This window comes from Hylobates moloch, unplaced genomic scaffold, assembly GCF_009828535.3.
Source record: "Hylobates moloch isolate HMO894 unplaced genomic scaffold, HMol_V3 SCAFFOLD_5, whole genome shotgun sequence".
In the NCBI taxonomy this organism is placed as follows: Eukaryota; Metazoa; Chordata; class Mammalia; order Primates; family Hylobatidae; genus Hylobates; species Hylobates moloch.
Window position 1 is genome coordinate 135,498,574 of NW_026652280.1, and position 144,179 is coordinate 135,642,752.

Consider the following 144,179-nt stretch of genomic DNA (forward strand, 5'->3'; position numbering starts at 1 on the left):
CAGCCTATGGATTAGTTTCCTTTGGATCAGGTGCCCATCCAGTGTCCATTCAGATGCAGCTAAGTGTTGGGGAGAGCAGTTTTGCAGAGTGCAAAGCAGGGCTGCTGAGCACTACCTCTCCATGCAAGCTGAGGGCAGGGCAGCTTCCTGTAACCTGTGCTATGATTATGCAGGTACAAGCTGCATAAATAACGTACTCTTCTCTCTGCATCCAGTTTTACCTCTTCAATAAACCGTATATATTTCTAAAGTGCAAATTTTATCATGTAATTTCCTTTTAAGATCCCTCAATGGTTTCCCATTGCCCTTAGGATCAAGTCCAAGTTCCTTGTCCTTAGCAATCCAACTTCTGCTTCTCTTTCCAATTTCATTTCTTACCACGCTTACTCTTACCACTTCTTGCATGTATACTCTGGTTTTGTGAATTACTTACCATTCCCTAAACATGGCATACTCTCTTGTACTTCTTATACTTTTTTCATGTTTCTCTCTGCAAAGAATATCTTTACCCTTACTCTTTCCCCCCAACCAGCTTTTAAAAGTCTTTTAGGTCTTCACTAGTCTCAGTGGCTCACGCCTATAATCCCAGCACTTTGGGAGGTCTAGGTGGGTAGATCACTTGAGCCCAGGAGTTCAAGACCAGCCTGGGCAACATGGCAAAACCCCAACTTTACAGAAAAATTTAAAAATTAGCTGGGCGTGGTGGCGTGTGCCTATAGTCCCAGCGACTCAGGAGGCTGTCATGAGGATTGATTGAACCTGGGAGGTCAAAGCTGCAATGAGCCGTGATCACGCCACTGCACTCCAGCCTGGGTTAACAGAGAGAGATGCTATCTTTAAAAAAAGGGGAAAAGAAGTATTTTATGTCTTCTCTTAGATATGACATCAATTTAATTTAACAAATTTTTATTAAGCACCTAATATGAGCTAAGAAATGCCCTGCACTGTAAGAAACAAGATTAATAGGGCTCTTATCTTCATGTAGTATAGAGTCTAGAGGAGGAGGTAGTCATTAAACAAGTAATTATAGTAAAATCCACATATACAATAATGTAGAAATAACATGGTGAAATTATGTTCCCTGACAATGCAAAACCAATTTTAATACATCTGGCTATTAATCCTTCCCCCTCCCCAGTTCCCATTTGCAATGTGGGGGGTTAAAGTTCCTATCTTGGAGGGGAAGACAAGGTAAAGTGAGCCTCTGCATTCCCAGGAAGTGGGCCTCTGCATTCCCAGTATTCTCCCAGCCCAATCTGCCTGTATTAGACAGATCAAATGCTGTCAAGAAGCCCAGAGATTCCTGGAATCAGTGCTACGATTCTGGAATTCCCAGCTAGTCACAGAGCCTAGAATTATCCCCTGTATATTTATTTAAGCTGGAGAAGTACCAGCAGACGGCTCCGAACTCTAGCTGAGACCAGGATGGATTTTGGTCACACAGCCAGACACTTGGTGCTCTCCAGCAAACTATGTGGGATCACTCCAATCATTTCATTAATCTCATAATAATATGACCTTGTAATTTGTGAAACTGAATTTTTAGATTCCATTTGTTCAGTTATAGTGGGGTTTCTGTACACATGAGATAAGTATAACGAAAGAGGAAGCACTGAGTGCTTTTAGAGTATGAGGTAAGAGGGTGACAGAAAGTAGCTCTGACAGAAGCCCAGGTGAATCCAATCAGCCAATTACATTAATTGGGACTGCTGCAGGATCAAGGCAGGCCCGCAATGGTTAATTTAAAATGCAGGTGGGGCCGGGCGTGGTAGCTCACGCCTGTAATCCCAGAACTTTGGGAGGCCGAGGCAGGTGGATCACTTGAGGTCAGGAGTTTGAGACCAGCCTGGCCAACATGGTGAAACCCCATCTCTACTAAAAATACAAAAATTAGCCGGGCATGGTGGTGCGCACCTGTAATCCCAGCTACTGGCGAGGCTGAGGCAGGAGAATTGCTCGAACCCAAGAGCTGGAGGTTGCAGTGAGACGAGATCATGCTATTCTACTCCAGCCTGGACTACAGAGTGAGACTCCTTCTCAAAAAAATAAAAAACAAAAAAAATGAATGTACAGGCAGGCATATGCCAAGAAGGAAAGTATATACGTAAATATATGTACACATGTATATTTATATATACATATACATACATAATATAAATATTTGTATATACATAATTTATATGTATATTATATACACACGTCATATATGTATATATAAATATTTGCATTTATATATGCATATATTGTGATTATATATACACACATGTAGATTATATATATGTATATACAAATATATGCATTTAAATATAAATTGTATATACATATATAATCTACATATATATGTATCTATAAATAGATAATCACAAATTGACCTAGATTTGGGTAACCTATAAAATTGGTCAAAGGATTGTTGATATTAGTTATCCAAAACTAAGGAACTTAATCAAAGGGATATTTAACTGAAACTTGAAGAATGAGTAGGAATTAGCCCAGGTGAAGGAGCGGGAAGATGATTCTAGGCAGAGAAGGCATCCTCCAGAAGTCTTCCCTGGTCCACTAGACTGGGTTAGGACTCCCTCTTGGTGTTCCCAAGGTCCTACTGGATGCTTAGTTCTAGCCCACCCTTATCACATGTGTCACAATGGTTTTTTCTTTATCTCCCCCCATTAGACTGTAAGCTCCTTGAAGACAGAGACTGAGTAATTAGGGCCCAGTAGCATATCAATTCCCTCTGTGTGAAGTAGGGAAGAGGGATTAGAGAAAGACTCTCTCTGGGCAGAGGGATTGGGAAGGTAACTCTCTATGCAGAAGAATTAGAAACAGGCTGATACAGACTCATGGGGTCAAGGATTGCTTCATAAGAAGTATCCTTGTCAGAAGAAAATGGCACTCTTTCTTGCAGATGGATTCAGCTCTGCACTAGGGGGCATGAGCTGGTGAGTAAGGAACAGGTTGAGTTTCAGCCTCCATTCACCTACTTGGCATCTTTGTACTGTGCACAAACTCCACAATTGTACATAGTGACCCTGTGGATTTTTCTCTGTAGTCTCTACAGTGACTATTATAAAGCCCGACACATATTAAGTAAATATTTAGAAAACAGTCCATAAAAGTAAAAGCTTAGACTAGAGACTCCAATAATGGCTTACTTAGTGCCATATGTATTCTAGATTGTTAGCTATGGCCATATTGGTGCCTGGTAATAAAATGGTGCTGCCATGTGGAATGCAGTTGTTTCCAGCAGAAGGCTCATCAGTAGCCACAGCAGATGGCTTGCCAAATCAGAGAGGGAATGAGGTAGCTAATAGGACCTGTTCCTAAGTACAAATGCCCCCTTAAGAGACTCTGCAGGCATTTTAAGGGTCCTGCAGTAAAAAGGGATGACAAAACCCAGTGAAATCTGGGTTACTTTATTTTTTATATTTTGAGATGGAGTCTCACTCTGTTGCCCAGGCTGGAGTACAGTGGTGCAATCTCAGCTCACCGCAACCTCCACTTTCCGGGTTCAAGTGAGTCTCCTGCCTCAGCCTCCTGAGTAGCTGGGATTATAGGCGCCAGCTATCACACCTGGCTAATTTTCGTATTTTAGTAGAGAAAGGGTTTTACCATGTTGTCCAGGCTGGTCTCGAACTCCTCACCTCAGGTGATCCGCCCGCCTCGGCCTCCCATAGCGCTGGGATTACAAGTGAGCCACTGCACACAGCCAAGTCTGGGTTACTTTAGAAGCTAAGAATACATTTGTGGATGAACTATCCTCCAGTGTCCTGTATCCCTTGGGAACTTAGCTCAATTATGACAGCCTGATCATAATATGAATTGAGGAAAATAAAGCTTGACATAGTTTTTGAACTTAGACTGTCTAAGTAATGATGTAGTGGGGCAACTACTAAGTTGATGAAAGTCAATTTACCAAAACAGAAGTAAGGGAGCTTAAAAAAAGTCATGCAATTATCATATTCCATTAGATTCTAAGATACCACTGAAAGGTGTGCCCTTATTTTATGAACCCCTACGAAAGAAAAAACTGGTAATTACAAATTATGATTGTAAGACACAATTTGAAATGTTACAACATTTTTAAAACAGTGTCATAGAATTGATGAAATATGGATTATAAATACTTCATCTTCTTGTGGTTCGTACGTTATATATCTTAAAAGAAAGATTTTAACTCTGAAAAGAGTTACTGTCCTGGTGAAAGCAGACTAAACCGTCCAAGTTCCCTTGACAGGTGCATCATCATGGCAGAGTGCAGTTTGCTATCAGTTTCATGATACCATCTGCTGAGATCATATTCATCTAATTCTATGTTCATCAAGCAAGTAAATTGGTGTTCCTAGCATCTTTCTCTACAGAGAGGGAATGTGCTGACCAGTCTGCCTAGATATTCCATTATGATTGGCAGTCAAAAATTTTATTATAAATTAATATATCACCATTTGATTTACTTATTAATCTCTTATGCATTTCATCTATCTGAGCTTGATGAACTCCGGTTCAACTGATTCTCAACCTGCAAAGCTAAGAGCCAAACTCTGGAGGAAGATGATACCACAGTATTATCATCACTAGGTGAAGCACCAGTTGAACAATGAGCTGATCTCTTTGTCAACTTTAACATGCAAGTTGCACATGCACGTGAACATGCAACTTTTGATCCATTCCACCACAAAGTATTTGAGAGCTGAATGTGTTCTATTTACCTTGACATCCTCCAGGGGGCATGCATAATGATATGCTGAGTAGAATAGCAAATGTGTTCCTGAATATTAGATATAATTTTCACTAAATATGTGTATACTAAATCTATTTTGTACTATGTTTTATGAGCCTTTGTTTTTAACTGAGATTTGGAGAACTTTATTATCTATTCCTTATGTCCTCCATTCCCTGGTAAATTGAGAGTTGATTGTACCTTTTTGTCTAGCTCTTTCTTTGAAGTATAAAAGCACTGCATTCATTCAACCGTATTTATTGAATAGCTTCAAGGAGCTGTCTTATTCATTTTTTTCTGACAGTGCCTAGTACAGTACCTTCTATAGAATAAACAATCAATGAATGTTGGTTGAACTGAACGGAATTATTTATTGCATACCTGCTATGTGTAAAGCTCTGTGCTCAGGTCAGTGTGGAACAAAAATAAATACAAAACTTGGTTTCTGTTTACATCATCTCTCTTTCTACTCCACACATCCTCCCTACTCACACTCCAGTGAACAAACATACTGAACTACTTGCAGTTCCACAAGAGTGACTTGCTTTACAGTTTTGGTATTAAGAGGTTGATCCAGAACTAGTGGGATACTGAGCAAAATCCAAACTTGATTTGACTTTATTATTAGTAGATTAATGTTTCATTTCTTTCTTTTTGCTTAGAATTATGAAGCATTGGAATGAGGAGAATTATTTGTTTTTATCCAACACTGAACTGCATTTTCTTTTTGAGCAAGTCATTTGAGACCACAACTTACTTTACGTTTGTTTTTTTTTTTTTTTTTCTTTTTTTTGAGATGGAGTCTTGCTCTGTCACCCAGGCTGGAGTGCAGTGGCGCGATCTCGGCTCACTGCAAGCTCCACCTCCCGGGTTCACGCCATTCTCCTGCCTCAGCCTCCTGAGTAGCTGGGACTACAGGCGCCTGCCACCACTCCTGGCTAATTTTTTCTATTTTTAGTAGAGACGGGATTTCACCATGTTAGCCAGAATGGTCTCGATCTCCTGACCTCGTGATCTGCCCTCCTCGGCCTCCCAAAGCGCTGGGATTACAGGCGTGAGCCACCGCGCCTGGCCACTTTATGTTTTTTATCAGGTAATTCCATTCACTGGTAATCTGGTAATAACTAATGGATTCATACACTGTGTTAATATGATCAGATTTTAACATATTAACAGTAGCCACATTATTAAAAAGTCAAAAAATAACAGATGCTGGTGAGGTTGCAGAGAAAAGAGAACACTAATAGGCTGTTGGTGGGAGTGTAAATTGGTTCAACTGTTGTGAAAAGCGGTGTGGCAATTTCTCAAAGAGCTGAAAACAGAACTACCATTCAACCCAGCAATCCTATTACTAGGTACATACCCAAAGGAATATAAATCGTTCTACCATAAAGACACATGCGTGTGTACGCTCACTGAAGTATCCCTCACAATAGCCAAGACTTGGAATCAACCTAAATGCCCATTAGTGGTAGACTGGATAAAGAAAATGTGGTATATATATACCACAGAATACTATGAAGCCATAAAAAGAATGAGATCATGTCCTTTGCTGGAACATAGATGGAGCTGGAGGCCATTATTCTTAGCAAACTAATTCAGGAATAGAAAACCAAATGCTGCATGTTCTTACTTAGAAGTGGGAGAAAAATGATGAGAACACAGGGACACAAGGGAGGGAACAACACACACTAGGGCCCACCTGAGAGTGGAAGGTGGGAGGAGGGAGAGGATCAGAAAAAAATAACTACTGGGTACAAGGCTAAGTACCTGGGTCATGAGATAATCTGTACAAAACCCCAGTGACATGAGTTTACCTATATAACAAACCTGCATATGCACTCCTGAACCTAAAATAAAAGTTTAAAAACAACAACAGCAACAAAAACCAGTAGCAGCATCTTGCTTTTTCTTTCTTTAAAACATTTACCAGGTGTATTCATTGGAGCATCATTTTATTCACAATGTGTTATGAATTTTCTCCCAAACTGTTTTCCACATCTTGACTTTCATTCTCAACTGCGATTTCCTTAAATATTTTGGCACTGAGCCACATAACTGGTCTTTGGATTTTTCCAGTTGCCTGTATTTTTTTTTCTGTCCATAAGTTTATTGTCTTTATCTGAAAAATCCTCATAGAAAATTGTTTGGTTTAGCTCTCAGCAGCCCGCTCCTGAGCTCTGAGGAAGCTTGCCTTCTTTTGAGCTACCCAATCTTTCTTCTGAGCAAGGGACATTTTGGGACGGTTGCACCTCTTCTTTTTAACTTCTTTCTTGGGCTTCTTTTCACAGACTGGACTCTCTCGTATAGCAGCATGAGCTTTCTTATACATCTCCTCCATCATGTCTGGAGTTACCCTGTTCTTTATGTATTGAGAGAACTGCTTCTTGTAATCATCTTCATCTTCTTCCATTAAGTAGCACATGTAATCTGCAACATTGTGGCCCATGATGTGCTTCCTGTATACTTCTGCATTAAATTTCTTCCTTTCATTATCATAACCAGGGAATCATTTAGTACGGTGAGGGACAGACAAGCCTCCATGCACAGCTCCCTTCAGAGTGCCAACAACTTTACTGCCAGTAGTAGTTCTGGCAAGGCCTGCATCCTAATTGCAGGTAAAGGCAGGCACCTGGCTGACCATCAATGCTTACCACATTGTAGTCATCGCCAGTTGCCTCCACTTGGCCTTCATAGATCTTGTCCATGCCAAACCTATTGAGAAGCCTGCGGTCCAGCAGCAGGCCAGTACAATACGCTGCAGCATAATTTGTCAGGTCAACCTTCACACCATATTTTGGCAGTTTGTGTACATATGCTGTGCAGACTATCATATCCCCCTGTGTACGGGCATAAGCAATCTGACAAATGATATCTCTGTTTGTTACATGAACTATCATCCTATATTTGGGTGTGTTGTATTCATTTTTATCCTGTATCACCAAGTGTTTCTGAGCATAGTAATCAGTTTTACCCTCTCGTCGTCTTCTAAATTTCACTTGATATCTCTTAAAGTAGGCCTTATTCTTAATAACTTTTACAATCCCCAACCTGCAGAACAGAGACCCACATCTGCAGCTAGACAGAGACCTCACGTGTATTTTTTTTTCTTTTTGCATTACCTTATTCAAGCTTTCTGTCATTATATTTTCTCCCATTCATAGAAGCTTTTGAGATCATTCTGTACAGCGTTTCATCAACTATTACTACTTCTACTATTATAATTACTATGATTACTTTTACTGCTATTATGACTTCCACAGTATTACACTTCAGTTGCTGAGTTCTAGTGTAAAAAATAGCTTCATTAGTGAGACAAGTTCCTGATCATGGCTGAGTTCTGAGTGATTCTATTTGCTTGTGTGATTTGTCTGCACATTAGTCAGTGGTATACATTAATGACAGTTATTTTCTTAGTAACTGCTTTTACAGTGATATAATGTAAGAATTTCCATAGTGCATATTTTATTGTAAGTCCAATAGTAACCTGAGAATGTCCAATTTTAATGGATTCTGCAAATGAAATGATCCAAAGTTCACCCCTCCCCCATTGACTGCAAATATATACGTATTTATATTTTATTGTTTACACATTTGTGTAAATGAAGAAGGGAGATTTGCATTTTAAAGAGCCCAAAGAACTGTATGACTTTGAGAAAATCACCTTACTTCTCTTTGTCTCATTGGGTTACAATGAAATCGAACAAGTTAGAATAATGCCTGGTACACAGTAAGCACTCAAAAGTGTTAGCTATTAAGTATGAAGCAATTAATGTGTTTAGTCAAATATTTGTTGTTTGGAATCTACGTTTGCTGTTGCTGAAGGCATCATTCCATAGGAAAGAAAATGTTTCTCATTCTTGTCAAATAAATGCAGTTATGGTATATTCTTCTGAATGTCAATAACATCTTGAGGGTTTGGAGGGCCACAGTAATGACAGCTATACAACTAAGGAAAACTTTTTTATTTTTAAATTTTTAAATGAGTAAACAGAGGTTCAGAGAAGCCAAATAATTAAGGCGGGACCAGTAGATTTCTCAAGAACTCTTGGTTAATCTTAAACATGTTAGCAGTTTCTCGTTGGCTCAGTCGAAAACCAAAAGAATAGCCCACTCAGTGTTTCTCTGCCCCCAGGATCCTGTGGTGAAGCCTTGTTAAAAATGAAAATTTCCAGAACTCTCTCGGGACTGATTCTCTGAAGGGTTAACCAGCATCTCACATGCTTCTTATATAATTTTAATTCGTAGAACCATGACACTTTCAGTAATGCAGGGAGAGAGTATCCTCAGAGAGTCAAACTGGAGCAAACCTCGGCCACCTTTCAGGGCAGGCTGTCCGGGTAACTGAGATGTCACACTTGATGCTTTGCCTGGCCATCAAGCAACTCCCAACAATCTGCCCCCTTAAGATCCTAAAACCTTCCCTCGCCATTACTCCACAGTTGTGATTGGCAAATATTGCATTATTCGGCTGTTTTCCTCAACAGGAGGAAAATAACAGAGATTTTTGCACGCTCGTTATCGTGGAACTCAAACCTGGGCCTGTTCCACCTTAAAGGGCCTAGGCATGCCTAATGCTTGGGTCTTGCAGAGTTTGGGCACCACCATATTTGGAGCGTGCCTACTTTGGGGCGGGAACCTCCTTGGGAGTGATTAGGTCAGCGCTGGGGGAGGTGACCTTGTTTGGTTTCTGGCACCCGAGAACAGTGGTGCACTGTTTCCGCTGCCCCCGTTTGTCTAATTGGCCCAGACGCTCCACCAGCGCGAAGCTTCCCGGGAGCTCCTCGCTGGCCACCCCCGCGGCCCGCAGCCCGGCAGAGGCGGGAAAGCAGCGCGCCTGCGCCGTGGGAACCGGGGCTGGAGGCGAAAAGCGGGGAGCGGAGGGGGGCCGCTGGAGCCGAGTAGCGTACAGAGCGGCGTGTGACGCGGGGACGCCGCGCGCTCCCAACGTCGCCCCGGTTTGACGCACACGGCACCAAACTGTGAGTTTCAGGGGTTATTTGGTCAGATTCGCTGGGACCCGAGTGGGTTTCGGGCCTCTGGGCTGTGGCAGCGGCGGGACTGAGGGTGGCGGAAGAACTTGGGGGACCCGGCCTCCGGCTCTCGGGCCCGGGGAGCTACGCCCTAGGCTGGGTCCCAGCCATCCAAAAGGACGCATTTTGCCGCACAGGCTAAGATGGCGGCGGCGGCCGAGGAGGCGGAGTTGGTGCTACACAAGGAGCCCGGGCCCCGGGTTCGGGGAGGCGGCGGCCGCGGTGGTCGCTGGGGGCCACGGAGCCTGAGGTGAGCGGCGGCCGCCGCCGCGGGGCGGGACTCGGCAGGGGGATGGGGGGGGGGGCTTTCCGCTGCGGCGTCGGAGGATCCGGTAGCGGACACAAAGGGGCTGAGCTGGGCACTAGACTTGGGGGTTTTGTTTAGTCACATGAAGCCGAGCAGCCAGTGAGCAGTAGGGGGAAGGGGCCGGGATCAGGCGGCTTGGGGAGCCTGGCGGTCGCCATTGCAATGCACTGAGTAACGGGGCGGGCCGAGAGCAGTCACCAACCCCTCTCGTTGAGGCTGCTCGGTTGTGGCCAGAAACGCTGGCTCTGGCATTAACTGTGTACACCCCTCCCCTTAATTGGGACAGGACCGCATAGGCCTCCCCTTCCCCCGTCCTGCAAGATCTTATGCGGCTAGGTGCCTGGGAAGTAACAGCAAGAGGTAAATCGCTCGAAGTGTTTGGGTTGCCAGGGGCTTGGTGGGTGTCCAGCTAAAGCTTTTTGCCTCTCCAGGTCTGATTCTCTGGCCTTTGTGTCCCTGGGAAGTTACTCTGCCAGAGGAAAGCAGGTGTGCTCCACTTCTCCCGTGAACCTGAAGATGAGTTGTCCCAGACTCTTCTCAGTGATTGGAAACTTAGGTGGTGGAGCTAAAGGTTACTTGTTACGAGACTTCTACAGACAACTCTTGTTGGGATCCATCTATGGTTTAGCAACATTAGTGGAAAAGTTTTCTTGAATATTGACTTTGAATATAAAAAGTTTATATTTAGACTTCAGATTTTGTGTGATCATCAAACTCAACGAGGGGATAAACATAATTGGGGGCGAATGATGGTCTTGTCTTGTTAATAATTTCAACAGAAGTATCACAACACCACCGACTATCCTGTCCAGTCCTGACTAATTCCACGCTTATTGCATCTGGATTGTAGATTTGTTTTAATTGTGTATTCCCTCCCTGCAGTAGTTTGCTTTAGTTGTAAACATTTTTTGGTCCCATGAGAAGGAAAACATTTCAAAAAATAGACAACTAAAGTTTCTCAAAGAAAGGAAACCTGGCTGTTTGCCTTCAGTGGCATGTGTAAGTATCTAGGGAACTTGATGTCAGTAATATTACATTTTGCTAGGCTTGCTAAGAAAAACCTCGTTTTTATAATAAGGCTGTAATCTAGCTTAGACATTTTAATTGGTGAAACATAAAGCTTGATTAGTATTAATGCAGTGGTATGTATTGCTTTTAAAAGTCTTACAGTTTCTAACAAATTAAAGTTATACTGCAATTATATCATACTTTGTGTTGGTATTAACTCATGAAGTACAAAATTTTGAAACACCTAATGTTTTGTGTTGGCCATTAACAGAATTCCTCGATTGGAGGGATATTTAAACACATTAGATCACTGTTTAGATCTCTGTGTTCAAATTGAAATTTGAATTTTTCAACATTAGTTAACTTTCATTTCCTTGTTCTTTTCAGATTTATATTTTCTCTTTTTTTAGCTTTTCTTCTAATACAGAACAGTCTTGTATTAATGAATAGGAGATGCATTAACATTAGCAAATGTATTCCTGGATCATAAAGTTTTACAGTGGAAGGCATATCAAAGAACAACTGCTCTTACCCTCCTCTTTTACAATATATTGAGGACCAGAGATGATTAAGTTAATGGCATAATGGAAAATTGCCTTTCAGCCTCTACCCATTGCTGTTTGTATTTGTCATATTGCTGGGATGAGAAGGTGAATATCTACAACTAATAACGGTTAAAAAAAACAAGAGAGTGTTATTGGGAATACTTGTTAATTAAATATTATTAGGTTCATGAGAACTTCTGTGACAATAAGTTAAAAACTTTCATATTGGCCGGGCACGGTGGCTCACGCCTGTAATCCCAGCACTTTGGGAGGCTGAGGCGGGCAGATCACGAGATCAAGAGATGGAGACCATTCTGGCTAACATGGTGAAACCCCGTCTCTACTAAAAATGTAAAAATCAGCTGGGCGTGGTTGCGTGCGCCTATAGTCCCAGCTACGCGGGAGGCTGAGGCAGGAGAATCACTTGAACCCAGGAGGTGGAGGTTGCGGTGAGCTGAGATCCTGCCACTGCACTCCAGTCCGGCGACACAGCGAGACTACGTCTCAAAACAAAAAACAAAAAACTTTCATATTATGTGGTAACTTAGTTTTTAAAGTGACTTTCAGTGAAACAAAATCAGGTACAAAATACAGAAATATCAGATAGTTTCAGAGCAATGTTGCTTTTGAATTTTAAGGTTTTCCAAAGCAGTCTTGACCCAGAAATTGAAAAATTAAAAAACAACAACCAGGCACTTGATAAATTTCTTTGAAAGTTTGAAATAACTGCTGTTATTGCCAGTTATTAGGAAAAGAAATGAGATCAGTGCTGAAAATAATGGTGTCTTTCATTTTGTAATAGTGTTTTGGTTGAATAAACGAATGTGCCGCTCAGAATGTTCCTTTTCTTTAAAACAACTTTAAGACTACTGCTTCTACTGAGTGGTATCTCTAAGGTCTGTTAGGAAATTGAACAAGTAGTAACAGTGATTTATGATGGGACCCTATAGTGATCTTTAACTTCTTTGAATGACAGATTTAGCAAAAAGTTAAATTGTTTAAAGGTCTTAAAAGTTTTTATGGGTCATATAAAGTGCTTTTAAATTACTGATTTTTGTAAGTTGATAAGCTGTTTTATAATTTTCAACATTATGTGAGTGGATTTACTTACACTTTCATTTTGTGAAAATTAAGAGTCACTTTCAGATTATTTGTAGTTATAAAGTGGTCTGTCACCTGCAAACCTTAAACATTTTCCAGTTTTAATTTGTCATTCAAGTTATAAGAGTGTTTTGGTTGAATTGAGACTGTTAATGGGTAGCAGGAGGAGAAAAAGTTTCAAGGAGAATAGAAGTGGTGGGATATCTGCAATCTAGAGAAAGGTCAGGTCCATTTTTTTCTGTCATCCTGAGTACTGTTTTTCAGTGTTACTTATGTAGACCATTTTCTTAGGATGTGATTCTGGAAGGAAAAGTGACTCTTATTCTTGTGGGAAGGCTTTTCAGTCAGGTCTTAAGACGATTGTAATTTGCAGCAAATAGAGAAATTGGCATGTTATCTAACCCTGATTTTAGAGAGCGCTTGTTTTAGCCATTTTTTTAAAGTGTTTTCTAAATGTTTTAAATTAGTAACCTTGTAAAATAAAACAAGAAAATGAAGAGTGGACACTGTAATACTATGGATACATATTCAAATGAGCTTTTATTTACACTTAGTATTCATCTTTCTGGTAGAGAGAATGTCTATTTCGTAAATGGAGAATCTGTAAATATTGAGTAAAGTTGTCAGGTATAGCATTGACTGAAACAGTTCTAGAAGTGGTGTTTTTGATTCAGGTTTATTAGAGGGAAATAAATAGCTACTGTTAATAGTGCAAGCCATTTACACCATTGAGTTTTGGGAGATTTGAGAATCATGGAACTGATGGTAGCACTAGCTCACCCTGCTGGTTGGCTAAAAGATTTCTCCTCTTCCCCTTAAGAAACAAACATGGAGATCACAGGAGACCCAGAGGGTAGTAGAACTCTAAATTAAATTCTGTCTTTCTTCAGGGAGACGAAGTTCCCATGAAAAAGGTGTTTTCTCATCTCTAAGGCCTTAGTTGCTGCATTCTAATTTTTTTTTGCAGATCTGCCAAGTTGAACCATGGAGTTACTATCCTTTCTTTTTCTTTGTTTTTGGTTGGGGGTTGGAGTCTCAGTATGTTGCCCAGGCGGGGGTGGAGTGGTGTAATGTTGGCTCACTGCAACCTCCGCCTCAGGTTCAAGTGATTCTCCTGCCTCAGCCTCTCAAGTAGCTGGGATTATGGGTGCCCGCCACCACGCCTGGCTAATGTTTTTATTTTTAGTAGAGATGAGGTTTTACCATGTTGGCCAGGCTGGTCTCGAACTCCTGACCTCAGGTGATTCACCCGCCTTGGCCTCCCAAAGTGCTGGGATTACAGGCATGAGCCACGGTGCCTGGCAGGAGTTACTATCCTTTTTGAACTTCCTGGGAACTCTTACGTGATAATGGAAAGTTAGTATATTTTTATTCTTTTAATTTCAAGATAAGAAATCCTTTGACAATTGAGAGATGTCAGGAAGAAAAACAGAAAGCCCTGTGAGAGTAACTTTCCAGGAGGAAAAAAGCAGAGGATTTCAAGAGTAAGAGGAGGAGGAGCCTGCCAGGGCAGAAGCAGCAGCAGTGCACTCTTCTCTTGGTTGAGGGAAAGTGAGACTGGATTAAGGTTAGCGTTTCTGAGAGATTTTCTTTCTCCTCTCCTTCTGCTAATCTTGGCCCTACCGCTTCTGTCTGCTAGCTGTAGTCTTCCCATTTCATTTGGAATCCTTAGAACTGAGATTTTTTAAGTAAAAATAAAGATAAGTGATGTGTTCCTTGAAACTTAATTCTCTTAGCCTAGATTTTGGTAGAATTGAAGTTGGGTTAGAGTGATGAATGCAGATTTTATGTGTTAAGGCTTTTGGTATGTCTTTTTTTTAAGTTGAAAATACAGCTTTTAAAAGACTTTATACAGGCCGGGTGTGGAGGCTCACACCTGTAATCCCAGCACTTTGGGAGGCCGAGGTGGGTGGATCACTTGAGGTCAGGAGTTTGAGACCAGCCTGGCCAACATGATGAAACCCTGTCTCTACCAAAAATACAAAAATTAGCTGGGCGTGGTGGCACATGCCTGTAGTCCCAGCTACTTGGGAGGTTGAGGCAGGAGAATCACTTGAACCCGGGAGGCGGAGGCTTCAGTGAGCAGAGATACCATGCCACCACACTCTAGCCTGGGTGACAGAGTGAGACCCTTACTCAGATAAAAAAGACTTTGTACAAACTCTAGAAACATAAGTATGTTTTGAGCCAAAGAGACAATTGAAAATAAAAAATACCTAATAAAGTGTTAAGATTAAAATTCTTTACACTTTACAAAGCATGTTTACCTGTAGTCTATCAATTACTTATCTAATTTTTTGAAAAGATTAATATTTTACTTACAAGTATCTTTCATTAGTTTCTTGAGGAAGATATTAAGTACAGTCATGTGCAGCATAATGATGTTTTCTGGTCAATAGTGGACTGCATTTATGATGGTGGTCCCGTAAGATTATAATACTGTATTTTTACTGTATTTTATGTTCTATGTTTAGATACACAAATACTTAACAGTTATGTTACAATTGTATATGGTATTCAGTACAATAACATGCTTTACAGGAGCGTGTTGTAGACTAGGAACAACAGGCTATACCAAGTAGCCTAGGTGTGTAAGTAGGCTCTACCATCTAGGTTTGTTTGAGTACACTTCGTGATGTTTGCACAGTGACCAAATTGCCTAAGAACGCATCTCTCAGAATGTACATCCATGCTTAAGTGATGTATGACTGTAAAACTAGTACTTTCAGAGCACCACTTATTGAGGAGGAGAGGGGTAATTCCCAATTTATTGTTGGTTTGTGAAGGTGGATAAAAGCCTTCACAGAGTTGGAATTAATTGCCTTTTGTTTACTACTAACTCACTAAATACTTTACACACAGACACACACATACATAGAATCACAATTGCAATTATGCATATATAAAGAGGCAGGATGTGATAAGGTTTAAAAATATAAGCCTTGAAATAAAATTGGCAGGGTTCAGATTTAGCTATGTGAGCACTAGGCAAGTGGAATTAGTAATTACCATCTTCAAAGAGATTTAGGGTTGGTATTACATAATTCATATAAAGTCCTTAGCTTTCTGGCACACAATGCTGAGTAAAGTAAGTGTTAGCTGTTAGAGTAGTAATAGTTATTATTACCATTGTTTAATTATTCTTTCTACATTAACTTGAAATTTTCACCTGTGAGTGATTTGGAGTTGTATACTTTTGCTAATGTCCCATTTTAAGCCATGCCTATGAAGACAAGGTTGTTATAGAGGAAGTGAGAGGTAGGCATCAAAGTGTGCCTTCTCTGATTCTAGCAGCAGAATCTTATAACCAGGTTAAATATTTCAGGAATGCATTCCCAGCACTGTCAGCAGATGAGTAGATGCACTTGGGAATGAGTACATTTTAATGAAGTTATTTCCCAACCAGTGCATTGGTTTGTCTTTGTTACAACATCGTGAATTTCTTCACTCTCCTTTCAATTTTTGACTGTGAGGCCATGTGGTGACCATTAGTAGAGAGAAGAAGGTGAGTGGCTATGCGTATTTGTACTGTACATATAAACCCAAGATGAGAGTGAGGAGTGGCTGGTAGGTAGCTAGATTGAGGAGGGTGGAATATAATCTTTTCATTGGATAGTCTGAGTTAGGAATTGCCCAAACAGCATTTCCTTTTGCTGTTTTCCTCTCCACACTTTGTTTTGTATATGTCTGTGCTTGTATGGTGTTAAAGTTATCAGTTCCCCCTCTTTAATTTTCCTTCTACCACCAGCCGCCTTCTAGCACACACACAGATTTTAAGCTTATAAGCAAATTTGTCAAAGACAGCTAGTAAAAATGATTTTAGGTGGGGTTCTAGTAAAAATGATTTGAGGTGGGGTACTAGTATGAAATTGTAAGGTTTTCGTTTATGCTTGAAAAATATTTACAGCAATTTGGAAAGTGAAGGAGGGGAAGTCACCCATAATTTTATTATCATTATATAATTATTAGTATTAAAGACAGATGATGTTAAGCATCTACTATATTCTTTTAATAATCCTGTGATGTATATATTCCACTTTACATGTGAGGAAACACATCCACTTAATAGTGGAGCAGCCAAGTTTGAACCTAGGTATATCTTGAGAAAGGTCTAGAGAGGAGACCTTTCTGTTCCTTCTTCTTACATATATATATATCCTTTTAGCTAGTTGTTACACAATTTGTAAGTTTTATCTCCTAGTTTTAAAACTTAGCATTATAAAAACATTTTTCTCCCTACCCTTATTTCAAGTGGTGTCGTATTGCTCACATTGTCTATTCATACCACCATATAAAGGCTCTTTGTCTTGGCTGCTGGACATTGGTACAATGATGTTGACCAAAATGGATGCTGCCCTTTTCTTTACTGAGTGACTAACATGAAAAAAATCAGGCTTAATCAGAACTAATACTTTATGGGATTTGGATTGCTACAGGTTTAATCATGCTATCTATCCTTGCTGGTGGGACATTTGACTTAGAATTGGATATAGGTAAAATATAGACGACAAATAAATTGTATAATTTATAGCTATCTGAAAACAACTTTTTTTAATATTTTAACACTTTGAAATGCCTTATGCTTCCTTGTTAAAAATCTTAAAGGGATATTAAAATTAAATGGGCACTTAAAACTTATCTAGTTACTATTAGTAATTCCTAATATAATAATATTTAATTCATTAAAGAGAAAAGCTTAATGTTGAATTCTGGCACTCATTGGGAAGATGACATTATATGTTAAGAGATAATTTGTGGGACATAGTGATTATAGTTAATGTTGCGTACTTGAAAGTTGCTAGGAGAGTACATTTTAAGTGTTCTCACCACAAAATATAACTGTGTGAGGTAATGCATATGTTAATTAGCTAGATTTAGCCATTGCATAATTTATCTGTATTTCAAAATGTGTTGTACACCATAAATATATAGAATTTGTATTTATCAGTTTAAGAAAAAGAAAAAGGTAATTTGTGGGCATTTATAAATAGATTGTATAGGTCAGCACTGCTCAATAGAAATATAAGTTGAGTCACAAATGCAATTTTAGATTTTCTATAGCCACATCAAAAAATAAAAATAAATAGGTGAAATTTTATTAATGGATTTTTGTTTAACCCAGCATATCTAAAATACTATTATTTCATCATATAAACATGATCGAACTATTTTACATTTTTTCTTTTTTTTAACCATATTAAGTCTTCAAAATCTGTTAGTATTACATACTTAAAGCACATCTCAATTCAGACTAGCCAGACTTCAGGTATTCAGTAGCCACATAAAGTTACTGTATTGGACAGTGCAGTTACAGATAGTAAGTCCTATAGGGGTATAGAGAAAGAATAATAGAGAAATTGAACTGAACCGTAAAGGATAGCCGAAAACAGAAAATGCTTGAGAAGAATATTCCCATAAGTAAGTGATAGGAATTAAAACAGCAAGTACAGTTTGATACCAGCTAACAGAGTGGCTTGAATCCAGTTTAGGGAATGTGGTTTGGGGTGTGTGTGTGTGTGTGTGTGTGTGTGTGTGTGTGTGTGTGTGAGAGAGAGAGAGAGAGAGAGATTGGGAATATATATTGGAGGGTGCCTAATTCGTGTCTCATACATAAGCACTTGATAAATACTGAATTAGCTGGGTGCATTGGCTCATGCCTGTAATCCCAGCACTGTGGGAGGCTGAGGCAGGGAGATCGCCTGAGGTCAGGAATTCGAGACCAGCTTGGCCCATATGATGAAATATCCCGTCTCTACTGAAAATACAAAAATTAGCCAGGCATGGTGGCATGCACCTGTAATGCCAGCTACTTGGGAGGCTGAGGCAGGAGAATCACTTAAACTTGAGAGGCGGAGGTTGCAGTAAGCCAGGATCATGCCACTGCATCCCCACCTGGGCAACAGAGTGAGACTCAGTCTCCAAAAAAAAAAGAAAAAAGATAAATATTGAATTAATATTTAGAGAGAATTAATATGACACTACAGAAAATGCTGGAAAAAACATCCTAACAAAGCCTTGTGGATCTTCAAAAGGGAAAGAGTTTCATTTAGGGAATATTGATGTTCTATGATTAACAATATGATGGAGATTGATAAAGAAGGATGAGAATTGAGAAAAAGTTTTTAGATTTAGCTATTAATTGGTTACTGGTTTTTAAGTATTTTATTTAGGTATAACTTACATACAGTGAAGTGCACAAATCTTAAGTACGACTCAGTGAATTTATACACATAAGTATACCTAGGTAACTCCCAGGTACGGGGAGGTACTGGGTTACACCTAGGGAGAAGAGGATGTAAAAATAGCACAGACATGAGAATTGTGGAATGCAAACATTTTCCCTGATTAGAGCCTATTTTAAATGAAATACCCAGATTGAGATGTAGAATGTTTTTCTTCACTGATTAAAGGTGCCTTGTGCTCCCTCCTATTAATTTCTCCCTACAGAAGTAACCACTATTCTAACCTCTAATCTCTATCACCATAAATTAGTTTTCGCTTGTTTCTTTTTCTTTTCCTTCCTTTTTTTTCTTTTGAGACAGGGTCTCACTTTGTCATCCTAGCTGGAGTGCCTTGGCGCGATCTCGGCTCACTGCAGCCTTCACCTCCTAGGCTCAAATGATCCTCCCACTTCAGCTTCCTGAGTACCTGGAACTACAGGTGCATGCCATCGTGCCTGGCTGATTTTTTTTTTTTTTTTTTTTTTTGGTATTAGAGACAGGGTTTTACCATGTTGCCCGGGCTGGAGTTTTTGTTTCTGAACTTCTTATGGCATATTTGTCCTCCCTCCCAAGGGTAGTGAGAATTGATGCTTGAATCCATCCTTCTTTTCTTCTGTCCTTGTTTGGCATTGTTATGAATTGGGAGGTAAATCAGATGATGTTTGGTACTATGGCCCTTTTTTTCCCCCCAGTGACAAAATCAGAGAGGTGCTTCTTAGTGTTCATTAATAGTAATCCTTTAGAGGTTAGTTTTATGACTTGATATTTTGTTTAGAATGCAGAGATTTATTTGAGTTTGCCTCTGCCGATAACCTAGTTGCCTGGCTTGCTGTCATTACAGTATTCTCTAGGCATATAGCCAGGAAGTAGGTGAAGGAAGTTGTGGATTGCCTCCTTATATAGATGGCTTTTGGAGCCTCTTTGATGGTAGCTTCCAGGCATTATGTCAGTTAGCTATTAGGCATTTTAGGTTGCTTATTAAGGTATTTGGGTATTTCTGATTGTAATTTTAGAGGTAGGCATAAATAGGTGTACTTTTTTTATAGGTAGGTATCTACCTGTCCAACAGAAAAGTAGAATATAACTAGAATGTTACCTTATGGACAGTTGCTTACAAGTGTGAATGGTTAAAGCCCATGTAGGAGACTTTATAAATGGAAAACTGAAATAGAATTGTTGATCATGATTTTTACTTTTAGTTCTTGAATCAGTTTTTTTTTCCCCAAATGGAATTAATAGTTGTAGCATTATTTTTCGTAAATACTGAGCAGTAGAAACCTTATTGTAGTATAGCAATATTAAGTTGGTGCTTTGCAGATAAAGAATTTTTTCTGAAATGTGTATTATAATAAAGTTGTTAAAAGTACATAATAAAAAATATATCTTCACATTCTAGTATAGTTTTGAAGAATGAATATGTAAATTGCACAGAAATGAATATGAAAAGACTTTCTCATTAACATTTGGATTGTGAATGCTCTTGAGTTTATAAATGAAAATATTTATATAAAGAAATTTTGTCTTTGGAATTTGTAATAAGTTCATTTAATATACTCTTGCTCCAAGGATTTTAGTATTTGTCTTGAAGAAATAATAAAATCTCACCTGTCAACTTTTCTTATTGTAGCTTTTGTGAAGCATAGAAAGCTAAAGCAAATTGGTTAAATTAGACATTGAAAAAAGCATATTATTATTATCTCCAAAATATTGAGACTTTATACATAACAGCTTTTGGGGGCTAGATTTAGAAAATCACTAATATAAAACAATTAGAATGTTCTTAATTATAGTTTTCAGAACTGACTAATGTATGTAGAAAAAATTACACTCAAGTTTGTGTTCTGTGTTTACATGTTGTTCTGACAAAAATGAATGTTATATTTGAATTTAGTTTTGGGAGATTTCAGTTTTTTTTGTATTCAGAAAAGTCTTGTTTGTCTGGTTGTATTTCCCCCAATTTTCACAAGTTTTATTTAACTGGGTTAGTTGTCGTACAAAATTCAGCTAATGCTTCACCAGGGGTAGGTTTGCATATACATAGAGCACAGGATATGGCTTCTACTCCAAAGAGCCCATGATCTAAGATACAGCTTAAAGAGTACTTAATTATGAAACATTTAAATTACTGAGCTGACAAAATAAAATGAATGATCTGTAATAAGATTAATAAAGCTTTTTGACAAAAATAATTTGTTACCTAGATTTTGAAGAAGTGGTATGTATAGGTTGGTGGAAAGGGAAGGAGATAACAGCTAGGGGGAAGAGCATGTTAAAAAAGCACAGATATTTTGGGATGCTGAGGCAGGTGGAGCACCTGAGGTCAGGAGTTTGAGACCAGCCTGGCCAACATGGTGAAACCCAGTCTTTACTAAAAAGACACACACACACACACACAAAATTAGCCAGGCATGATGGTGGGTACCTGCAATCCCAGCTACTCAGGAGGCTGAGGCAGGAGAATCACTTGAACCTGGGAGGTAGAGGTTGTGGTGAGCTGAGATTGTGCCACTGCACTCAGCCTAGGTGACAGAGTGAGACTGCGTCTCAGAAAAAAAAAAAACAAAAAACACAGACATGAGAATTGTGGAATGCAAGCATTTTCCTTGGTTAGAGTCTATTTTAAACGAATATAATAAAAAATAATAAGATTGTGGCATGAGCTGGAGGGATCTAAAGTTTGGATTACAAATTGGAAATAAGGAGTTCTACTGAAGATCATTGAATAGAATTACATGAAGAAATATGATTAGCAGCCAGATACAGCGTGATTGGAGAGGAGCTTGAAGTGAGAAAGGCCAGTTAGTGATTATTATCTTGGTGAGTGGGAGGGTATATTAAGAGTAAGGATGTGTAGTTTTAAATAAGTCAAATCAAATATTGTGGCTCCTCAGTTTGTAGTGCAGAGCTAAAATAAGAGTGAAAGAATTTTGTTACCTTCTGGTATTCAAAACAAATGGAGATAGAGTTTGCATATGACTTACTAGCACTAATTGAGGTGTGCCTTTTTCTAAAAAAAACTGGCTTGGACTTTTTTTTCTGTTAAGTTTACTTTGAAAACCAATAAAGTTATGCTCTAGTGGTGTTTTCCTAAGTAAAAAATACTTAAGATAACTGGTAAGAAGAGCTTATACTTGTATGCTGAATTTTGAGTTAAAATTCTGTATTTTAGCCATGGCTTAAGAGACATTATAATTTGTATTGGAGCTGGCGGGAAAACAGGAAATAATAAAAATTAACAATGTGGACTACATATTTATATTTGTTTTTAAATAGATACTTGTTTTAAAATTTAGGAACATTTGGGAATACTCTGCTTTTATAGGAATATAATGTTCTTAACATGTAGAGTTTTTAATAATTCCTAAATGGAATGTACATTATGTTTTATAATGGGTAAAGGTCATTTTTAAAATAGAAGAATTAGAAAAACAGGAAAAATAGAAGTAACACAATTTTTAAAATCCTCGTGTTTTGTTTTGTTTTTTTAAGAGTTAGGAAATAGAACAGAAGCTTGGGAACTAATAATTTTAGAGTTTTAATATACCATGTTTTAGTATAACATTTACATCTTAAACATTCTCACAGTTAATATAGGCTTAACTGGGAAATATTAAGCTTTTAGGATTTAGTATGTAGTAGTTCTCTGCTGGCACTAAGTCTTTTCCCTTCGCTCCTTTCCAACAGATATTGCCCAAGCTCTCATAAGCTGTTCTTTTCTTTCTATTATGATTATTATTTTGTAGAGATGGGGTCGCACTTTGTTGCCCAGGCTGGTCTCGAACTCTTGGGCTCAAGCAGTCCTCTTGGCCTCCCAAAGTGCCAAAGTGCTGTGATTACAGGTGTGAGCTACTGAGACCAGCCTCTTCTTTTTTTTTTTTTTTGTTTTTGTTTTTGTTTTTGAGACGGAGTCCCGCTCTGTTGCCCAGGCTGGAGTGCAGTGGCGCGATCTCGGCTCACTGCAAGCTCCGCCTCCTGGGTTCACGCCATTCTCCTGCCTCAGCCTCTCCGAGTAGCTGGGACTACAGGCGCCCGCCACCACGCCCGGCTAATTTTTTTTGTATTTTTAGTAGAGACGAGGTTTCACCGTGGTCTCCATCTCCTGACCTCGTGATCCGCCCGCCTCGGCCTCCCAAAGTGCTGGGATTACAAGCGTGAGCCACTGCGCCCGGCCCTCTTCTTTTTATTCTGATGGTCAGTACTGATGAAGTCCTTTCCAGCTTTGGGTACACAGTCTTCCATTATTCCTGCTGTCAGTTTTTTGTCTTTCTACTGCGCTTTTCAACCTTGGTTATTCATGTATCACCTTCATCTGCGCAATTATTACCATTTAACTGCAACAAGTAAAGACGTTAATAGTGAGGTTTTTGGGAATGTGGCAAAATCGGGAGGTATATTTGACTTTGTCCAAGTTATCTGATGAGGCAGATCAGCTAAAGCAAAATACAGTGGGTTGCTCCCTACTATCACTGGGACCTAGAGATTTCATTTACATCTCTGAAAAATGGGGTTTCTGTATGATAGTATGGGTGAGAAGGAATGGCAGCAGAACTATGAACTGTTTTCTGATTATCCTGATGAACTAGTGTTATAGGAAGCTTTTCTGAAAGCACTGCTCTGAATTGCTTGCTCAGGTAGTCGCTTTTTTATTCCTGTGTATGGCTCCAGAGTTCTTGAGAATGGCCCTACCTCCATTTGTTTGTAGATGAGAGAAAGCTGAACCTTCTGCTGTCGGTGGAGAAAGCCTAGAATTAGTCTAGAACTGGTGCTATAGGGCCCTGGAATGCTTCAAGAATTGGCTGCAGGGACCTCTGAAGGAATTGTCTATAAGTCTGTATAACAAGTAAGCAACACTCATGGTTCCAGGAAAGGGTCTCTTGCCTCATCCAAGTTTTCTTCTTTGACATTCAACCTGAGGATCTCTGTACTTGAGAACAGTAGGCACAGTTCAGGTTAAGGGCATCATACTGGAAAACAGGGAGAATTAAATAAAAATCTACATGTTGATCTGAGAGTTATTCCCAGTCTCTTTTTCCCTCCCAGTTCTGAGAATACTGGCTGACAAGTTCTTGCCCCATCTAACTGTGAGATTAAAAGATTGATCCTGTGACAGCAAACTGCTGAGATCAGGAAAAATGTCTAACTGATAACAGATGTGACCCAGATTGATAATCCTACAGTATGTCTACTCATTAAGACAGAATCTCTAGGCAACTTTTAAGTGCCTCAATCTTAAATATGAGATTAAGGATCACCAAACATTTGAGGATAACCTTAATATGAAAGAGAAGAGGGAAATGGAAATACTTCAAGAAGAAGACAAGTTTTTATAAAAAGTTAACTGATTTCATCAGAAGTAAAGATACTGCATCTTCGAAACAAGAAAGGATACTATGAAAAAGCAGTGCCCAGAAAACAAGAGCTTCTAGAAATTTAGAATATGAAACACTTCATAGAAGAGTTGGAAATTCAGAATATTAAATTCTTATTAGAAGATTGGAAGATAAAGTTGAGAAAACTCCCACAGAGGAGGACAAGAAGAGTTGTGAAGTGGGAGAAAATAAGAAAACCAGAGGATCACACTTGCATGCACGTTCAACATATGAAAAGTAAGAATTTGCTGGGCGCGGTGGCTCACGCCTATAATCCCAGCACTTTGGGTGGTGGAGGTGGGCGGATCACCTGAGGTCAGGAATTCAAGACCAGCCTGGCCAACATGGTGAAACCCTGTCTCTGCTAAAAATACAAAAATTAGCTAGGCTTGTTGGTATGCACCTGTAATCCCAGCAAATTGCTTGAACCTGGGAGGTAGAGGTTGCAGTGAGCCGAGGTGGCACTACTGCACTCCAGCCTGTGCAACAGAGTGAGACACTGTCTCAAAAAAAAAAAAAAAAAAAATTACAAAATGGGAGAAAATGGAAGAAATTAAGAATAATTGAACAAGAAATGTGAATTTCCACAGTGAAAGGGCTCATGAATGCTCAACATGGTGACTGAAAAAAAGAACCACATCAAGATACATCATGGTGAAATTTCAGACACCAGAAATAAAGGGAAGATCAAGAAAGCTTTCAGGAATGGAGCACAAAGAAGGGATTAGAAATAGGTAGCATTGGAAAGTAATCAGTAATGGAATAATACATTCAAAATCCTGAAGGAAAGTTATTTCCAAACTATTCATTCTATACCCTACCAAGCTGTCAAGTGTGGGAGGAGGCTAAAAATATGAAACATGAGGTTGTTAGAATATTTACTTCAAAAGTACTATATCAGGAAGTTACTAGAAGGCACAGGCTCCATCAAAGTGATGAGTTAACTAAAAAGAGGGGGGATCCAGGAAGTAGGATGCATTATAGGAGAAGAGCGAAGAGAATTTCTAGGATGATTATGAAGGGAGATTCAAGGTTAGGGCTGTACAGAAGGTCTGAAGAGTAACCAGTTCAGCTTGGGACAGGAGGATGAAGGGATCTAGATGGCATGTCTTTAGAGAAAAAAAAAAGGACTTTTTTGATTTAATTCATAAGGGATATTTTTTGGTAGTTTTCTTGTGATAACTGTCTGATTTTGGTATGAGGGTAATATTGGCCTCATAGGAATGAGTTAGGAAGTGTTCCCTCCTATTTTTTGGAACAGTTTGAGAAGGAATAGTGTTAATTATTGAAATGTTCCACAGATTCCAGGGAAGCAGTCTGGTCATCGATTGTTTGTTTGTTTTTATGAGACAGAGTCTTGCTCTGTTGCCCAGGCTGGAGCGCAATGGCACAATCTTGGCTCACTGCAACCTCGAACTCCTGGGCTCAAATGATCTATCCTCCTGCCTCAGCCTCTCAAGTAGCTAGGACTACAGGTGCTCTCCACCGTGGTTGGCTAGGTCCTGGGCTTTTCTTTGTGGGAAGTTCTCTTTACTTGTTTTAGGTCTATTCAGATTTTCTGTCATCTTTAGTCAGTTTCAACAGTTTGGGTTTTTCTAGTAATTTGTCCATTTCATCTACACTATGTAATTTGTTGGCATACAGTTGCATAGTGCTCTTTTATAATCCTTTTTGTTAATATAAGGTTGGTAGTAATGACTCCTTTTCCATTCCTCACTGTAGTGATTTAAATCTTTTCTTAGTTTCGCTAAAGGTTTGTCAATTTTGTTCTTTTCAAAGAACCAACTTTTGGGTTTATTGATTTTTTTTTTCTCTACTATTTTTCTGTTCTCTATTTCTGCTGTGTTCTTTATTTTTTTTTTCTTTTGTCTGCTTTGAGTTCAGTTTGTCTTTTTCTAATTTCTTAGAAAGCTAGGTTATGGATTTAAGATCTTTTTTTAATGTAATCATATATAGCTATAAATATCCATGTAAGCATTGCATTTACTTCATCCCATAAGTTTTAGTATGTTGTGTTTTTGTTTTCATTTTTCTCAACATACTTTCTGATTTGCAATGCAATTTCTTCTTTGGCTTACTGGTTACTTAGATGTTTGTTGCTTAATTTCCACATATTAACTTACCAGTTTCCTTCTCGTATTGATTTCTGTTTCATTCCATTGTGGTCAGAGAACATTCTCTCTATGATTTTTATTCCTTTAAAATTTATTGACACTTGTCTGATGGCGTAACACATAGTACATACTAAAGAACATTCCTTATTCTGCTGTCATTAGGTGGAGTGTTCTGTAGAGTTCATAGTGTTCAAGTCTTTTATTTCCTTCATCTTCTATCTATACTATCCATTATTGAATGTGAAGTATTAGTGTTTCTAACTATTATTTTTGAATTATATTCTGCCTTTCAATTCTGTCAGTTTCTACTTCATATATTTTGGGGTTCTCTTATTAGGTGTGCACATGTTTATAAGTGGCATGTAATTTTGATGGATTGACCTTTTTATTATTACAAAACATTCTCTGTAGTAACAATTTTTTGTCTTAATGTCTGTTGTTTCTGCTATGAGAATAGCTGCATCAGCTATCTTTTGGTTACTTTCTGCATGGTATAACTTTTTTGATTTTTACTTTCAGTTTATTTGTATCTATTTAATCTCAAGTGTGTCTCTTATAGCCCGTATATAGTTGGATTATGTTTTTTACCCATTCTTCCAATATATGCGTTTTGATTGGAGTGCCTGATTAATTTGCATTTAATATAATTACCAATAAAGTGGAATTTACATCCGCTATTTTGCTTTTTGTTTTCTATATGTCTCATTGTTTTTTGGGATGGTTATTCCTCTAGTCCTCTAGTGCTGCCTTTTGTGTTAAATAGATATTTTCAAGTGTATCACTTAAATCACTTGTTTTGTACTGTATACTTTTAATTCATTTTTGTAGTGGTTGCCCTGTGAATTATAATTAACTTAATTTTAGTCTAGTTGAAATTAATACTGTAAATTTTAATAATATACAAAAATTTTGTTCCTATATAGCTGTATTCCCTCTCCTTCCGTCGTGCTATTATTGCCATACATACATCCTTTTATACCTTTTAAATCAGACAGGAGAAGAAAAAGTCGCAAAGAGAAAACAATTATATTGTCTTTTATATTTACCTATGTGGTTACCTTCACCATGCTCCTTATTTCTTCAGATGGATTCAGGTTGCTATCTAGTGTTCTTTCATTTCAGCCTGAGGGACACTCTTTAGTATTTGTTTAAATCTGTAAATGTCTTAATTTCTCCTTCTGTTATGAAAAATAGTTGTAGAATTCATGGTTGAGAGTCTTTTTCTTTCAGTACTTAGACACGATTGCCATCCAGCCTCCATGGTTTCTCATGAAAAATTGTTGTTAATGTTATTAAAGCCCTGTCTGTGACAAGTTGCTTCTTTCTTACTTCTTTTAGGATTCTCTCTTCCTTTTTCAGCAGTTTTATGATGATGTGTCTAAGGTGTAGATCTCTTTGGGTTTATCCTCTGTGTAGTTCCTTGAGCTTTTTTGGATGTTTAGGTTAATGTTTTTCATCAAACTGGGGGAATTTTTAGTCACATTTCTTCAAATGCTCTTTCTGCCTCATTCTTATCTCCCCTCTCTTCTGGAACTCCTATTATGTATAAGATGGGATGTTTAATGTTGTCTCACAGGTTTCTTAGGCCCTATGGATTTTTAAAATTGGTTTTTCTTTCTGTTCCTCAGACTGGATAATCTCAGTTGATCTACTTTCAGGTTTGCTGACTTTTCTAGTGAATTGTCATTTTAGTTATTGTGCTTTTCAATTCTACAATTTGTTTTTTTCTCATAATTTTTTATCTTTTATTGATATTCTCATACTTTCTTTTAGTTCTTTAGACATGGGTTTCTTTTAGTCCTTTGAATATGCTTAAAGTAGCTGATTTTAAAACATTGTCTAGTTTAGTCAGTCCTATGTCTGGATTTCCTCAGGGACAGTTTTGTGGACTGCTTTTCTCTCCATGTGTTTGTACCATACTTCCTTCTTTTTTTTTTGTATTTTTTTTTATTATTATTATACTATAAGTTCTAGGGTACATGTGCACAATGTGCAGGTTTGTTACATATGTATACATGTGCCATGTTGGTGTGCTGCACCCATTAACTCATCATTTACATTAGGTATATCTCCTAATGCTATCCCTCTCCCAGGCTCCCACCCCACGACAGGACCTGGTGTGTGATGTTCCCCTTCCTGTGTCCAGGTGTTCTCATTGTTCAATTCTCACCTATGAGTGAGAACAGGCAGTGTTTGGTTTTTTGTCCTTGCGATAGTTTGCTGAGAATGATGGTTTCCAGCTTCATCCGTGTCCCTACAAAGGATATGAACTCATCTTTTATGGCTGCATAGTATTCCATGGTATATATGTGCCACATTTTCTTAATCCAGTCTATCATCGGTGGACATCTGGGTTGGTTCCAAGTCTTTGCTATTGTGAATAGTGCCACAGTAAACATACGTATGCATGTGTCTTTTTAGCAGCATGATTTATAATCCTTTGGGTATATACCCAGTAATGGGATGGCTGGGTCAAATGGTATTTCTAGTTCTAGATCCGTGAGGAATCGCCACACTGTCTTCCACAATGGTTGAACTAGCTTACAGTCCCACCAACAGTGTAAAAGTGTTCCTATTTCTCCACATCCTCTCCAGCACCTGTTTTTCCTGACTTTTTAGATCGCCATTCTAACTGGTGTGAGATGGTATCTCATTGTGGTTTTGATTTGCATTTCTCTGATGGCCAGTGATGATGAGCATTTTTTCGTGTGTCTGTTGGCTGCATAAATGTCTTCTTTTGAGAAGTGTCTGTTCATGTCCTTCGCCCACTTTTTGATGGGGTTGTTTGTTTTTTTCTTGTAAGTTTATTTGAGTTCATTGTAGATTCTGGGTATTAGCCCTTTGTCAGATGAGTAGATTGCAAAAATTTTCCCCCATTCTATAGGTTGCCTGTTCAGTCTGATGGTAGTTTCTTTTGCTGTGCAGAAGCTCTTTAGTTTAATTTGTCAGTTTTGGCTTTTGTTGCCATTGCTTTTGGTGTTTTAGACATGAAGTCCTTGCCCATGCCTATGTCCTGAATGGTATTGCCTAGGTTTTCTTCTAGGGTTTTTATGGTTTTAGGTCTAACATTTAAGTCTTTAATCCATGTTGAATTAATTTTTGTATAAGGTGTAAGGAAGGGATCCAGTTTCAGCTTTCTACATGTGGCTAGCCAGTTTCCCAGCACCATTTATTAAATAGGGAATCCTTTCCCCATTTTTTGTTTTTGTCAGGTTTGTCAAAGATCAGATGATTGTAGATGTGTGGTATTCTGAGGGCTCTGTTTTGTTCCATTGGTCTATATCTCTGTTTTGGTACCAGTACCATGCTGTTTTGGTTACTGTAGCCTTGTAGTATAGTTTGAAGTCAGGTAGCGTGATGCCTCCAGCTTTGTCCTTTTGGCTTAGGATTGACTTGGCAATGTGGGCTCTTTTTTGGTTCCATATAAACTTCTAAGTAGTTTTTTCCAGTTCTGTGAAGAAATTCATTGGTAGCTTGATGGGGATGGCATTGAATCTATAAATTACCTTGAGCAGTATGGCCATTTTCATGATATTGATTCTTCCTATCCATGAGCATGGAATGTTCTTCCATTTGTTTGTATCCTCTTTTATTTCATTAAGCAGTGGTTTGTAGTTCTCCTTGAAGAGGTCATTCACATCCCTTGTAAGTTGAACTCCTAGGTATTTTATTCTCTTTGAAGCAGTTGTGAATGGGAATTCACTCATGATTTGGCTTTCTGTTTGTCTGTTATTGGTGTATAAGAATGCTTGTGATTTTTGCACATTGATTTTGTATCCTGATACTTTGCTGAAGTTGCTTATCAGCTTAAGGAGATTTTGGGCTGAGACTATGGGGTTTTCTAAATACACAATCATGTCACCTGCAAACAGGGACAGTTTGACTTCCTCTTTTCCTAACTGAATACCCTTTATTTCCTTCTCCTGCCTGATTGCCCTGGCCAGAACTTCCAACACTATGTTGAATAGGAGTGGTGAGAGAAGGCATCCCTGTCCTGTGCCAGTTTTCAAAGGGAATGTTTCCAGTTTTTGCCCATTCAGTATGATATTTGCTGTGGGTTTGCCATAAATAGCTCTTAATATTTTGAGATAGGTCCCATCAATACCTAATTTATTGAGAGTTTTTAGCATGAAGGGCTGTGGAATTGTGTTGAAGGCCTTTTCTGCATCTATTGAGATAATTATGTGGTTTTTGTCATTAGTTCTGTTTATATGCTGGATTACTTTTATTGATTTGCATATGTTGAACCAGCCTTGCATCCCAGAGTTGAAGCCCACCTCATCATGGTGGATAAGCTTTTTGATGTGCTGCGGGATTCAGTTTGCCAGTATTTGATTGAGGATTTTTGCATTGATGTTCATCAGGGATATTGGTGTAAAATTCTCTTTTTTTGTTGTGTCTCTGCCAGGCTTTGGTATCAGGATGATGCTGGCCTCATAAAATGAGTTAGGGAGGATTCCCTCTTTTTCTATTGATTGGAATAGTTTCAGAAGGAATGGTACCACCTCCTCCTTGGACCTGTGGTAGAATTTGGCTGTGAACCCGTCTGGTCCTGGACTTTTTTTGTTTGGTAGGGTATTAATTATTGCCTCAATTTCAGAGTCTGTTACTGGTCTATTCAGGGATTCATCTTCTTCCTGGTTTAGTCTTAGGAGGGTGTATATGTCCAGGAATTTATCCATTTCTTCTAGATTTTCTAGTTTGTTTGCGTAGAGGTGTTTATAGTATTCTCTGATGTTAGTTTGTATTTCTGTGGGATTGGTAGCGATATCCCCTTTATCATTTTTTATTGTGTCTGTTTGATTCTTCTCTCTTATTGGTCTTGCTAGTGGTCTATCAATTTTGTTGATATTTTCAAAAAACGAGCTCCTGGATTCATTGATATTTTTGAAGGGTTTTTTGTGTCTCTGTATCCTTCAGTTCTGCTCTGATCTTAGTTATTTCTTGCTTTCTGCTAGCTTTTCAATGTGTTTGCTCTTGCTTCTCTAGTTCTTTTAATTGTGATGTTAGGGTGTCAATTTTAGATCTTTCCTGCTTTCTCTTGTGGGCATTTAGTGCTAAAAATTTCCCTCTACACATTGCTTTAAATGTGTCCCAGAGATTCTGGTGTGTTGTGTCTTTATTCTTGTTGGTTTCGAAGAACATCTTTATTTCTGCCTTCATTTTGTTATGTATGCAATAGTTATTCAGGAGCAGGTTGTTCAGTTTCCTTGTAGCTGAGCGGTTTTGAGTGAGTTTCTTAATCCTGAGTTCTAGTTTGATTGCACTGTGGTCTGAGAGTTTGTTATAATTTCTGTTCTTTTACATTTACTGAGGAGTGCTTTACTTCCAACTATGTGGTCAATTTTGGAATAGGTGTGGTGTGGTGCTGAAAAGAATGTATATTCTGTTGATTTGGCGTGGAGAGTTCTGTTGACGTCTGTTAGGTCCACTTGGTGCAGAGCTGTGTTCAATTCCTGGATATCCTTGTTAACTTTCTGTCTCGTTGATCTGTCTAATGTTGGCAGTTGGGGGTTAAAGTCTCATTATTATTGTGTGGGAGTCTAAGTCTCTTTGTAGGTCACTCAGGACTTGCTTTATGAATCTGGGTGCTCCTGTATTGGGTGCCTATATATTTAGGATAGTTAGCTCTTCTTATTGAATTGATCTCTTTACCATTATGTAATGGCCTTCTTTGTCTCTTTTGATCTTTGTTGGTTTAAAGTCTGTTTTATCAGAGACTAGGATTGCAACCCCCGCCTTTTTTTGTTTTCCATTTGCTTGGTAGATCTTCCTCCATCCCTTTATTTTGAGCCTGTGTGTGTCTGTGCACTTGAGATGGGCCTCCTGAATACAGCATACTGATGGGTCTTGACTCTTTATCCAGTTTGCCAGTCTGTGTCTCTTAATTGGAGCATTTAGCCCATTTACATTTAAGGTTAATATTGTTATGTGTGAGTTTGATCCTGTCATTATGATGTTAGCTGGTTATTTTACTCATTAGTTGATGTAGTTTCTTCCTTGCATCGATGGTCTTTACAATTTGGCATGTTTTTGCAGTGGCTGGTACCGGCTGTTCCTTTCCATGTTTAGTGCTTCCTTCAGGAGCTCTCGTAGGGCAGGCCTGGTGGTGACAAATCTCTCAACATTTGGTTGTCTGTAAAGAATTTTGTTTTTCCTTCACTTATGAAGCTTAGTTTGGCTGGATATGAAATTCTGGGTTGAAAATTCTTCCTTTTAAGAATGTTAAATATTGGCCCCCACTTTCTTCTGGCTTGTAGAGTTTCTGCCGAGGGATCCACTGTTAGTCTGTTGGGCTTTCCTTTGTGGGTAACCTGACCTTTCTCTCTGGCTGCCCTTAAGGTTTTTTCCTTCATTTCAACTTTGGTGAATCTGACAATTGTGTGTCTTGGGGTTGCTCTTCTCGAGGAATATCTTTGTGGCGTTCTCTGTATTTCCTGAATTTGAATGTTGGCCTGCCTTGCTAGGTTGGGGAAGTTCTGGATAATATCCTGTAGAGTGTTTTCCTACTTGGTTCCATTCTCCCCGTCACTTTCAGGTACACTATTCAGACGTAGATTTGGTCTTATCACATACTACCATATTTCTTGAAGGCTTTGTTCGTTTCTTTTTACTCTTTTTTCTCTAAACTTCTCTTCTCGTTTCATTTCATTCATTTATCTTCAATCACTGATACCCTTTCTTCCAGTTGATCGAATCGGCTACCGAAGCTTGTGCATTTATCACGTAGTTCTCATGCCATGGTTTTCAGCTCCATCAGGTCATGTAAGGACTTCTCTACACTGGTTATTTTAGTTAGCCATTTGTCTAATCTTTTTTCAAGGTTTTTAGCTTCTTTGCAGTGGGTTCCAACTTCCTCCTTTAGCTCGGAGAAGTTTGATCATCTGAAGCCTTCTTCTCTCAACTCGTCAAAGTCATTCTCTGTCCAGCTTTGTTCTGTTGCTGGCGAGGAGCTGCGTTCCTTTGGAGGGGGAGAGGTGCTCTGATTTTTAGAATTTTTAGCTTTTCTGCTCTGTTTTTTCCCCATCTTTGTGGTTTTATCTACCTTTGGTCTTTGATGATGGTGACGTAGAGATGGGGTTTTGGTGTGGACGTCCTTTCTATTTGTTACTGTTCCTTCTAACAGTCAGGACCCTCAGCTGCAGGTCTGTTGGAGTTTGCTGGAGGTCCACTCCAGACCCTGTTTGCCTGGGTATCAGCAGCGGAGGCTGCAGAGCAGCAAATATTGCTGAACAGCAAATGTTGCTGCCTGATCATTCTCTGGAAGCTTCGTCTCAGAGGGGTACCTGGCTGTGTGAGGTGTCAGTCTGCCCCTACTGGGGGGTGCCTCCCAGTTAGGCTACTCGGGGATCAGGGACCCACTTGAGGAGGCAGTCTCTCCGTTCTCAGATCTCAGACTCCATCCTGGGAGAGCCACTACTCTCTTCAAAGCTGTCAGACAGGGACATTTAAGTCTGCAGAGGTTTCTCCTGCCTTTTGTTCTGCTATGCCCTGTCCCCAGAGGTGGAGTCTACAGAGGCAGGCAGGCCTCCTTGAGCTGCGGTGGGCTCCCCCCAGTTCCAGCTTCCTGGCTGCTTTGTTTACCTACTGAAGCCTCAGCAATGGCTGCCCCCCCCCCCCCCCCCCAGCCGCGCTGCCACCTTGCAGTTTGATCTCAGACTGCTGTGCTAGCAATGAGTGAGGCTCTGTTGGCATGGGACCCTCCAAGCCAGGCGCGAGATATAATCTCCTGATTTGCTAAGACCATTGGACAAGCGTAGTATTAGGGAGAGAGTGACCCGATTTTCCAGATGCCATCTGTCACAGCTTCCCTTTGCTAGGAAACGGAATTCCCTGACCCCTTGCGCTTCCCGGCTGAGGCAATGCCTCACCCTGCTTTGGCTCACGCTTGGTGGGCTGCACCCACTGTCCTGCACCCACTTTCTGACACTCCTCAGTGAGACAAACCCGGTACCTCAATTGGAAATGCAGAAATCACCTGTCTTCTGCGTTGCTCACACTGGGAGCTGTAGACTGGAGCTGTTCCTATTTGGCCATCTTGGAACTGCCCCCCCCCCCCCGCTTTTTTTTAATATCTTGCAATTTTTTGTTGAATACTGCACATTTAAAATAATGTCACAACTCTGATAATCAGATTCCCCTCTCTGCCCCAGTGTTGTTTGTTATTTTAGTGATTTTTTTTAAACTAATTGTATAAAATCTGTATTATTTGTCACATATGGGCACTGAAATCTCTGCTCAGTTCGCTTACTGGTCAGCTAATGATTGGACAGAGATTTCGTTAAATGCCTGGGAGCAATAAATCTTTTTGTTGAAGTTATGTGTGTGTTGGGACGCTCCTTCAACGCTTAACCAGGCAGTTTACAACTCTGCCTTTTTACTTCCTGCTTGTGCAGAGCCTCAAGTTTAGCCAGAGGTGAGCACTTAGGTCTTTCCTGGTCGTATGTACAGCCCTTTCTGTATATGTGGCTCTCTAGAGTCTCAGGAATATGTTGGAGCTTTACAAAGCCCCCAGCTTTTCTTTTTAAAGCTTTTAGTCTATTGTTTGCCTCAGCTGTTGTTCTCTCCCTCAGCCAGCTGCAATATGAAACAATTACCTCTGATTGTTTTTGACAAATGTCCTTTGGTTGTCCTAGGGTATTGGGGGAAGCTTTTTATACTAGATAAGTGCTGAGTCAGGTCAAATTAAGATAGCTTTGTGAGTAGAGTCTTCCAGGAGACCACCAGACATGTTAAATAATGACAGTTCTCTGGAAATGAGGTACTAAAAGAGTTCCAAACCTCTTCTGTCTTCCCTAGTGCCTGCCAGGCTGTTGGGTTTTTGTTTTTACTTATAAAGCAGTGGGGCCTGGCTCTGTGCTCAGGCTGGAGTGCAGTGGCATGGTCATAGCTCACTGCAGCCTCAAAGTCTTGGGCTCAGCTGATCCTCTGGCTTCAGCCTCCTGAGTAGCTGGGACTACAGATGCATGCTAACATGCCTAATTTTTAAACATTATTTAGAGATGGGGTACCACCATGTTGCCCAGACTGGTTTCAGGCACTTTGGGCTCAAGCAGTTCTCCCACCTCAGCCTCTCAAGTAGTTGGAATTATAGGCATAAACCACTGGGCCTAATCCCCCAGGCTGCTGATTCTCAAAGCTATTACCCAGCTATGGGGGAGAATGGGAATAGGGCAAGATAAAATGCCTTAAAGTGTGCTGGTCTTCCCAAATAAGATTCAGCCATCTATCACTCTTCCTAGATTGCTCCAAGCCGTTGGCTAATTTCCAGAGTTCACAGAATGTTGATTTTCACAGTTTTTGCCAGTGATCTTGCTGGTTTTATGGAGATGATTTTCGAAGGTTCTTATTCTGAAATTTTTGCATATATCCTACTGTTGAGTTTTGAGAGTTTTAAAATATTTTAGATATGAGTCTTTTGTTAAGTATATAGTTGGCAAATATTTTCTCTTATTCTAGAGGGTATGTAGGGTTATCTCGTAGTGATTTTTATTTTGCATTTCCCTGATTCCAAATGCGACTGAGTACCTTTTAATGTATGTATTGCCAAGTTTTATAAATGTTTTGTGTGTCTTTGGAAAGAATGTGTGCAGTATTTATGTGTCTGTGTCTTAGTTTGGGCTACTGTAACAAGTACTATAGACTGGGTGGCTTACAAACAACAGAAATTTGTTTCTCACAGTTCTGGAGATTGGAAGTCTGAGATCAGAGTGCCAACATGGTCAGGTTCTGATGAGGGCTCTGAGCCTCTGATGTCATGTTTTTGATTTAGTGTTGTTACTACTTTCCTTCCCCTCCCCCTTTTGAAACTCTTGTTGTTGGTTTTATCTGCTGGCCACAAACTCAATTTTTGTTTTCTGAAAATAACTTTTTTTCACCTCATTTTTGAAGGATAATATCATTGGATGTAGAAGATGTTGCTTCAGTATCTCCATTTTTTCTGGTAGGTCAACCATTAACAGTATTGTTTTTGATCTGTAACCAGTCATTTTTCTTTGGCTGCTGTCAAAGTTTCTCTTTGGCTTTCACCAGCTTGACTATGATGTATATACATATGTGGCTCTTTGTGTATATTCCGCTTGGGTTTGTTGAGATTCTTGGATTTGTTAAGTCAGCATTTTTTACTGAATTTGAAATGTTTTGGCCATTATTTCTTCAACAAAAAATTTTTTATGCTCGTTTCATTCCTTTCTTTTTGGGACTTACATACATGTTGGACTGCCTAATAGTGTCCTACTGGTCTCTTAGGATCTGTTTTTTTTTCTTTAGTCATTTTACTTTCTGTTCTTTGGATTAGGCAGTTTTATTTCCCTGTCTTCAAACTCACCAGTTCTTTCTTCTGCTGTCTTTAATCTTCTGTTGACTCATCTGATGAATTTTTTATTCTGGTTATTGTGTTTTTCAGCTTTTTCTTTTTTTAAAGTTTCTGTCAATTGTTTGAACATACTTTCTTTTAGTTTTTGTAACATACTTAGAATAACTGCTTTGAATTAATTCAGGTAGACTCAGAATCAGTATCCCTTGATTTACTTTTCTTTTTTCCTGAGTCTGGTTCACATTTTCCTCTTTCTTTGCATATCATGTATTTTTTGCCTGAAACTGCACTTTATGGTATGTTTTAATGAATGATTCAGTTAATGTTCTTAGCATTGCAGGTCTTTTTTTTAAGGTAGATAGTTAACTTACCTGGGCCCGGACTGCAAACTTGGTCTCCCCTGATGTATGCAGCCACGGCCATCTCTGGTTTCTTCTAGCGTTTCCATTGCTGCTTTTTTGGCCTGGCTTCTTGGGGGTCTCCCAGTGTCTGAGTAAGCTGGTTGTTACCCAAAGATTTGTGGAGATTATAGTCCAATTTTGCCCTGTGGTTTTCTTGCTTCTCGGAATTTTACTAATTTCCAGCTGTTCTGCGGAGCTTCTAACCTTCACTAACACTTCAACCTTGCAGAGCTGCAGCTTCCTGCTGCCTACCTACACTGCATAGTTGGGGAATGCATTCTGTTGAAAGGCAACAAATTACAGTGCTATTTTCAAGTGTAGCATCATTCTTTTTAGTTTCTGCCTACTTTTTCCTCAGTCCCTTCAGGTCTTCTCTGTGCCTACTGGTTTATCAGTCATCCAGTGATTTGGGCAAAGTTTATACCTAGAATTTTTATTTGACCCCTCTGGTTCTCTGACTGCCGTGTTTTTCCCATTTAAATTTCCAGCTGTTTTCTCAGGCCTGAACACTGAGCCCTACGGTGATACTGTCTTTCTCCAGAGATAATTTTTGTGTGCTTGTGGGGTCTCTAGCATTCTGTGATTACTTTAATTAAATTTTAGGGATTGAAGGATCGATGAGTGCATATGGTATCTATAGGATGATGTCTCTATTTTTGGCTTGGATTTCTTCCATAGTAATTTCATTCCTGAGCATGTTCTCTCCATGAAGTGTGGCAAAGATAGCCACTGGCTGCTTTAACCTACATCGTTATAGCTGTTTCCGCTGAGGATTCAAGTGACACTTTCCCAATAGTTTTTGCAAAGGTACTAAGAAGCATGCTACATCTCCCATTTAGTCCCATCCATGAACAAGTTACTGTGCTAGGAGAACAGGGTAATCTGATCAGCCTGAGAGTCACTTGTTTATCCTTCCATTCAGGTGCCTAGGATTGGGGCCACTGTAATAGTTGAGTAAGAATGTGTCCCTATATGGAAATTAAGGTTACTATTAGTAAAAATAGAGGCAATGTTAGAGATAGAAGATTGCTCTATAACAGTTTTTATAGATTTTGGAGTGTCCTGAAAAATTTCATTGTGTTGCTGGATCCAGTAAAGTTGTCTAGGAACAATATTTCACAAAAAATTGTAATTAGAGGGACAGCATTAAGAGATATACCTAATGCTAAATGACGAGATAATGGGTGCAGCACACCAACATGGCACATGGATACATATGTAACAAACCTGCACATTGTGCACATGTACCCTAAAACTTATAATAATAATAATAATAATAATAGTAAAATTATAATTGAGTGGTGACATTACTTACAAAATGATTTTGGTCAGTTTATATGTCTCTGAGTTTGAAAAATTTTGTGACAATGTTTTGTAGAGTTACTGCTAATAAAAGAACGAAATAGATTTGTTCCTTTTTTCCCCCCTTGTCTTCAAGAGTTAAGAGACCTAAATCAAATGTCAATATAAAATAACTCCTAGGGCTAAGAAAAATTTATTATGGTATTGTTAAGATAGAGTTGCTCTGTCAGTTAGCTAATTATTGTGTAACAAATTACTTTGAAACTTGGTGGTTTGAATCAGTAAACATATTGATTAGAACAAGTCTGTGAGTCAGCCAGGTGGCGTTTCTGGTCTTGACTGGGCTCATTTATGAGTCTGCATTTAGCAGCAGGTCAGGAAGGTGGCTCTGCTTCTCTTGGCTGGGTTCTCTGATATATTTGGGCATTGACTGGTCATAAGGTTGATCTAGAATGGCCTGTATTGAGCTGGCTGTAGTTTGATCTAGGATGTGCTGTGACGTCTGGGATACCCTCCCATCCTGAAGCAGATGAGAGTTGGCTTGTTACCATGGTGGTGGCAAGGTTTTGAAAGAGAGAGCAGAAGTATACAATGTCTGTTGAAGCCTAAGCTCAAAACTGGCAAACTGACATCTGCTGGATTCCACTGGTGTTTCTTGTAAGGTCAATCCCAGATTTAAGAGATCAGGGAGAGGACGCTACTTCTTTTTTCATTTTATTTTTTAAGAGACAGGGTCTTGCTCTGTTGCCCAGGCTAGAATGCAGTGGCACAGTCATAGCTCACTGTAACCTGGAACTCCTGGGCTCACACAATCCTCCTGCCTTGGCCTCTTGAGTAGCTAGGACCACAGACGTGCACCACCACACCTGGCTAATTTTTGTATTTTTTGTAGAGGCAGGGTCTCTTTGTGTTGCTCAGGCTGGTCTTGAACTTCTGGCTTCAAGTGATCCTCCTGCCTTGGCCTCCCAAAGTGCTGGGATTACAGGCATGAGCCACTGCACCTGGCGGACCACCTCTTGATGAGAGAAACTACAAAACTTCCTTGCCAAATACATGGATAATAAGGTGAAACAGAATTGGGCTATTCACAATCGGGCTTTTTGTTTCAGTTGGTAAAATTAGATTAATTTTCAATGTTTAGTTCTGAACTCATATTTCAGTAAGAATTGTTTGCATATAGAAATTGGGGTAAGTACAAATTTTGTATATCAATCTGTCCAGTAGGCCAGATTACTCTTTGCTATATTTGTTTCATACATCAGGTCTGATGAGATTTTGGAAGCATTGTTTATACACTGAATTACCAATTGTAGGTAGATGTTGGTAAATTAGCAGTTGTTCAAAGGTGATTCATTTATATCTTTTTTTGGTTATAAATGACTTTTTTTGGTGTACATTTATCATTCTAACTTTGAGATTTGACTTTTTTCTATTTGTTCTTTGTATACTGTGAATTTTTAATAGATTTATTGAAGTATAATTGACATATTAACAAATCATACTTACACAATTTGAACAGATTTGACGTTTGTATACAGCTATGAAATCATTCAAGATAAGGAACATACCCTTTAGTTTCAAAAAGTTTCCTTATGCCTGTTGGTACTCCTCCTGTTCGCCCAGACAGTGACTGATCTGCTTTAGGTCATTTGTAAGGTGGTTTGCATATTCTGGAATTTTACATAAATCAACATGTGCAGTATGTACTCTTCTTGTTTGGAGTTTTTTTTAACTCAACGTATTTTTTTTGAGATTCATTCATGTTGCATATATTATCAGTTCAGTCCTACATCCTCTGTTGCAGGTATATAATGTAAGGATTCACGTGTTGATGGACATTTTTCCCCCAGTGTTTCAATATTACAAATAAGGTTGGTATGGATATTTGTATACAAATCGTTTGATATGGTTTGGCTCTGTGTCCCTACCAAATCTCATGTTGAATTGTAATTCCCAGTGTTGGAGAAGGGACCTGGAGAGAGGTGATTGGATCATGGGGACAGATTTCCACCTTGCTGTTGTTGTGGTAGTGAGTGAGTCCTCACGAGACCTGGTTGTTTAAAAGTGTGTAGCGCTTCCCCCCTTCACTCTTGTTCTCCTGCTCCACCATGGTAAGATGTGCTTGCTTCCCCTTCGTCTTCTGCCATGATTGCAAGTTTCTTGAGGCCTCTCCCAGCCGTGCTTCCTGTATAGCCTGCGGAACTGTGAGTCAGTTAAACCTCTTTTCTTCATTAATTACCCAGTCTCAGGTAGTTCTTTATAGCAGTGTGAGAACGGACTAATACATCATTGTGTGGACATATGCTTTCATTTGTTTGGACAAATACCTAGGAGTTTCCACTCCATGACTGGATCCTGTAGTAGGTGTATGTTTGACATTTTAAGAAATGGTGAAACTTTTACAAAGTGGTTGTACCATTTTATCTTCTCATATGAATGTATGAAAGTTTTAGTTCCTCCGCTTGTTCACCAACACTTGGTATGGTTGGTCTTGCTAATTTTAGCCATTCTTATAGCTGTGTAGTGATACCTCTTTGTGCCTTTAATTTGCACTTTGCCAGTAACAAATTCTACTGAGCATCTTTTGGTATGCTTGTCATTCATATATTGTTGCCGAAGTGCTGCTTCAAATCTTCTGCCTATTTTGTAATTGGGTTGTTTTATTATTGAAGGTGTTAAAAGCAGGTTTATTGAGGCATAATTGACATGTAATGAAGTACACATGTTTAAAGTATACAGTGAGAAAAGTTTTGACACATATATATATTCAGGAGGCCACAAAAAAGATGATGAATATATTCATCACCCCCAAAAGTTCTTCTGGTGCCACTTTGTAATTCTTCTTCTCCGCCACGTTCCTTTTGGGGGGGGTCTGTCTCTTTAACAGCATATAGTTTAGGATTACTTTCTTTTCCCACTGAGGCAAGACTCCTTTTTGTCTGGTGTTAACGTGAATTAGGAGATTTTCCACTCTTAAGAGAACAGGTACTATTTCTGGTGCTGTGTAAGACTAGGGCAATTCCCTTTCATTCTTTTGGGTGACTCTTCCTTGCTTGGATAGTTTCCACACAGAGTTGCTCTAATCATTATGTAGCTAGATACTTGAGGATGTTCTTTGTGGAATTCTCTTCTCTTCAGTACTCTGCCCTCATGACTTCTTTAGGCTTTTAGCTCAGTCTCCTCAACTCAAGGATTACCACCAGATTCTGCATAGATAACTCTTTTCCTTGAGCAGGGATCTGTACTTTCTCCAGGCAGTAGTTTGCTCACCTTATTTCTCTTTCAGGGTTCACCATCAGGGGTTGCCTAATGTCTAATATCTGAAAACTGTTGTTTCATATGTTTTCTGATTTCTTGAGTTTTCAGGGAGGAGGGCAAACCCAATTCCTGTTACACCACCTTGGCTCTTATATGTGCTTTCAACTCTTCATATTTATCTTTTATTTTGGTAAAAAACACATAACAGTAAATTTGCCATCTTAACTGTTTTTAAGTGTACAGTCTAGTGAGTGTTAAGTGTATTCACATTGTGTAACAGGTCTCTAAAACTTTTTCACTTATGAAAAGAGAAACTCTGTATCTGTTAAACACTAATTTCACTTCCTCTCTCCCCCAGATTTTGACAACCACTCCACTTTCTGTGATTTTGACTATGTTAGGTACCTCATTGATGGAATCATATAGTATTTGTCCTTTGTGGTTGGCTTATTTCAGTTATAATGCCCTTGAGGTGATTGAGGTTCATCCATGCTATAGCATGTGACACAATTTCCTTCTGTTGTAAGGCTGCATAATATTCCATTGTATGTATACACATTCCCTTGATCTATTTATACATTGGTGGACAGTGGGTTTCTTCCTTCTCTTGGATCTTGTGAATAATGCTGTTATGAACATGGGCATGTAAATATCGTTTTGAGATTCTGCTTTGAATTCTTTGTGTATATGCCCAGAAGTGGGATTGCTGAATCATATGGTAATTTAACTTCAAATTTTCTGAGGAACTGTCGTGTTTTTCATAATGGCTGCACCATTTTGTATTTTCCCCAACAGTGCACCAAGGGTTCCAATTTCTCCACATTCTCGCCAACACTTGTTATTTCCTGGGTTTTTAGAAATAACAGCCTCTAGTGGATGTAAGGTGATATCTTGTAGTTTTGATTTGCATTCTCTGATGACTGGTGATGTTGAGTATCTTTTCTTTCTTACAATATTTTTTTTGAAACAGGGTCTTGCTATGTTGCACAGGCTGGAGTGCAGTGGCACAATTATGGCTCACTCCAGCTTTGACCTTCCAGGTTCAAGTGATTCTCCCACCTCAGTCTCTCAAGTAGCTGGTACTACAAATGCGGGCTACCACACCTATTTATTTTTAATTTATTTTTAATTTTTAGTAGAGACAAGGTCTTGCCATGTTGCCCAGGCTGGTCTCAAACTCCTGAGCTCAAGCGATCCTCCCACCTCAGCCTCTCAGAGTGCTGGGATTACAGTCTTGAGCCACCACACTGGGCTGAGCATCTTTTCATTTGCTTGTTTTATATGCCGTCTTTGGAGGATTGTCCATTCAAATACTTCACCCATTTTTAAATTCAGTCATTTCTTTTTTTGTTGTCAAGTTCGTTATATTACATATTTTGGATATTAACCTCTTATCAGATATGTGATTTGCAAATATTTTCTCCCACTCTGTAGGTTGTCTTTTCACTCCATAGATTACTTCTTTTGATGTACAGAAGTTTTTAACTTTTAATGTAATTCCATTTTTTGTTCCCTGTGCTTTTGGTGTCATGTTCAAGAATTCATAGCTAAATTCAATGTCCTGAAGCTTTCCCCTATGTTTTCTTTAATAGTTTTATTGTTTTAGTTCTTATGCTTTGGTCTTTATCCATTTTGAATTAATTTTTGTATGTGGTTTAAGTAAGGGTCCAACTTCATTCTTTTTCATGTAGATATTGGATTTTCCCAGCACCATTTGTTGAGAAGACTGTCCTTTCCTCACTGTATAGTCTTGGCCCCCTTGTCAAACACCATTTGACTAGAAATGCATGGGTTTATTTCTGGGCTGTCTATATTTTGTTTCATTGGTTTATATGTCTTTTTATGCTGGCACCACTGTTGTCTTGATTACTATTTGTATTTAGTATGTTTTGAAATCAGGACATGTAAGGTCTCCAACTTTGTTGTTCTTTTTCAAGTTTGTTTTGGCTCTATGAGGTCCTTTGAGATTCCATATGAATTTAAGGGTAGGTTTTCCTGTTTCTGCAAAAAATGCCACTGGGACTTTGACAGGGATTGCATTGAATCTGTAGATTGCTGTGGGTAGTATGGGCATTTTAACAAAAAATCTTCCAATCTATGGATATAGTGTGTTTCCATTTATTTGTATATTTTATGGTTTCTTTCAGCAGTGTGTTACAGCTTTCAGTGTACAAGTCTGTTGGATCCTTGGTTAATTCCTAAATGTATTCTTTTTGATACTATTGTACACGGAATTGTGTTAATTTCTTTTTCAAATTGCTCATTGAAATACAACTGATGATTGCATGTTTGTGTGCTTTTATTTTTTGTATCCTGCAACTTTGCTGAAATGATTACTTCTAACATTTTTTTTTTCTTGAAAATTTAAGAGTTTTCTGCATATAAGGTCACATCTGAGAACTAGGGTAATTTTACTTCTTTCCAATTGGAATGCATTTTATTCTTTTTTCTTGTCTAATTGCTCTGGCTAGGACTTCCACTACTGTGTTGAATAGAAATGGTGACAGTAGGCATCCTTGCTTTGTTCTCTATCTTAGAGGAAACGCTTTCAGTCTTTCACTGTTGAGTGTGATGTTAGCTGTGGGCTTTTCATGTATGGCTTTTATTGTGTTAAAGTTTCCTTCTATTTCCATTTTGTTTTCATATGTTGAATTGTCCTTGCATTCCAGGAGTAATGCCCACTTGGTCATGATGTGTAATCCTTTTAATGTGCTGCTGAATTTGTTTTGCTCCTATTTTGTTGTAGATTTTTTCATCAGTATTAATCACGGATATATGTCTATAATTTTGTTCTTGCTTGTTGTGTCTTTGTCTGGTTTTGGTGTCAGGGTAATGTTGACCTTATAGAATGAATTTGAAGTATTCCCTTCTTTTGAATTCTTTATGAGTTTGAGGAAGATTGGTGTTAATTCTTGTTTAAATGTCTGGTAGAATTCGCTAGCAAAGCCATCTGATCCTGGGCTTTTCTTAGTTGGGAAGTTTTTGATAACTGCATCCAGTCTCTGTTTACTAGTTATAGGCCATTCAGAGTTTTTATTTTTCGTGTCCTTGTTTTGCTAGGTGTACATTTTTAGGAATATACCAATTTATTCTAGGTTATTCAATTGTTGATGTATAATTGTTCATAATATTCTGTTATAATTCTTCTGGCATCAGTTGTAATGTCCCCTCTTTCATTTCTGATTTTCATTTTTCAAGTCTTTTTTTCTTAGTCTAGCTAAAGAGTTTATTGATTTTGTTGATTTTTTTTTTTTTTAAACTAACTCTAGGTTTCATTGAGTTTTTTTCTTTCCTTGTCTTCAGTTCTATATTTAGTTGGTCTCTGCCCTACTACGTATTATTTTTCTCCCTTCTGCTACTATTTGGTTTAGTTTGTTCCTCTTTTTTCTAGTTCCTTGAGATATAAAATTAGGTTGTTGATTTGTGTTTTTTTTTTTTTTTAACATGTAAGCTTTTGCTGCCATAAACCTCTCTCTTAGTACTGCTTTTGTTGCATCTCATAAATTAATGGTTTGTTGTGTTTTTGTTTTTGTCTCCGGGTATTTAAAAAATTTCTTTGTGATTTCTTTGACCCATTGGTTGGTTAAGAGTAAGTTTTTGAATTTCCACGTGTGTGGATTTTCTTGTTTTCCTTCTGTTATTGGCTTTTAGTTTCATTTCACTGTGATTAGAGAAGGTAGTTGGTATGATTTCAGTCTTCTTAACTTTATTCAGATTTGTTTTGTGACCTACCTTTTATATAATTTTAATGTGTATCTGAACTTTCAGAGTTAATTCTGAAGACTTTTCTGAATTGTCAGTGTTTAGTTTTCTAAAATATGTTCATGTCTCTTCAGCATATTTATAATATTTTTGAAAATTAATAGACATTCTTTTTTAGAAGTTTTAGATTTACAAAAAATTTGAGCAGGATAGTATAGTGTTCCCATATTCTAACCACCCCTTCCAACTGTCATTTTTCCCTGTTATTAACATCTTACATTAGTACAGTACATTTGTTACAGTTAATGAACCAATATTGACACTTTATTATTAACTAAAGACCATAGTTTATTCAGATTTTCTTAGTTTTTACCCAATGTTCTTTTTCTGTTCCAAGATATATTACATTTAGTTGTCATTTCTTCCTAAGTTTCTGAAGACTTTGTTTTTGATGACCTTATGAGGTTTTTTTTTTTTTTCACCTTAACAGTTTTGAGGAATATTGGTCAGATATACTCTATGATCTTCTATTGGAATTTGTCTGATGTTTTTCTCATGATCAGACTGTGGTTATGGGTTTTTGGGAGGATGCGTTATACTTGACATTTTAGTATTCAGGTGTTCTCTTAGAATACTGCTTGAAGCAAAGCCAGATGTGCCAACTGCTTTTAAGTTTTATCCTCTTTTTTTGTACCCCCTCACACTTATATAAGTGCTTTCCAATTATATTTCTTAGGTATAGATTTTAAAATACTTTCTATCATACTTCTTTGTAAAATCTTTTTTTAAAAAAAGCTTATTTGCTATTATCAAAAAGACAAAAGATAGCAAGTGTTGGCAAGGATGTGGAGAAAGGGAGCCCTTGTGTACCTTGTTAGGAATGTAAAATAAACAGCCATTTTGGAAAACAGTATGGCAGTTTCTCAGAAAACTAAAAATAGAATTACCATATGATATAGCAGTCCCACGTCTGGTTATATATCTAAAGGAATTGAAATCAGTATGCTGAAGAGGTATCTGCATGTCCATGTTCACTACAGCATTATTCACAATAGCTAAAATATGGAAGCAACCTAGGTGTCCATCATTGGATGAAAGGGTAAACGTGGTATATATGCACAATGGAATACTATTCAGTCTTAAGATAGAAAAAATTATGTTATTTGCAACAACATGGATGAACCTGGAGGACATTATGCTAAGTGAAATAAACCAGGCATAGAAAGACAAACACCATGTAATCTAACTTACATGTAGAATCTAAAAAAGTTGAACTCTTAGAAGTAGAGAGTGAAATGGTGTTTACCTGAGGCTGGGTTGGGGAGTGGATGGGGCAAGAGGAGATGTTGATCAAATGGTACAAAGTTTTATTCAGGAGGAATAAGCTTTAGTGATCTGTTGCACAGAATTATGAAATACAGTAATGATGCATGTATATTTTAAAATTGCTTAAAGAGTAGATTTTAAGTGTTTTACCACAAAAAAAATAAGTGTGAGGTGATGGATTTGTTAATTAGCGTGAATTAATCATTCTGCTGTGTAACCATATGTCAAAACATCACATTGTACCCCATAAATAGATAATATATACGACTATTATTTGTCAATTAAAAATTAATAAAATAAAAATAAAGTGTCTAAAATGTGCTGGTTTAGGTTTGTGGGGAACAAATGCAGTTAAAAGTTTTTTTTTTTCAGATTTTGGAGAGTACGAGCAAAGCAAGGTAAAATTAAACAGCTTAAGTCGAAGTTTGTATGTGTGTGGTGTTTGTATATGCCTTTATTTTTTATTGTAAAATTTGCATAACAAAATTTACCATTTTAAAGTGTACAGTTCTGTGGCATTTAAGTATGTTTATATTGTTTGTGCAACCATATGTAGTTTTTAAAATATGCATTGGTCTGCTAGGACTGTCATAAAATACTACAGACTGGGTGGCTTACACAACAGAAATTTATTTTCTCACAATTCGAGAGATGGGAAATTCAAGATTAGGGTATTGGCAGGTTTTGTTTCTCCTGAGGCATCTCTCTTTTGCAGAGGGCCTGCCCTCTGTGTGTGCATACCTTGTGTCTCTTAGAATGATACCAGTCAGGGTGGGCACGGTGGCTCATGCCTATAATCCTAGAACTTTGGGAGGCCAAAGCGGGTGGATCACTTGAGGTCAGGAGTTTGAAACCAGCCTGGCCAATATGGTGAAACCCTGTCTCTACTAAAAAAAATAAAATAAAAAATTAGCCAGGCATGGTGGTGTGTGCCTATAGTCCCAGCCACTTCGGAGGCTGAGGCACGAGAATCACTGGAACCTGGGAGGCAGAGTCTGCAGTGAGCCTCCGTCTCAAAACAAAACAAAACAAAACAAAAAAAAGACACCAGTCATATTGGGTAAAAGCCTCATAAGTTACCTTATTTAACTTGATTCCTGAAAGGCCCTCACTCTAATGTAAATTTCTGTTAGGTAAGCCACCCAGTCTGTAGTATTTTATGACAGTCCTAGCAGACCAATACAGTTCGTAACATCTTTTATATAGAGGTGCTTCCAGTTTATCTCCTTGAGAACCTACTATCTTCAGTGTATTAATTTCCTGTGGTTGCTCTAACAAATTACCACAGAATGGTTGGTTTAAAACAATAGAAATTAATTCTCTCACAGTTCTGGAGGCCAGAAGTTCAAAATCAGTATTATTGGGCCAAAATCAAGGTGATGGCAGGGCTTTGTTCCTTCTGGAGGGAGGCTGTAGAAGAGAATCCATTCCTTGCTTCTCCCTGATACTGGTGGGTGCTGGCATTCCTGGCTGTGGCCCATGTCCTTCCAGTCTACAAAGGCAGCATTTTCAGTTCTCTCTGCCATGTCTTCTTCTTCTTCCTCTTTTTTGGAGACAGAGTCTTGCTCTGTTGCCCAGGCTGGATTGCAGTGACATGATCTTGGCTCATTGCAACCTCCGCTTCCTGAGTTCAAGCAAGATTCTCCTGCCTCAGCCTCCTGAGTAGCTGGGACTGCAGGCGTGTGCCACCACGCCCAGCTAACTTTTGTATTTTTAGTAGAGATGGGGTTCCACCATGTGGGCCAGGCTGGTTTCAAACTCCTGACCTCAGGTGATCTGCCCACCTTGGCCTCCCAAAGTGCTGGGATTACAGGTGTGAGCCACTGTGCCCGTCCTCTCTGCTATGTCTTCTCATTGCCTTCAGTGTGTGTCTCGTTCTTATAAGGATACATGTGATTGCATTATGGTCCACCCAGATAATTCAGAATAATCCTCCCTCTCAAGATCCTTAATTTAATCATATCTACAAAGACTTTTTTTTTTTTTTTTTTTTTTTTGCCATATGAGGCAACATTGTCAGGTTTCAGGGATCAGGGTGTGGAAATCTTTTGTGGGGCGATTGTTCAGCTTATCCCACTCAGTCGTTTATAGTAGACTTTTAATGTTCTTACTTTGATTTTATAGTTTAGTGTTTAACAGGCCCCCATGTCCAGTTCTGGGTTGGTGGGCATTGGGTGGCAGAGAAAATATCTCATCTTTTCTAGATACGATGCAGAAAATTCTAGGTCTGTTGTTCTAAGAAGGACAAATCAGAGATGATAGTGAGTTTGGAAACAAAACAGTTAAAGTAATCTAGCTTGAGAACGGAGGTAGGTATGGTGGTGCTATTTTTTAAAGAATAGAGAATTTAGAAGAGTCACAAGCCAGTTTCAGGTATGGGGAGGAGGAGATGTGTAGAGTGTGGGACATACTGAGTTTTCAGAACTTCTGCAATATGGTAAAATTAGTAATGGTAGGTATATTTTTGGCAAATGCATGTTCAGTGGATTGTTGGAGTAGAAGTCACTTTATACTAGATTAAAGATTAAATTGAAGATGGAGAGTATTGATACATTCTATTCTCTAGAATAATGATGCTTGGCATTTAGAAAGTACTTAATCAGTGTTGGCTATTATGATAATTACTATTATTATATACTTTTATGTGTTCCAATACTATAACATTTTTGTCTTCAGCTGTTTGGTGTATGTCTTGATATGTACATAATATTAAATACTGATCTAGAAAGATGTGTGTTTTGTGAATAATTATTTTAATTATTGCCATTGCCATACTATTAAAATTAATGAAAACAATTTATTGTAGAATTAAAAAAAAAGAATTAGAAAGTTTTGATTTCTCATTTGAATAGATTATTATTTCTCAAAAAAAGCAGTGGGGTTGGGGGGCACTTAGCAATAGTTTCCTAAAGATCAAAATGATCGTATTCTAGTTGAATGCTTTTTTTGTGTTATATCAAGAAATATAATTTGGTTTGTGGTTTTTCTTTAAAATAATAGTGCATTGTAGCTATAGTTATTCATGCCTGAAACAAAAAATTAAACATTGGTCTTTGTGTGTATTCTTTCAGGTTTGATTTAATTTTGGATGAGATTGTTCTTGCAACAAGATGTTAATAAGACAAAATCTAGGTAAGTAGAAGACTGCTTTGTTAAATGTACATATCAAGGTAGGAATAATACAAAAAATTTATGTCTTAAAAATGTGGTGTTGAGTTCAGAACCAAAGAGTTTTTAAATAAAATTTTGAAATGCAAATAATTGACTTTTTGACACACTTGGTTCAGTTGATTTGATAGGAGTAAAATTACAACTATCAAATTGTGGAACTAAATTTTTAGTTTCCTTCTTTTGCGTTAAGGTTAACTAAAGCATTCAAGTTTCCAGTGAATATTCTAACATGTTAGAAAATCAAGTTAATGTTTGGTACAGCCACTCTTATTGAACTCTCACCACTTCAGTAAGACATTTACTGTGTCACTTCGTTGTTCTCTCCTTTGTTGATAAAGTATATGATAGTCATTGCTTTTGTGAATTTTGCTTCATTATTACTGTTAAGGAAGCACTTTCCCAAATGGGTTAAATTTGCCAAATTGTGATTTCTTTCTGTTAATGTAGTATTCAAAATTGTAAATTACTGTTTTAATGTTTTCGTAGTGGGTGTCTCTACTGAATGACCTCTCTAATATAGCATTCTGATTAGCTTTCTAAGGCTGTTCACTTTCAAAAAATTGAATTGGCATCATGTACTTTTGGTCTGGTATGTGAAAGAATGATTTTTAATAATATGAGCCGTTGACATGTTTTAAAAAGATACATTTACTATTTATTGGTAAGTGAATATGGCTTCAAAACAGAAACAAGGGAAAAAGAACACTGAAAAAATTGGAGTTAACTTGGTTTTCCCTCTAACCAGATGTGACAGCTGTCAAAAATTTGCTGATCTCAATGTTTGTTAAAGAAAAAAAAAGTCTAGGATGAAAAGTGCTGTAGTTCAGTAATACGCACTGAAGGAAATCTCATTGTCAGTGGTTTGGGCATGTCGGTGGTTTGGGCATGTTCTGAAGCAAAATTCTGCTTTTATTGCTATTATATAATAATAACAGTAGTGGTAGTTTGAAGAGTACTTATTTTGCTCTAAATTATATTAAGTGCTTGTCATACCTTATTGATTGTTATAGTACCTCCTGTTGTTGTGTAGAAACATTTTATTTTTTGCTTTATAGTGGGCTATTTTTCTTTAGGAATAATAATTTACTTTTGTAGCATTTATTAGAAATAACACTTGCCTATGTATCTTCTTAAAGTGGAGAAGAAGCCAAACTTTTGTACTTGAAGGTCTTATTAGGGATTTGTTTTCTAGTTGAATATACAGTGTCTGTTAAAACTTTTGTTCTGATTTTCTGTGTTTGATATTGCTTGTGGGATGACAGTGGTTTAACTTATTCTGACCTTATTTTTCACCATGCTTATATATGTAGTTTTTTCTTTTTTATTATGGTATAGTTTACATATATATGGTAACATAAAATTTGAGGTATAGAGCTGAATGACTTTTCACATACACATTCATATATGTAACCACCATCTAGATCAAGATATAGAACATTTCATTACTTTAGAAAGTTCCTTGTGCTTTCCCCACTTCCAATCCAATAGCCTTTTCCCCTGAAGTAATCATCTTTGTGAATTCTGTCAGCATAATTTAGTTTTGCCTGTTTTTGGATTTTATATATAGTATGTACTCTTGTATGTGGCTTTTTCATTCAACAGAATGTTCTTGAGCTTCATCTATGTTGTGACTATATCAGCAGTTCATTATTTTTTATTGCTGTTTTATTTTTAGTAATATTCCATTGTATGAACACACTACAAAGTATTTATGTTTTCTCAGTGATTTGTTTATTGGATTCTCCATATCTCTGTTCCTACTTGCTAACTTTTCCATACTCTTTTCTTTCTTCTATCTGTCTCTTTAATTGTCCCCCATCACTTTCAGAATAAAATGTAGTAAACCTTATAACACAGCATGCAGTTATCTCACTGTAGCTATGTCAGAATGCTGAGGATTATATGAATAAACTAAGTATGATGTTTCATATTCCTAGTTCTAGTCCTAGGTACATGTTGTCACTTTCCCTCAACCCCATGCCTCCCCAATTGCCAGAGCCCTCTCTGCTGGTTGTCAGCTTATCTTCTGAAATAGCCTATCTGAAGCATCATCTGATCCTTTAAGTCAGGCCTGGCCGTAGTTTGTCTTCTTTATTAGACTATGAGTTTGAAGGTAGATACCATCCATGTCTCATTTATCTTAGCACCATGCTGGGAATATTGTGTGCATTCAGTAAATGTTTTATTAAACATAGATCAATGAAAAGAGTTCTTTTCTCCCAGGCAAATAGAGATTCAGAATGCTAGCTGGAATGGGATGGGGGCATTGGTACTTCAGTTGCTGTTGGGCCATAGGAAGGAGCCACTGAGGATAATCCAGAGACAGCATTATAGACATTTTAGAAAGAGAAGTAAAATATTTCCCAAGTCTTCCTTCAATCCAGTTGAAATATAGTGGCTAGTAAAATATTCTTAATTCAGACCTAAAGTAAGTCTGTCATTGTTGATTTTGATTAGTATTTCCAAGTGGAGGTATTAATCCATGTTGCAGAAATTCGAAGTGTTTGCTATGAAGAGTATTTTCTTTGTGGGTTTGTACTAGTTACTTCTTTAAAGCTTTTGAAAGGTTAGACTAATACAAGTAGACGATTGGAAACACTAGTCACACATGTAAGAAGTGAAGAAAACTTTTCCTCATTCTCTGAAGGTAAAAAACTGTTAGGATGGAGGAAGAAATTATAGAATCATAGCCTGGAACTGTGGTAACATTTTTGATTCCCACAGCTCAGGAAGCTTGCTATTTGTTGAAAGTTACTTAAATTTTTTTGTTGTTGTAGATATGTAATATAACATATATAAACAATATACTTTTTTTGTTTTGTTTTTGAGATGGGGTTTCGCTCTTGTTGCCCAGGTGGGAATGCAATGGCGCAATCTCGGCTCCCTGCAACCTCTGCCTCCCAGGTTGGAGCAATTCTCCTGCCTCAGCCTCCCAAGTAGCTGGGATTACAGGCATGTGACACCACACCCCGCTAAATTTGTATTTTTTTAAGTAGAGATGGGGTTTCACTGTGTTCGTCAGGCTAGTCTCGAACTCCTGACCCCAGGTGATCCACCCTCAGCCTCCCAAAGTGCTGGGATTACAGGTGTGAGCCACTGCACCCGGCCTAAACAATATACTTTCTTAAGAAATAACACACTTCTTAAATTTTAAAGCAATTCGACTAGTGGTTTTTTGTTTTTTGTTTTTTGGTTTTTTTTCTGTGTTTGAAATTTGGCTAGTTGGGTTGGCTATAGTAATCATCTGGAGATTTTTATGCTTGAAGCTTGTTTGCCCTCTAGCAAGTCCAAAGCAAGAAGAGGTTCTTCCTCACAGGGATCAGTTTGTTGCTTTTCCTTTCTGCAGCTTCTGCCATAATGTTTGAACACAGAGTTGGACATTGACATTTTCTCATGCTGTTCCTTCTGTCTTCCCACAGGATTTTCTTAGACATAGATTCTTACCGTATATAGACCTTGGTTCTTTTTTTTTTTTTAATCCTAGTTATGAAGTATTAGTCCTATTGTTGGTTAGAGTTGAGGAGCCAGAGAAATTTAACCTTGAGATTGCCTAACTTACATGTCTCCACAAAGATTTTAGACTAATTTTTCTTCTCAGAGGCTGCTAGCTGTACCTCTGTTGCAGAGTCTTTGTCTTCATTTTGTGCTTCAATATTTAACATAGGCAGCTGCTGCTAAGACTGCAGAATCCCTGAATCCAAGGATTTGAAATTCTTTATGGATATTTGTCTTAGATTAATTTCTCTAATTTCTAACTTAACCTCTCTGTACTTCAGTTTCTTTAGTAGCACTGTAGATGTGCTGCCCTTTGTTGTAGCATGAAAAAGAAAACTTTTTAATTAATAAAATTCTTTGTCCTTCATTCTAGATGAGACTGTACAACATACATTGACCCTTTCCAGCTGTATTGCCAAGTAACATTTAGTATTTAGTGTTTCACTTTTTTTTTTTTAGACAAAGTTTTGCTGTTGTCGCCCAGGCTGGAGTGCAGTGGCACAATTTCGGCTCCCTGCAACCTCCACCTCCTGAGTTCATGCTATTCTCCTGCCTCAGCCTCCTGAGTAGCTGGGACTACAGGTGCATGCCACCACACCTGGCTAATTTTAGTATTTTTAGTAGAGATGGAGTTTCACTGTGTTGGCCACGCTGGTCTCCTGACCTCAGGCAATCCACCAGCCTCAGCCTCCCAAAGTGCTGGGATGATAGGCGTGAGCCACTGCACCTGGCCACATTTAGTATTTTCAAAATGTAAATTTTTTGTAAAAGTCACATGTGACTTTATGAGCAAATAGTATAGCCATGTTTAATGTAAAAAGTAAAACTCTTCTCTCCCACCCAGCACTGTACTCCCCATAAGTTACCAAAAATAGCTGGTATGTATTCTACATCTTTCTCTTTCTGCTCATCAATATATTTTGGACATTTTTCCATATATGTACCACATTTATTATAACTGTTACCTTATTAATATTTAGGTAAATCTCAGGATTTTTTGCCTGTATATAAGTACTGCTGCAATATATATTTTTTATTATATCAACGGGATATTTTTGCAGTAAATTTTTTTTATATCAACGGGATAATTTTGCAATAAATATTTTTGATTATATCAATGGGATAATTTGTAGCAGTAGATTGCTGGATCAAGGATATGTGCCCTTTAACTTCTGATATAATAAAACTGCAATGAGATTGTACCACTTAATATTCTTATTGCTAGTTTATGAGAATATCTGTTTTCCCACATTCTGCTAAATATTTGTTTTATCCTTGCTAGTCTAATTGGTGGAAAGTGGTATTTATTTTACTGGGCATTTTTTAAATTGTGAGAGTGCTTAAAGGTTTGAAATATCACCTTCATTACAACTTAAGTTCTATTGGAGAATATATGTGAAGATTTTTATTTTTTTACTGTTAAGTCCATCAGTTCCATCAATTAACATACCTTTGTGTTTTAGGTATTACAGTCAAAGTTATTTAATATTGAATAATCGGATTATTTGCCTTTTTTTCCCTTCATACTGTTTTTTTAGGATAAATATTTCCTTATGGTAAATTTTTTTATAGTTTGCTACAAACTAACATCAGCATAGCCTGTAAATAAAAAGAAAATAAAAGCCATTACTAAATATTAGGTTCATTAAGTCTGGATTAATAGCAGACTGCTTAAAATCTGTCGTCTTTTACAACTCAAGCATTAAAATACTTTGCTTCTTTGTGGTTATTTTTTACTATCCTTATTATGTATGATAAGCTACAGTTATTAGTCTTAATTCCAGCTTTAATGTGAGTGAACTCCTTTTTTTTAAAGTATTTAATTTTAGAAAACTTAAATACTTAAATTTACAACCAGAAGAAAAGAGCTGAGAAAATCCTTAATGTTACTGTGATGGATTTCTCTGAGTTATTTTTACAAATTGGCATATTTTGGTATTTTTTTAATAGTATTTTCTAGTGTGATGCCTTTATTCCTAGATATGTTTAAAGTAGTATGCCATATTATATAAGGGATTTGAGCATCTGTGGATTTTGGTATCTAGGGGGGTGTCCTGCCTGGAACCAATCCCCTTCAGATATGAAGGGTCAACTGTATGTATATCTCTCTTGATCTACATCTCTTAAAACTCACCCTTGGTTTCACTGTGCTGTTAAGTTTGTTTAAAGGGAGGCTACATTGTTCTCTTTTGAAGTTGAGCTGTCAGTAGTTTTTCCAAAGAAAGTTTCAGCCATGCTTGTGTTTAGTATAAAAGTTTCTATCCAAATCTGAAATGTTTTTAAACCTAACAAAGGCTAAGTGGCAAATATCATTCCAATATGTGAACAGGAAACCATAAAACTGCTCCTTCAGACCAAAGAATTTTGCCATGGCTATACTTTAGCCTTCTATGATTGGTCTAAACTGTAAATAAAAGTGCTAAATAAAACAAGGCATTCAGTAAGCCTTTATTGAAGTCTAATATTCTAGGCACTGTGCTATATGTTAGGGATGCATTAGTTATTAGAATTCCCAGTACCATGCAACTAGTTACAGTACAAGTGATGAACACAATACTGCCAAGTTTGAGTAGTATAGTGTAGTAGTAGGCCTGAGGAGGATGTTTTTAAAAGAAGTCAGGAAAGGCTTCATAGAGCAAGATACCATTTAGAGTTGAAAAAAAGAATAGAATTTTGACCTTGGGGAAATATGGGCAGATAGGGCATGAACTAAAGCTCTTATTTTAGTTGCTAGACATTATTTCATAAAAACAGTTTCATTTAACTGGATGTCCATATTGCCAGAGTTACTGGCAGTTTCTTAAATGTACTGAAGTTCACATTTACCACAGCTTGGGAATTTATATTTGAACTGTTTCCTTGTGCTATTTTTTCAAATTGTTTAAACAAGTTTAATTTTTTTGAATCCACCAAGAAATAAATGATACTGTGAAAGCCTTCATACTCATCATTATTTTGATTATTATAATGTTACACTTAAGGGTAAGAGATTCAGAAATAATGAATGACTGAATTGAGGTCAGGTAGATAATTGCAGAAACAGAATTGGAACCTAAGTCTTCTGACCTCTGATTTACTATTCTTTTGAGATGGCCATTAAAGTAGATATTTGAGGCCAGGCACGGTGGCTCACACCTGTAATCCCAGCACTTTGGGAGGCTGAGGTGGGTGAATCGCCTGAGGTCAGGAGTTCAAGACCAGCCTGGCCAAGGTGGTGAAACCCTGTCTCTAATAAAAATACAAAAATTAGCTGGGTGTGGTGGCAGGTGCCTGTAATCCCAGCTACTTGGGAGGCTAAGGCAGGAGAATCACTTGAACCGGGGAGGCAGAGGTTGCAGTAAGCCGAGATCACGCCATTGCACTCCAGCCTGGGAGACAGAGCGAGACTGTCTCAAAAAAAAGTAGATATTTGAAACTTTTAGGGTCTTGTAACTAGGCCGAAGCCCGTGGGCTCAGTAAATTTTTGTTTACTATTGATTCATCTGATGTTTTATGAATTGGTGATTGTAATTAAGTTGGTTTTAGATCACACTTTACTAGTCTGAGGAGAAAAGATGACTAAATATGTAATTATAATCAAGTATCATTAGTACTGTGATAGTCTCTGTTCCTGGAAGGCAAGGGCCATGTCTGTTTTATTTATTAAAATATATTCAATACTTTAATATAGCTAATACTTTAGTCATAGTAGACATTTAATAAATATCTATTTAATGACTGGATGGAAATATGGCAAGGCCTCCCAGAAGTGACACTTAAACTGAAACTTGGAGGAACTGTTGGTGATTAATGTAGATAAAAAATATGGGGAAGGACTGTTAGCAGAAGAAATAGCATGTGCAAAGGATGAGAGGTAACAGAAAGGGAAGATTGCTGGGACTGAAATAAATGTAAGTTTTGAATGTAGAGCTCACCATGGGGTGTGGATGTGGAGAGTGGCTAGTGTCAAGAGATTAGACGAGAGAGTAAGGCCGGGCCATTTTATTGAGGCTTTTATAAACCGTTGAAGGAGTTTAAATGTGAGGAAATGATTTTATTCTATCTGTTTTAGCAAATAAACCTAATTAAAATGGGGAGAACAGATCACAGGGAAAGCTAGATTGGATTCAGGATGACTAGTTAGTATGGGGAACATGCTGGCCTGACTTGAGAGTGGTAGAAGTGGGGATAGAAAGATGTGGTTGGATTTGAGAGAGATTTAGACAACAAAAGAGACCAGCTTTGGTGGTTAATTGTTATGGAGGTGGGAGTAGGAGAATAAGAAAGGAGTTAAGTATGACTCATGTTTCTAGCTGGGGAGTAGTGCTATATTATTCACAGATAGGAACTGTGAAGGAGAACATTTGGAGAGAACAAGAGCTACATTTTAGATATTAAGCTTTAAGTAGCTCAGGGCTTCTGAGTAGAAATGTCAGGTGGCAGTTAGATATGAGACCTATAACTTGAGATGTGAGAATCGTCAGCATGAAATCTTAATGTCCCTTAAATTCTTTTTTTTTTTTTTTTTTTGAGACAAGAGTCTTGCTGTATCCCTCAGGCTGGAGTGCAGTGGCGCGATCTTGGCCCACTGCAACCTCCGCCTCCCGGGTTCAAACGATTCTTATGCCTCAGCCTGGGATTCCTGGCGCCCACCACCATGCCCAGCTAATTTTTGTATTTTTAGTAGAGATGGGGTTTCACCATGTTGGCCGGGCTGGTCTCGAACTCCTGACCTCAGGTGATCCACCCGCCTCGGCCTCCCAAAGTGCTGGGATTACAGGCGTGAGCCACCACGCCTGACTCATTTTTTAATTCTACTATCTTTCTGCAAGATATTACAAAGCATGTTTATACATTAAATGTTCTATTGACCTAAAGATTGCTCCATGTAGACTTATGAGCTGCTGTTTTTATTAGAGATTCTGGCCTCTGCTTATTGTTAATTAAACAAGATTTGATACCATTAGTGAATAATTATACTACTGATGGCGGAAGTCTTACCAAAAATATTGAATGGCTAAGGGTGTACTGAATGCATTAAATCCTAGATTTATATTAGTGTGTCTAAGTAGCTGAATATAAATCCTAATATTTGATAATGCAAATATTTTCCACCCTGAATAGCAAAGTTTAGGTTAAAGTGATCCTGCAGTCTTTAGATTAATCATGATTCAACAGACTATTAGCATGAAAGTTACACACAACAGCATGATCTTGCCTACCTTGTTAACCATTATGTGCTCACTGTCTAGAGCAGTTCTTGGCACAGAGGTCCTCAATATTTGTTGAGTAATCAGTATTGACATACAATGCTTTACTATCTAATCAAATTGTATTTTTGATCAGGTTACAGCGATGGCAGACTGACTTGTTTAGTTCTTAAAAAGAGTCTTATCCCCAACTTAAGGAATTATATTTTTATTTGAGCAATATTTTTCCCCTTAAATTACCCTGTAACTGTTCTTATTTATGCCACCTTCCTTCTATACACTTCGCTTCCAACAAACGGACATATTTCTCTTTCTGATCAGAACATTTTTACTGACATTTATGAAACGTCTTCTCCTAAAAACAGTTTGGACATTTTCACTTGTGTATTCTGACATCACCATGTCTAATGGTGATTCATCACCTTTGCTTTCAAAACCTATTCTTGCTAATGTGATTACCATTCTCTCTTCATCAAGCTCACAATCTCTCCAAATATTTGTATTGCTTACCTTCTGTTAAAAAGATTTGGTCAGTTACTAAGTCTTCTTGCTTTTACTTTGGCGATACAGCATGTATTTATCTTTTTCTATTCCCATTACTATTGTTGTTTGCACGTCTGTTACATTCATCTTGGATGATCTGTGTTCATTTCATTTGGATAAGACCATTTGATTAAACTTTTTGGGAAGTTACCTTAATTATATTACTTGCTCAAAAACATTAACTACTCTTTAAGGATAAATTTTAATTCTTAGGTATTATATCTAGGAGCTTCCAAATTTATGTTCTAATCAATAGTTTTATCTCCTACTACTCTTTAGTAAGCATTTTGCTGCAGCCTAACTGATTATCATTGTTATTTGAAAAAACCCTCACACTTTCATCTTTACTCATACCTTCTTTACCAGTCTCATCCTCAGTTTATCTCTACCCTTGAAATCTAACTCATCCAAGAAAGCTTAGCTCAAATCCTGCCTCTGCCTTGAGGGGGTGACGTAGTCCCTGGTATATAGGATGTAGTTCTGATATATTTCCTCACCCATCCCTAGATTCATGGTGGAGATCTCTCCAACAAAGACAAATTAACAAGAGAAGTGCATACAAATTTACTTAATAAAAATTTTGCATAGCATGGGAGACTTCAGATATGAAGACTTGGCAAAACAACAGAAAGCTGTGTTACTATGGACAGTCATGCAGGAGTATGATTAGAGGACAAAAGGGTATGATCTAATGGTGATAAACTGGGGTGGACTTAGCAAAGCCTGTTTGTTCAGATTCTTCTTGGCATCTCTATGTGACACATCTTTAGGGAGACCTGTCCCATAAGAGTTTTAGAGAGAAGGGAGAGAAAGTCAAAGAATGACTTTCCTAGATTTTATGGCTTACTTCAGGGGAGAAGAGAATGAGAAAGTCAGAAGAGAGACCTTCTGTTTCTGCTGTTTTCTCAAATGCCAAGGTGCTATATTTTGGGGGTAGCATTTCCTACATCCCATTACTAGGAAGTCACTTTCTCTTGATATTTATGATTGTAAACTGAGCCACTATAAATTGAATGACTTAAAAGTATCACAAGATAATGAAGTGCTAAATATTGACATCTGCTGCAGCACCCTCTATAGTTGACGGGCTCTTCTATTTTTTAAACTGGTAAAAACAAAAATCGTGGTTACCTTATATATATATATATATATATTTTTTTTTTTTAACAAAAGTTTATATGATGTTTACTCTTTCTACACTTACCACAGATATTTTTGTCTGATGGATTAAAAATCAAAACCATGATAAATACAGACTTATTTAACATTTATATAGTGCTTACTACCTGCCAGGCACTGTTATAAGTACTTTTTAAATATTAACTCAATCCTTATTTTACAGATAACAAAACTAAAATATGAGTTTAACAATGGAAGAGCTAGGATTTGAATGGGGTAGTTTAACTTGAGAGTCTGTGCTATTAAAGCCTTATGTTATACTGCTCTCAACAGAGTGGTAAAATAATTTAGTAAATATTAAAATAACTCAGTGAAATAACAAGAAATATTACACAGGAAAATACATAATTACATGTATACTCTTATTTTATTATACTCTCCCCATTTTTTCCACCCCTCAGGTTATTCTGGAGCAAATCCAGACATATTTGTTATTTATTGATCTCCACCTCATCCCCATTGGTAATTTTTTTCCAGTTGTTTTTTATTATGGTAAACTATACGTAACATGAAATTTGCCATTTTAACCATTTTTAAGTGTACAGTTCAGTGTTCCTATATACATTTATAATGTGCCCTCATCACCACCATCCATCTTCATAACTTTCTGTCTTGCGAAACTGAAACTCTATACCCGTTAAACAACAATTCCTCCTTTTCTCCTGCTCCTGAGGTCCTGGAAATCACCATTTTTCTCTCTTTGAATTTAACTACTCTGAATGTCTCATAAGCAGAATCATACAGTGTTTGTGTTTTTCTGACTGGCTTATTTCACAAGTGTGATGTTTTCAGGGTTCATCCATGTTACAGTATTTTGCAGAATTTCCTCCCATTTTAAGTCTGCATAATATTGCATCGTGTGTTTGTAACACATGTTGTTTATTTGTCCATTGGTGGACACCTGTGTTGCCTCCACCATTTAACTATTGTGAATAATGCTGCAGTGAACATGGGTGTACAAATATCTCTTCAAGACCTTGCTTTCAATTTTCAGAGATACATACCTAGAAGTGAAACTGCTGGATCATATGGTAATTCTATTTTTAGTTTTTTGAGGAGCCACCATAGTTTTCTGTAGTGGCTGCACCATTTGACATTCCCACCAACAGTGCACAAATGTTCGTGTTTCTCTCCATCCTTGCCAACACTTGATATTTTGTTTTTTGTTTTTTTGATAGTGGCTATGATGTGTCATTATGGTTTTGATTTGTATTTGTCTAATAATTAGTGATGTTGAGCATCTTTTCATATGTTTATTGGCCATATGAATGTCCTTGGAGAAATGTCTATTCAAGTCTTTTGCCCATTTTTAAATCATGTTTTTCTGTTGAGTTGTAGTTCTGTATATGTTCTAGATATTAATCCCTTGTTAGATATATGATTTGCAGAGATATTTTCTCCCATTCCATTGGTTCTCTTTATATCTTTTGTTGCACAAAAATTTTTACATTTTCACAAAGTTCAATTAGTCTTTGTTTGTTTGTTTAGACAGAGTCTCATTGTGTCGCCCATGCTGGAGTGCAGTGGTATAATGACTTGGTTCACTGCAACCTCTGCCTCTGGATTCAAGTGACTGTCATGCCTCAGCCTCCTGAGTAGCTGGGACTATAGCTACTTACTTGCATGTTTCATTGTTTTCCAGCCTTTACACTGTATGCTTAAAATGCAAATGGAATAATATAAGAATATAAGAATAATGAGAAGTAATACTTGGAAATGTTCTGAGAAATGATGAAAAAAGGGCCTGGTTTCTATCTGATTGAAAAGAGGTGAGACTTGGGAGAGCAGTCAGACTCCCTCTCTCCTTCCCACCTCTTCTCCTCATCCCCTCCCCTAAGTACCCTGGCTAGGAATTCTAGTACAGTGTAATGTGGAAGTGGGCTTTTCTTGCCCTGGCGTGGTGGCTCACACCTGTAATCCCAGCATTTTGGGACCTGAGGTGTATGGATCATGAGATCAGGAGTTTGAGACCAGCCTAGTCAACATGGTGAAACCCCATCTCTACCAAAAATACAAAAATTAGCCAGATGTGGTGGCATGCACCTGTAATCCCAGCTACTCAGGAGGCTGAGGCAGGAGAATCACTCGAACCCTCTGGTGGAGGTTGCAGTGAGCTGAGATCACGCTATTGCACTTCAGCCTGGGTGACATAGTGAGACTCTGTCCCCCCACCAAAAAAAAAGAAAGAAAGAAATGTTTGAATATTGCTTTTATTATATTGAAGTAGTTTCCTTCTATTCCTAGTTTGTTGGATCTGTTTATTAACAAAAGGATATTGAATTTTGTCTTTTTTTTTTTTTTGCATCAATTGCAATGGTCATGGGTTTTGTCCATTCTTTTGTTAATGTGCTGCGTTACATTGATTTTTTTTTTTATGTTGAACTATCCTTGGATTCCAGAAATAAATCTCATTTGGTTATGGTGTATAATACTTTTAATGTGCTGTTGAATTTTGTTTGCTAGTATTTTGTTTGAGGTTCTCAATCTCCTTTCTACCTGGATAAATGAAGGCATACAGATAATTTTCATAATAAAGCCATACTACAGTGTATATTTATAGTTCAGTGCAATGTAAGTGATAGTTTTTTTTTTTTTGAGATGAAGTCTCGCTCATTTGCTAGGCTGGAATGCAGTGGCGTGATCTCGGCTCACTGTAATCTCTGCCTCCTGGGTTCAAGTGATTCTCCTGCCTCAGCCTCCTGAGTAGCTGGGACTACAGGCATGTGCCACCACGCCCAGCTAATTTTTTGTATTTTTAGTAGAGACAGGGTTTCACCATGTTGGCCAGGATGGTCTCAATCTCTTGACCTTGTGATCTGCCCTCCTCAGCCATATATTTTTTTAATAGATAATCACTTATATACCCTGGTATTTGGTTGTATATGCTTCACACTAATTACAACACTTTATAGTCATATGATATCTGAATTCTAGACCATTGTTTTCAATTATGGCTGCACATTACAATGTCAAAGGAGATATTCACACACACACATACACACACACCATTGCCAGAGTCGTTTAGATTGGAATTTTTCAGAAGGCCACTGAACATTAGTAGTTTTAAAAAAGTCTTCAAGTACAGAAATATTTAAAAATTCTCTAGATTGTTTTGGCTACAAATACAAGTTTTATGGGGTGCTTTAAAAAGTCTATAGGCCTTGGTAAAGTGGAATCAAATTCCAGGGGAGGAGTTGCACAATCTATCATTTTTAAAAGTTTCCCAAGTTTATCTGAAGCACAGCTAGGTTCTTAATACTGGTCTAGAATTTTCTCAGCCACAAGAAAGGATACTTAGCAATTTATTTTGATTAAGATCATTTGCAAGGGCCCTGAATACAGGTTTTCTATTGTATGGGCTGAAAGGAGATCCATATGTTTTATATGTCAATTATACAGGAGCTAAGTTGTTTACTTAAGGAAATTGACATAAGTGTTTATCCAGATATTAATCTAATTGCTGTATACGGTTGCAATAATATGAATAGGCAGGACCACCAAATATTTTCTTAGGCAAACTTGTTCTTATGTCTAAACTGGTATTCTGCTCACATCTCAGCATTTAGCATAAAGCATGTTGGAGATGACCTTAGTTCTGTATTTTCAGAAGGTAGAAATAGTTGTGTATATCACAGTAGAACTTAAATGCAGTGTGATTTAAAACGTCTCATTTGTTCTGCCAAGTTGAGCATATTAGTCTGCTAGGGCTGCCATAAGAAACTACAGTAGACCTACCTAATCCGTGGGGGTTACATTCCAGTACCTCCAGTGAATGCTAAAACCTCAGTACAGAACTCTATATGTGCTGTTTTTTTCCTACATATACATATCTGTGATAAAGTTTAATTTATAAATTAGACACAATGAGAGATGTAAAACAATAATAATAGAACAATTAAGTAAAGTAAGGTTTACTTAGCACAAGCACTACGATACCTAGACAGTTGTTTTGATAACTAAGATGGCTAATAGATAGGGAGCATCTACAGCATGGATACACAGGACAAAGGGATGGTTCATACATAACCTGGGTAGGATGGAGCAGGACAGTGTGAGATTACATCACACTACACAGAACTGTGTGCAATTTAAAAGGTTTGAATTATTTTTGGAATTTTCGATTTAATATTTTCAGACCATAGTTGACTGGGTAATTGAAACCTCAGAAAGTGAAACTGCAGATAAGGGGTGACTATTGTACCACAGACTGGGGAGCCTAAACAGTAGAAATTTATTTTCTCACATTTCTGGAGGCTAGAAGTCCAGGATCAAGATGTTAGCAGGCTTCGCTTCTCCTGAGGCCTCTCTCCTTGGCTTGCAGATGGCTGTCTTCTCCGTGTGTCCTTACATGGCCTTTTCTCAGTGCATGCCCGTCCTTGGTGTCTCTCTGTAAGTCCTAATCTTCTTATAAGGACACCAGTTAGATTGGATTAGGGCCTACCCTAATGGCTTCATTTTAACTTAGTACTAGGGCTTCAACATATGAATTTTGGGGGGAACACAATTCAATCTGTGACATTGCATTTAAAGTGTTGTTCTTTATAGCGAATGAATTAATGAGTGGAGTTAAATTATTTGGAATTATCAGATGCTGCTTACTGAAGAAAATTTGCCAAAAATGATGACTTTGATTTTTGTAATGAATATTTAACCATACTTTTAGAATGTAATAACAAGATGTGGTGCATTGAGTCAGATGTGTGACTTTTGGTTTGCTGTGGCAAGTAAATAGGATAAATGCATCTAGATGTGCATATATGCATTCAAGGTATACTGATAAATGTATCTATTTATCAGTATATCTATTTATCTGTATATATTGAAAGATATCCTTAAAGTATTCAGGAAAAGAATTATAAATCTGAAAGAGAGTTACAATATACCTTATTTTATGTCATCTATTATACAAAGTTATTTAAAAAATTTATTCAACCCACTTTAAATACTACTGTGATATTTAAGGAAACAGTAAAAATTTGTACTGTCTGTTAAAATTACACAGTTTAATCTGGAGATAGTCATTGTTTAGGTACCAGAAAGCTAATGATACAACAATAAATGTGACAGAGATTTAAATTTTCCTTATTTTCTCAATTCAGAGAAATAGTAGTGGTATTAGAACCATTGTAAAAAGTCTGTTTATCACACATCACATTAAAATGAGAGGCTCCCCCCCAAAACCAAAATATATTAGAATGCTTATATACAGTTTAAAAGGAAATTAGCTAGTTGACAAATTTTTAATTTGGGGGCAAAAAGTTGCCTATGCAATACTGTATTTTGATATTACCCTATTGTAAATTATATCTCATAGGCAGCCTTTTAAGTTTTCAGTGCATATCAATACATTTACATACATAGGAAATTTTTTAAATTTTTCTGCAAATTCCTGCAAAATAACTGATGATGAGGCATGTGAGTTAGGTATATCACTAATTGAGATAAGGTGTATAGTGACAATTTCTATTACTTTTCATGCACTTTTAAATTGATTGTATGATTGAATATTAAAATAAGCTTGGATTTTTTTTTTTTTTTTTTTGAGACGGAGTCTCACTCTGTCACCCAGGCTGGAATGCAGTGGTGCAATCTCAGCTCACTGCAACCTCCGCCTCCCAGATTCAAGCAATTCTCCTGCCTCAGCCTCCCTAGTAGCTGGGATTACAGGTGCCTGCCACCACACCTGGCTGATTTTTTTTTGTATTTTTTTTTTAGTAGATTTTTTTTTGTATTTTTTTTTAGTTTCACCATATTGGCCAGGCTGGTCTTGAGCTCCTGACCTTGTGATCCACCCACCTCTACCTCCCAAAGTGCTGGGATTACAGGCGTGAGCCACCGTGCCCAGCCATAAGCTTGGATCTTTTTGTGCACTCACTGGTGGCTAGGGGCAGGCTACCCAGAAATATGCAATGTGTCTGATGAAACCAGTTGAAGTTAATAAAAGGAAAATTTGTTGTGTTTAATTCCTATAATTGACTGATTTCAGGGCTTTGTTCATTTATAGTCAGCCTGTGTTGTCTGTGTTCCTTCATTAGGTTGACTACTACCTTTTAGTTGTTCAAAACAGCATATGCAATAGAAGACATGGTTCCCATTCTCTTGGAATCACAGGAAAGGTTTTTGTTTTTATACTTTGGAACTTAGGTCCATTAGGAGAGAGAAATCAATAATCATCAGCTGAATATTTGAAAGAGTTCTGAAAGGAACAGTTCTGTAAGAGCATATGTCAAAGGAACTTGACACAGAGTGGGTTGAGGAGAGCTTCACAGAGTAAGTGACCTTAAGAGCTGTGATCTGATGAGATTATAAGTTAAGGTTAACTAGATTTGTGCGATAGAGGGCTGAGGATTCCAGACCAAGGGACATGTACAGAGGCCCTATGGTGAAGAGGAACATGTTTGGGGAATTTGAGAGGAGGACAGTACTTTGGATCACTGAGAACTGATGGGAGTAGAATCTGAGACTACAGTGGAGAGATAGGCAGGGCCCAGCAAAGCCATTTCAACTGTATAAAAGATTTGGGATTACATCCTGAGAGAAGGGAAAATGTGTTTTACAGAGAAGTGGAAAGATGACTCTGTCTATGGTGCAGAAAATGATTAGAAAAGGGAACAGTAGATTCTACTTAGAAGTCAGACATGCGTTAACTTTAAGAAACTCTTTCTGCTTATGATAATGAACAGAAAAGTAGTCACAAATTGTGTTCAACACTCTAGGCACTATTTTGGATGTCAAGGGTACATCAGTGAGCAAAATATGTCTCTGTTCTCAAGAAGCTTTGTAGTGGAGAGAAAAAACAAATGATCAAATAATAATGTATCAGGTGTTAGTACTATAAAGAAAAATATCAGCAGAGAGGGGCATAGAGAGTTACTAAGAGTGCTGTTCTAGTAACTTTATTTTGGATGGTCTACGAAGAACTAAGAAGGAGATGGACACAAATGTCAAAGAACTGATCCATATGTATATTTGGAGGAAGAACTTCAGGCGGAGAATATTAAGTGCAAAATAACCGGAGCATAGTCGAGAAATAGTAAGGCCAATATTAGTACATTGAGAAGGAGAGTTGGGGCCGGGCACGGTGGCTCATGCCTGTAAGCCAGACACTTTGGGAGGCCGAGGTGGGTGGATCACCTGAGGTCAGGAGTTCGAGACCAGCCTGGCCAACATGATGAAACCGCGTCTCTACTAAAAATACAGAAAATTAGCTGGACGTGGTGGCTGGCGCCTGTAATCCCAGATACTCCGGAGGCTGAAGCAGGAGAATCGCTTGAACCCAGGAGGTGAAGGTTTCAGTGAACCAAGATCATGCCATTGCATTCCAGCCTGGGCAACAAGAGTGAAACTCCATCTCAAAAAAAAAAAAAAAAAAAAGAGAGAAAGAGAGTTAGTGGAAGATGGGGTCTAGGACAAAGTGCATTGGATATGAACTATATGACTCATTACTTATATCAAAATTTAGTCCTTTTTTGCTGATAACATTTTATGTAATTAAAATAGTATTCTGTTATTTTACAACTTTTAGGAACTATTTTTTGTCCTCCTTTTAAATAAGAAAAATATACAAAAATTTCAGAAAAGAAGAGGAGTGTTAAGGGTTGAATTATATCCTCCTCCAAATTCTTATGTTGAAATCCTGTCCCCCTCTACCTCAGAGTATAACCTTACTTGGAGATATAGGGTCTTTATAGAGGTAATCAAGTTGAATGAGGTCATTAGGTTGGGCTTGTCCAGTTATCACTGATGTGCTTATAAAAAGGAGAAATTTGGATACCGAGACACTAATAGAAAGAAGACGATGTGAAGAGACCTAGGAAAAAGATGGCTCTGTACAGGCCAAGGAGAAATCTGAAACAGATCTTTCCTCACAGCCGTCAGAAGGAACCAGCCCTACTGATACTTTTGTCTTGGACTTCCAGTTCCCAGATATTTGAGCCAATAAATTTTTGTTATTAAAGCCACCAGTTGCAGGACTTTGTTAAAAGGCAGTTCTAGCTATACAGATCCAGTATAGCTTTTTCTGTTATCCTAGCAAATTAATACAGATATTAACTAAAAAGCAAAACTTACTCTCCTCACTCCTTCCCCATACTTAACAAGGGTAACAGATTGTTACAAAACGTTCCAGGTCTTTTATTGTGTTTGTGTGTATGTGTGTGTGTTTCATTAATTTGTAAAGCAACTTATGTCTTCTAAGGAAATATGGGGAATTTAAAAACAACAAGCAACAAAAAGTAAATGCTACCGCATTATATAATATTTCCTTGCCTTCCAAGAAAATTTTTAACTCTAAAACTAAATTCTATCACAAGATAATATACACAACTCTTCCAAAAAAAATTGACCTCTTTTATTTTTAAAGTTTCATACTAATATACTTCACAATTTATTTAAATTTGTTAGAAGATTGATTTTTCCATTCCAGTATAATATTCCAGTATAGCTTTTTCTGTTGCTTCAGTGTGGTATTTTGGAAAAAGAATTTGTCACCACTTGGTGGCACTATGTGGCTTAAAAATGAATCACATTGTATGCAGTTAACTATACTGTTCTAGGTAAATGATTAAATTCAGAGGGAAACTGTTGATACTGAGCAACTTAATATAGTAAGTGTTTGATTCTTTTGTAAATAAAATAATAATTGGTGTTGTAGAGTTTTATTAAAATGTCATGGAATATAAAAATATAACCCAAGGCTTAGTTTGGTGGGTAGAGAAGTATATACATTTTTGATAGAAACCTCCCTTAGGTCAGGTGTCATTTGTCATTCTGTCTTAATGTCTAGACATTTGTCTAAATGTCAGAAAATAGATTTTTAGTATTAGAAGCAAACATCTTCAACTTTAATAGTAATTAATGTTTTCCAAGGTATGCATTTTATTTTCTCTTATATAAACTTAAGAAATTGAAATTTTTTCAAATGATTAAGATACATAAAACTTAAAGGAAAACAGACAAATTAAATACATTGAATGATGTCTTCCTGCAGCATATTGAAAAATCAAGCAGTCTTTTTAAAGATATTGTATTTGTTTCATTTAATTAGATAAAGGATCTTGAAGTATAACAAGAAAGTTATTTTGTTCCAGACATAATTTTTGCTCCCTAGCAATTGACGTCTGATACCATAATTGTTACGGTATTTGTGTAATGTATTGTTTTCTAGGGTCACATATATAGCATATAAAAGATGGTGCTCTGTGTCTTTTTAAAAATTTAAATACAATATGTACAGGAAAATGCATGAAGCGTAGGGTACAGCTCAGTGAATCACCGCAAAGTAAACACTCCATGACCACCACAGATCGAGAAATAGAATACTGCCAGCAACCCAGAAACCCCATATGTTTCTTTTCTCAGTCACTATCCCTGTTTTTTCTTTCCCAGATTAACCACTTGCCTGACTTCAAAGAAAATAACTTTGTCTTTTACTTGTTGTTGAAGTTTTTCAGAAATAGAATTATACAGAAGTATTATTTTGTGTAGCTTATTTTGTTCAACATTATGTTTGAGAGTTGGAAATTTTGTCAGATGTCACTATGGTTCACTTGTATAATTTTATCACAATTTGTCATGTTACTGTAGGACATTTGGGCTGAATAATGCTGCTGTGAACATTCTTGTACATGTTTCTTGGTGCATATGTGCAACATTTATATTAGGTGTATACCAAGACTAGAATCTGGGTTATTGGTTTGACCAGTGTATGTTATGTTCAAATTTAGAAGATGACACATGAATTGCTTTCAAAATGGTTGTATCAATCACATCAAGTATATGAGGATTCCTGTTGCTGTGTATCCTCACTAACACTTGGTTTTAATATCTTTAATTTTAGTCTTCTGAAAGATGCATTTCCCTGATCCAAATGGAATTGAATACCCTTTCATAAATGTGCTGGTTGTTTGGGTATCCATTTTTGCAAAGTCTCTTCTCTCCTCACCACCTTAACAAAATTACTATTGAGCTTTCTGTTTCTATCTTACTGGTTTATAGGAATTATATAGTTTATGCATACAGCCCTATTTTTCCTATTGGGGTTTCTGTACTTTTCCTTTTGTTTTTAGGAGTTTTTATATGCTCTAAATACAGACTCTTTGTTGGTTACATTTAAAATACATCTATATTCCACTTTGGCTTGACTTTCACCTTCTTAATATTATGTGTTAATGAAAGGAAGGTTTTAATTTTAGTATAGTCCATTTTATCATTGTTTGCTCTTATTGTTAATGCTTCTGTTTCATTTAAGAAGTCTTTCCTTGCTCCAAGGACATGAAGATATTCTCTTATGCTCTGAAACTATGCTTCTCAACTAGAGGCAGTTCCCTCCTCTCTAACCACACATCTCCCACCATCTGGGTAGGACATTTGGCAGTGTGAATACATGTTTAGTTTTTATAACTGAGTGAGTGGAGTACTCTGGTCATCTAGTGAGTTGGGCTAGTGGTGCTGCTAAATATCCTACAATGTACAGAATGCTAAGCATCTTACAATGCACAAAACAAACATCTAGCCAGGGTGTCACTGGTGGTGAAGTTAAGAAACATTATCCTAGGATCTTTTATTTTGCTTTCTACCATCTACCTAGAACTTATTATTGTTTATTTTGTATATTGTTTATTATGTATTTAGATCTACCTTCTATCTAGAACTGATTTTTGTATAATGTGCGAGGCATAGAATCACCTTTTCTTACATGTGAATGTATGTTTTATATGACATCGTTTATTAAAAAGATCACTTCCCTACTGCTCTGTGGTATCACCTTTGGCATAAATAAAGTGACCATATACATATGGGTCTGTTTATGGACTCTGTTTTTTTTCCCCCGTTGGTCTACTTTTGTCTATCTAAAGCACCAACACTATGGTGTTTTAATTACATGGCATTATAATAATAATAATAATAATGTCTTTATATCCACTAAGGCCTACCTTGTTCTTCTTTCATTGCTTTCCATAAATTTTTAGTCATATCAGTTACATAAAATTGAATCTATTCATTGAGATAGAGTTAACATCTTTATGATATTAGGTCCTATAGTTCATGAGTGGCAAATTATCCATTTATTTAGCTCAGTGAGACTGAAATTCTTTCTTCTCAGGATCCCTTTGAACTTTTTAAAATAACTTTTATTTATATGATTATATCAGGTTATTTGTTGCTTATATCAAGGTTGTTTCTCAGCCTTGGCACAATTGACATTTTGGGCCAGATAATTTTCTGTTCAGTGGACTATCTGTGGATGGCGACTATCTGTGCATCATAAGATTTTTACCTAGCCTCTATTCACTAGATGCTAGTAGTACTCACCCAGTGTGACAGCCAAAAAGTCTCTAGACATTTCCAAGTGTATTGATTCCAGTTGAGAACAATATTTACTGCTTTTGAAATTAAACAAATTTTAAATGTTTATAAGTTTATTTTAATATAATAATATTCCATTACATGTTAACATAAATAACACCATTTTGAGAAAAATATACATTCCAGAACAAAATTTAGTGAGAAGAGTACCATTGTTTTACATGTTTTAAAAATCTCTTTAATGTCTCACTTAATAGAAGACATTTGGATTCTTATACTTGCTTCAGTTCAGATATCATATGTTATATAGCCTCTGGAAAACTCCATTGTATACTTGTGAGAGAATGGCAGTGAAAAGGCAAATAAGGTGTTAGTATTATTATGAAAATAGTTTTGTTTATTGAAGATCCTCTAATAAGGTCTTAGGGATGCCCCCTGGGCCCCACAACTCACACTTTTCAGACCTCATGTCCTAGAGATCACAACATGCACCCTTGACCTAATTTAATCAAACTGTTAATAAATTAAATTAAATTAATTAGATTAGATTGATAATTTGCTAACTTGTTTTATTTTTCCAGACAATGCAAGAAGCCTAAAACACTTCAATCTTATTCATTTCCTTCCATACTGTACCCCTTACTCAACTTATTTGCTACTATACTCTTGTGTTTTTAAACTCCATATGTATTTTAGCCACCATGAAACATCATCATCGTTTTGCTGTATAGGTTTACCTACATATTTACCACTTGTATCGCTTTTTATTTTTTCCTCCCTCTTCATTTCTTCATCTGTGATCATTTTCTGTTTTTGAAGAACACTTTCTATTGTACCCTTTAGTGTAGGTCCGTAGTGAGAAATTCTCTTCGTTTTTGTTGTCTGGTCATGTTCTGTATTTCACCCTCACTTTTGGATGATTCTTTTTTAGGATTCTGAGGTGGCAGTTATTTTCTTTTAACAAGGATGTTACTCCTTTGTTTTCTCTCCCTTTTGTTGTTTCTGTTGAGAAATTGTTAGTCTTGTCAATGTCCTCCATCCAAAAAGACTAGCAAGAACACCCGTAGTTGAGCACATTTTTTACTTGTTGCAATGAGGGAGACCACACACTAAAGGGAGCTTTAGGGTGTCTTACGAAGAAGATATTAGAAGGAACCTATTACAGGATTTGGGCTTTGGTTGAGTAGTTTGGAGAGGGTCTAAGGAAGTGGAAGTTTGTCCTAGATTGGGTGTCGTCAGGACATGGGACATTTTATGATTGGCTATCTTTCTTTAAACGGAGGTAAAATTCACATTACATACGATTAACCATTTTTAGTGTACAATTCATTGGTATTTGGTGAACAGTAGTCCCTCCTTATCCATAGAGTGTACATTTCAAGACTGCCAGAGGATCCCTGAAACTGCAGGTAGTACCAAACCTTATTGCTGTCAGTCAGACACGTTTCTGTTCATGTCTTTCACCCATACATTTAATGCCTTTTCTCTTTTACCTAAGCTCTTAAAATGCACCATGTTCATAACTTTTGCAGTTTGAGGTGCGACAGGAAAACTCGCACAAACTTCTTTTTCCTTCTTCGCAATTCAGAGAGTAGAAGATTTGTTCTTACTGTAGATCTTAGCAACCTTAGAATTTTTTTTTTCTCTTCTTATTGAGAACTTTCACCTTTTTATGTAAAAGAAACGGCTTACAGCTTCTCTTTGACATGTCTGAATTGCCAGTATCACTACTTTTGTGCTTTGGGACCATTATTAAGTGAAATAAAGGTTCTTGAACAAAAGTACTGCAATATCATGACAGTCAATCTGATAACCAAGATGATTGCTAAGTGACTAATGGGTGGAGAACATATACACTGGACAAAGGGATTATTCATATCCCTCTGAGTGGGATGGTGCAAGATGTCATCAAGCTCCGTAGAATAGCAATCTAAAACCTGTAACTTGCTTATTTCTGAATTTTCCATTTAATATTTTTGGACTGTGGTTGACTGCAGGTAACTGAAACTGTGAAAAGTTAAACTGTAGATAAGGAGGGACTACTGTATTTACACTGTTGTGCAACCACTAGCTCTCTAGTTTCTAAAGTGTTTCATCACCCCATAAAAACACCGTGTATTCATTACATAATCACTTTCTATTTGCCCCCTTCCATCATCTGGTAAAGCAACCTTTACTTTCTGTCTCTATATATTTGCCTGTTCTGGATATTTCATATGAAAGAAACCATAGAATATGTGACTTTTTGTGTCTGGCTTCTTTTACTTGGCAAGTTGTAGCATGTGCTTCATTTCTTTATGTGGCTAAATAATATTCTATTGTATGGATATACCGCAATTTACATATTATTCCTTAATGAATATTTGAGTTATTTTTACTATTTCACTTTTATGAATACAGTGCTATAAACATATGTGTACAAGTTTTTCTGTGGACATGAGTTTACATTTCTCCTGGATGTATATCTAGGCGTTGAGTAGCTGGATGATATGGTAATCTATCTCACCCCTTTTAGGAACTGCCAAACTTATCATCCATACTTATTATCCCACCAGCAGGTATGAGGGTCTCTGTTTCTCTACATCAATGTCAGTAATTGTTAGTTTTCATTTTTTTGTTTATTAAAGCTATTCTAATGGATATGAAGTGGTATTATTGTAGTATTGATTTGCATTTCTTTAATGACCACAATGTTGAACGTCTTTTTATGGGCGTGGTCATTTATATGTCTTTTTTTGAGAAATGTCTATTCAGGTCCTTTGCTCATTTAAAAAATTAGGTTGTCTTTTTGTTGTTGAGTTTTTTATGTGTTCTGGATATTAAACATTTACCAAATATATTTCAATAATACCTGTTGATATACAAAGGATTTTTATTTTCCTAAAGTTCAATTTCTGTTTTTTGTTTGTTTGTTTTGTTTTGTTTTTTGCTGTTTGTGCTTTTGATGTCAAAGAATCCATTGCCAAATCAAGAGTCATGAAGATCCAACCCATGCCTTCTGAGAGCTTTACAAATTTAGCTTTTATATTCAGATTGTTGGCCCATTTTGATTTAGTTTCTGTACCTGGTGTGAGACAGGCTTCCAACTTCATTCTTTTGCATGTGGTTATCCGGTTGTCCCAGTACCATTTGTTGAAAAGACTGTTCTTTTCCCCATTGAATGGTCTTGGCACTTTGTTGGAAATGAATTGGCCATAGATGATTGGGCTTATATCTGGACTCTTAAATCTATTCCATTGATCTATATGTCTGCCCTTCTTCTACTGCCACATTGATTACTACAGTTTTGTAATCAGTGTTCTGAAATCAGGGAGTGTGAGTACTCCTTCTTTTTCTTTCTCAGTACTGTTTTTGTTGTTCAGGGACCCTTTCAGTTCCATATGAGTTTGAGGATAAGCTTTTACAATCTTGCAAAAAGGCCTTTAGAATTTTGATAGGGATTGAGTTGAATCTGGGATCACTTTGGGGGAATTTTGCCATCTTAACAATACTAAGTCTTGAAATCCATGAACATAGATGTATTTCCATTTAATTAAGCCTTTAAGTTTTTCTAGCAGTGTTTTGTAGTTTTTAGTGCACAAGTCTTTTACTTTCTTCGTTACATTTATTCTTTTTTTTTTTTTTTTAGAAGGAGTTTTGCTTTTGTCGCCCAGGTTGGGGTGCAGTGGTGCGATTTCAGCTCACTGCAACCTCAGCCTCCTGAGTAGCTGGGATTACAGGTGCCCACCACCACGCCCAGCTAGTTTTTATTTTTAGTAGAGACAGGGTTTCTTGCTGTTGGCCAGGCTGGTCATGAGGTTACACTTATTCTTCTGGTTATTTTTTAATTTTTGATGCTGTGGCAAATGGATTTATTTTCTTAATTTTCTTTTTGGATCATTCGTTGCTGGTATATAGAAGCACAACTGAGTTTTGATGTTGCTGTTGTGCTTGCAAGTTTGCTTTATTTGTTTATTAGCTCTAGTAGTTTTTTTGTGGATGCTAAGGGATTTTCTATGCATAGAATTATGTCATCCACAAATAGAGATAGTTTGACTTCTTCTTTTCCAATTTGGATGCCTTTTGTTTATTTTTCTTACGTAATTGCTCTGACTAACTTTTAGTACAGTGTTGAATGGCAGTGGTAAAAGTGGTAGCCTTGTCTCTTTACTGATATTAGGGGAAAAACTTGTCTCTCACCATTGAGTATGATGTTTGTTATGGGTTTTTATGCTCTTTGTCATGTTGAGGACATTTCCTTTTATTACTCATTTGCTGAGTGTTTTGTTTTTTTCATGAAACAGTGTTGAATTTTGTCAAATGCTTTTTCTGCGTCCATTGAGATGATCATGTCGTGTTTTTTCCTTGTTCTATTAATGTGATATGTTACATTGATTGCTTTTCTTATGTTGAACTACCCTGGCATTCCTGGGGTAAATCGCACTTGGTTATGTTATATGATACTTTTAATATGCTATTGGTTTCAGTTTGCTAGTATGTTGTTGAGGATTTTGGTGTCTACTTTCATAATGGATATTTGTAGTTTTCTTTCAGTATCTTTGGCTTTGGTATTAGGGTAATGCTGGCTGCTTAGAATGTGTTAGGAAGTGTTGTCTCAACACTGAAAGCCATTTCTGAAAGAATTTGAGAATAATTAGTGTTAATTTTGTTTCATAGAATTTACCAGTGAAACCGCATAGTCCTGGATTTTTCCATTTGGGGAGGTTTTTGATTTTTAGTTCATTCTCTGTACTTGTTCTAGGCCTGTTCAGATTTTCTATTTCTTCTTGACGTCATTTTGGTAATTTCTATGTTTCTAGGAATTTTTCTGCTTCATCTAGATGATATAATTTTTTGGCATCCAGTTATTCATAGTATTCTGTTATAATTCTTTTAATTTTTAAGGTTGGTACTAGTGTTCCCACTTTTATTCCTGATTTTTCACTTGTGTTCTTCTCTCTTTTGTTGTTGTTGTTGTCAATTCCTTTGTCAATCTTGCTGATCTTTTTAAGGAACCAACTTTATTTTTTTAATTAGAGGGCGGCTCAGATAGGGGTTTCTTGTTTTTGTTTTTGAGACAGAGTCTGTGTTGCCCAGGCTGGATTTGAACTCCTGGGCTCAGGTGATCCTCCTGCCTCAGCCTCCTGAGTAATTGTGACTAAAAGAACCAATATTCTCTTATCTTTATTCTAAAGATTGATTATTTCCTTCCTTCTACTGGCTTTGGGTTTAGTTTGCTCTTCTTTTCCCTAAGGTAATAATTCCCAAAGGCATAAAGTGAGATGGCTAATTTGACATCTTCTTTTTTAATGTAGGTATTTACAGCTGTAAATTTTCCTCTGCATGCTGCTTTTGCTGCATCCTATAAGTATCGGTATGTTGTGTTTTCATTTTCATTTGTCTCAAGATTGGCCATCATACTGAATCTCATCTGTAGGGAATGCAGACTGAAGCTGGGATAAACTTACACTGGCATACCCTGCTTTATTGTGTGTTGATTTATTGTGCTTTTCGTATATTGTGTCTTATACAAACTGAAATTTTGCAGCAATCCTGCATCAAGCAAGTATACAGGTATCATTTTCTCAACAACATATGCTCATTCATATCTCCTTATCACATTTAGGTAATCCTCACAGTGTTTCAAACTTTTTATATTGTTATGGTGATCTGTGATCAGTGATCTTCAATGTTTCTATTGTAATTGTTTTAGGGCACCACAAACCGTGCCCAATCAAGATAGTGAACTGAATTGATCAATATTGTGTGTTGTGATTGCTTCACCAACTGGCCCTTCCTTGCCTGTCTCTCTCCCTCTCTTTGGGCCTCCCTATTCCATGAGACACAACAGTATTGAAATTAGGCAAATTTATAACCATACAATGGCCTCTATTAGTGTTTGAGTGAAAGGATGAGTCACATGTCTCTCATTTTAAATCAAAACCTAGAATTAAGCTTAGTGAGGAAGGCATTATACAAGATGAGATAGGCCAAAAGGTAGGCCTCTTGCCGCAGACATTTAGCCAAGTTTGTGAATGCAAAAGAAAAGTTCTTGAAAGAAATTAAAAGTGCTACTCCAGTGAGCACCCAAATAGTAAGTAATCAAAACAACCTTGTTACTGATGCTACTTGTTACTGATGCTACTTGTTACAGTGCTACTCCAGTGAGCACCCAAATAGTAAGTAATCAAAACAACCTTGTTACGGAGAAAGTTTGGTCTGGATAGAAGATCAAACCAGCTACAACATTCCCTTAAGCAAAAGCTTAATCCAGATCAAAACCCTAACTCTCTTCAATTCTGCGAAGGCCAAGAGAGGTGAAGAAGTTTCGGAAGAAAAGTTTGAAGCTAACAGAGGTGGATTCATGAGGTTTAAGGAAAGAAGCCATATTATAACATAAAAGCTCAAAGTGATGCAGCAAGTGCTGATGTAGAAGCTACAGCAAATTACCCAGAAGATCTAGCTCTGACAATTCATGAAAATGGCTACACTAACCGACAGATTTTTCAGTGTAGATGAAACGGCCTTCTACTAGAAGAAGATGCCATCTAGCACTTTCATAGCTAGAGAAAAGTAAATGCCTGGCTTCAAAACTGAAGCCTGAGAGACAGGCAGACCCTCTTGTTAGTGGCTAATGCAGCTGATAACTTTTAAGTTGAAGCCCAATGCTCATTGAACAATTCCATAAAATCTTAGGGCCCATAAGAATTATGCTAAATCTCTACTTATGCTCTCTAAATGAATCAACAAAGCCTGGATGACAGTGCATCTGTTACAGCGTGGTTTATGAACTATTTTAAGCTACTGTTGAGACAAGAAAAGACTCCTTTCGAAATATGCTCATTGACAATGTACCTGGTCATCCAAGATCTCTGATGGAGATGTACAAGATGAATGTGTTGTTTTCGTACCTACCAACACAGCATCCGTTGTGTAGCTCATGGAACAAGGAATAATTTTGACCTTGAAGTCTTACTATTTAAGTACATTTCATAAGGCTACAGCTGCCGTAGCTAGAGTGATTCCTCTGATGGATCTGAGCAAAGTAAAGTGAAAACTTTCTGGAAAGGATTAGCTATTCTAGATGCAACTTAAAACATTTGTGATTCATGGGAGGAGGTCAAAATATCAACATTAATATGAGTTTGGAAGAAGTTGATTTCAACCCTCATGTATGACTTTGAGGGATGCAAGACTACAGTGGAGCAAGTAACTGTAGATGTGGTAGAAATAGGAAGAAAGCTAGAATTAGAAGTAGAACCTGAAGACTGGGTGCCATGGCTCCCCCTGTAATCCTAGCACTTTGGGAGGCCAAGGCGGGTGGATCACTTGAGGTCAGGAGTTCAAGACCAGCCTGGCCAACGTGGTCAAACCCTGTCTGTACTAAAAATACAAAAATTAGCCGGGTGTGGTTGCGCAAGCCTGTAATCCCAGATACTCAGGAGGCTGAGCCAGGAGAATCGCTTGAACCTGGGAGGTGGAGGTTACAGTGAGCTGAGATGGCAACACTGCAGTCCAGCCTGGGCAACAGAGCGAGACTCTGTCTCAAAAAAAAAAAAAAAGTGGAACCTGAAGATGTAACTGAATTGCCGCCATCTCACGATAAAACCTGATCAGATGAGAAGTTGCTTCTCTAGCGAAGAAAGTGGCTTCTTGAGAGGGAGTCTACTCCTAGTGAAAATAGTGCGAACATTGTTGAAATGACAACACAGGATTTAGAATATTACGTCAATAAAGCAGTAGCAGGGTTTGAGAAGATTGACTCCACTATCAAAAGAAGTTTTACTGTGGGTAAGATGCTATCAAACAGCATTGCATGTTACAGAGAAATCTTTCATGAAAGGAAGAGTCAATCAATGTGTCAAACTTCATTGCTGTCTTATTTTAAGAAGTTGCCACAGCTACCCAACCTTCAGCATCTGCCACTCTGATTGTCAATATTAAGGCAAAAATCTCAGCAAAAAGAATAGACCTCACTGAATGCTCAGATGACTATTAGCATTTTTTTAAAGCAATAAAGTATTTTTTGTTTGTTTGTTTTTGTTGTTGTTTTTGAGACAGAGTCTCACTCTGTCACCAGGCTGGAGTGCAGTGGTGCAATCTCAGCTCACTGCAACCTCTGCCTCCCATGTTCAAGCAATTCTCCTGCCTCAGCCTCCCAAGTAGCTGGGATTACATGCGCCCACCACCACACCTGGCTAATTTTTTGTATTTTTAGTAGAGATGGGGTTTCGCCATGTTGGCCAGGCTGGTCTTGAACTCTTGACCTCAGGTGATTCATCCACCTCAGCCTCCCAGAGTGTTGAGATTACAGGCGTGAGCCACTGCACCAAGCCACAATAAAATAAGGTATATACATTGCCTTTTAGACATAATAGCTTTTGTGTACTTAATCGACAACAGTATAGTATAAACATAACTTTTTTTTTTTTAAGTTCCAGGGTACATGTGCAGGATGTATAGGTTTGTTACATAGGTAAATGCATGCCATGGTGGTTTGCTGCACCTGTCAGCCCATCACCTACATATTAAGCCCAGCATGCATTAGCTGTTTTTCCTGATGCTCTCCCTTCACCCCCTACCCCATAGGCCCCAGTGTGTTCCCCTCTCCATGTCTATTAAATGTAGCTTTCATAAGTACTTGGAAACCAAAAAAAAAAAAAATCGTGGCTCATTTTATTCCAATATTCACTTTATTGCAGTCGTCTGGAACTAAACCCACAGTATCTCCAAGGAATTCCTGTAATTAGTAAAGAAGGTGACATATCACTCATTTTAGTGAGGGGGGGAGATGTTTGGTAGTTTGTGTTGCACAATGACCTTGTCTGACATGGATCTTATATGAGATACTATTTTTTTCTTAAGGCAACGTTGTGACAGAACATCAGATAGTCTGACAGCATGAGATTAGCTCTTGGACATCGGGAGCTGCTTTTTTTTTTCTTTTCCTCCGTCTAATTGTTGTCTCTTTATAGGTATTCTTTTTTCCTGTGGCTGCTTTTAAGATTTTTTTTCTCATTGTCTTTTATTTTCATTAGTTTTCCTGTGACGTATGTAAGTGTAGTTTTTATTTATTCATCTGAGTTCCAGGCGCTCCCAGAAGCTTTGGCTTGATGTGTTTCATCAGTTTTACAAAATTCTCAGCCATTATCTCAGAAGTATTGCTTCTGTCTTATATTCTCTCTTCTTTCCTTCTGGGATTCCAACTAGATGTTGGAATGTATGTGTGATCTTTAACCATATCGGTTTCAGCTCTTACTCTTTTCTCTATTTTCCATCCTTTTGTCTCCCCTTGCTTCATTCAATATACTTTGTTTTGACCTTTTTCTAGTTCACTAATTATCTCTTTAATTGTATCAACTTTCTGGTTTGTTACATAGTGGCCAAAGCATATGGTCTACAGTGATTTCTGTTTCTGTTGGAAGTTTCTCAGTGGTCATTGTAATACATTCTCAGATTTTATAAATGTTCTGTGTTTTGAAAAAAAAGAATGTCTAGTTGTTGTATAGAGCTCTCCCTATATGTTTGATCAGTGGTCTACATACTATTTTCTTCACACACTTCTTTGTTTTTTGTTTTTTTTTGAGACGGAGTCTCGCTCTGTCGCCCAGGCTGGAGTGCAGTGGTGCAATCTCGGCTCACTGCAAGCTCCGCCTCCGGGGTTCACGCCATTCTCCTGCCTCAGCCTCTCCGAGTAGCTGGGACTACAGGCGCCCGCCACCACGCCCGGCTAATTTTTTGTATTTTTTTTTTAGTAGAGACGGAGTTTCACTGTGGTCTCGATCTCCTGACCTCGTGATCCGCCCGCCTCAGCCTCCCAAAGTGCTGGGATTACAAGTGTGAGCCACCGCGCCCGGCCACACACACTTCTTAAAATAATTTTGGAAAACTATGGTATTTTTAAGTTGGCATCTGACATTTTTGTCACAAATGAGAATAATTACATGTTTACATAGTACATTGTATGCATAATTTACATCTCATTTCTTCAGAATCTTTGTACTGTAGATTTAATTCATTAAGGTTACAGAAAATGTCTGCCTTGTAACATTTAACAAAGCCAGTCTTCACAGCTAAACCAAGGTGACCCTTTGTCAGTAAAAATGGCTTCATTTTTAAAATTCAAATAAATGTATTTGTATCACTGTTGATGACCTTTTCATTTCTGAATTTTAATTTTAAGACTGGGAATCAGGGAGAGGGGTGAGAGAGAGAAGTACGGAGAGAGAGACAGACAGATACTGAACTCTTCCCTTGAGCTGTTTTTTGATTAACTAAGACTGTGTGGCCTTCAAATTTTCCTATTACATGCTTTGCTGCAATGGCCTTCTGCCTAAGGAGCTCTGTATTCTCAAACCTTTTATTTAGTTCCCCAAAGGTTTTTACACACTGGAGCATTTGCGCAATGCTAAGATTCTGGGCAGCTCTCTTCTTGACCCTTGAGGTATTCAGTTAGCAAGATAGATAGAAATCTTTGCCTTTGAAACTTAGTTTTAGAGGAGGGATGCACAAGCTACAACCACAGTAAATAAATATATTGCATAGTGTGTTAGAAGGTGTTAAGTGTTATGGGAGGCGGGGGAAAGGGATAAACTAGTATAAGTAGATTTGAGAATGCCAGCAGTGTGGAGAAGGTAAGGGTTTTGGGTGTCAGTTTAACTAGAGTGGTCCGGGCTGGCATTATTCAGAAGATAATGATTGAGCAAAGACTTGAACCAAGATGAGATAGTTTGCCATGAGACTATCTGGGAGAAAGAGCATTCCATCTGAGGAATAGTCAATGCTAAGGCCTTACGCTAGTAGAGAACATATTCAATAATAGTAAAAACAGAACAACAACAAAGCCAATGTGTCTACAGCAGAGTGAGGGAGTTGGGGAGAGGAGTAGGAAACGAAGTCAAAGGGTTACTAGGTAGTATCTCTCTGTAGGTCCTTTCAGGTCATTGTAAGGGCTTTTCCTTTTTTATCTGAGAAAAACAGGGTCATTTTAGAGTTTTGAGGGACATTATCTGTATGGATCACTCTGATTGCTGTGTTGAGAATAGATGGTAAGTGGGTAAGGGTCTGTCCTTGTACTAATACCAGATTAGTTAGCTGATGAAGTCCTAGTGGATCTGGGAATAGCAGTGATGAGAAGTGATGAGAAGTGATTGGATTCTGGATGTATTTTGAAGATAATAGCAGTAGGAGTTCCTGATGGTTTAGGTATGAGATGTGAGTAAACAAGAACAGTGAAGGTTGCTCCAAGGTTATTGGCCTGAACAACTGATATAGATGAGGAAGGCTGTTAGATATGTGTTTGGGAACCTTTCTTTTGTACAGTGAGAGAAGGGTGATGTTTAAAAGGGAGATGGGTAAGAAGAACTAGAGTATTGCAAATATAACATCCAGATCAATTTTAGGGAAAGAGTACATATGGAAGTTGAGGAACTAGAAATTAATACTTGACCTGCATACTCTTTGAGAAGTCTGTCTGTACTTTCAGGGTCATACATAGCCCAGTTGGAAGACCACTGTTCAGATCAACCTTAGTAATTATGTTATTAAAATCTTCTATATTCTTCTTTACTTTTTAAGTCTGCTTGATTTGTTAACCTTTGGGAGAAGCATTTAAAGCCTCCCTCTGTGGCTGTCGATTTGTCGGTTTTTCTTTGTACTTGTAAAAGTTTTTTATTTTTATATTTTATAGCCATTTTGTTGTGTGCCAAGAGATTCATGAATATCTCTTCATGGTGGATTATATATTATACTTTATTAATTTATAATATTCATCATTACCAGGCCTAGTACTTAATATCCTCAGGTTCTGTAAACTAGTATGTTTTAAATAAAGAAGCACAATCTGCTTTTGGGAGGAGGCTGACAAAACACTTTGAAATTAAAAAAATTACTAACAATAACAACAACAAAGCACTATTAGCACTATTCTTTTCTCTTCTCTTCTCTTCTCTTCTCTTCTCTTCTCTTCTCTTCTCTTCTCTTCTCTTCTCTTTCTTTTCTTTTTTCTTTTTGATGGAATCTCACTCTTTTGCCCAGGCTGGAGTGCAGTGGTGCGATCTCGACTCACTGCAACCTCACCTCCTGGGTTCAAGCAATTCTGCTGCCTCAGCCTTCTGAGTAGCAGGGACTACAGGCGCATGCCACCACACCCTGCTAATTTTTTGTATTTTAGTAGAGGCGGGGTTTCACCATGTTGCCCAGGCTGGTCGTGAACTCCTGAGCTCAGGCAATCTGCCCGCCTTGGCCTCCCAAAGTGCAGGCGTGAGCCACTGCACCTGACCCCAGCACTATTTTTTTGAATCAGTAAATGAACAACAAAAAGGATTCAGGAACGGTGTTTGGTGGTATAAGCAAACATTCTCCTTAGCCGCATACTGGGAATCCTATTGCTAAAAACACACAAATTTAGCTGCTAACTAAAAATCGGTAACATACATTCAACCCTGGATATCCATGTGGGATTAGTTCCATGACCCTGCAAGAATACCAAACTCCAATGATGCTCCAGACCTTTATATAAAATAATGTTGTATTTGCATATAATCTGTACGCATCCTCCCATATACGTTAAACCATCAATATAGTTCTTGTAATACCTAATACAGTGTAAATGCCAAATAGTTGTTATACTTTATTGGTTTCTTATTTGTATTTTTTATTCTTGTAATTTTATTTTTTATTTCTTTTGATCTGAGTTTGGTTGAATCTGAGGATGCAGAACCCACAGAGAGAGCCAAGTATATTTTTGTTAAGACAATAATGTGAGAAGCATGCTAATATATTTTGTTTCAAGAAACGCAAATTTCTTGTATTTGAATTATTACCATCCTAAATTAAGATACTTGTAGAATAGTGATTATCTTGAAATATTTTTCTTAGATGATAATTGGATTTTTTCTGGTTTCAGAAAAATTAATTGAGCAAGGATAATAACATTAACAAGAGATCACATTTAATACAAAACATTTCTTTGAAGTAACACTTTCAGTTTTGTTCTTTTTTTTAGTTCTCAAAGATGTCATACTTTTCCATCTGAATAGATGGAATAAATATACTCAAATATATAAATATATAAATTCAATCTATAAGTTTGAGTTTACATAGTAGAGTTTGAATGTATATAATACAGGTGAGAGGTTAAGTACTCATTATAGATTATTACAGATTCACAGAAATTTTTTTACGATTTAAATCCTTCCTTCAATAAATTAAATTGTAAATCAGTGAAATAATTCAATCTTGGATGTCATATTATCAAGTTCTATTTCTCATTAGACTTTAATTTTATATTTTCTAAATATGAGATTAAGCGAATCAATTTATGGAACTATTATAATGACAGATTATTAAAATCTACAGAAGTTTAAGAAATCTACATATTAAATAAAATCTGTGAACCTTTGAATTTGAAAAACTTAATTACTGAGGCATTAGAAGGAAACTAGTATACATTCGTTATGTTCCAAGCATCAGGCTAGACATACTGATAAGGGTTCTGTTGGTCATCTTTTCCCAAAAATGAAATACAGTTGACCCTTGAACAACATGAGCTTGAACCGTGCAGGTCCACTTAAAAGTGGATTTTTTTCGATGAATATAGTCGACTTTCTGTATCTGTGGGTTCTGCGTCTGTACCCAAACCAAACGCAGATAAAAAATACAGTCTTCATGGCATGTGAAACCTACATATAAGGAGGGCTTGCTTGTCTTATCCATAGATGGTGTCAAGTGTGGGGACTTAAGTATGCGTAGATTTTGGTGTCCACCAGGGTTTTAGAACCAATCCGCCATGGATACTGAGGGATGACAGTAGTTTCATCTGCATTAACAATCTATTAAGGCACCAGTCGTCTCTTCAGCTGTTGTAAGGAATCCCTTCAAAGCCACCATGTTTGCATTTGCAGTCATGCCACTAACTTTGATGTGCGTACTATAATGTGCCTTGATATTGTGGAATATACATGGTTGGGGCAAAAGTTTCATTAACAGCACTTTGAACATTCTTAGCTTTTAAGTTCTTCAACAAATTCCTAGCATTTCCTGAATAAACATTAAGGAAATAGATATCTGACTTGGTGCTGATTCTATACTCTAAAACCATTCTTTTGTTATTTCTTTATGTCTTGATAATTGTTGTGAAATTTATAGGTATAGCAGTTTTTTGAATGGTGAAATTGTCTTTGCCCTTTAAAATTATTTCTGTTCTGAAGCAATTTATTCCATATGCATATATATCTCACTACTTTGAGTATAATTGTCTCTATTTTCATTTATATAATTACATACAGTCCCTGACCTACAATGACAAAGATTCAATTTTGCGATGGTGCAGAAGCAATGTGCGTTCAGTAGAGACTGTATTTTTAATCTTATCTTTTATTTTTTGTTATAAAATTTTTATAGACTGTGTCAGATTATTTTGGCCAATTGTAGGCTAATGTAAGTATGTATAAGTAGGCTAAGCTACAGTGTTCAATAGTTTAGATGTATTAAATGCATTTTCAACATGATGTTTTCAATTTATCATGGGTTTATTCGGAGGTAACCCCATTATACGTAAAGGAGCATCTGTAGATGCTTTGTATTCCTAGGACTTTCAACACTCTCACTTTTCTTGCATTTATTAGACATGATGGTTTAGTATTTATATAATATTTCAAAACTGAACATAAACAGCAGACCCATCATAGGTTAAAGAATACCAGAAGGCTCAAAGTAAAATGACAATTTATGGCGTAATACTGTCTGTGGAGGGCAGAGTTGACACACTGCCTCTGGAGTATGGGATTGACATACTTTAGCTACATTGGTTTCTTTGAAAGTTTCACAGTTAATGATTTGAACAGATATATTTTATAGTGAAGTGACCCATGTTACACAAATGTGGTCAAAATGTTTGATCAGTTACATATATATCACTCATTTCAAATGCTTAAATTTGTCTTGTTGGAGCCACATGCATATATGTCTATTACGATGTAAGCTGAGACCGTCACTTATTCTAATTACATGAGAGCATAAACAACACAACAGTCATTCTGTGCTAACTATGACTTAGCACTCTCCTTTGGTTGCAGCTGTAATTTATTGCCTTCTTCCAGTTGCAAAATTCTTCATTAGGAAATTAATGTTTGATTAGTGAACATCCATTTGATTTTCTACTGTTGATTCTCGTTGTTACATAACTTTGCCATGTCTTTAAAGTTATGTCTTTGTAGGGCCTCCCTGCCCCCCCTTGCCTTCAATCCGTACAGTTACCTGCTTCTGTTTACCATATGGGAGCTTCCTTAGATGTGTTAGATTATATTTAGTATTTACTATACTTTGCAGTAAGAATGATCTTGAGTTATTAGGTGTTTATGATCTGGTACCTGACTTTGTAACATCTGTCTTCCTGTTAAAAAGTGAGGATGGTACATGGCATCAGGAACAAGCTGTTCAACAGGTTCAGTGTAATTTGTTTGCTTTATTTTTTTTATTACAATCTATATATCAAACTCGGTGCCTTTTTTGTTTTGTTTTGTTTTTTGGTATTGCCAAGAGGAAAAAAAAAATCTCTGGCTGTAACATTGAGTTTTCATGATACAGTTAGCTCTGTGGCAGTGTGTTGGTCATTTAATGCCATATTTTCATTGTTCAGGAATCAATTTATTGACAGATCATGAGTTAACTAAAGGATTATTTCAGGTAATTGTGAATTTAGAGAATACTTTTAAGGCCCAGTAGTGTAATTCTCCAGTTTTTAGCTCATTATTTCAAATAAGGTTGTGTTAATTATGTAATAACTAAGTACTAAACATTTGTAGTACATATTAGAAGGGACCTTAGAAATCATCTTATTCAATCCCCAACTCCATATTCCTGTCTGTAATGTTCTTGACAAGTAAGCAGTCTAACCTTCTGAACCATTTTATTATTTGGCTTGGTTTTAAAGTCAGTCTCATGCTGGATAGCCTTACAAGTGTTCTGTATTTTTTTAGTGTTTCTTTTCAATGTGACATCCAGAATAAGTTATTACCTGGATGATACATTCTGTCTTCTCTTGAATTGTGCACTAGGTGAGATTTAGGTATATATGTTTGTACATTGTGTATGGTATATATAGGTTTAAATGCTGCAATAATTTTAAATATAATATTTCAGTTAATTAAGATTTGTTTTGCAGTTAGACTGACACTTGTGAATGGTTTTCTCTTCTTGACGCAATCTCATACATTACTAACTGAAGTTGTCATGTGTTCGCAAGGATAATTTAAATGAACATAGGGTTTGTGAAATCCTGACAGATCCTAACTATAATTCAGCTAGTGGGCAGCATTATAATTTATTTATAGCTGTGTAATATAGCAATTAATGAACTAATATACAATAAGGGCAAATTGTACTATATTTTTGCATGAAATTATACAACACAACAAAGGTTGGCATTATGTAGTTAAGTACCCACAAAATGTTAACCTACTTGCAATAAATACAATTAATAATGTACATAAAAGAATGAAATTAAGCTAATTTTCTATCAGAAAAGAGTTATTTGTGAACAGAAAGTGGACAGCATAGATTTGATGACAGAAAGGTTGTATCTAATCTGAATTACTGAGTGACCTAGGAAGCTTGCTCAGAGGGATTACAGAATAATTATGTTAATATGCAATTATCACCTCATTTCTTCTGTAGTAACCTCAAGATGTAGTGTAGTGAGGATGTTATAGCAAGTGCTGATAGTTTGCAAAAATACTGATGTTTGAGATTTCTGAGACAATAAGTCTAGCTTGAGGCGTATAAGTGATGATCTGTCATCTTGAAGACAGATCTGACCTTTGTACAATTCTTTTAGTGCTCACAGTATATAACTAGAGGCAGTTATAGCTGTAGAACTCATTATGATTTTCTAGAAATTGAAATATATTTTATGTAGATTTAAAGTTCTATTTGCAGCTTTTTAAAAAGGTGTGTGAATTTTTTTAAAGACTATTTTAAAAACCAGTTAAAAGAAAAATTCTATAGTTATATGATTATATGGGGAAGATTTAGTAATGGTGTCTAAACAGTGTTTAAAAATCTTAATTGATATATAAGGAGTCCAAACATCAGTTTATTTATCTTAATTTATTAGCTTCTGTTTTTTAAACTTAATAAATAACGCTCACCTTCAAATATGTTCCTACTTTGTTATAGTAACCTAAACTGGTATTGATGTCTCTGTTATATATACATTTGACTATACAAAGGTAGTTGAAAACTATTTGAGATGGTGTAAAATTAACTCAGGTCAAATGCTTTCTTGCCTAGATGCCACATAACCCAACATGAATGTAGTAAAATAATTTTTGATGGTGTTAAAATTCTGTATCCATTATTCAGTGCAACAGATTTTGATGATGCATTGTTCTGCATTGTATCTCAGCACAACAGCTATGAGTCTTGAGTACTGTTACTAAGAAGAAGTATATTTGGAGCATTGTTTAATTAGAATATATTCTGAACATTTTCATTGTTCCTAAAAAAAGTACCCACAAAACATTAATCTACTTGTAGTAAATACCGTCAATAATGTACATAAGAGAACAAAATTAAGCCAGTTTTCTCTCAGTAAAGAATTACTCATGAACAGAAAGTGGACAGTATAGATTTGATGACAGGAAGGTTGTATCTAATCAGAATTACCAAGTGACCTAGAAAGCTTCCTTACTAAGTCAACTTTTGTAACATATTTTCAAACTGATGCAGAAGGTAACGTCTTTTATTTTTGAGTAGACATAATTATTAATTTGGGGATAAGTAAGCCATATTTTATTATGTGGATGTGAAGGAAAAGTTTCATTGTTAAAAGACTTCATTTTATATTTTAACAATATTTAATCTGATTTTTTTTGCTAGATGTGTTTTGTAGATAAAATATCTGTTATGCGCATATATTTTTTGTATGTTTTTGAACAAAACAGGTTGATATCTTCAGAATGTGAACTTATGAAAAGCTCTTATAAAGCCATTCTGGTAATGAGGATGCAGTCTCCAAGCTGACATGATGTTCTCATAGTTTGTCACCCTGCTGTTCAGGGGGTACCAATGAAGTTGCTTTAAATGGGAAGCGTCTGTTCCATCTCTAAACCTCTAACACCAGAACAGATGGGTGGAACATAGAACATGGAAGGTTTTACCTCTGAGGTGGTAACAGTGAAGCCACTCATTAACACTGAATTTACCACTTCGTTAGCAACATTGCTTCCTGTTGAGAAAAACTAATATAGGCTTTCAAATTGACTTAGCATATATTTGTCCACCTCTGTGATTATAATAAGTGGGAACAGAAAGGAAAGTAACTGTCTTTCAAGCTAGTTTTTTGTCGTTCATTTCAGATTTATGAGATTGTTTCTATTGAAGCATTTTATGTTTTCTACCTAATTTAATGAGAAATATCAGGAATGAATAATAGTGTAGCATTAAGGCTTGCTTTTCTTTCCCTTGACATTTGCACACCCTTTCCTAACACATGTTTATGTGCTGCCCATTTTTAACTTCTGTGTATGTGATGTAGAGACTCCTGCTGGGTGATGCATTAGCACCATTTTGGAGTGATATCATTGAATGTGATCTTATTGGAAGTCTATTTTTATTACCACAGAAGTTTGCCAATCTCAGAACAGAATTCTAAAACCTATGAGGGCTGGAAAAAATGATTGTTGGTATAAATAACAATGTCAAAGATACTGGTAATAGGTATTTGTTGTATTAAATAACATTTTATGGAAAGAATAAGATCAGATTATAAGTGCTTGTTCTAAGTTATAAAATAAGAAAAAGGTAAGAACAATTTTATTATTTTTTTATTTTATGTATTTATTTTTTTGAGATGGAGTGTCACTCTGCCACACAGGCTGGAGTGCAATGGCGTGATCTTGGCTCACTGCAAGATCTGTCTCCCGGGTACATGCCATTCTCCTGCCTTAGCCTCCTGAGTAGCTGGGACTACAGGCGCCCACCACCACGCCTGGCTAACTTTTTGTATTTTTAGTAGAGACGGGGTATCACCGTGTTAGCCAGGATGGTGTCGATCTCCTGACCTTGTGATCCACCCGCCTCGGCCTCCCAAAGTGCTGGGATTACAGGCGTGAGCCACCACGCCCGGCCTAAGAACAATTTTATTATTCTTGAATTAGATTTAATGTTTTACAAAGCATGAAATTGGTACCCTTAAAGGATAGTAGAAATATTGAACTATATTGAACATGTTTTGATTTCTAAATGTTAGATTGTGAGGTCTTGTTGCCCTAAAATAGTATTACTTGTTATTATGCAAATTAAAAATACTACAAAAGAAAAATATACAGGCTTCATTCTTTATCTGAGAGCAGGAACCTAACTTGTCTTGTTTACCATTATATTTGGAATACAGGAACAATGCATGGCACAACTAAGTGCTTAGGAAATATTTGGAGAATAACTGCAAAAAAGGAGAAGAAATATGGAAGCTTATGCCAGTACTTCAATTAGTTAATACCTGGGGTTGCCAAATAGCAGGTTCTTTAAATTGTACATGAGAATTACTGGATATTTTGAGGACCTTATTATAATTACTGAGTTAATAAATCAGAACCTGGTGGAACTTGTATTTGAATGGGGTATCCAGATTTCATAGGAACAAAACTGTTTTTCTTCTTACACTTTAGGAACTTTTACTTTGATTTTTGAAATTGTGTTTTTATTAATCCAATACTTATTCAGTCTTTTATTCAACAAATATTGCCTGAGCACCTATGCCAAGTGATGTACTAGGTTCTAGAGATACGATAGTGACTAGATTACATTCCCAGCCCTCAAAGAGCTGACGTTCTCTGAAGAAGGCAGATACTTCCAATGTGGCCATTTCTAAGAGCAGGAAAAGAACAGGTTGCAAGGGAACTTTTCATAGTGGGGGTAGGCATTATAGTCATGGTATGAATGGACCCCAAACATTCAGAAATACCGTTTCCTTTAAAAATATTGTACTTTTTTCTCATAATGATTAAATATCTTATCAAAAATGCCTAGAAAAGTTTTATCTACATTTTATATGAAATAAATTTAAAACATATGTTTATGCTATTTTATTGTAAAATGTGTTAGGCCATTGCACTAGGCCACCAGATCATAAGTGGGATAACTGCTTTTAGAGAATGCCTAGAATTTGGGGCCCCACATATGAAAGTTTGACATGAAACTTCATTAATTTTAACTTTAGTTAAGTTAAAATTCGCTTTACTAAAATTTAGCTAACTTTACTAAAGTTAAAATTATAGTTAAGGTTAATTTGAATAAGGAATGAACGAAACTATGAATAAAGCATTTTTACAATTGATAGAATGTTAGGAGAACATTAAGCATCTTGAGAGCAAAGCAGTCTTTTAAAAAGGACTATTTCATACATAAAACATTGATGTTGATAGCAAATATGTTCATTCAATAAAGTTATTTACTGAGTGGTGTTTTGTTACCTTCCTTCAGGAATGAACTTATAAGTGACAAATCTTTTACTTCTCTGCAATATTTGATAATTTATATTATTCTCTAGAATAGAGTGACTGCCTCTGATAAACCTACTTAAGTGAAAGAATTTTCTTTGTATTAGCAATCTCTACGTGAGATTTAAAATTTTTTCAGTCTGTAGCATATTTATATTGTTTTTGAGTCTGTGTGTACATGTGTACCTGTGTGTATGCTGCTTTTCCCTAGTGTGTTTGTGTATGTTGCTTTTCCCTAGACATTTTGTATATATGACGTATTGGATTGTTGTTGTTGCCTAGCATGAAGAACAATATTAACCTTTGAGGTGCTTTTTAAATATTTCAATATGTTTGTGTTCTTTCATTCTTGGAAAATTATTAGAATCTCAATATAAAGAGTAGAAAATTAAACTAATAAAAAATGTACTTTCAGCTCTCCATACATTCTAATAGTATTTTTTCTTTCATGCAAATCTAAATTTTTTTTTTCCATTTTCTAGACTAAATGTGTTAAATGGGCTTGCCAACAATATGGATGATTTGAAGATAAACACCGATATTACTGGTGCTAAAGAAGAACTCCTAGATGACAACAGTTTTATCTCAGACAAAGAGAGTGGAGTTCATAAGCCAAAAGATTGTCAAACATCATTTCAGAAAAATAATACGTTGACTCTGCCTGAAGAACTGTCAAAGGACAAATCTGAAAACGCCTTAAGTGGAGGCCAGTCTAGTCTATTTATACATGCTGGTGCTCCTACTGTTTCTAGTGAAAACTTCATCTTGCCTAAAGGAGCTGCTGTTAATGGACCAGTTTCACACTCCTCCTTAACTAAAACTTCCAATATGAATAAAGGCAGTGTTTCATTAACCACTGGACAGCCTGTGGATCAGCCAACAACAGAATCTTGTTCAGCTTTGAAGGTAGCAGCTGATCTTCAGCTGTCTACACCACAGAAAGCAAGTCAACACCAAGTTTTATTTTTGTTATCAGATGTAGCACATGCTAAGAATCCCACCCATTCCAATAAAAAACTACCTACCTCTGCTTCAGTTGGTTGTGACATTCAGAATTCAGTAGGGAGTAATATAAAGTCAGATGGCACTTTAATAAATCAAGTAGAGGTGGGTGAGGATGGTGAAGATTTATTGGTAAAAGATGATTGTGTCAATACAGTAACAGGAATTTCCTCAGGTACAGATGGATTTAGGTCAGAAAATGATACAAACTGGGATCCCCAAAAAGAGTTCATTCAATTTCTTATGACTAATGAGGAAACAGTAGATAAAGCTCCACCTCATTCTAAAGTAGGTCTAGAAAAAAAAAGAAAGCGAAAAATGGATGTAAGCAAGATAACTCGTTATACCGAGGATTGCTTCGGTGATTCTAATTGTGTACCCAATAAATCAAAAATGCAAGAAGTAGACTTTCTAGAACAAAATGAAGAGCTACAAGCAGTAGACTCACAGAAATATGCATTATCAAAAGTGAAGCCTGAATCAACTGATGAAGACTTAGAATCTGTGGATGCCTTCCAACATCTAATTTATAACCCAGATAAGTGTGGAGAAGAGAGCTCACCTGTTCATACTAGCACTTTTCTTTCAAATACCTTAAAAAAGAAATGTGAAGAGAGTGATTCTGAGTCACCTGCTACTTTCAGTACTGAAGAGCCATCATTCTACCCCTGTACAAAGTGCAATGTGAATTTTAGGGAGAAGAAGCACCTCCACAGGCATATGATGTATCATTTAGATGGGAATAGTCACTTTCGCCATCTTAATGTCCCAAGGCCATATGCTTGTAGAGAATGTGGACGGACATTTCGAGATCGCAATTCACTTCTAAAACATATGATTATTCACCAGGAGAGAAGACAGAAGTTGATGGAGGAAATTCGTGAATTGAAAGAACTTCAGGATGAAGGAAGAAGTGCACGATTACAGTGTCCTCAGTGTGTGTTTGGTACCAATTGCCCTAAAACATTTGTGCAACATGCTAAAACCCATGAAAAAGATAAAAGGTACTACTGCTGTGAAGAGTGTAACTTCATGGCAGTGACAGAAAATGAATTAGAATGCCATCGAGGCATTGCACATGGGGCAGTGGTAAAATGCCCTATGGTCACTTCTGATATAGCCCAGAGAAAAACACAAAAAAAGACTTTCATGAAAGACTCTGTAGTAGGATCATCCAAAAAATCAGCTACCTACGTATGTAAGATGTGTCCTTTTACTACTTCAGCCAAAAGTGTTTTAAAAAAGCACATGGAGTACTTGCATTCATCATCATGTATTGATTCATTTGGTAGTCCTCTTGGACTTGATAAAAGAAAAAATGACATCCTTGAAGAACCTGTAGATAGTGATAGCACTAAACCATTAACTAAACAACAGTCAACCACGTTTCCAAAGAACTCTGCTTTAAAACAAGATGTGAAGCGAACATTTGGATCAACCTCCCAATCAAGTAGTTTTTCAAAAATCCATAAGCGGCCACACAGAATACAGAAAGCTCGGAAAAGCATTGCCCAATCAGGTGTAAACATGTGCAATCAAAACAGCTCTCATCATAAGAACGTTACAATTAAAAGCAGCATTGACCAAAAACCAAAGTATTTCCATCAAGCAGCAAAAGAAAAGTCTAATGCCAAGGCAAATAGCCACTATTTGTATAGACACAAATATGAAAACTATAGGATGATCAAAAAATCAGGTGACTCATATCCTGTACATTTCAAAAAAGAAGAAGCTAGTTCATTAAATTCTTTACACCTGTTTTCATCATCAGGTAATTCTCACAACAATTTTATTTCAGACCCTCATAAGCCTGACACCAAAAGGCCTGAAAGCTTCAAAGATCACAGACGTGTAGCTGTAAAGAGAGTAGTTAAGGAATCTAAGAAGGAAAGTTCTGTTGGAGGGGAAGACTTGGATAGCTATCCAGATTTTTTGCATAAAATGACTGTTGTTGTTTTGCAAAAACTTAATTCTGCTGAAAAGAAAGATAGTTATGAAACAGAAGATGAAAGTTCCTGGGATAATGTTGAGTTAGGAGACTACACTACACAGGCCATAGAAGATGAAACCTATAGTGATATTAATCAAGAACATGTAAATTTATTCCCTTTATTTAAGAGCAAAGTGGAAGGTCAGGAGCCTGGAGAAAATGCTACTCTTAGTTATGACCAAAACGATGGCTTTTATTTTGAATACTATGAAGATGCTGGAAGTAACAACTTTTTGCATGAGATACATGATCCTCAGCATTTAGAAACTGCAGACGCTTCATTGTCAAAGCATAGTTCTGTTTTTCATTGGACTGATTTGTCTCTTGAGAAGAAATCGTGTCCTTACTGCCCAGCAACATTTGAAACAGGTGTTGGGTTATCAAATCATGTCCGGGGGCATCTTCACAGAGCAGGATTAAGCTATGAAGCCCGTCATGTTGTATCACCAGAACAAATAGCCACAAGTGACAAGATGCAGCATTTCAAAAGAACTGGCACAGGAACACCTGTTAAACGAGTTAGAAAAGGTAAGTTCTCTGTGGGAATGATTTGGGCTGATAGGTCTGTGTTCTAATTCTGAAGATTTAAAAGTTTTGTTTGAATTTGGTCTTTATTAGAATCATATAATTTTATGTTTCAGAATTAACTCATTTTAGGGTGGCCAGTTTATATAAGAAAGTCTTATATTACTCTTAAAAAATTTTTTTTTAGCTATAGAGAAGTCTGAAACCACTTCTGAACACACTTGTCAGCTCTGTGGTGGTTGGTTTGATACTAAAATTGGATTATCAAATCATGTTAGAGGCCACTTGAAAAGACTTGGAAAGACCAAATGGGATGCTCACAAATCTCCAATCTGTGTTCTGAATGAGATGATGCAAAATGAAGAAAAATATGAAAAAATCTTAAAGGCATTGAACAGTCGTCGTATTATTCCCAGACCATTTGTAGCTCAAAAACTTGCATCAAGTGATGACTTTATCTCTCAAAATGTTATACCTCTTGAAGCATACCGTAATGGCCTAAAGACTGAAGCTCTGTCAGTGTCTGCATCAGAAGAAGAAGGGCTGAATTTCTTAAATGAATATGATGAAACAAAACCAGAACTGCCCAGTGGGAAAAAGAATCAGTCTCTTACACTCATAGAACTTCTTAAAAATAAAAGGATGGGAGAAGAAAGGAATTCTGCTATTTCTCCTCAAAAGATCCATAATCAGACGGCAAGAAAGAGATTCGTTCAGAAATGCGTTCTTCCACTAAATGAGGATAGTCCGTTGATGTATCAGCCACAAAAAATGGACTTGACTATGCACTCAGGTAAGAAGACGTTTATGACTATGCTATACACAGTTTAAATGCAGTTCAATTATGCCTTCTTTAATGGAATCTATGTGGAAAATACTTTCTCACAATCTTCTTGTTTAAGCTGCTTTTTTTTTTTACAGAGCACAGATTGGTTATTCTACTGTCATTTCTGTATAACTCATCAATTGATGCTCATTAGCACTGAGTTCTCTGTGCCTCTTTTCTTGGTCTGAATGTAAGGTGAGAACAAAAGCAGAAGAAAACCACGCACACACACAATAAAAACAACAAACAAGAAGCTGATCTGTAAAAATAAAACTTGCTGTGGCTGGAGGATGGTTATGGATGGGAGGTTGATGTTCAAAAGCATAGCATTATTGAAAAGGCATACACCTCTGTCATATTTTTGCCAGTTCTCCAAGGTGATCATGTTTTCAAGATTTAGCTGTTGGTTTTTCCACTGCTTAGGTAAAACAAAACAGACTTTTAAAGCTGAATGGATTGGTGTCTGTTGTGATTAACCCAAAGAAACATCTCTCTCTCCAATTCCTCATTGTATTGCGGAATAGTTTGGTTTTGGAGAACAGTTGTGAACATAAAACATATTTGTTTGGGGTTTTAGGTTTTAAGATAGTGCTCTAATGGAACAGAACAGATGATTTAGCTTAGTGCTTGTGCACTAATAGTTTTTCCTTTTGAAAGGAATATTTTGTATGTATTGGCAAATAATGTGGCAGATAAAGTGGTCAAACTTTATTCAGTATTGCCAAGTCTGGTTTAAGAAAAATTTTAAATGTCTTTTCTGGATTTCTTTTTGAAGGTTAATAATGTTGAAGGTTTATGTAAGTGGTCTCATGATTAGAGCTCTAAGTTGAATGTGTCGGAGGTAATAGTTAATGGATTAATAATGAGTAACATTACTGTAATGTAATGTTGTTTATTTGCTTTGGGGCAGACATTGCGATATCCCAAATAGTTGTAATGCAATTTTGATTTGAGGAAAGATGACTTTGTATTGTAAGTGGTCTGGAAAGCAGTTTATCTTGTATGAGCTTCTGTTTAATACGGCTTTTTCTTTCGAATAAAGAATCTCTGAAAGTCAATAGCTTTCAATATTTTTTCAGAAGGATAAAATGCAGGGAAGATGTGTTAGCTGTGTTGACCAAGGGGTAGTATACTTCAGAGATGGAAAACATATTTGTGCTATCACAGTAATGCTGAAGAAACCAATTGAAATGTGTTGGGGGAGTGAGGATTGTCTGAGAAGTTAGGAGTTTCTTATTGTTTGAACGTGTTTTTCCTGTGATGACTAAGATGTTAGCTTGTTGATCATTTATTTAGCACAAAGATTTTAGCAAAAAACTTTAAATCATTAACTTTCATTATTGATTGCGCATTCAGAGTAATGAACATAAAATACCCTAAATAAAATGTTGTGTCTAACAGCTGTTCAGTGGTGTGTTTTACCACCTTTTCTCCCAGCCTTCATCAGAAAGCCTAATTTAGTATTGAGACTTTTACGGTTTTGTGGGTAAAACACTTTAATTACCACTTTGTCAACTAGACTTTTTAATTCTTTTTTTATTGGTAATGTTGTAAGCTTTGAAACTTCTCAACAGAACTGTGGTGTTCAAATCACAGGATTGTATTGTAGTAGGTTTAAGAAATAATCTGCGTAACACAGAAATCTGCAAGAAAGTGATAATAGGTGTTATATCCAGAGGAGCTCAAAGGTTCAAGTCACTCCTCTTCTACCTTTCCAAAGAGCATGAGTTGACTCTAAATACTAACTACAAACTAATAACAGTTAACTTAATTTCCCCTCCTTATTTTAAGTTAACCTATTTCATTGAACGTTTTGAAAACCATCTTTATTGTGGTGCTTTTCTACACTCTTTAAGCTAAGAAAATTTCACTTTTTGAAGTGAGAACTGGATTATAGTTTTCTTTTGAATGATAGGTATGCCTGTGAAGCTTAGAACATGTGTGCATTGCAATACGACGTTTACAAGTGCTGTTAGCCTGTCCAACCACTTACGCGCTTATGCACGAAAGAAGAGTGCTGGACTTTTGACTGGTACAGGTATGTTTGAACAGATATCACAGCAAGTCTGTTTGATACAATACAGTTTTTTTTCCCACCAGACTGGTGTTAATTCAGATCATATTTATAGCTTTCTTTGGTAAGCTGCAGTTGAGTCTGAATACACATTAAATTTCAGCAACTTGTAAACTGTTAGATATAATTCTAAGCAAGTTAATCTTTTTCTTTTGGCTCTTACTGACTTAATTTGGGGAAAAAAAATTAACCCAAGAGGTGTGGAACTTTTGAGTCTACCTTAATCCCATTTCTTTTTTAGAATACTATTTTTGATTTTTAAATTGATTTTAGATTCCAGTAAAACACCTCTCTTTATAGTTCTAGTCAGGCACAGTGGTGTGCCCCTATAGTCCCAGCTACTCATGAGGCTGGCAGGAGGATCACTTGAACTCAAGAGTTAGAGGCTATAATGTGCTATGATTGTGCCTGTGAATAGTCACTGCACTCCAGCCTGGGCAGCATAGCATAAAAATATTGTAGTTCTAGCTTGGAGAAATCCTTTATTAGAAAAGGAAATTACGGGGAAATTTCAAAATGTAGACTTGATTAGGAAACTAAGCAAACTAATGAATTTTCATTAGTCTATAGATTAGATCTTTGAAGGAGTGAGCCTTAATAATGGCTTGTGTTGACAAGTGAATAGATTTTTCTTTTAATACTTCTTAAATATATTAAGGATTAATAAATCTAGCTATGCACATAAGTGTTAACATGCACATTTCTGTGTTATTTTTGGTTGGTTAGCCCAACCTTGCAGATACCTCTTAATACTGCTCATCTGTGAACATTTTATTAGCTTACTTATATATAATACACTTCTTATAACCTACAAAATGCTTTGCACTTTCATTTGTAGTCTTTTAAGCTACCCTGCTTCAGCAAATCTCATTTCCCTCACATCTTAAAATATACCCTCTTTTTGACATAGATCTACATAAATTCTTTTGCCTAAAATTCTTTCCAATCATTTTATTTCTCTTGCTCTTTTTTAGATCACTGCCTCCTGCTTTCTTCTAGTTGTTTTCCCAGCTTTTTTGTTCTTCCTCATGTCCTGTAACTTAGATCCAATATGTTCTTGCTTTCAAAAAACCACTTATATTTATACTAGTGTCTTTCTTCTGCTTCTTTGCATTCTTCCTTAACTTGGTATACAAATGACCAGGGATGAATGTTGACAATTTATATTAAAAAGAGAGGAGCGGGGTGAGTTTTAGTGTACTGGATTAGGCCTCCTACTCTGAGATTATAATTTTTATATCCCCTCACCTTTATCAGGCTTGGCAAGTGATTGCAGACATTAGAGGTGGGGGACAATAAAAGTAAGAGACTGTACAAGTGGGAAATCATTATTGTTACCATACTTGCTAACCTTTATTGAACATTTACTACGTGTCAGGCACTGTGCTATGCAATTTACACGCATAACATTTAATCTTTACAACAGCCATACAAGTTGTAGGTACTGGAATTCTCTTCTATTTTATAGGAAACTAGGACTTAGAGAACTTAATTTGCTTAAACTTATACAGTTAATAAAAGTAGCAAGGTTGTAATTCAAATCAGAGCTATCTTACCTAATCTTTGTTTTTAATCACTATTCTCTACCTTACACAGGCGGCCTATTTTGAATTTATTTTTAAAATAAGAAATTGAAATAAAAATAAGCAATTGAAAATTCTAAAATGAAGGTGGGTTTATTTGTTTGTTTATTTATTTATTTTGAGACGGAGTCTCGCTCTGTCACCCAGATTGGAGTGCAATGGCGCGATCTCGGCTCACTGCAACCTCCACCTCCCTGGTTCAAGCAGTTCCCCTGCCTCAGCCTCCCGAGTAGCTGGGATTACAGACTCACGCCATCATGCCTGGCTAATTTTTTTGTATTTTTAGTAGAGATGGGGTTTTACCATGTTGGACAGGCTGGTCTCGAACTCCTGACCTTAGGCAGTCCACCCGCCTTAGCCTCCCAAAGTGCTGGGATTACAGGCGTGAGCCACCGAGCCCGGCCTGAAGGTGGGTTTAAAATGGGGAGTATTCTAGTGAAGACTGAATAAATAAGAGTCTAATTAAAAAGAGCAGAGATCCAAGAAGTGCTTAGGCCTAAATTAGACTTTGGAGGACTTAATATTCCATTCTGATTATTCAAGCAGATTATGCAAATATCCAATAAGGCAAGATATCTCCAGTCCAGATTTTATTAGTCCATTAAAAAAATGCTTTTACTTCATCTGAAAATTCTGCAAAACACAGGATTAATTACTTATAAATAACTGGTAGTAAATCTCCATTTACCGAGAATGCATTTATGAAGATTATCTAAAAAATCTTCATTATCAGAAAAGTAATGTAGGATGACTGGGAATATATTTAGGTCCTGAAGAATAAAAGAGGGTGTTATTTTAAAAATATGATTAAGTACTACCAAAATATTAGCAGTACTAGGAAATAGAAAGCGTGTGTTTGGCAGTCCTAGGCAAAGAAAAGGAAAATGAGAAACTGAAGAAAGCCTAGGGTCATATTTTCCACACCCAGTAGCCACTTTTGAGAAACTTTAAAAACTAACGCTTCTTTTTCTTGGAAATTCTGAAACATTTTTTCCCTCATTAAAAAAAAATTCTTGATCAGTAGAGCTACACAGATGTCATTGCTGCTTATTCATGCCAACTAAGAAGTTTTTTTCAAGCTTTATTAACTTTTTTGTTTTCCAAATAGAGAATTCTGTGTTGTATTTACAAACTCCACATACCAATTATCCCCCATATCAATATCACTGTTACAAAGCAGTGGTCCTAAAAACCTATGGCCCTAGAAGGTTCCACTTGGTTATTATAAGTGATTTATTAATTCATATGAGTAACAGGCATCATTTTTCAAGAATACATGATCTTTTAATGAATAAAATGCAAATTCATTTTTATAAAATCTTACCTTAGTATATCACAAAATTGGAACAATGTAAAGGGAAAATAGGTAGGAATAAAGCCTCCCTAACCACGTCCAGTATGTGTATTTCTAGTTTAAGCAGTCTTAATTCATGTAGATTTTAAGTTGTATGGTCCACTCTTGAATACAAAGCTTAGATACCCGCAGACTAAATGGTAAAGGCCTGCTATTGGTTACCTGTGATAGAATAAACTTTCAAGCCTTCTTAGAAGCCACCAGCTCCTGGTCTCTTCTGTGGGAACTGGTGACCTTTTGAGGGAAGAAAAATATTTCTTCTAACTTATAATCTCTTCAGGTATCCTGAATACACTGAAAAGGATACCCCTTTTCTTCCCAAAATACCTGTTTACTGGTGACTTAAATACTTCTACTCATGTGATGGTTCTCAATCTTTATTGGAGTCACCGACATCTTTTGAGAATTTCATGAAAGCTGTGGGCCCCATCCCAGAAACATGCACTTATTCGTTCTCAGATAAAAATTTTTCTGTGTATAGGCTTTGCGTATCTCCTGAAGGCTATCATCAATTTGTCTGGTAGCAAATTGAGAAAGGAGAGATGCCAAAATAAAAGGAAAGTAGAAACAGAACTAGGAATCAGAAGCCCTAAGAAGTTCTTTTTTTTTTTTTTTTTTTAAGAGCAGAAGATGCTTAAAATGGAATAAATAAAATAAAAGGAAAGTAGAAACAGAACTAGGAATCAGAAGCCCTAAGAAGTTCTTTTTTTTTTTTTTTAAAGAGCAGAAGATGCTTAAAATGCAAGAATTGCATAATAGCAAAACTAATTGTGGGGTCATTATCTTCCCTAATATTTGTAAAAGGAACCGATGGAGGAAATAGGAAAGGTTTAGAATTGAAGATTTGGAAGAGGTAGGCAGACTTGGGACAGTTAAATTGTCATAAAAGAATAATTTCACAGATTAAAGTTTTGCCCAGAACTGTCCCAGTTTATTTTCTGTTGGGTAGGTTCAAATAAATTGTTTAATAATTTTTATGTGTCTTCACTTGTAGATAATTTATGAAGCTGTTTTACTTCCTTTCCCCGATCAATCTTTATCAAAGTAGACTAGAATCAAAGGGTTTATTTTATATCCTATATTGTAAATTTAAGGCAGACTTCTTATTCAAGAGTTTATTCTAGTTATTTATAGAATGCAGTAATGGTAGGGTTTTTTTGAGATTTTGTTCTCTTTAATGTTTTACATGCTGATACAGATTTTTTCTGGTTAATTTTCTATACAGTTTAATAAGAACATTATATAGTTTTCATTAAATACTGAAATTTTATAATGTAGCTTATATTAATTACTTCTGGACTTTTTATTTTACTGATTAGCTTTTTTTGTACCTAATGTTTTAATTAAATGATGTGTTTTTATGCTAGCAATATTAAGAACATAGTTCTATTAAGTTGTTAATGGAGTGACTATACATACTAGTTTACCTTGTTGTCACACCTAAGTACTATTGCCTCTTTTACTCTCATAAGTGTCCTGGATTGAATGATAAATTAATCATCCTGGTTATTAAAATTGCTAAAGCATTTAAAATTAAGGTAAAGCATATTCTATCAACCTAATCTGCAATCAGGAAAAAAAATATATTTTGAGGTCAAAATAAGAGTGAATTTCAACAGGTAGGGAAAGGGAAATACAGTCAGAGTAGAGAGAATGTTGTTAAAGGAAGTAGATCTGTCAGATGAATGCCACAACGCTTCTCTATGGTAGACAGCATGTTGTTATCTTTTGAAAAGAAGAAACAATGATGGTAGCATTCAGCATTTTAATTGGGACTTTATTTTACATCTTGACCACATATACAAACTTACATTAATACAAACACACAATTCCTTGTTCACTCACCTAAATGCACTTTTAATATTTTCTTTTTTATTATATTCTTTGTTGTGAAAAATTAATGCTGGTCATGAGCCAGTAAATTGATTTGCTACCCACTAAGAAGTCACTATCATAGATTGAAGACAGTGCCCTAACTGCCTCTTTCTCTTAGGGGTTGGTACTGACCAATGGTAGTAGTATCTTAGAAGTCATAACTCTTCTGTGGCAGCAGGTGAATGAGCAGGATTCTCATTCTATCCACATTTTTCTCTCTAGATCACTTTTGTAAATCAAATGCTAACCTCTTAACCTCTGGGACTTAAAGTAATTGGAAATTTCTAGTTACTCATTTAAAAATTAATGCAAGAAAAATATTATTATATTTGGGAGGGGCTTCATTTCATTATCTTCAGAACACTTTTGTGTGTATGTGTGAGATGGAATTTCACCCTTGTTGCCCAGCCTGGAGTGCAATGGTGCAATCTCGGCTCACTGCAACCTCTGCCTCCCAGGTTCAAGTGATTCTCCTGGCTCAGCCTCCTGAGTAGCTGGGATTACAGGCACACGCCACCACGCCCAGCTAATTTTGTATTTTTAGTAGAGATGGGGTTTCTCCATGTTGGTCAGGCTGGTCTCGACTTCCTGACTTCAGGTGATCCACCTGCCTGGGCTTCCCAAAGTGCTGGGATTACAGGCGTGAGCCACTGTGCCCAGCCAAGAACCCAGAACACTTTCTTGATACGTTTTGGAAGTAAAGCCCAATTGTTGCTATTCTACAACAAATGACTTATCCATCATAATTATCTGACTTTTCTGATGAGGTCAATACCACTAGTGCAATATATTAACATTTTTAAAAAATCAAGTCAGTGTTTTATTTTTCATACCATCTACTTTTAAGTGTAATCATAGTAGGTTTCTTTTGCCTGTTTTCAGCTTTAATGATATAATTGGCCACACAGGACTGTAACAAGTACTAATGAACATATAGCACAGTGTCAGGTGCTGAATGGGTTTGTAAGCCACTAGAAAAGTCATTCTTACATTGTGGAATGTGCTATGGGAGCACTTTCTGATGTGATAGAAAAAGTAGTATTGTGAAAGCTTCCCAATGTGCATTAAATTATTTGTTCATTCATGAGTGTCGCTGTAGTGTCTTTAAAAAATAATATAGTATTGCATGTTTGAAAAATTGCATGTTTTCATAGTGGTTCATTCAGCCTGAAAGAGTGTAAGTAGAAAATTTTGATCTTCTTATTAAGATTAAATTCCAAATGAGTGAACTTGCTTCTGCTTAAAGCAAACACCTTGATAATTCTTCCAGACTGGGCTGAGGGAGGATATGTGAAAAGTACGAGACATGTCTCTGCTGTCAGAGAACTTAGGAAAGGATTGTTGACAACATAATAAAACTATCAAAATTTGAAAACTGTGCAAGATAGTATACAACTAAATGGCATATTGGCTTTAAGTGTTGTAGGGGTTCAGGTTATTTTAGTCTAAGCCTCCTTTTGAGGGGAGCTGGGAATTGAGATTCCTTTTTTTTCTGATGCCCTTACTTTTTGTCTCATTGAATTAGAGCTTGTAAAAAACAGAAAAAGAAAATGAATAAAAGTAGTTCATGCTGGTGTGTTTCTTGTCACTTTTTAAATGCAAGAGAACAACAAAACTAGCAGTCACACAAAATTTTATTCATTCAACACAAGTCTGAGTTCTTGTACCAAGACTGTGCTCATCGCTGAGCCAGTAAAGATACTGCACGCCAGCTGCATAAACATAATCATAACCCAGTGGGAAAAGATCAAGTATGCTATTACAGAAAGGTTTATATGGTTTCAGCCAGACCCTGAACTTGAAGGATGCAGTAGAGTTTTAGGAAGACAAGATGAAGTGTAGAGCATTTCAGGCAGAGAAGAACATAGTGTGGACACAAAGGGATGAAATTTGGACTTCAAGTGTCAGGAGTGAAACTTGGAGTTCAAGTGTCAGAAGATTTGGTTACAGATGTTTGAGAAAATTGTAGTGCCAGAAAGGTGGGGTTGGTGCTTTGAATGCTTGGTAAAAAAAATTAGGAAGTCATTAAAGGATGTTTTAAAAATAAGGGGGCCGGGCATGGTGGCTCACACTTGTAATCCCAGCACTTTGGGAGGCTGAGGCAGGCAGATCACGTAAGGTCAGGAGTATGAGACCATCCTGGCCAACATGGTGAAACCCTGTCTCTACTAAAAAAAAATACAAAAAATTAGCCAGGCGTAGTGGTACGTGCCTGTAATCCCAGCTATTCGGGAGGCTGAGGCAGGAGGATTGCATGAACCCAGAAGCTAGAGGTTGCAGTGAGCCGAGATTGTGCCATTGCAGTCCAGCCTGGGCAACAAGAGCAAAACTCAAAAAAAATAATAATAATTATAATTAGCCAAGTGTGGTGGTACGCACCTGTAATCTCAGCTACTCAGGAGGCTGAGGCAAGAGAATTGCTTGAACCTGGGAGGTGCAGGTTGCAGTGAGCCAAGATTGTGCCACTGCACTCCAGCTTGGACGACAGAGTGAGACTCCGTCTCATAAATAAATACAAAAGAAAAATAGGCCAGGCACGGTGGCTAACACCTGTAATCCCAACACTTTGGGAGGCCAAGGCAGGAGGATCACCTGAGGTCAGGAGTTTGAGACCAGCCTGGCCAACATGGTGAAACTCTGTCTGTACTAAAAAATACGAAAAAGTAGCCAGGCGTGGTGGTGGGTGCCTGTAATCCCAGCTACTTAGGAGGCTGAGGCAGGAGAATCGCTTAAACCTGAGAGGTGGAGGTTGCAGTGAGCCGAGATCATGCCATTGCACTCCAGCCTGGGCAACAGAGCAAGACTCCATCTCCAAGGAAGGGAGGAAGGGAGGAAGGGAAGAAGGGAGGGAGGGAGAGAGGGAGGGCAGAGAGAGAGAAGAAAAATAAGAGAATGGTATGGTCAAACTTATATTTTAAAAAGCCATTCATGAGACAGTGAAAAGATGGGTCTTTGTATTTCTTAGCTATAACTTACTTCTATAGTACTGTTCTTCATTAAGAGCATATATGTGTATACATTTATCTGCACAGTAGCATATCATTTATAAATGATTAGCAAGGTAATGAATGATCTGAGTTGAGTAAATTCTCTAGGTGACTGAAGAATAGTCCTTTAATTGTTAATAACTTGATTTTTCCTAACCAATTTGGTGGTTATTGCTCTAAAACGTTGTTCTTATTTTTGCCTTGAGTAGCTTGGATATAATTTCATCTAGTACTTTGGGTAACCCTTATAGATACTCTACTGTTTTATTATTCCAGCAAGAATTAGGCTATTTCCCCACCATACTAAAAAATGATTGGCTGATTTTTTCACTAATTCAACAAGCATTTTTTTTCACCTCCAACTGTGCTAAGTATGCAGAGATACATTGGATCTTACAATACAGTAGAAGCACCTATATGCATAACTGTAATACAAGACAAATTGGTAAGTGCCATTGGAGAGGTATGCATGAAATACTGTGGAATTTCAGAGAAAGAGGAAGACACTTTCAGCTAGACTAGGATCTCCCAAGGCTTTTGGAATTAGCATTTGAATGGACCCTGATGTATAGCTAACTGAAATGGAAATGGGGGTCAGGGGTGGGGAAGAGAAATGCCTGAAGAAGGGAGCAAGGTGGGACAATGTGGTAAGTTTATTAGAAATACTAGGAAGTAGGAGTTAAGGGAATTGAGTTGGACTGGTAAAGTGAGTCAGATAGATGACATAGAATGCTAGTCTAAGATGTTGGAATTAACTTTATAATGGGGAACTATTTGAATATAGAATTTGTGTAATGCTTTTGAAATTGCTTTTTAAATAAAGGATTTGGTGGAGAGGAGGAAAAATCGCAGGGTAGATCATTTTAAGAGTCCTGTACCAGGTCAGTGACATTAAGAATGTAAAAAGAGTGGTACTAGAAGTATGGGTAATATTATGGAAATAAAATAAGCAGGATATGGTAGATTAGAGATAAGAGATGGCTCAAGATTTTAAATCTGAGTGACTGTCTGGTAGAAGGGCAGGCTTCATTACTTCTCTGTCATTTACTAGCAACACTTCATCATCCAGCTATCCACTATAACAAAGTGTCATCTTAAAAGCAGGAGATCTACAAATTTGGAAAAGAGAGCTTTATTTCTTAGAAAGCTTGAAGCCTGCAGGCTTGGAAGTGTATCCTCAGACAGAGACCAAAAGCAAGCCCTTCAAAGGAGGAAGGATGAGACAGGAAGTTATGTTGAATGAGTTGGATAAGTATACATATTCAACAGGTTATAGGAGGAGCTATGAATATTCATGAGTGGGTACACACATGCTTAGTGTGCAAACTCCATGTTACATACATCCCATGTTCACTTTGAGGTGGCAACCTAACATTTAATCATAGTAAAATTAGGATTTACATGTCAAAAGGTAAAACAGAGTTCATAGGCACCCTATGTGCAGCCTTTGTGGACCAGCTAGAACCAGTTGGTGATCTCTTATCAGGAAGGAATGCTGGTCCGTTCAAAACCACAAAAACAGAGGGGAGTCTGGCTTCTGAGTTAGGCAATTGGTTGATATCAGTGGTGGAGCAAGTCTTTTGAAAGGGTTGGTTTCTTTTTAACTCTTAGGAAAGGAAGTTTTATGGTGGTTAGTGAGGGAGGAGACCTAATGAGACTTGCTTCACCTCCTGTCTCATCATGGCTGCGAACTCAATTTTTAAGATTTCTCTGGGGTCACCTTGGCAAAGAGAAGGGTGTCCATTCAGTCTGCTGTAGAACTTAGAATTTTATTTTTATTTCTCAAAAGCAAATAACCACACTTGTTGAATCAGTAAGTTTGTTTTTAGGAGAATATAGCCTAAGAGTTACACCATTGTAGCATAAAATACTTAAATTTTATGATGCTTGTTTTTTGCTGCTCATTGGTTCCAAAAGGAGGGTGATCTATTTTGACTGACATCTTGTTTTTCATGCAAGTCTTGTCTAGTTTCCTAGCATTACTATTGGTTTAATTATTTACTAAGTTTCTGGGTTTTGCTTTTTTTTTTTTTTAAATATATGTTTGGGCATTTTAAATGTATCTAATTCTATCCTCAGTTACAATGTTTGTGTTTGCTATGATTTTTATTCTCTAAGCCTTAAATAATGAGATTCAGAAAATATCATAAGATATAGAGTTTATTCAAGCCCAAAGCTTGAGGATGGCCACCTGGGAGCATAGGTTCAAGTTGCCCTGGATATACACTGTGATTAGCAGCAGTTACAAGTGAGTTTTTAAGAAAAAAGGCGGTTTCTATGTTTATTTACCAAGAATTTACATTAAGATAATGTAAGCTATCGATTGGCTATACATTGTTCTTTGTATCACAGATTTCAGGAACATAAAAATAATGGGTGAGGCATCAGGTCAGGAACATAGTGAATGCCTAATTTAAACAATTGCCCTCCCCTCAATGGGGGGCATGAGAGTCAAGTGACTGAAGTCCCCTACTGCAGTCATTCTGGGCCTGGTAAATCTTGCATACTGTACATAGCTGACTGCTGAGCTGCTTTCCTTCTCTCAATTCTAACATGAATTTCTTGAATGCTGTTTGTAATCTGGATTAAGATAGAATAAGCCCTTATAATATAACAAGGCATGTGGTTGGCCAGAACTAAATTTTAGGTAATGTTTTAATTGACTTTATGGAAATAATAAAATAACACTCAAGACTTTCTCTATTGGAGGTTAGGGCAAAAGGACGGCTTGTTGGTAGGTAGTTCCTCACTTATGGCGGAAGTAGAAAAAAGTAGAAAAGTAGAATTTACTTTTTTTTGGTATGCCTAGGGTTTGAAGAATGAGGTTAATTCTTGTTATGTATTTAATTGTAGCTTAGCTGGAAGTTGGCTAAAACAGAAAATACCTGATCAATACCATGTTTAGTTATAGTTTGAATTTTGGCTGGAATGTGTAAAGGCTCTTGAGAACTATAAAAAGCCAAATCAGATGCATTGCGACCATGGATTTGTGCCATTTATATTTACTACTATATTGTTGTGAGTCCTATCTAATTTAAGTTAAATATGGTTGTATTGAAAATAAAGGAAATTTTAAAGTTAGGTGGTTTTCTTAGCTAATTTTATGATCAAGAACAATTATTGTTACTACATCTGAAATGATGTATCAGAAATACGGAGATTTTAGAGGACAGGGACTGTGATTATTTTGTTTGTAATTCTAAACAAAAGTGACTTAAAGCAGATTGTCATTATGTACTTTAATGTTTATACTCATTTCAGATCTGTCTTAGAAAAGTGGTTGGTGTTGATGGCTAATGCCTATTTTGCTTAATAAAACAGCATACAAGTCGAACTTACTTGAAAAGAAAATTTTAAATGTTATTTTCTTACCTGTTACCACAAAGAAGTGATACGTTTGCTATCCTATCAACTCTTAACTGACCAGTAAGCCACTTGTAGTTGTGATATTGTTAGCTTTTTTAGCTTTGGGCAAGCTGGTAAAACTAGCCTGCCTCTAATTCCTGTTTATAAAAATGTGTGATGAAGTATCATATTTATGTCTAGCTTTTCCCTTTACATAGAGAATACTTCCTCAAAATATCCTTTAGTAATCACCGCCTCTATTTTGAAATAGCGGAGTCTTCTACAAATTGTACTTTTTCTTTAACTGAATCCATTCAAGTTTAAATAAAAGGCTACTTCCATTTCCTTTAACTCTTTCTCTGAACTATAAGGCTGTTGACTATGCATAATATAACTTCCTACTTTGTAGGACAAACTCAAGCAACCAGTCCTTGTGGACTAATAATTGTAAAACCGCAAACCTAATTCTTAAAGCAAAGGAAATCTGCTTTCCAGGTATTTTGCATTTCATCCTCTTCCAGGTAGATTATTAAAACATGCAGGAACTAGTTAACTTTGCCACTGATTGCTGTGTGATTGAGTTACTTATCTTTTTTTCAGTCATTGGGAGTGGAAACTCTAAAAATTAATGAAAGTTATTTAGGGTACTAAAAAATTATCCAATTTTAGAGTGAAAATTTCAAGGGAAAATGATGATGAAAATAAATACTTTTGAGGTTACCAAATGTGTATCTTTATACTTCATTCCTGATTGTAAGGGAAACATTGCTTTTTATAACTTAAACTGCTCATCTTGGGAATAATGAAGTGGTATAGCTAGGAGCAAAGAACTGATGTTGGTAGGAGTAGGGGAGTCCTTTTCAATTTTAATACTGTGTAGAGTGGGGATTTAATTTTTCTCTTAATAGCTTTTGTTTTTTTTTTTGAATGGGCCAAGAGATTGAGGGGTGGAACTGAATGCAGCCTTTCTCATTTATGATAATAGATACTCAGGTCCCAGGATTATTTGCAGAGTCCAATGCAAAATGAGTATGTGGTAGACCCCATTCAAAAATGAATAGTTTCAAGACTGCAATAGTAGAGCATTAAACTGAGTGTGGGGCTCTCCCTATATGACTGCCCAAGTTGGACACCCATGAAGCTGGTCTCCTAGGCACTTTGTACAGAAAGAAAGATAAAAGCTGAATAAATGAAACTTTGGCTTCTCAACAATTGGCTTTCTCTACCCCATTCCTGTTTTACACAAGCTAGCATGTTGTTTGTTCGTTTGTTTGTTTGTTTGTTTTTCTAAAAAAAGGGCCCTGATTCTTTTTCAGTTGAGGCCAAAGGATAGAAAATGATATTTGCAGTCTTTTTATATGCTTGGGGCTTATGAACGTTGAAGGATTAGTGACAACAGTTATAATTGAATTTATTACTAACACAGGAACAGAAAACCAATACTGAATGTTCTCACTTATAAGTGGGAGCTAAACAACGAGAACACATGGACACAAAGAAGGGAGCAGCAGACTGGGGCCTACCTTGAGGGTGGAGGGTAGGAGGAGGGAGATAATGAAAAAAACTACCTATCAGGTACTATGCTTATTGCCTGGGTGATGAAATAGTCTGTACACCAACTCCCATGACAATTTACCTATATAACAAACCTGCACATGTACCCCTGAAGTTAAAATAAAGGTTTAAAAAAAAGAGTTTATTTTTCTATCTTACACTTGTGTACCCTTTGGCATGTGTGCATCCTCTTCCCACCTCACCACTGCCACCACCACCTCCATCACCAACTTTTTAATAGTGGTGGAATGATGATTTACCTGTTTGTGTCATGTTTATTCCTACTGTAGTTCTGAATGAGCTCATAGCTAATATTGTCCACCAAACTTATACAGGCCAACCACTTAGAGAAGAAATTTTCTTCCCTCTCATAGGGGTATACTGTGCCTGTTACTTTGGGTATAGATAACCCAGTTGCTTCACTTTGTGCTAGAGATACCAGCAACCAATTAGAAAAGAAACGGATTAAACAAGGCTTTTAAGTAATTGGGCAGGTGAGAATGATTACAAATAAAAATACTTTGGTGGCGAATGTTAATTTAGTTATGGTGTGCTTTATCAAAGAAGTTCCAGATGTTTTTTATGAAATCTCATTCTCTTGGGTCATTTATATCGTGAAGGAAAAAGAAAATGAAACTCATTGAAGCAATTATTGTATAAAATGGGCAGAAAGGTTGAAAGAGCAAAAGATTTTAATGTCAAAGTCAAAAGTAAATTCTTAATCTTCTTTGTATAAAGCTAAATAATGGCTCAGAAAACAGACTTGAATTTTTATGTGTTGTGTTATCTGTTTATTTGCTTTGCACCAATCTGGTTTAGTGCTTTGGCATGTTGTTGTCGTCATGATCATTGGTCGTCGTATTCATAGCATAGCAGTGTGGTGTTCTTTTTGAGGACTCATAAGTTTATTGTATTTCTCTTTCATATTTGTATTTGACCAAGACAAATATCTTACTGAAAGGTATATTCTATTTTTTTTTTTTTGCATTTGACCTTACAGCTCAATTTATTCTCCATATAAGTAAAATATTCTCAGTAGCAATTTAGATCTTTTATAAATCAGGTAACTTGAAAGATTTTTGACAGCCTTTTGGTTGAAATTGATCACTTAAACAGTTTCTGCCCACTGAATAGTAATCTTAGGAAGGTTTGGATGACTGGATTTGTTTCTTTCTAAAGAAGCTTATACTTGAAAAGAATATTAATACTTTCTAAAAATAATTTTTTAATATATTTAAAGTATAGAAACTGTTAGATTTAAAATACTTTGTAAAGAGAAAAGAGTGTGTGGGTTTTTTGTTTTTAAGTTGCTTGGAGTTTTTTGGTCACTAACAAGTGCAAATAAAATCCTATTACAAAAAAAGGCTTTGTATAACAAAGTTATCTATTTGGCAGATTATTCATATAAACAACTCTATTAAAGCTTTGGCTGTTTATCACAGATATTGATGAGCTGCATTATATTAAAACTGAATGTGTTAGTGATCTGTATTTAATGTTATAGTGGCTACTGGTACAGTCCAGAACAAAACTACTTTTCCCTCTAGATATAATAAAATCTCTTAAGTGAGAATATTGGTATAACAGACATGTTTGTACCTCATCCTTTTCATTTATTGAAATTTTCTGTGTAAATCATCCTTTTATGTAGAGGGTCCTATATAGATGTGTCTCCTTTTTGTGCAGTTTTAATATGTTAAATACTCAATTTTAAACAGATTTTCCCAAAGGTATGGGCAATATCACAGGAGTGGGGTTGGATATTGGCATTAGAAAAAACTATTGTAAAATATGCTCATGTTTCACCTGCTCAAAAATATAACATTTCAGGAGATAATCTAGAATTGATGAAGATATTAAAACACTGAGGCATTTAGATTTCAATTTCCATAGATCCCAGATTTTTAATATTTTAACTTTATGAGTAAGTTTCTAGGGATTCTCAGTGCATGAGATTCTGTAACCTTAACTTTGGAGCCCTGGGTTCTGGAGATGATTGATCAGTCCTATGCTGGCAAAGTTGTCCTGCTTTCCAAGGTCATAATACCTTCAAATACTCATTGCTACAAAAATGATGTCAATCTCATTTCAAGTTTAGATCTGATCATTCATAAAACAGCCTAAACTTAAGAGTTTCCACAGTCCATAAAGCATCAAAAGCCATAAAATAATTCTTTTTTCCCTATTAAAGAAAAAGCCAAAAATATTTCTGTATTTTAGAATAAACATTTCCAGTTCCATTTTAAAAATATTAACAACATGTAAATTTAAATGCTTTGTAACTGATAAAATGTTCTTTTGCATATTTCCCTACCATCCTCTGCCCCTCTTCCTCAATTTGCTTTACACCCCTAACATTAACATTCTGTGAACAAATTTTTAAGGGTTGTTGTAATGTATTCTATTTGTATCCTACAGTAATTTATTTGCATTTTAAAAGGAGTTTGAATACAGTGTGGCAATTTTGACAACCAGCAAGCTCATCAAAGTAAGATTCTACCTGTAATCTTATGATACACCAAATGCCTGCTCTATTCTGCCTAACACAGACAAGGATCCATCTTTACAAATGGAAAGAATAGCTGACATCTAGTAGCACTTACTCTTTGAGTTCCCTGAACTCTATTTCTAGTATATGAATCACTCATAACCCACTTAAATTCAGATTGCTCACCAAAGCGATTAGGAAAAAGGTTTTTCCTACTGGTTACAAAGTATTTTACTCTTGTAGTTGTTGTGAATAACCTAGTTTCTGTACATAAGCTGGCCTGGTCAGTGATTTATATCTAGGATAATGAAGTATGTGTGACTGCAGCAACATATTTAAACAAATGATGCACAATGTTGTACGGAAGTAATACCTGTATTAAATGGGAGTAAAACATTTTCATTCATAGGCTGTCTAAATATCAATGGTTAAATTACTGAGTTTTGCTTTATTTTTACTGCAGAAGTATTTGTTGAGTTCCTACTACATGCCAGGCTCTTGACTGAGATAACTAATAAGATCCTTATAAGATTTTTCTATTCCAGAGTTTGATTGTTTAGTTTTGAATTACCCATTCTTTAATACCTAACTTGACTTCTAGTAGTTCTTTACTTATTAGACTCTTCTTCTAAGGATAAACAGAAAAAGACTGTGTCCTAGATTTTACTTTTGAATAGGCAGGTGACAGGAAGCTGAAACCAGTGGCTTCAATGAGATTTAGGTTTCTTGTGGTTTTGAATTTTCTGTATGACATTTCTGTTAGCATTGCCATTTGACTAAGGAACTATGTTTACTGGTTTTGTAATAGTAGCATCTATTCTTTTGGAATCTGGACTTTGAACAATTCGTTTCACAGAGACATTGAATAGCCAGTTCCTTCTCTCTTACTTAGAATTTTTCCAGGGAATTTTTCACATCGCAGGATAATGGAAGAAAAGCCATTTGGGTAACTCTTCTGTAACATTTGTATCCCTCCCCACTTGGATCCCTACAGATAAATTCTTACCTTCTCTTCCTGCTAATTGACCAGCAGCACCCTGGATTGCTATCATCCCTTTGTCCAAAGAAATGGTGTAGCTGTATTCAAAGACCTATAAAATGTTATGTGCTATCTATTTCTACCTATAAAAAATACCTTTTTTTTCTTTTTAAAATCAGGTTGTTTTAGAATAAATAAAGGAAAAGTCAAGTAATGGAAAAATTTCAAGAACAGTTCACTTAAAATTTTGGTCTATTTTAATTTTTTTTTACCTTTTCAAATCACATTTTAAAATAAGAGTTGGAGAAAATGTAAAATGAAAAATATGTAAAGAATAGTTAGCATTAAATATCAGATCCAATTGTAAACTTACGTGAGATAATATGGATTTATATTTATTTTCTAGTAAAATAAAACTTACTGCGTAATTGATTATTGTATATGCAATACAAGTTAAGTTCAAAAATGAAAGTTGAGCTTTTTTTGTCCTTTCAAATGTGGGGCCACCATACAATTTTAAAAGCTATTTATTATTATAGAATTCATGGTGAATCACTATGAAAATTGATTTTTCATTGAGCTTTTAATTACGTTGTCCATATTCCCTTACTGAGTTTTCCAAGTATAGAAGTCCTACTTAATGGAGCATTAATCAAATGCAAACTTAATTTAATGATCTCAAATAAAAGATTCTATTTTTCTAGAAATAAGAGTAAACCAGATATTAAAATTATGTATGATTATAAAAGTAAAGATTACCATTATTGTAATAATTGACCAATTTAGTAGTTTCAAGTTATTTAGTTACATTTTCTCAGTTCTAGTTTGGTGTGGTAAAACATTATTTGAAAAGGCAGTACAGGAAGAATACAGATAGTATTCTTCAGTACACATAATACCGCTGTACAGTATAGATAATATTACTGCTATTACAGAATCAGCAAGTTGAATGCATGCTTCAGGGAATAGGGAAATGAATGCAGACTTTTTCAAACTGATTTAGATGGTCTGACCTCTCTAGAAAAATGTGTGTATGTATATTTTGAAATATATAAGGAATGTTAAGTCTTTCTCTTCCCCTTTTTAGCCTTAGATTGTAAGCAAAAGAAATCAAGGTCAAGATCTGGAAGCAAGAAGAAAATGCTAACATTACCTCATGGTGCTGACGAGGTTTACATTCTCCGATGCAGGTATATGCCTATATTGCCAAATCTGATCAGTTTCTTCATACTTTGCTTTGAAACATACTAGCTATTTCATTTGGGATTTTTAATTTGTGCCAGAATGTGCATTCTCAACAATCAAGTTATAAATGAACTTTTTTGGAGATAGGCTTAAAATCTTAATTCAGCTCACATTATCCTGTACTTCAACAACTAATGAATCAAGTTTTTTACATTAGCCAATAGTAATGTAAATCTATTTTACCGTGATTTATTAAAGTAGCTTGGCCAGGTGTGGTGGCTCATGCCTGTAATTCCAGCACTTTGGGTGGCCAAGATGGGTGGATCACTTGAGGCCAGGAGTTCAAGACCAGCCTGGCCAACATGATGAAACCTCGTGTCTACTAAAAATACCAAAATTAGCCAGGCTTTGTGGCGGGTGCCTGTGATCCCAGCTACTCGGGAGGCTGAGGCAGGAGAATTGCTTGAGCCCAGGAGGTGGAGGTTGCAGTGGGCCGAGATCGTGCCACTGCACTCCAGCCTGAGCGACAGAGCAAGACTGCCTCAGAAAAAATAAAAAAGAAAAATCTAGCTTTCCTTGTGTTTATTCGGTTTGTATGGTTTAATTTTGTTTGGTTAGATGTTTTGCTGTCTTGAGTTCTCACTTGTTGGGAACACATTTTCTCTCCCCTCAGAGTCATGCCTTCTTCCGTACTCACACTCACACACAACACACATGAACAAACATAGACACAATGCAATTTAAGGAATGCTAAATTGGGGAAGGGTCTTTTCTAAAGAGTGACATATTTTGGAGTAATAGTTGTTGTTTCAAGTGAACTAAGATGTGTAGATGTTAATTTTAACATAATAATGCTCCCACCTATACAAAGATTACTGGAGTTTATTATAGCTGTTAATAAACATATGAGTTGGGAGTTTTGATGTTTTATTAAATCATTTGACTTTATTTAGAAACTTTATCAAGTGCTGTCTTTAAAATATGATAAAGTTTATTCCTTATGTTTTAGGACTTTATGTGAATTGGTTTTAAAGAAAGAGAATTGGTCATGTTAAGAGAATTGTTATCTTTCTGTAGGTTTTGTGGCCTAGTCTTTCGAGGACCCTTGTCTGTTCAGGAAGACTGGATTAAGCACTTACAGCGACATATTGTAAACGCTAATCTTCCACGGACTGGAGCTGGCATGGTGGAAGTCACGTCACTACTTAAAAAGCCTGCTTCCATTACAGAAACTTCGTTTTCTCTGCTAATGGCTGAAGCAGCTTCATAGAACCAGGAAACCTTTTAAATAGCCAATTTGAATTGGATGTAAATTTGAAATTCTTTTTTTTTTAAGCCACATTAAATTATGTTTATAAATACTAAAGCAGGAAAATGGGGGGAAAGTGAATTACAGTGACATCAGAGCAAATTGAATACTTAAAACAGTAAGTAGTCTATATATTTTATATAGGGTGGAAGATGTGTTTTTAAGGTTTATGAAGTTTTGTTGGTTAACTGTGTTCACTCAGTAAAAGAGCAGTACATGTAAGCAGCCATTAATAAACTGTTGCACATGGATACTTATAGACAGACTTATTGGACAATTATGTTTTTTGCGGTGTTACCAGAATCAAGGCTCTGTTTATTCCCCACAAGACTTGCATAGAAAAATAAGATATTATATTTTGTTTGTATGTATTTAGTGTTTTGTATAATACCAAGAACCGCTGACTAAATTTACTCAAATTAGGGCATTAAATATCATGTACTTCATAGTTTGAGACTGTTCACTCAAATAGGGCAGAGTACTATTCTATCTAGATGTGTAAGTGTTTTTTTTAAAATCACATGGAACGGTTTTTTTTATACTAAAAAGTGGAGGGAGATTTGTTTAAACAAGTATTTCTAAAAGAAATATGTACATAGTTCTGGAAATTATTTGTGGTAAGGAAATATTCTTTACTCCAGTTGCATTTCTCAGACAATAAAGTGGTGCATCCATGCTACCTCCTACTTTGTCAACAAAGATGCTATTTACCCTTTACATTTTTGTATCATAATAGATTTTAAAAATCTAATGTTCTTTATTGCAAGACATTCTTTTGTTAACAGGTTTATTTCTTTTTAATGTTTTACCTAAAATTTGACATGCTTACAGGACAGGTTTGCCTCTTACTTTATTTAACATTGTAGAAATGTAATTAATAAACAATGCTCACTACACAGTTTAGAATAGACGTTCTCATTTATATTATCTTCCAAATTTGATCAGTTAGCAAAACTTAATACACCAATTAAAATATTTCTACATATGATGAGAATGTTTACAATTTAAATTTTAGAACTTGTTTTGGATGTGATTATATGTACGAAAATCGTGTAACACTATGCTCATGCTAAGAACCGACATAACAGAATTACTGAAATAAATGTGCTGTGAGGAATGGAAAATATGGTGCAGGTGTCTTGGTCATGATAAATTGTGATTCTTTTTAAAAATTTTTTCCAGAAACAAATTAGGTATTTTAATCTGAAATCAGATTCCTTTACAAACAACAAGTTTTTGTATGCAAGCACCATTTTATTTCATGTAGTATGGCTAATACTATAGTTGAACCAAGGATATGCATTGATTCTTTGCTTCATATGTAAATAAAGTTAAAAACAGTTAAAATAAGGAGTATTTTGGTAGAGTATATACATACCTCACTGCCAGTGAAATTGCTTTCCTATGGTATATCTCCTTACCAGAAAAATCTCTAAATAAAAAAAGGTTTAAAGAAAATTAAAATGTGAAACATTTCTTATTTTTATCATTGGTGGTAATAGTTCACTTCAGGTTGTGTTTCATTGGATTTAAATTGTTTATACTTACCAGGTTACTTGGTTCACAGAGCATAGTTTTTCTAGAATCACCTCATTGGTCAATATAATGTATGTGAGAAAGATCATTTTCTCCTTTTCGTGATTAATCAAACCTCTAAATTCAGAACCATCTTATATGCAAAATTAGAAGGTTGGACTAGATGGATCATTCCCAACCAAGGGTCTCCTGATCCTTAGGTTAATAGATAAGGGAAAAGTACTTGTAAGTTATTTTCAATTTTACAAAAGTCCCGATAAAAACTATGTATTTGTCTATAGTGACAAAACTAACTAAAACATCCCATTTCTTTACTTTTGACTGAAAATATACCAAGTCTGTATATATTGGTTATCTCTTACTGAACAAGTTTCGTTGATAGTTATATGCCTTTGAATATATATTTTTAAATTGGAAGACATACTACATAGCAAGTGGAGTCCAGAAGTTAAAAAAAAAAAAAATCATAGCACGATTCTTGTGGGAAGGCTAGTAGTCACTAGAGCCCCTTTCCACTCTAATTATTTATTTTTATTTTTATTTTTTAAAGACAGGGTTTTACTCTGTCACCCCGGCTGGAGTGCAATGGTGTGATCATATCTCACTGCAGACTCAACCTCTCAGGACTCAAGTGATCCTCCCACTTCAGCCTCCCAAGTAGCTGGAATTAAAAGCACACATCATCACTTTCGGCTAGTTTTTGTATTTTTTGTAGAGACATAGAGTTTTACCATGTTGCCCAGGCTGTGCTTGAACTCCTGGGCTCAAGAGATCCTTCCGCCTTTGCCTCCCAAAGTGTTGAGATTACAGGCATGTGCCACCACACCTGGCCCCCTAATTCTTACACTTCTATGATTTTGTCTTATCAGGCCAAATATCAACATGTGTGAATACAAGTAGAAGAATTAGTTTGACCACAAGTTTCGGAATTAAAACTACATTTAATTTTAAAATATGTTGAACTATATGTAAACAATTATTTCTCCTTCTAGTTATATAAAGAATTCAGTCATCAGAATAAAATATTTCACATCAGAAACAGTAGACTAGAGTGACTCCTGAAAAGTAAATTAAGCAAAGAGCATTTTTCATAGTAAAGATATTTGGGTTACAAAATTTAAAGAATTCTTTAGGAAGCATTCAAAATTCATCTTTTATTTGGCAACTAGAAAGTCAATAATATGTTTTCATTTGGTTCTCACTAGAAGAAAAGTGTAAAATTCTGTCTCAAGTTACATAATAGATTTTTATGTCAGCATATGGCCTGATTTATCATTCAATATTAACTAATTTTCTTTTAATTCTTTTACCGTTGCCTGAGATATGCGAGCTTCTAATGCTAAATTAGGGCTTTAAAAAATTCCAGTCTGGGCCGGGCGCAGTGGCTTACGCCTGTAATCCTAGCACTTTGGGAGGCCGAGGCGGGCGGATCACGAAGTCGGGAGATCGAGACCATCCTGGCTAACACGGTGAAACCCCGTCTCTACTAAAAATACAAAAAAATTAGCGGGCGTGGCTGCGTGCACCTCTAGTCCCAGCTGCTGGGGAGGCTGAGGCAGGAGAATGGCGTGAACCTGGGAGGTGGAGCTTGCAGTGAGCCGAGATCGTGCCACTGCACTCCAGCCTGGGTGACAGAGCAAGACTCCGTCTCAAAAAAAAAAAAAAAATTCCAGGCTGAAGTGTTGATTTATTTAATGGCTTCAAGACAAAAATGTTAACTTCTATGTATTATTTTCCACTATACTTCTTTAGAGTGTGTTAGAACTGTGGCATAACTCATATCTGTATTTTAGATTTTACTTATTTAATTATGGGTTGGGGAGATAATGGCTTCTCACTAATTTATTAGACAAACTTTTTTAAAGGACATATACATAACTTCTCAAGGACTGTCCAATTAGAACACAGAATCCAAAGGATCACTCTGGGTTTTTCCTCACTAAGAAAATGTAATAGACCAGGCACAGTAGCTCACGCCTGTAATCCCAGCACTTTTGCAGTCTGAGGTAGAAGGATCACTTGAGCCCAGGAGTTCAAAATCAGCCTGAGCAACATAGCAAGACCCCATCTCTATGAAAGAATTTTTTTTTTTTTTTTTAAAAGACATGGTGGTGTGCACCAGTAGTCCCAGCTACTCAAAGAGAGGCTGAGGTGGGAGGATTGCTTGAGCCCAGGAGTTCAAGGTGAACACAGTGAGCTATGACCATGCCACTGCCCTCCGTACTGGGGCAACAGAGTGAGGCCCAGTCTCAAAAAAAAAAATGTAATCTATGCCCATTTAAAAAATATTAGAAAAACAAAAAAATAAAAATTGGGGAAATCACCTGTGGTAGTATCACTCAAAGATACCTACTTTTAAATAGCTTGATATATTTATTTATCTTATCTATCTTACTGTTTTAAAGAATTATGATCAGAATGTATTATAACGTATCTTGTTTTACCATTAATTTTAAATTCGGGTGCTGCATTGTATAGATTAACCTTTGAATACCACATAAATTTATGTTAACCCTTGAATGTGACAGAAGCCAGTCCCCATCTGTGATATTTCAAATGACAGACTAGAATCACTTTTCATCCCCACTGCAGAAGATAGCTATCGTATTTCTTTCTTTTTTTTTTTTTTTTTTTTTTTTTACTCTGTCGCCCAGGCTGGAGTGCAGTGGCGCAATCTCGGCTCACTGCAAGCTCCGCCTCCCGGGTTCACGCCATTCTCCTGCCTCAGCCTCTCCGAGTAGCTGGGACTACAGGCGCCCGCCACCACGCCTGGCTAATTTTTTGTATTTTTTAGTAGAGACGGGGTTTCACCGTGGTCTCGATCTCCTGACCTCGTGATCCGCCCGCCTCGGCCTCCCAAAGTGCCGGGATTACAAGCGTGAGCCACCGCACCCAGCCTTATCATATTTATTTCAACAATGGGAACTTGTTTTCTTATTTTGAGGGCCAGCCACATTCAGTTATAGATCTTTCATCAGTAGCTATACGTTTACTACAACCTTGGTTTTTCTTATCACAAATTATTGAATAATACCTGTAATAGTTCAGGCAAACAACAACTGTAATAATAAATAAAATTTACAGAATTGATTCTTCATACTGCATGGTTCTTAGATTAGGCCAAAAATCAAGGTGAACAAAGAGTGCATATATTCTAATAAATTATTGATTTATTTCTTGTTAAAATTTTAGATAAGAAAAAGAAAAAAATACTTCTAATTCCCCACATTAAAAATTCATCATATGCCCCTCTAGTCTTTTTTTTGTTTGTAGACTTTTTCCTTTAAAAAAAAAAAGAATTTGCTATGCAGAAATTGACCCTTTATTCTCTTAGCAGTAGATCCATGAGCATTTTCATGCCACTAAATATTCATCTTAAATATACTTAAATTTTTTACAATTTTCCATTATCCTATACATTATTTACTCCTCCATTATTGCTCATGTTATATTGTCTCCAGGATTGGGCATCATAAAGAATACTTTTGTTGGCCCAGCACCGGTGGCTCACACCTGTAATCCCAGCACTTTGGGAGGCCGAGGTGGGCAGATCACCTGAGGTCAGGAGTTCAAGACCAGCCTGATCAACATGGTGAAACTCCTTCTCTACTAAAAATACAAAAATTAACTGGGCGTGGTGGCAGGCGCCTGTAATCCCAGCTACTCAGGAGGCTGAGGCAAGAGAATCACTTGAACCCGGAAGGTGGAGGTTGCAGTGAGCTGAGATCGTGCCATTGCCCTCTAGTCTGGGCAACGGAGTGAGACTCAGTCTCAAAAAAAAAAAAATGCTTTTGATGATCACTCTTGCAGTAAATTGTACACATCCAAAATTATTTCCTTAGAATAAATTTCTAGTAGTAGAGTTAATCAAGAGTTGAATATTCCTCAGACAGTTGAGGCTTTACGTATACATTTCCAAATTATTATTCAGAAAGGTTATATAACTGTATTCTCTTAACTTCAATGTGTGGAGACTGGTTTCAGTTCCTGTCATCCTTGCCAAGTATATTATTCTAAACAAAACAAAACTTTGCTTATTTAGTATGTAAAAAGTATTGTGTTCATTTTTAACAAACAAAATATGTGAGCTTTTGTTCTTAAAGACATTACCTTTCTGATTTAAAATGAATATAATTATATATAATAATATAATACATACAATTATATTTTGCCAGATAATATGTCTAAAATAACTTAAGCTCTGATTTCATAATTGGCCACCAGAATAATGGAGAGTTTTAGGTGTCCTTAACCTGTAGTCTTTTTCAAGAGATCTTTGACTATTGTATTGTGTGGTGTGTCTATATACATTTTTCTGGGAGCTCCATAGCACTTAATTGCTCTGTGACGCCCACCTACCCCCAAAAAAGTAAACAATAACTTCTTTGAAAGTAGCATATGTCACCTATCAACTGTGAAGTGGTTTGTGTTTTTGAGTATAATCCTAGACAAATTTTAATTAAAATTAACCCTCAAAATCTTCCAGCATATAAATTGATGTTGTTTGAGAATTTAAAAAAAAAAAAAAAAAAAACTTCTGGCATAGGTTTTTTTGTTTGCTTTTATATAATGTGAAAAACAGCATTAAATGTGAATTGTTTTGTGTCTTCTGAACAAGTTGGTAGACAAATACTACTTAGAAGTTTGTTCTAAAAAGATGATTTCTTAAGGATATAAATCCAAAGATTTAGTTCGTTCTTAAGTTTCTAAGGTGAAACTCCTGGTTTTTTGTTTGTTTGTTTGTTTCTATTGATGAGTTTAGCAAATTTCAGCAAATACTTTGAAGTAAGGAGCTTTTAGATAATGTGTAGTCACATTTACAACCTTAGTAGAATTTTAAAAACATTTAAAAATGCATTTCTAAATTCAGTATATTCAGTTTCTATTTCAAGAACCTCCGTTCCCTGATTTAAAACCTTTTCAAGTACATAAGTATCTTTTATAAATAGAACAAATTAGTCTTAGTATGTAGAATCTTGAATTATCTTTGCTATTTCAATGCCTCAGATAACTTAATAAGATTTCTACTTTAAAATGATTAGTACAAGTCCATGTTGATTACTCATTTACACATTTTTAGATTGGATTTAGAAGGCTGAACTGTTAATATTAAGCTAATAGACCAGATAATTCTTAAATATTATAAATACTCAAAATGTTTAAAATATGAACAAATTGCCACTTACCAAATTGGCTTTATTGTGAGATAAAGTACATAAATATGTTACTCTGATATTTAAAGAAATAACCTTAATTACCCTAAAGACAAGATGTAGAACATTGCCAGCATCCCCAATTAAATTCTTTCTTCTGTTTACCATTATTCTGACTTTTCTAGTAGTCATTTGTTTACCATTCTTAATAGTTTGACCTCTTAGAAATGCCCTTTTGTGACCTTTTTTTTTAATCCCATTTTGAATTCATCTCTTTTTTTTTTTAATAAATTTTTTTTTTTTTTTTTTTGAGACGGAGTCTTGCTCTGTTGCCCAGGCTGGAGTGCAGTGGCACAATCTTGGCTCACTGCAACCTCTGCCTCCTGGGTTCAAGCAATTCTCCTGCCTCAGTCTCCTGAGTAGCTGGGATTACAAGCGCCCACCACCACGCCCGGCTAATTTTTTTGTGTTTTCAATAGAGTTGGGGTTTCACCATGTTGGCCAGGCTGGTCTCAAACTCCTGACCTCAAGTGATCCACCTACCTCAGCCTCCCAAAATGCTGGGATTACAGGAGTGAGCCACCGCACCCAGCTTCATTGTTGTGTATTATTATATAGATATGCCACATTTAATTATCCATTTTTGTTCTTGATAGACATTTGAGTTGTTTTCAGCTTATGGCTTTTAAAAGCTATGGAGCTATGAACACTTGTATTATGTCTCATGATGAACATCTGCAGGTTTCTCTTAAGGTACACGCCAAGGAGTGGGATTTTTTAGTCATAGACTGTATAGTTTATGCTTCTTAGATAAAGCCAAACTTTTCTAAAAAATGATTGTAGATGTTTTTACTCTCAGAAGGAGTGTGTCAGAGTTCTTGTTCCTCTGTATCCTCACTAATACAGTCAGACTTTTAAATTTTTACTCGTTAGTGCATATAAATATTTCATTGTGAACTTAATTTACATTTCCCTGATTACTGTAAGGCTGATTATCCTTTCTTAGGTTTATTGGCCACCTGTGTTTCTCTTTTGAAAAATGTCTTTACTGATCGCCCATTTTTTTCTATTGGGGTGTCTGTCTTTTTCCATATTGACTCTTAGGAATTCCATTAATCCTTAGGTTGTATGTGTTGCAGATATCCTCTACTTTGTGGCTGTACTTTTCACTTGCTTTATGATGACTTCCAATAAATCCTTTTAAATTTTGTAGTCATTTTATGGCACATGTTCTTGGCTTTTATATGTCTGGTGATGCCTTTATTTGGTTAATTTTTTTTCACTGTTTAGGGTTTATTTGATGTTTTAGTTAATATGGATATTCACTTAATTCTAGAATGATATTTTTACTGGGTATGGAATTCTATATTGATAGTTATTTTTTCCTCATATTGAGGCTATTCCATCATTTTCTGCCTTGTTCTTGCAAGTTCAGTTGTTGCTCATCTTAAAATAATCTGTTCTCTCTTTTCTGGCTGATTTTTAGACATTCATATTTATCTCGAGTTTTTAAAGTTTTTCTCTAATATGTCTGTGGGAATTTTTTTGTTGTTGTTGTTGTCAAGTTTGAGATCTCTGCTTGGATTCTGGAAATTTCCTGGCTGTTACCTATATCTCTCAACTGTTTTTTCTGCCCCATTTTCTCTCTCTTGTTCTTTTGGGACTCTAAATATATGTTAAATCCTTCTCACTGTGCTTTCTAGGTTTTTTATCTTCTCTCTTTTCTTTCTCTTTGTCTCTCTGTGCTGCATTCATTCTAGTTTCTTCTCCTGATTTTCTCAGCGACTGTTACTTCAGTTATACTATTATTCAGATCTAGGATTTCCATTGGCTCTTTTTCAGATATACTTTTTATTGTTTTTAGTACCCTAGGTTGGCTTTTATTTCTTTGAATATGGCGCAGATAGTTATTTTTATATTCTGTGTTTGATAGTTCTGGGACTCTAAAATGTGGGTCAGATTCTGTTAGTAGTTGATTTTTTCTGCTTGTTCATGGCATCTTGTTTTCTTGTATGCCCATATGTTTGACTATATGGTGGACATTGTATTTGAAATGTATTATAGAACTATTTTCAGGCCTAGGACAGTATCTTCTCCCGTTGGATTTTCATTTACTTCTGCCAGGTGTCTAGGGGTGCTACTAGTTCAGAACACCCTAATCCAAGTTCATGTCTTCCGTTTACCTGGCCTACTAAGATGACCCAAAGTCAGGCTATAAGAGCTATCTCATGGGAAGGCTGGTTTTACAACTGGTTCACCTGTTGCCCTGTGGGTATAGTTTTGTTCTTCTAGCCCCATGAGGCCATTGAAAGTGCAATTTAGTTTTATAGCTATTTATTCAGATCGGGCATTTCCCCCTGGGCAAAACTAAAAGGTATCCCTACTGGATGGCCTCACTGGATTTCTTAATTTTTTTTTTTTTTTTCTGTGAACTCTGCGGAGAAGTATCTTTCGGATTTTTGGCTCAGTAATCCTTCACTGTCATGTTAGTTCGTTGATGCCTTTATGAAGTTTTTGTTTTTATTAATCCAACATTTTAATAAATCATAAATTTTCTGAGATCGGGGATTTTGTATGTTTTGTTCACTTCTATTCTAGAAGACCAGTACTTGGTATATAGCATGCATCCAGTATTTACCAAATGATTGAGTGAAGTTTGTTTGTTTGTTTTTGTTGTGTTGTTTTTTGTTTTTTTTGAGTCTGAATCTTGCTCTGTCACCTAGGCTGGAGTGCAGTGGCACGATCTCGGCTCACTGCAACCTCCGCCTCCTGGGTTCAAGCGATTCTTATGACTCAACTCCCGAGTAGCTGGGATTACAGGCACCTGCCACCATACCCAGCTAATTTTTGTATTTTTAGTAGAGACAGGGTTTCACCATATCAGCCAGTTGGTCTCGAACTCCTGATCTCAAGTGATCCACCCGCCTTGGCCTCCCAAAGTGCTCAGAATAGACATGAGCCACTGCGCCCAGGCTGTGAATTAGCCATTTTAAAGCATTGCGTTTTTCTCTTCCACATATATTTTAGAATTAGTTTGTCAAATTTGGGAACATCCTGAGATTTGGCTTAGAACTACACTGTAATTTGTGGAAAATGGGAAAATATAAGTCTTCCCTCTTAGGAACATGATATGTTTTTCCGTTTATCTTTGTATTTTATGTCCTGTGGGAAAGTCCTATAGTTTTCTTTATAGAGAACTGCACATTTCTTTTAAAATTTATTTTTATGTATCTTAGTTTTTGTTTTTGTTGCTAGTGAAAGAGGGGTTTTTATACCAGAATTTTCTAATTCAATATTGATACAAAGGAATCCATTCAATCTCATCATGCTGAACTCATATTCTAATATTTTTTCAGTCAGTTCTCTTGAAATTTCTAAGTAGCCAATCATCTCAAAAATATGACATTTATCTCTTGCTTTCCAATTTTATTCCTGTTCTTTTTCTTGTGTTCTTATATTATGAAGGATCCCCAGTATGATATTAGCAATATATTAGCAGGTGTTTCTCTCTTGCTTCAGATTATAACAAGGATACTGCTGTCATTATTGAATGTAATTTTGCTGAAAGTTTCTTGTGGACAGTTTATTGAGTTGAAAAGAGTTTATTTCTTGTTGGATAAGAGTTTTTGCTCTTTTTGTTTTAAATAACAAAGGAAACATCGATTTTAGTAAGTATTAACTTTTGTTGAGATTGCCATGTGATTTTTTTCTTCTTTAATCGGTTGATATTAATAAAATATATTAATAGGCTTTTAAACATTAAGTCATCCTTAAATGCCTTTTTATAATCATGATGTGTTGGTTAATACTGTACAATTGATTTGTTTCTGCAGGTTGAGTATCCCTAATCTGAAAATCCAAAATGCTCCAAAATCCTTGAGTCACTCCCGTTAGTGTTGGCATGATGCCACAAATGGAAAATTCCACACCTGACCTCATATGACAAGTCACAGTTAAAACAGTCAAAACTTTGTTTCATGCACAAAATTATTTAGATTACTGTATAAAATTACCTTCAGACTGTGTATAAGGTGTATATGAAACAAATGAATGTTGTGTTTATACTTGGATCACATCCCCAATATGTTATGTAAATAATATAAGGATTATGTATATAACCTAATAATTTCTTTGGGTTTTGAAACATTTGCATATCTAATATAGAATATTTGCATAAATCTAATATATGCCAACATTTCAAAACCTAAAGAAATCCAAAATCTGAAACACTTCTGTTCTTAAGCATTTCAGATAAGGGATACTCAATCCATATTTCATTGAGGAATTTTTTTCATATATGTTTATTAGTAATATTGGCCTGTACATTTCTTCTGCTTTACTTGTCTGGAATCTAAGTTGGGCTAGCCTAAGAAAATGAGTTAGGAAATTTAAATTTGTCTATGCTTTGACAGGGTTTTCATATCATGGACAATATTGCTTTCTTAAAGATTTGATGGTACTCATCTATAAACTCATCTAAGTCTGTTACCTTTTGAGAGATCAATATTTTGGAGAAGTTTACTGTTTCTTCTATAATCATAGATTGTTAGGGTTTTTTTCTTCTTTTTGAGTCAATTTCGGTTATACTTTCCTAGAAGAGTATCCATCTATTCTAGATTTTCCAAAATTTTGGAGTAACTTCTAGATAATATCCTCTTAAAAGTTATTTAATCTCTGTCATTTCCTCATTTACTGATGTTTAATTCTCTTTTTCCTTAATTAAACTTACTGAAGGTTTTTTCTGGGGTGTTTGTTTTTAAGTCTTTACAAGAACTTACTCTTGGTATTTTATTTATTAACTCTTCTACCTTCTAAAACCTAAATTTATTTCCCACCTTTCTGGTTTCCTAGTAATTACATGTAAGGCTACATGTTTTTCTATGCGTGTCAATTTGATATCCCACAGGCATAGATATACTAGAGCTATTGTTACTTACTTTTTACATTATATTTCAACTTTGATTTACTTTTTAACCAATTTCTACAGAACTTTTGGGAATTTGTTGAAATTTTTTTTGCGGTCTAAGATCTATAATTACTTGTTGGTAGTGTTTAATGTGTTTGAAAATAATGTATAATCTCTTTTTTTGGTATAGAACTTTATATATACATGATATATAGTTTATTTACATATATTTTAAAATATAATTTATATCATATATGTAGTCTGGATTTAAATGATGCTGTTTTAATTATCTATATTTTACTCATATTCTTTCTTTCCTTCTTTCTTTCTTTCTTTCTTTTTTTTTTTTTTGATGGAATCTCGCTCTGTTGCCCAGGCTGGAGTGCAGTGGCACAATCTTGGCTCACTGCAATCTCCGCTTCCTGGGTTCAAGCAATTCTCCTGCCTCAGCCTCCCAAGTACCTGGAATTACAGGTGCCCACCACCGTGCGTGGCTAATTTTTGTATTTTTTAGTAGAGGTGGAGTTTCGCCATGTTGGCAAAGCTGGTCTTGAATTCCTGACCTCAGGTGATCCACCCGCCTCGGCCTCCCAAAGTGCTAGGATTACAGGCATGAGCCACCGTGTCTGGCCTACTCATCTATTTTCTATATAATTTGTCAGTTTCTATGAAAGATAGTTTAGGATCTCAGTGTGATTGTTATTGTATCTGTTTCTGCTAAATCTCAGTTTATTTTTTAACCATTGTTTTTAAGTATATAGAGGTTCGTTGCTATAATATCTACTTGGTAGATTGTTCAGTTTTTCAAATACAAAAAAAAGAGGGATATCTTTTTTCCTTCTTTCTTAATGTCAGTTTATTTTGGATGTAGAGCTAGATTTTCTTATTATTTCACCCAAGTTAAGATGAGTAGGTAAATATAACAATTCATATTTTTGTGCATATGTTTACACTTACTCTTATCATATTATGGTTTCTATATATTGTGCTTTCTTAATGATTCTTTCCTTTTCCAACTTTTATTGGATTGATTGAGGAGTTTTTGGTTAATTTTTATGCATATATTTGTATAGAATAATATAAGACAGAGAGAAATACCTCTTTCCTTAGATAATACATGTAGTTTTCTAGATTTTTTTTAAAAAATTGTTTTTAATCCATCTGGAATTTACTTTTGCTTTTACAGTATTATATAGGAGTCTATTTATTGTACTAAAAATGGATATCAACACCACTTATTAAACAGTTTTTCTTTGTCTAACAGAATTGAACAACTTTGTCACATATCAAATTCTTGTATAACCTAGTATCTGCATCTGGAATCTCTATTCTGTTCACCTGTTCTTTTTGTCTTTTTCTTAATCAATACCATATTTATTTGATTGCAGAGTTAATACCATATTCTAATAATGGCAGAACAAGTTCCCTGTCCTTCTTTAGAATATACTTACCTCCTTCACTACTGTCACAGTGAGATCTTCAGAATGATTTTACTACACTTCTTTTTTACTTCTTTTTTTTTTTTTTTTTTTGAGACAGAGTCTTGCTCTGTGGCCCAGGTGGCAGTGCAGTGGCACGATCTCGGCTCACTGCAAGCTCCGCCCCCCGGGTTCACGCCATTCTCCTGCCTCAGCCTTCCGAGTAGCTGGGACTACAGGCGCCGCCACCACGCCCGGCTAATTTTTTTTGTATTTTTAGTAGAGACGGGGTTTCACCGTGTTAGCCAGGATGGTCTCGATCTCCTGACCTCGTGATCCACCCGCCTCGGCCTCCCAAAGTGCTGGGATTACAGGCGTGAGCCACAACGCCCGGCCACTACCCTTCTCTTCTAAATTTTGAGTCCTTATTGTCATAATCCTAAGAAATCTATCCCTCTGCAATTAAATTTAAATTTACATGAGTAACCAGTGTTTCCTTTTCTCTAATTCCATCTTGAGGCCTCTTTTCTAGTTACTTTCTTTTTGCCCTGAAAGAGGAATAATTAATTGACCAGGTAAAGGAACACTGGAGGCAGTCCATTCTCTCAGGGTGGATAGATGCTGTTTGTCTCAGGGTGGATAGACTGGCTATTTCATTGCCAGTCTAACTTCTTTCCTTATAAGTAACTTGTTCTTTCTGCCTGAATGTTTATAAGATCTTCTGTTTGGAGTCCAAGAACTTTACCAACCATGTCTAAATGTACAGCCTGGGACTTACTGAGTAGATTTCAGTCTTTCTCTAACTCAGGTAAAATTTTCTACTATTACCTGCTGAATAATTTTATTTTTTTCATTTATTCCTTTGTCTCCTAGAACTCCCATTGTATGTTAGATTTCTTTGATCTATTCTTTAAATCTTTTTCCTCACGGTTTCCATTTACATATGCTTGCTTTGTACTTTGAGATATTTCTTGTGCTTGGTGACCATCCTCCTTTTAAAACTATCATTTAAATTTTTTTTGTTGTGTTTTTTAAGAGACAGGGTATTGCTCTGTCACCCAGGCTGGAGTGCAGTGGCAGGATCATAGCTCACTGCAGCCTTGAACTCCTGGGCCCAAGTGATCCTCCCACCTCTGCCTCCCAAGTGACTGGGATCAAACCACCATGCATAGCTCTCATTTAAAAATCTATTTAAAAAATAATGTTACTAAACTTTTGGAAGTTGTGTGTGTATGTGTATGTGCTGCACGTGAATCACCTTAAATGCTGTTATTTTTATTCATGTTTTCATCTTCTCTAGCATTTCTGTTTTACTAAAGGTGTATTCTGATTACTCTGCTCATTTTCCTCTCATTGCTGGGCCTCCTTAAATGGGTTATTTTTCTTTTTTAGCTCATTGAATTCTGGTCCGTTTGTTGTGGTGTCCTACATGTTAGTAATCCACCAAGCAGTAGATAGTGAAGTGGCAGTTCCTGCTGAAGTACCTGAAGGATGTGTCTGGTCCCTTATCACCCTGAGCTCTCTGGGAGATAATCTCTGGGTCTCAAGATAAGGGGCACTCAGTCCACTTATTCTTTCAAAAACACATAGTACACTTACTTGTGGGCCAGAATTGGCCTTCTTCCCTGGAGCCTACATATTCCTGATATTCAGTCTCTCCCAAGGTGCATCTTCTGGTCCTCCATACTGAGCTTCCAACACTTGAAGAAGAAAGTTGCATATTGGTTCTCTTTTCTCTGATAGGACCCCAGCAGATCCCCAAGCCTCATACACATCTACACCAGCTACTACAAGTCCCAGTCACCATCTGGCTTAGGAGAAGGGTAGAGGAAAGGGAACCTGTACTGAAATCACCCATGCATTTTATCTTTTTTCTCCAGCAACACAGGAACTTTAGTATGCTTTACTTCCCTCACGCTCAGCAACCTTTTTTTCCTTTTGATCACTTGAAATTTGGCTTCCATATTATTTTTTTAATTTATTAATTTTAAGTCTTGACCCTTTATTACTTAATATTCTGTGTGAAGAAATGGGAAAAAATGCATAAACCATTTCTGCTGCATACTGAAGTGTAGTGGCTGCCTCAAAGAAAATTATATGCAGTTTGAGTTCCAAGCTAAACTAGTTACTATTTTTATGGAACATTCTTGCAGATTGTGGTAAAATTGTTATAACAGAATTAACCATTTTAAAGTAAAAAATCTAGTGACATTTAGTGCATTCACACTGTTGTCCAACAGCCACCTCTACCTAGTTCCAAAATGTTTTCATTACCCCAAGAAGAAACCCTGTACATAGGAAGCACTTGCTCCCCATTTTCCCTTACCCCCAACCACTGGCAACCACCAGTCTACATTTTGTCTCAATGGGTTTACCTATTGTACTTCCATATTATTTTTTAATCGATATTTGGTAATTTAATTCTGAAGTTCACCTTCCATGGTTTTTTATACATGTTTTACTCTTAGAACAGTTAGAATACACCCTCAAGGAGCTTTTTTCACAAAGGGCTGTAACCTTATGGGTGGTATGCTCTCTGAATCTTTGTACATCTGAAAATGTACTTCCAGTTTGTCTGGGGGTGGAACAGATTTTCCCCTAGGCCTCTGAAGATTGTTCCATTGTCTTATATCTAGCATTGTGGATAGTCTGGTGCCAATCTGGTCTAATTTCTTTGTCAATCTCCTACCCTCCCCCATGAAAATTGTAAGATTATCTTTTTATCTTTAATGTTCGGAAAGTTCACCAAGATGTGTCTTTATTTTTCCTTCATTCTGATCAATACTTTGTAGGCATTCTCAATTTGAGGACCAATGTCTGTTTTCAGTTCTGGGATACTTATTTTTGTCATTTCTTGTTTCCCCTAATTATTTCTGTTCTGTCCTTGTGGCACTTCTTTCGGGTGTATATTAGGACTTATAAATCTATCCTCCATGTCTCTCTCAGTTTTTTATTGCGCTGTCCTGTGGGAGAACTCCTTAGCTCAGTCTTCCAACACAGGTTGACTTTAAAGCTCTGTGCATTCTGCTAATCAGCTATCTGATGAGTTGTTTTGGGGTTTGATATTTTGGTTCGTTTGTTTATTGGCACTCAACACTTTCTATATCTAAGATCTTTAATTGTTCTTCCTAAGGATCCATTTTGTTTTATGGATATGATTTCTTCTTGGCCCTCAGGAATTATATATGTTTTTAAGTCTCTTTACACTATTGAATGTCTTCTTGGGGTTAGGTTTTCCTCACATATTTGGTGATTCGTGCTTGTTTGCTCATCTTATGTTTTAGGTTCCTTGCTAGCCTTTCTGCAAATGTTATATTAATTCAGCCTGTTTCTGGTGATTGTAGGGAAAGAGTACAACATATAAATATTGAGTTTTCTAGAAATGGAGGCTGTTTTTATTTTTGGTATTGTAGAGCAATGTCATGGCCTTGCCATGTCTGAACTAAGAGAACTCCAGCCTCCAGAGCCCTTACCACCTGTTGTAGCAATCTTCCCATGTATCGTTTGGGTTAATTTCCTCTTTTAATTAGATTTCCTTTGCCTTCTGTTTCTTCAGTTATTACAATTTTTTATTAACCAAAGTATGCTATTTTCCCCCAACCCTGTTACAGATTTAAATTTTTTCTTTATGTCAATTTTTAGAGATCAGAGGATCCTGCAGTATAGTCTCTTTTTTTAATTGATTGAAGAATTGTTCATGTAAATACGATGATACATTATTTCCCTAAACCACTGTAAAGTCAAGTCTAAGGCATAGTAGTTATGCTTCAAAAGTGTTCTTTTTTAGTTGCCTCAAATCCTCTATTTTTTTTTCTGCGCCTAACTTTTTTAGGTCCTTTCAGATTATCGCAACAATGCTGTCTTTCTACTCTATACAACCACTGGATATATATTTTTTATGAGATACGTAGAAAAAGATAAGGAGGAAAAGTATTTTTGTAATATGTTAACCTAAAACATAAAGTGATTTAAACGAACACATTTTTTACCCTGTAATTTAAGTTGTATATTCTGCATTCTGCTTTTTTTGTTTGTTTTTAGAAGGTGACGTTTACTGCTATTCATTTCTCTTTGCTTAAGGTGGTAACCAAGCTGCAAATTTGGAATACTTTTTATGGTACCATTTCAGAACTAAAACATTACTTACCAAAGGTGAATGATATCATGTGAACATGGTTTTTGCAGACCCTCCTAGTATTTTGTATAATATGTTTAAGTCTATACATCATAGATCATAGCTTCATGAGCCCTCTTCTCACTTAGGAGGCCAAAACAATGAAGACTTAGGGCCATTCACTAGGAAGATGGAACTTATATTCGCTCGTGTATAACGTTAAAGGTCTATTATCTCTGTTAGACATCTGTCAGTGTCATGTTTTCTCTTCTGATAGGGCAGGCAAATGCCCTTGTCCTTGCCCTTGTACCTCCCTCCCTCTCTCCCTCCCTTCCTTTTTTCTTTTTTTTTTTTTTTTTTTGACAAGGTCTCACTCTGTCACCCAGGTTGGAGTGCTGCATGCAGCATGGTCATAGCTGACTGCAGCCTTGAACTCCTAAGCTCAAGTGATCCTCCCACCTCAGCCTCCTGAGTAGCTGGGCCTACAGCCATGTGCCACCACTTCTGGCTAATTTTTAAATTTTTTTTAGAGACAGGGTCTCACCATGTTGCCCAGGCTGATCTCGAACTCCTGGCCTCAAGCAATCCTCCTTCCTCAGCCCTCCAAAGTGCTGGGATTATAGGCATGAACCATCGCCCCAGCCCCTTTCTCTCTAAGACTAAAGCTAATGTGGCTATTTGAATTGGTGATTGGGAACTTTAGTATAGTCTGCTGTGTGGTGTTGGGCCCACACAGTTTAAAAGGAAATCACTTTCTTACACAGTTACTGCTAAAACCAAAGGGTTCTAAATGGTAATTCTGACACAACAGTAAATATAATGTAATTCATACGAGAAGGAGGAAAGTTCTGATAGAATTTATTCTTCATTGTTATTTCTAAACTCCTCTTCCTCTTCTTTAAAAATCCTCAGCTTTGAAGCTCATGCTTTCAGACTATACCACTGACAATTGCCCAGTATACCAAAGCCTTGAACATTTTTAGCTCCCGGTTACTGTCTACAGCACTACCCCATTCTAAATCTTGAGATTTTACCGTCCAAGAGAAAGTGACATTAAAGCAAGTTACCAAAGAAGGTGATGTAATTAGCAGTATAATTATCTTGGGGAAAAGTATTGGGCTCTAGGAAGGAAAAGTGCAAAGGAGCGTGGTTGGTGTTCTGAAGGAATCAGAAGAAGGCCACCGTGTCTGGAGAGAAATAAGTGGAAAAGTGGGAGATAGAGTCAGAGAAGTAATTTGGAGCTGGTCATGTAGGGCCTCTGTGTCATTGTAAGAAATGTAAGATCAGCTGGGCGCGGTGGCCCACGCTTCTAATCCCAGCACTTTGGGAGGCCGAGGCGGGCGGATCACGAGGTCAGGAGATCGAGACCACGGTGAAACCCCGTCTCTACTAAAAATACAAAAAATTAGCCAGGCGTGGTGGCGGGCGCCTGTAGTCCCAGCTACTCGGAGAGGCTGAGGCAGGAGAATGGCGTGAACCCGGGAGGCGGAGCTTGCAGTGAGCCGAGATTGCGCCACTGCACTCCAGCCTGGGCGACAGAGCGAGACTCCGTCTCAAGAAAAAAAAAAAAAAAGAAATGTAAGATCATAGGATGTCTCTAACAGACTTAGCCTTCACCCTTTCTTGGCCTCATACGCTCATCATGATGCTCTAAACCTTGTCTGTCTTCATGAAACTGCAGCCTATTTTTTTCTCAGTTTCAATATTCCTACTCTCTGAACTACCACTTCTTATCCTTCTGATTTTACTCTCTTAAACCCTGACTCCAGTAATTCTTCAACCTCACCAGGGCCTAACAGTCCATTGATGTTACCACCTTATCACTGACTCTCAGCTGCCATCCACCCCCTCCATGTTTTCCCTTAGTTCCTTACCCAAATTATATTCGTCGGTCTGTCATCAAGATCACTCTCTTATAATCACTCTTCCCTTGCCCGTCTCACTTTCTGTGCTCTCTTGGCAAAATCCCAACCCCAGTTAAACCATTCTCCACACTTATTTTCCTCCATCTTAAAACAAAAAACCTTTTTTTGACCCCTGCCTTCTCCAGCTATCAGTCATTTCTGTTTTTCCTTTTAAAGCAAAAATTCTTGCCATAACCAGATAGCATTATGATATAATGATAAAATTTATAATTATAGGTAATATTTATTGAGCACTTGCTATGTGTCAGACATCATTCTAAATATTTTACATATATTAATCTTTATTCTCACAGCAGTCCAGTGAAGTAGAAAATGGCATTTTTACAATGAGAAAAATGAGGCATAAAGACCAACTTTCTCAGTAACTGATCAATAGTAAGCGAAATTAAAAATCCAGGTGGTCTGGCATCAGAGTCTGTGCCCTTTACTATTAGGATCTCAAGCAAAATGTGTTTAAAATGTCAGTTCTCCTGCAGGCAGCTAGCAGTACACTCCAGTTCCCAAGAGCGAGTATACCCTACTCCAGTCCTCATTCCGTATGAGGGGTAGGGCTAATAGGTCCTGGCTGTTGGGCATTGTGTTTTTTACAAGGTGGAGTTTTTCATGTTATCAGAAGGTTAAAAGTGATTGCTTCTAGGCCGCGCGTTCTTTCTCTCTTGTAACCTTAGTGCTTTCTGGTTTCTTTATGCTTTGCATTTCTCACTTACATCTCATGTAAGTTCAGCTCAACACTGCCTCTCTCCGATAAAAGCATAAACTCTACCTCATCCTATCCCTACCACATCGTAGGCCAAACAAGAACCAGAGTGGGGTCCCAGGAAAAGAAGTTATAGAGAAGACTCTTCACCCTGATCTCTAGTCCAGAAAGAAAGAATCCTGGAGCTAAATCAGATTGATAACCAACAAGACTTCTTTGTCTGAACTGCTGCTTCTGCAATTGCTACTTTGGAATCTGTGGTGGCAATAGGTGGTAGATTTTTTTTTTTTAAATCAGGCACCTGTGCTTTTCTATCAAAGGGTTACCCCCTACCAATGACATAATTTTAAAACCCTTCAATTGGAGTTGTTTTCTATAGACCTTAATCTGATGTATCCCTAGGGAACTTCTTTCTTAAATAATTGCCTGTAATCCATTATTTATTTGTCACTCCTTTCTTGTACTTATCTTATATTCTTTGTTATATTTATCCTTTGGGAGAGGACGAAATTCAGTTAAACATTTAGCGTGTATGTTTTGTAACTATTGATTTAGAAAATTTTAAACAGTAAATCCTCAAAATCAATTTTTATTAAGTTTTAAGAGCAAGGAAAAATCAGAATAACGTTGGGTGACCTCTCCCACATTGTCTTTGGCAGACACAGCAGACATGCCCCTTCCTAAACAGTCACTGGCAAGGGATTACTCTGATTGTCTTAACCCTTTTCTGCGTCAAATTGTAGAGTTTATCACCATAGCTAGAGAGAAGTTGTTAGTATTTGTTATTTATTGGTTTTTGTTTGATTGATTTTTTTGTTGTTCATTCTTAAAAGTTAACCTCTTGTCAGAGATAGTTTAAAATTCCTATTATAAAGAGCAGGCAAGTTTTTTTCAGCCATATTGTTATCCTCCTAACCCCATTGCAGTTCTACCTTTCTGAACCTCCACTTGTTTTAATTACATTCCAGTACCAAAAATGTTGAAATGTTATTAGTTTACACTGAAAGGTCCAATCTCTACAAAAGGAACTGATGTTAATATGAAATTACTAAAATAATAATTAAAAAATAATTGACCTACAAAACTACCATGATGGAATGAAAATCCAACCATTTCCCAAGTGATTACTTTCCATTGTGGAGGTTTTATTTCTTAAAAAAAGATAAAGCTGAGTGACTTTGTCAAACTGGCCTAAACTTAATGAACAAACCCCACTGGTCCTTTAGGAGTGATATCTGAAACATTTAATCTGTTTGGTTCTAAAGAAAATATATAACTTTGCTGGGGAGATTTGACTTAAGAATTGTAAATCCTATATGCTTTTAAGTGAGTTGATCCCTTTTACTAGACATCTATCCTAGGGCTTTGGCCTAACTAATTTTAGTAAATAAAGCATTTTCATATTGATAGCTTAAAGAAAATCAATATTATCAAGGATTGTGAAGACCAAGATTGTAATTTAAGAATCTGTGACCCAAGGTCTTAACTGTGATAAATACAGTTGTATCTGTGTTGGATATTGCCACCTCCTACTACAGGAAAGGGCTTTTTATGTCTGTAAAAGGTAAATGTTAATCTTATAACAAGTCCTTCAGGTTGATGCCAGTGGTGTGGGTGAGAACAAAAGATAAATTGAACAAGAACATGATGAGAGATTTGATAAGCTGGACAGGTCAAAGAGAATCTAGTTTCTAAAAGAAGATCAGAGATTCTAGAACTAGCACTAGCGGGTGTTCGAAAGGAGACTTCCGCGAAAGCAATGTCAGACTCAACACAGTGGATATGCTGGAAGTGCCAACCAGGAAAAGAAAAACAAATTTTGCTTCCTATGGACAAGGGCTGAGGGAGAAGGAGGTGTTCCAGAAAACATTCGTGAAAACTGAGGAAGGCAGGAAGAAGGCTTCAGTTTTGATAGGAGCTCTATGTGTCATTGCCACAGATTTTCACACAGCTACTGTCTCTGATATTACAACACTGAGAAACACCCAAATCATAAAACCATAGTTGGCTTTTTCCTTTACTGAATAAATATAATTTCCCCCTGACTATAGGAAGAATAAAATTATGCAAATAGAAGACCTTTTTTCATGGTTTAAAACAGAAACAAATGATATGTCCTACTGTGGTCAGATGATGATTACAATGATGGTCATGAAGGCAATGTTTAAGTGTGGTGGTGGTTATCAGAGCGAAGCCAGGGACTAGTAGTGGAAAGAATACTAACCCAGTTATCAAAACTTGATGTCTGCGCCTGGGTTTTGCCCTGCTTTAGCCAATACAAGACCCTAAATTCACAATTGATTTAGTTCCTTATCACTAGAAAGACTACCTGATCTTGTTTTTCCACCTCTAAAACTATATAATTACAACAGAAAAGTATCCACACTAATAAAATTGGTTTGGACAGTATGAAGATGATGAAAAATAGCATGTAAAAATAAGGTGTTGTTTTAATTAAGTTTATGCTTTATTTTAATAGGTTTATGCAACAATGATTTTTTTCTGGAAACTATACCTCTGACAGGGATGCAGAGTTCATTTTGGTAAACATAAAAAGCAGAACTGGTAGCACATCATATCGCCACATGGAGGCTAGCAAATTAGACATAAGCCAGACAAAATCACAAGGAGAGCCATAAATAAAAGAGAGTCTTAATGTGATTTAAATACCGTGACTGAGTTGCATTCAGTATCTGCCTGGTCACCAAGTCCAATGCGACATCATCCTCTGTAGAGATGTATTCTAGCAAAAGGCTTCTGCATCCACCATCTGGCCCCAGACTAAGAACACATCTCACTGAATGACACGTAACCCAGTGGGATGCACCAAATTTGCTTAACCATGAGCACATCATCTTCTCATAACAAAAGCTGCATATGACCCTAATTTTATATTCTGTAAACTGTGTTGTGGAAATTATTAAAACAACTGTCTTCGGGGTAGTCCTGTAAACATTCACTGATCCTTTTTCCTTTATTGAAGCCACAATTAAAAAAAAAATACTGCAAATTTCAGTTAAAATTGAGAAGCCAGATATCTTTCAAAATGTATCCCTTATGTGGTAAAATACAGAATAACGTTGTTTTAGTTAAGTAAAACTAAAGTGCTGTTTCTAACTAGGTAATCTGACCTTCCAAACACAGGAGTTTGAGCAGAGAGTTCTAAAAATTAGAGTGTCTGTTCTCTGTCAGAACCTTCTGGGAAGAGTGTGTCAAATGAGCACTACTCAGGAGAAATTTCTAAGGTTTTAACTTAGTTTATACTTTAAACTGAGATTTCAGGCATGTTTCAAAATAAAGGCAATCACATCCTGTCTCTAAGATAGAGTCTACTGGGCGTCTTATATTCTGTATTATTTTGGAAATATTTTACACTTCAGGAGCAATGGTATGATTTTCCTAAATGGAAAATATTCTTTCTTTACTACTTCTTTGGCATTCCTCAGAATGCTAAATATTTTGTTGGCTATTGGGCAAGAAGGAGATGATGATATCTCTTATTTCAAAAGCACCCTAAATATACAGAACCCTGTAGATACTAAGAAAAAATTGTGGTGGTCTATGGTACTCTTTCTGACAAAAATAGATGCTAAAGAAGGAGCATGATATGGAAATTGGAATAAAATTAAAAATAATCCTTTTATTCACCAAGTTCTATAAAACTATGACCCTTTATTGAAATAAAATGAGAAAAACTTGCTAAGAACTGAGCTGCAATTAATACAAAGGATATATAAGCAACGTTTTTAGACAGCAGACTCTTCTCTTTTATTTTTTGTAGACATGGGGGTCTTGCTGTGTTGCCCAGGCTGGTCTCAAACTCCTGGCCTCAAGCAATCTTCTTGCCTCAGCCTCCCAACATGTTGAGATTATAGGCATGAGCCCCCGCACCCAGCCTAGACAGACTCAAAAAGGAAGGAAAATAGTCTGATAAATTAAAAGCAAAGTTCAAAATGATATAGGAACAAAAAATGTTAATAAATTTTATTGCCAATTTATTTCATGTAAACTGTTCATTAAAAACCAGAGTGAAAATGGTGCATATAACTGGTAAGGTAAGAAGCAACACAAGATTCTGGGGAAAGCCTACTTAAGCTGGACTTATTCAGGGCTACAGGCATTGATAACATGTCTCATACTGTGTTTCAAGAATTGACCTGAATTGTGGAACAAAATGATACTGAAGGGTTGTGAGGTGAATGAAGACTGCAAAACATTAATGCTCATTCAGATGTCTAGTCACTTGGACTTCCTACCCTGGAAAACCACTGAAACTGGTGTAGGAAAAAAGAAAACTCATTTAAAAGAGCAGTAGGCCGAGCGATAGCAGTTTTAACGTTTTTAAAGAACAAAGCCTGTTCAGCCAGTCTCATACTGGGCCCTAAGCTTCTGTCTGGAATGTAAGCTCCACCCAGATCCAAATAGGAAGGGCCATTATGTGGAAGATGGTGATCAGCTGTTCTCTATCTCCCCTGCGTTCCAAACAATAAATGGATATAAGCCTCAGTGTGAGGGATTTGGGCAAGGAATGAGGGACAATCTTGTAAACTGAAGTGGGTCACCGAGTGAATCTTATTCTATGGAAGTCTCTTAAAAACTCATTACTACCCCCACAACATTTATTGTCTGTCTGTGACATGGGTAGCCCTGTAGTAAGAAATGTGATGAGCTACGCAAGAAATAGAATCCCCAACCTGGAGAATGATCAGTACAAACATCAAATAACAAGATAGAAGCACAAAAATACATAATGACACAAATAAGAGAGCAATATGTATATATCAATGTAATGACAGCATTTAGCTAACTAAACTGAAAATTTTCTCAGTGCTCTTGGAATAGTAAGGGAGTCTTCATTTTTAGCTTTATCAGTTGACACAATTTTGAATTGAGTATTATTCTTATTGGCATCTCTAATCTGTATACAGTTTCTGGAAGAGCCTTCTCCTGGAGAGAACAGGAGAGAATTTTCAAACAAACATTTGGCATCAATAGAATGTTTTTTAATCAAACTGTCTGTTTTCTATAGAACAGCCTTTGATTTCCAGAAGAGTCAACCTGTCTTAGAGACTGAGAACCTTAGGGCATTAGACCAGCACCAAATATATTACAGTGAAGGCTGGGATTCCGGGGAACTAGGATGCCTAAGATTGAAGTACTTCTGCTGATGCAGATCCAGGAAGATATTAGTGGTATTTTAGATGAAAATTTTAAGACTTAAAACAACCTATTAACAACTGTACCCTCTTGTACTTTAAGAATCCTAGACTCAACATCAGTAAGAATAGCATTAAAGCAGTTTAGTCTGGGCCGAGCACAGTGGCTCACACCTATAATCCCCGCACTTAGGAGGTCAAGGCGGGTGGATCACTTGAGGCCAGGAGTTTGAGACCAGCCTGGCCAACATGGCAAAACCCCATCCCTACTTAAAAATAAAAAAATTAGCCAGGCGTGGTGGTGTGCACCTGTAGTCCCAGCTACTCAGGAGGCTGAGGCAAGAGAACCACTTGAACCCAGAGGCGGAGGTTGCAGCGAGCTAAGATTGTGCCACTGCAGCCTGGGTGACAGAGTGAGACTGTCTCAAAAAACAACAAAAAAAAATTTAGTCCGATGAAATGGTATGCCAGTCAGTGTTTAACAACTGGTTTTCCAGTCAAGGATTGGAGGTGGTTATGTGCACAGGTACCTAATTTGTAGCATTTGCCAATTTCTATGATGTAAATGCTCTCGCTATGGCTGACTGCAAGCTACCAAAATGATGTCACCAAAAGCAGAGTTAGGAAGAAATGTGCACACTCACCTCTCATTACTCCAGCACACCAGTGGTCCTATGTCAAGTATACATAGAACACCAGAGTTCAGAATCATCACTTTGACTGTCATTCAGTGACAGCTACCATTGTCATTACCAAGTAGAGCTTCTCCCTCCCACGTTGTCACAAACTATAAAAGTGAACCAGCCGGGCGCGGTAGTTCATGCCTGTAATCCCAGCACTTTGGGAGGCCAAGGCGGGTGGATCACCTGAGGTTGGGAGTTCGAGACCAGCCTGACCAACATGGAGAAATCCCGTCTGTACTAAAAATACAAAATGAGCCAGGCTTGGTGACGCATGCCTGTAATTCCAGCTACACGGGAGGCTGAGGCAGAAGAATCGCTTGAACCTGGGAAGCAGAGGTTGCCGTGAGCCAGGATAGCACCATTGCACTCCAGCCTGGGCAAACCAAACGCAGGACTTCTCAGAGCTATGTTTTTTAAATCATAGAGACTAATATTTAGCAAAAAGATTCCCCCGTGATACTGCTCTTTGTAGTGTATCACCCAGGCCTTTAAATGTTCTGGTTGCTATAAACAGAAAAATCAGTTTACCAGTCAGCAGAAGAACTGATTCTTAGGAGCAGTAAGCCCAACCTTCAAAATAAAATAATTTGGATGTTTTATTTTGGATTTTAGTATTTGGGTGTTTAAAAAAACACATTGGGAAATACTACTTACCATTCAGTAAAAGCCCGACTAGAAACATTTCACAGCCATTCCAGGATATTATTATTTGCCAATTTTTGAAAGAGTAGAACTTCCAGTTAACATGTCAGTTTATGGCCCACCTCCTATCTTCATTCTTGGACCTGCATGTATCTCTGTGACTACAGGAAACGTATCTCTTATATCTTCAGTCTTGATGTAAAGGAAACAAAAGGTATTAACTTCTCCAGTGCCTGAATGCCCAAATGGCTGGTGTTCCTGCCTAGAAATCAAATATTGGGTAAGAACGGGAACCTCTAGTTGCCTTCACATTTACTTATGAATTTCTGCTTTCTGTATTTAAAAGACAAAACCATTTGGGAATTGCAAAAACTTCCCCTAAACCTTAGGAGAGAAAGCAGTGGATTATTAGGACATAGTCATTCCCATAATGAGGATGGCTAATATCCATACAAAACTAAGAATGGTGTTCGTAATAATATTATACCTTCATCCCAGTGAACTTGCACATGTTTACTCATTCATCTTCACAATAGTCCTCAGAGATGTCATTTTACAAATCAGGAAAGTGAGGCTCAGGAGAGCTAAAATCACCTGTTCAATGTCAAGTAACACATGTTGAATTTTGAATATTCATCTGATTACTAAATGTCTGTTGCCTTCTCACTACACAATGCTGAATAACACTGGTAACATTGTTCAGTCTCAGACCCTCTACCAATGATTAGTACTGTGTTTATTCAGTAAGTAGGTAATAGGTGCTTTCTGTAGTGAGGCATAATGGAATCTGCCA

At 36.7% G+C, this 144,179-nt stretch overlaps 1 protein-coding gene and 1 pseudogene across 12 annotated transcripts; one reads left to right on the plus strand and one right to left on the minus strand.

Moving 5' to 3' along the window:
* Window positions 1–6,866: 6,866 nt before the first annotated feature.
* Window positions 6,867–7,773, minus strand: LOC116468385 (large ribosomal subunit protein uL18-like; annotated as a pseudogene).
* Window positions 7,774–9,599: 1,826 nt separating this feature from the next.
* On the plus strand, window positions 9,600–118,506 carry ZNF644 (zinc finger protein 644). Of its 12 annotated transcripts, none has more exons than XM_058439588.1 (8): window positions 9,600–9,696; window positions 10,486–11,712; window positions 49,788–49,848; window positions 92,563–95,600; window positions 95,785–96,390; window positions 98,339–98,461; window positions 115,750–115,852; window positions 116,925–118,506. In XM_058439588.1, the coding sequence occupies exons 3-8, from the start codon at window positions 49,805–49,807 to the stop codon at window positions 117,115–117,117; spliced, it is 4,107 nt and encodes a 1,368-aa protein (XP_058295571.1). In that variant the 5' UTR covers window positions 9,600–9,696; window positions 10,486–11,712; window positions 49,788–49,804; the 3' UTR covers window positions 117,118–118,506. The 12 variants fall into 12 exon arrangements, with proteins under 12 accessions (XP_058295571.1, XP_032011276.1, XP_058295576.1 ...); XM_032155385.2 differs by having other exon boundaries at window positions 10,486–11,053; XM_058439589.1 differs by having other exon boundaries at window positions 9,606–9,997.
* Window positions 118,507–144,179: the final 25,673 nt, after the last annotated feature.

What these genes read in the sequence shown, in the direction of transcription:
- ZNF644 (XM_058439588.1), top strand. Translation starts at nt 49,805, where the DNA reads ATGAGATTGTTCTTGCAACAAGATGTTAATAAGACAAAATCTAG. An exon ending in TGTTAAACGAGTTAGAAAAG is followed by an intron (nt 95,601 to 95,784) that starts GTAAGTTCTCTG and finishes ATTTTTTTTTAG; the next exon opens with CTATAGAGAAGTCTGAAACC. An exon ending in TGGACTTTTGACTGGTACAG is followed by an intron (nt 98,462 to 115,749) that starts GTATGTTTGAAC and finishes TCCCCTTTTTAG; the next exon opens with CCTTAGATTGTAAGCAAAAG.